Source organism: Rhinopithecus roxellana, chromosome 2 (genome assembly GCF_007565055.1).
Source record: "Rhinopithecus roxellana isolate Shanxi Qingling chromosome 2, ASM756505v1, whole genome shotgun sequence".
Classification (NCBI taxonomy): Eukaryota; Metazoa; Chordata; class Mammalia; order Primates; family Cercopithecidae; genus Rhinopithecus; species Rhinopithecus roxellana.
In genome coordinates, this window is record NC_044550.1 from 80,770,677 (window position 1) to 80,914,855 (window position 144,179).

Genomic DNA, 144,179 nt, shown 5'->3' on the forward strand with positions numbered 1-144,179 from the left:
GTGTCCACCCAGGCCTGGATTGAGGCAGAGGGAGGAGAAGAGGGTTAGGGAGCTGATGGGTGAAGTCACTGACTAACCAGGCAGGAGGGAAGGAGTTGACAGCAGGGTGGGCTGATATAGGAAAAACAGATATCTCCATGGTGGAGAACAGGTATGGCAGCAGAAAGGGGATGAGAGAAATAGGAGGAAAGGTGTTGCTAAGAAAGTGGTATTTGGGGATCTGAGAAGTTGGACCTGGTGCAGTTCCAGGTGGTTGATCTGGTATCTGGGGTGCAGGGAGTGGAATGCTTCCACACAGCCAGGAGACAGGATAAGGAGATAAAGAGATGAAGGTGAAGGCAAACTGTCAATTTCCCTGTCTCATAGTCCTTGGCTGTGCTCCCGTGTTAGCTGTGATTTCAAAATAGGTCACTTCCTTTCCTTACTTTACTCTGTCTCCTCTCTATCGCCTGCTTGGCACCTTGTGTCTTTTCAAGGTCATGTTAAGAGTTCACTTTCCCAATCAGGAGAAGCACAGGAACATAAATCAATGTAATTAATGCATGTTTCTTTCTTTCTCAAAGACTTGCCTAAATGAAAGATAACAATTTATTTGAGTTACTCAAATTAAAAGTTGACTTTTAAAAACACAGTACTTGTACTTTTTAACCTTCAAAGAACTTTACAAATATTAAGGTCATTAATCTTTTTAACACTCCTAGAGTCTTTGAGTTGAACACACATGTTCAAAAGATTAAAACAGAGGGTGAGGAATTGTTTGGCTACCAGATGCAGTTTTTAGCTGTCATATCTGGCCTTTGAGATAGTATTGCTGTGGCCATGTCTGAAAGCCAGGAAATAATTATTTCTATTCCTCTTTCTGTCAATGGGGAGCTATTATTACCCCCTTCAATGTGAACTCATTTAGGACTACAAAAATAAAAATTGTTAATAATGGCTAATTATCAGATTAGAATTTCAAAAGGGAAAGATAATAGATAGTAGTTTCCTCTGAAACTCACAAGCCAACTAAAGCCATTCCAAGCTTCCTGAGGCCCCTTCTCTCCTCTGTTTCTTATTTCCTTTCATCCCTCTCTCTTCTTCTCTTTGGATTTCTCTCTTCTTATTTATTTCTCTGTATGCAGGGGATTTTTACTCCCCTCAAGGTCTCTTCATTGGAGCCACTCTTCTTATATACCTGGCTCTTTCTTCTTCGCCTTCTGATTTTCTACCTTTTCTCTTCCCTGCTTTCCCTTTTCTTACTTTACCATTTCCTTTTTTGTTTTTTGTTTTTCTTTTTTTTTTTTTTTTACATTTCTGAACCAGTTGGGAACAAGATTTTTTTCTAATTTCACCCACCCTTCCCTCCCTCCCTCCCTTCCTCTCTCTCTCTCTCTCTCTCTCTCTCTCTCTCTCTCTTTCTCTTTCTCCTTTTCAGGGTCTCACTCTGTTGCCCAGGTTGGAGAGCAGTGGAATGATCATGGCTCACTGCAGCCTCAACCATCCAGGCTCAAGCAATCCTTCAACGTCTAGCTCCTGAGTAGCTGGAACTACAGGTGTGCTCCACCACAGCTGGCTAGTTTTGCTTGTTTATTTACTTATTTATTGAGACAAGGTATCACTGTGTTGCCCAGACTGGTCTCCAACTCCTGGACTTAAGTGACTCTCCGCCTTCACCTCCCAGAGTGCTAGGGTTACAGGTGTGAGTTACCGTGTCCAGCCTATCATTTCCTTCTACAACATCTACACCTCCTTGTCCTGTCCTCTGATTGCACGGAGGCAATGAATTCCTTACCCAGCCCTGGGATCAACCCCTCTATGCTCACTTTTACTTTTTATTACTATAGCAACAACAAGGGCTATTATTATTAATTAAAATTTATTGAGCACATACCATGTGTCAGGCAAGTAGACTACTTTCTATTTAGAAAATGCCATCACAAAGGGGACAACACATGCAAAAGACAATGATCTGAATCTGCAAGTGGGAAAAAAACTAAAATGGATGTTCAGTTGTTGCTTGAAATAAAATTCCTTGCCATTAGCATTTGCTCAATATTGGTAAAGGGAAGCATCAGGTCCCTTTGTAAGAGAGAGAGGAAAAAAACAGAGACATCGATCGAATCCATGCTGTGAAACTATGCAGTACGTATTGACTCAAACAGTGGAAAAAGCCTGAGATGAATTTGCTTTGTGTTGTAGCCAATCACTCAGGTGGCTGAGTCACAAACAAGATTTAATCTCTGATTGTTGCACAAAAATGTCTACAAAGAAGCTCCTGTAGAAGACATTTTTCCTCAACTATTCAAGGTTGCAGAGGTAGTTCTCTCTGTGATTTGTGAGTGTTGTAGGAGTGTGAAGAGTATAAATTAGAGAATAATATAAGCAAGTTTGCTGTGTGTTTAGCAGGAACTGCATCCTAAGAAAGAATCAAGATCCTGCAACTGAGAAGAGAATTGGGATCCAAAAGGTTTCATTTAAACAGGTTAAGTGTTTGCAAATCCCAATTATAATAGGTGCTATTTGCTATTAAATGTTAATGATCAGCTGGCACGGTGGCTCACACCTGTAATCCCAGCATTTTGGGAGACCGAGGCAGGCGGATTGCCTGAGATTAGGAGTTTAAGACCAGTCTGGCCAATATGGTGAAACCCTGTATCTACTAAAAACACAAAAAAATTAGTCAGGTGTGGTGGCGTGCACTTATAATCTCAGCTACTCAGGAGGCTGAGGCAGGGGAATTATTTGAACCAGGGAGATGGAGGTTGCAGTGAGTCAAGATGGTGCCACTGTGCTCCAGCCTGGGTGACAGAGCGAGACTCCGTCTCAAAAACAAAACAAAACAAAACTTAATGATCAAATAGCTGAGAGATAAAGAATTGCCTCCATTCTTTGCTGAGGTAGGAAGAAACTGGAGGTAGCTGCTGGAATGAGTTTGCAGATGGGGAGCAAAGTGGCTCTTTTCAGGAACAATGGTGTATCCTTACATGTGCCAATTAAAATGAAAACATGAATCCTGGTCTTCCCTGGTTAAGGGGAACACTACAGGTGGGGAGGAAGAACCTCCTCTCTTTATTTTTCTGTAAATCATCCTGCCTTTCTTTGAACCCCCGTGCCTTCAAAAAGGGAGGACTTTGAGCCCCTGTGCCTTCAGAAAGGGAGGAAGCTTCAGTCTTTAAAAGAGCTCTGCTATCTCCCTGGAATTTATGTCATGACTATGACATAAAAATTTACCCAGTGCTAAAAATTCAGGACATGGCATCTGGTTATTGAGTCACTTACCCACACAGGTTAGCAGTAAGACACTCATTCTGTATTTTAGCACAGCCCTGGAGGTCTGGTGGCTTTGTGACACCATGGTGTGGTCTCAATTTCTGAGCTGCACACAGAGCCACTTCTCCTCCTGGGATCTTGCCACTTCCTTGTTTGCACTGCACAGAAAGCACACAGCAGCTACTTACCTTCTCATTTCCTGCAGGTTTGGAGAATCCTTGTGGTGGGGCTTTTAGCTCTCTCCTTGCTTTTTTTTTTTTTTTTTTTTTTTTTTTTTTTTTTTTTTTTTGAGACGGAGTCTCGCTCTGTCGCCCGGGCTCCTGCCTCAGCCTCCGAGTAGCTGGGACTACAGGCGCCCGCCACCTCGCCCGGCTAGTTTTTTTTTTTTTTTTGTATTTTTTAGTAGAGACGGGGTTTCACCGTGTTAGCCAGGATGGTCTCGATCTCCTGACCTCGCGATCCGCCGTCTCAGCCTCCCAAAGTGCTGGGATTACAGGCTTGAGCCACTGCGCCCGGCCAGCTCTCTCCTTGCTTCTAACAAATATTTTGTTGACACCACATTCTCTTCCTTCTCTGGAACAGGTGTATTCAGGATTCCCAGGCCCAGGAAACTTAGTTCTGCTTTGTTTGTTTGTTTGTTTTTGTTTTTGTTTCCTGTTAGGTTACTATTCAGAGGCAAGAGGCAAGATGCAAGAAATGCCTGATTGAGTACCCGCTTGATTTAGGAGGAGAGATGAAAAGAAACAGGTTGAAATGTTAAAATGTTACAGAGTTGACTGGGCATGGTGGTTCACACCTGTAATCTGAGCACTTTAGTGGGCTGAGGAGGGTGCGTCATTTGAAAGTCTGGAGTTTAAGACCAGCTGGCCAACATGGTGAAACCCCGTCTGTACTTAAAATATAAAAACTTAGCTGGGCGTGGTAGTGGGCGCCTGTAATCCCAGCTACTTGGGAGGCTGAGGCAGGAGAATCACTTGAACCCAGAAGGCGGAGGTTGCAGTGAGCCGAGATCTCACCATTGCATGCCAGCCTGGGCAACAAGAGTGAAACTTGGTCTCAAAAAAAATGTTATTGAGTCACAGTTGTGTCAGAGTTCTCAAAATTCAAAAGCCAGCTTTCTAATGTTGTAGCCTCTGTCCAGGACAGATATATACCATGCAGATGAGAGAGGACCCAGTGTAGTTCTTAAAAATTTCAGTGCATGAGACCAAACCAGGCAACCACCACTTCTCACCATTTCACTCACTAGCCAATTTCTTGGTTTTGTTGCTCTTGTGACTTCTTGTTAGTGATACAGGCATTTGCACATACACACCATTTTAATAATTCCTGGCACAAAGAGATGCTTAAGCAATATTACTTGATGTTTGATATGGTTTGGCTGTGTCCCCACCCAAATCTCATCTTGAATTATAGTTCTTGTAATCCCCATGTGTCATGGGAGGGACTCAGTGGGAGGTAATTGAATCATGGGGGCAGTTCTACCTGTGTTGTTCTTGTGATGGTGAATGAGTTATCACGAGAGTTGATGGTTTTATAAGCATCTGGCATTACCCCTGCTGACTCTCATTCTCTCTTCTGCTGCCCTGTGAAGAGGTGCCTTCTTCCATGACTGTAAATTTCCTGAGGCCTCCTAAATCACATGGAATTGTGAGTCAATTAAACCTCTTTTTAAATACATTACTCAGTCTTGGATATTTCTTCATAGCAGCATGAGAACAGACTAATACAGTAGATTGGTACCAGGAGTGGGGTGCTGGTATAAGGATACCCCAAAATGTGGAAGCAACCTTTGGAACTGGGTAACAGGCAGAGGTTGGAACAGTTTGGAGGACTCAGAAGAAGACAGGGAAATGTCACAAAGTTTGGAAATTTCTAGAGATTGGAGTGCTCAGAAGACAGGAAGATATGGGAAAGTTTGGAACTTCCTAGAGACTTGTTGAATGGCTTTGACTAAAATGCTGATACTTACATGAACAATGAAGTCCAGGCTGAGGTAGTCTCAGATGGAGATGAGGAACTCATTGGGAACTGGAGCGAAGGTGACTCTTGTTATGCTTTAGCAAAGAGACTTGCAGCATTGTGCCTCTGTTCGAGATCTGTGTATCTTTGAACTTGAGAGAGATGATTTAGAATATCTGGCAGAAAAAATTTCTAAGTGGCAAAGCATTCAAGAGGAAGCAGAACATAAAAATTTGAAAAATTTGCAGCCTGACAGTGGATAGAAAAGAAAAATCCATTTTCTGGAGAGAAATTCAAGCTGGCAGAAATTTGCATAAGTAATGAGGAGCCAAATGTTAATCACCAAGACAATGGGGAAAATGTCTCCAGGGCATGTCAGATACTTTCACAGCAGCCCCTCCTATCACAGGCCCAGAGACCCGGAAGAGAAAAATGGTTTCATGATCTGGACCCAGGGCTCCCCTTCTCCGTGCAGCCTCAGGACATGGTACCCTGCATCCCAGCCACTCCAGCTCCAGCTGTGGCTAAAAGGGGCCAAGGTACAGTTTGGGTTATTGCTTCAGAGAGTGCAAGCCATAAGTCTTGGCAACTTCCACGTGGTGTTGAGCCTGTGGGTGCACAGAAGTCAAGAATTGGGGTTTAGGAACCTCTGTCTAGATTTCAGAGGATATGTGGAAATGCCTGATTGTCCAGGCAGAAGTTTGTTGCAGGGGCAGAGGCCTCATTGAGAACCTGTGGCAGGGCAGTGTGAAAGGGAAATATGTGGAGGGTGCCCCCACACAGCGTTCCCACTGGGGCACTGCCTAGTGGAGCTGTAAGAAGTGGGCCACTGTCCTCCAGACCCCAGAATGGTAGATCCACACTGACAGCTTGCACTATGCACCTCGAAAAATCGCAGAAACTCAATGCCATCCTGTGAAAGAAGCCAGGTTGGTGGGTGTTCCCTGCAAAGCCACAGGTGTGGAGCTTCCCAAGGCCATGGGAGCCCACCTCTTGCAACAGCATGACCTGGATGTGAGACATGGAGTCAAAATAGATCATTTTGTAACTTCAATATTTAATGACTGCCTTGCTGGATTTCAGACTTGCATGGGCCTGTAGCCCCTTTGTTTTAACCAAATTTTCCTCATTTGGAACAGGTGTATTCACCCAATGCTTATAACTGTATCTAGGAAGTAACTAACTTGCTTTTGATTTTACAGGCTCATAGGTGGAAGAAACTTGTCTTGTCTCAGATGAGCCTTTGGACCTGGACTTTTGGGTTAATGCTAGAATGAGTTAAGTCTTTGGGGGACAATTGGAAGGGCATGATTGTGTTTTGAAATGTGAGGACATGAAATTTGGGAAGGACCAGGAGTGTAATGATGTGGTTTGGCTTTGTCCCCACCCAAATTTCATCTTGAATTGTAGTTCCCATAATCCCTACGTGTCGTGGGAGGGACTAGGTGGGAGGTAATTGAATCATTGGGGCGGTCTCCCCCATGGTGCTCTTGTGACGGTGAGTGAGTTCTCATGATATCTGATGGTTTTATGTGTCTGGCATTTCCCTTGCTGACTCTCATTCTCTCTTGCCACCCTGTGAAGAGATGCCTTCTGCCATGATTGTAAGTTTCCTGAGGCCTCCCCAGTCATGCAGAACTGTGAGTTAATTAAACCTCTTTTCTTTATAAATTACCTAGACTCAGGTATTTCTTCATAGCAGTGTGAGAATGAACTAATACAATGTTAATTGTTAATACTTTCTGTTTCTGACTTTGAATTTAAAATCTTTAAATGCTATTTTATTATTATTGTTTTGCCACTGGATTCCCATTCCACTTGAATAGAATAACCGATAGTAGAGAATCAAAGTTAAAAAGTATGTTGAATATTGAATAGAAAATTTAATTTTGGAAATATTCATGTCTACAGTGAAATAAGAAGTGGAAGACAATAAAACATGAAACAAATGCAGTCCCTGTCCTTGGCGGGACTGAAGGAGTTTCTGAAAGAAAACTTTTAGTAGTGCCATTAAGCACAGAACTACAGCTTATAAAAGTCCATGGACATCAAAAGTATGCAAAGCTTGGTGGAATTTTTGTGTGCACTGTTTCTCCTAGAGAGAGCAGAAACTATGGAATAGAGTCATAAGGCAGAAAATTAGAGCAAGAGTGATTATGTCAGGCAGCTTGTTGTGGCAGAGAATTAAAGCCAGATGCTCTTTCTACCACGGTTTGTTTGGCTCCCAAGTCTGTGGCTTCTACTTCTGCTTTCTCTCTCTTGCTTCTCCTGCATCTATTCAGGATACATAATGCAGTCAAGAGGAACAAGGCAGAAATGAAAATTTTTGAATCCTGTGTAGGTATAAACTCTATTCAAAACATATTATATTTTAAATACCATTCAGTTGTAAATAATCGTAAGAGCCCACCTACAATGAAACAATAGATGACTTGAAAGCATCGCAGAAGCCAGCTCTGAGCTGCAAGGAGAATAGTTGTATAAAATGATTCATTAGCAAAAATAAATCCCTGCAGGACACTAGATACAATCCAACACAGGGGAAAATGTGGTTTGGAGCCTGATATTTTATAAATTCTTCAGGTTATCAATATTGAAAACAAATGATACAATCAAAAGGTATTCTTTCAGATTGCTATGTGCAGTCTCTTCCAGAGGGCCTGCAAGAGATACTCAACTTCTGCTCTCAGAGGGAAAGCTGTCTTGTGTGGGTGACCAAGAAAGGTTATTTGGTGGTATTATATTTTAGGACTTCTACCAGAGTGATTCACTTATAACTGGATGGCATAATTATTATAGAGTTTCGGTGATCATTATGCTGTGTTAACTACAGAATATTGTAATTGCTGTTAGAATGACCATGAAATGAACCATACAATTTCAAAACATACTTAGCCATTTTCAGAAGAGGTGCAAATGAGAGTTATTATGCTTTGAAGATTCCAGGGAGACTGATTAATAGAACTAACAGTGTGGAGAACAGATTAATGGCTGCATTTCTCCATGCTATGTGACCACTAGTGAACTTTCCTTTCTGACATTACCTAATATCAGCATTCCATTGGAGTTCACACATGGCCAGGTGTTTTAGAAAAGATATTGAAGGTGATTTATTGATATCTCACCCCCAGATATAGTGGGAAGAGGCTTTCTTCTTTGGAGATCTGAATTTCTGAAGTGAGGTCCCTAGAAGGCTCACCATTCTATTACAGTGGCTCTTTTGCTGCATGCTTCCCAGATCCCTCCATCCTCCTGCACTTCTGCTTCTGAAACTTTCCTCTGATAGGATTGCCATATCAGAACAGAAGCTGGCATGGTATAGCATGTGTACCAGAGAGAGCACCAGAGTGGTTTATCTTCGGCATGTAGGCTGGTTATCATCTTGTAATCTTCCCATGGGCTGCAGAAACCTCAACTTGACAGAGACTTGGCCACAGACCTTCTTCCTTTAGATGCTTGGAGGATCCTCAAGAGAAGAATCAGATTCCCAGCCTCACACTTATGAATTTCAAGATGGTGCTTGGTAACACCTTTTCTATGTGGTGGCCAGAACTTTGAAAAGTTTGATAAATCTTTATATACATTCAGTCCCTCTGCATTTGGAAAGAGGAAGAGGCTTGGGTAGCAGCAGAAAAATGAATGGCCATCCACCATTGCCATGTTTATGTTGTATTTATTTTCACTTTCACACTTTTTCCTCTGGGGAGAAATACGAGTGACTTATTACCTAATTCATTCCTGGAAGAGAGTTCTAGTCCTGGAAACTTGTTTCATACTATAAAAATAACAAAACTGATCATTCAAAATAATGGAATTCATACCACATAAGTTACTTTGCAATATTCTTTTAGAATTTATTTTTTCCACATGTCGTTTTCCTCCTTTCTCCTAGCTCTGGGTGTCATAAAGTATGGCTGGTAGAGGTAAGAGAATCTTCACAGGCATTCTTTATTTCACCAGGGACTTTAGAATTGAGTTTAAAATTAGCACCTACTAAAAAATGTTATTGGGTAGTTATGGTGAAAGAGTATCTTTGAAGGACTTTGAGTGGTAAGTGCCTTGATACTGGCATTTTCTGAGTGTCAGGGTTGCCCACTGACTCATATGAGAAATTGATGTGGGCAGTAGTTGTATCACTGAGTTGTCTTTTTGGTTGTATTTTTGTAACCAGGGAGTTCTTATTTCCTCCAGTTAAGATAGTCAGAACTGATGGGTTGGGTAATTGGGAGGTGGGTGTGGTTGGACAAAAGGTGTGAAACAGAAATTATGTTATTATAAATGTCACCAGTTACCAGTATTTTGATGTATTAAATCTTATAAAAAGAAAATTAGTAAAACTGAGTATTTTTAATTTTAGAAAATTAATCATAATCATAGTGTATGAGGATTGGAAGGACTTTAGAGTTCATATAATTGAATTATTAGAGACTTGAATAGTTTCTATAGTACTCTGATCAAATTGTTCAGTTTATGGTTTTTGTTTGTTTGTGTGTTTTGAGATGGAGTCTCACTCTGTTGCCCAGGCTGGAATGCAGCTGTGCGATCTCAGCTCACTGCAACCTCCGCCTCCCAGGTTCAAGTGATTCTTCTGCCTCAGCCTCCTGAGTAGCTGGTGTTACAGGTGTGTGCCACCACGACTAGCTTTTTTTTTTTTTTTTTTTTTTACTTTTTAATAGGACAGGGTTTCACCATGTTGGCCAGGCTAGTCTTGAATTCCTGACCTCAAGTGATTCACTTGCTTCAGCCTCCCAGAATTTTGGGATTACGGGCATGAGCCACCGTGCTCAGCCATCCAGTCTATGTTTGAATATCTTTAGTTATGGGAAATTTATCTCTGCATAGTCATTTAATTCTGAGTATTAAATTTTTTTAATTGTAATAGTCAAAAGTTGGTTCTCTAGCATATATGTATTCTAGCTCCATATCTTCAGTCCTTGCAGAGCAAATATAACTACAGTCCTACTATTAATTCCAGATTGCTCTATGCATCTCAGACTTTTTACTTTCACACAGAATGTCTCCAGATTTATATGACAGGGTTATACGGTTCTTTGTGATTCTGGTGTATTTCTCATTTTGCCCAGATGTGGGTGTGATTTGTCCATGCAGAACAAAATGGCACCTCCAGTGCCTACATGCTAGATCTTAAATTTTCTGATTACAATCTAAGATCAGGAAGGACTTTGGATGAGGAACCATTGATGGGATTTTTTGCAGAGTAGTGCCATTGAGAGACTTTTATTTTAAATAATCTTTTTGGACTTATGGGGATGGAGTTAAAAGGGATATTTTGGAGGCCAAAAACAAGTCAAAAGCTGTTTCAGTAGGAGGACTTGGATCAGAGCAGGAGCAATGGGCATGGAGAAAAGAGATTGGATTTTAGAAATAGTAGAGGACTGAATGTGGCTGGTGGAGGAGAAAGAGGAATCAGAATGACACCAAAGTTTCTAGCTTAGATATTGGGCTGTGAAAGATGGTGCCACGAACTAAGAAAGAAAATCCTGAAGACAGAGTCAGTTTTAAGACACAGATAAAATCTTTCAAAATGTGATTTCATTTAGCCTGTATTCCTCCATCTGCTCTACAAGAATATAATAGGAAAGCTTATGTCAGGATCGATTATTCATAGATATACTATGTGGCCATGTTCCTCTGATCCACTAATCTAGTGATCCTTTTGGAAAAAGAAAATGAATTTTATTTGACATGACTAAGTATTGGCTGGGCTTTGCATCCCTCTTTTGTATTTCTTTGATCAATATTAATCAACTTAATAAGCACTTGCAGTTGGCAAGGCTTTACATGCTCATTGTCTAGTGAAATAGGGTGAATTATAGTATGAAGATTTTACAAATGTGTTTCTTTTGTTCTGGTTTGTATTTTATCTGGTATGAATTCATTTATTATTATTATTTTTAATTTTTTTAAGTTGACACATAATAATTGTAGATATTTATGGAGTACATAGTGATGTTGCCATACATATAATGCATAGTGATCAGGTCAGGGTAGTTAGCCTATCCATCATCTCAAACATTTATCATTTCTTTGTTTTGAGAACATTCAATATCCTTCCAGCTATTTGAAACTGTATGTTATTGTTAACTCTAGTCATCATACTGTGGTATATAATACTAGAACTTATTTCTCCTATTGAGTTGTAACATTGCATCCTTTAACAATTCTCTCCCAATGTCATTTTTCCCCCAACCCTTCACAACCTCAAGTATTTTCTGTTTTATGTTTTACTTCTATGAGATTAACTTTTTGTTAGCTTCCACATATGAGTGGGAGCATTGGATATTTAACTTTCTGCTCCTGGTTTATTTCCTGTAACAGGATGTCCTCCGGTTTCATCCACATTGGCATGAATGACAGGATTTCATTGTTTTTTCGTGGGTTTTTCTTTTTTTTTTGAGACAGAGTCTCACTCTGTGGCCCAGGCTGGAGTGCAGGGGCACAATCTTGGCTCACTGTAACCCCCACCTCCCAGGTTCAAGCAATTCTCCTGCCTCAGCCTCCAGAATAGCTGGGATTATAGGTGCACACCACAAAAACCAGACAATTTTTGTATTTTTAGTGGAGATGGGGTTTTGCCATGTTGGCCAGGCTGGTCTTGAACTCCTGACCTCAGGTGATCCACCCACCTCGGCGTCCCAAAGTGCTGGGATTCCAGGTGTCAGCCACTGCACCCAGCCTAGGATTTCATTGTATTTTTTTTTTTTTTTATGGCTGAATAGTATTCCATTGTGTATCTATACTACATTTCTTCATTCTTCTCTTGATGGACACTTAGACTGATGCCATATCTTGGCTATTATAAATAGTGCTCCAATAAACTTGAGGTTATAGATGTCTTTTCAATGTAGTAATCTCTTTTCCTTTGGGTAAATACCTGGTAGTGGGATTACTGGATCATATGTAGTTCTATTTGTAGTTTTTTAAGGAACTTCCTTACTGTTCTCTACAGCGGTTGTACTAGTTTACATTCCCACCAAGTGTATAAGGGTTCCCTTTTCTCTGCATCCTCACCAGCATTTGCTATTTTTTGTCTTTTTGATGATAGCCATTCTAACAGGGGCAAGATGATACTTCATTGTGGTTTTGATTTGCATTTCTTTGATGATTAGTAATGATGAGCATTTGTATTTGTTGTTCATTTGTATGCCTTCTTTTGAGAAAGGTCTGTTCAGATCATTTACTCATTTTATTTTATTTTATTTTATTTTATTTTATTTTATTTTATTTTTTTTTTTTTTTTGAGACGGAGTCTCGCTCTGTCACCCAGGCTGGAGTGCAGTGGCCGGATCTCAGCTCACTGCAAGCTCCGCCTCCCGGGTTTACGCCATTCTCCTGCCTCAGCCTCCCGAGTAGCTGGGACTACAGGCGCCCACCACCTCGCCCGGCTAGTTTTTTTGTATTTTTTTAGTAGAGACGGGGTTTCACCATATTAGCCAGGATGGTCTCGATCTCCTGACCTCGTGATCCGCCCGTCTCGGCCTCCCAAAGTGCTGGGATTACAGGCTTGAGCCACCGCGCCCGGCCCATTTACTCATTTTAAAAATCAAATTGTTTATATGTTGATAAGATGCTTGAATTCCTTGTATATTCTGCATATAAATCCCCTGTCAGAGGAATGGTTTGCAAATATTTTCTACCATTCTGCAGGTTGTCTTTTCACTGTGTTGTTTTCTTTGCTCTGCAGAAGTGTTTTAGTTTGATATAATGTTATTTATTTTTGCTTTTATTGACTGCTTTTGAAGTCTTATTCGTAAAATGTTTTCCAAGACCAATGTCCTGAAGTGTTTTCCTTATGTTTTCTTCTAGTTCCATATCTTAGTTTTAGGTTTTTAATCCATTATAATTAGATTTTTATACAGAGTGAGAAGTGAGAGTCTAGTTCCATTCTTCTGCATATAGACATTCAGTTTTTACAGCACCATTTATTGAAAAGATTTACAGCACCATTTATTGAAAGTCCTTTCCTCAGTAGATGTTCTTGGTGCCTTTGTCAAAAATCGGTTGGCTATAAATATGTGAATTAATTTATAGGTTCTCTATTCTGTTCCACTGGCCTGTGTGTCTGTTTTTATGCCGGTATCATGCTGTTTGGGTTACCACAGCATAGTGGTATATTTTGAAGTCTAGTAGTGTGAGGTCTTCAGCTTTGTTCTCTTTGTTTAGGATTACTTTGGCTATTCAAGGCCTTTTGTGGTTCCATACAAATTTTAGGATTTTTTTCCCCTATTTTTGTGAAGAATGTCCTTGGTATTTTGATGGGGATTGCACTGAACATTGCTTTTGGTAGTATGGTAATTTTAGCAATATTGATTCTTCTAATCCATGAGCACGAGGTATTTTCTCACTTGTTTGTATCCTCTTCAATTTCTTTCATAAGCGTTTTGTAGTTTTCATTGTAGAGGTCTTTTGCTTCCTTTGGGGGTGTGCCCACCAGGTACTGCCTGGAGGGCTGCTTCTCAGCCTGGGACATGGGCACAGGGATGGTTGGCTGACTTGAGGGCTTTCTCACCAGGGGTGGCCTGCAGACTGTGTCTCAGTCCTGGCATGTGGGTGCAGAGCTCTTCAGCCAAGGAGCATGTCTGTCAGGGGCCGCACACAGATCTGTTTCTCAGGCTCTGATTATGGATACAAAACTACTGGGCAGGCCTGGGGCTTGTCTGTAGTGGGTGGGGCTCTGTGAAGCTGTTTCTCAAGACCTGGGTGTGCTCATAGCTGCTCATTCGACCCAGAAGCATGTTGGCTGCTTGGAGATATGAGGGCTTCTCCTGCTTGGGGAAGGGCATGCAGCAGTTTGGCTGGCTCGAAGGTGAGTTCACCCTGGGCAGGACTGCTAGACTGTTCCGCTGGTACGAAGTGAGGACAGTGGGAGTTGCCTTCCCTGCTGTGCAACACCAAAGTCACGGCTAATCCTGGGCCCAGAATTTGCACTGCTGGGGTTGTGGCATTCAGTCACCAATGTGAGCTTAGTGGAATGAAGATGGAGTCCCAGTGCAGTGGCTACTGACCCCAGAGCAAGACATACTCCAAAGTCGTCTCTAGTCCTGAGATAGTGCCATGCTGCAGCAGCTTGACTCACAGGGCATGGATGGGGAATAGGGAGTGCACACTTCGTACTCCTAATCCAGCGCAATGCAGCTGTGAGAATTCTGGGCATCTCTCCAAACTGGGCTCTGGGCTTGCAAGGACTGTGAAATTCTCTTATAAGGACTGTAAGTGTTTGTGGTCATGATGGGGGCTGGTGGGGTTCTTCTCCTTACCTTTCCCCTGCAACAGGAAGTCCCTCCTGATTCTAAGTGGATGTGATCTGGGTGGGGAAGATGGGACTGCAGAGGCTGAGTGGCTGCATGCTGTCCTCCTGGACTTTCAATCACCACAGGTGCATCTCCACTCCCTCTCTTCACTCCAGTGTTCTTCCTTTGACACACCATCCAAATCTTATTTGTTTATTTGTTGCCTTGCTTCTTTCTTGTGGGGAGGATGAGCACCAGGTGTCTCTAACCAGCCATCTTTCTAATGTCCCCCAAAAGGGTGTTTCTGAGGGAAAAAAAGATTTACAGCAAACTAGTAGCTTTGAGTTTCTAAATCTTTGGTCAACAACAGCTGAGCTAAAGTCTTTATTAGCAAAATTTAAAAGTCTGAATTTTAAATTGAATTGTTAGGAGGTAAGAAATTGTTCATCTGAAATCCAATTTCTATTGTAATTCGGGGGCACTTTGTTTAGAGTAATGACTCTGTGTGTAGGAGCATTGTGATAAATTGTAAGGAAATGACACAGTAAACTCTATTCTACCAGTATGATAAAATATTCTCTACCCTGGTTTTTGTAGACAGCCTGTACATAGTATTTATATTCCTTTCCAAGTCACTTATTTACCTGTGATGCTGTTTTCTACTTTTGCTGACAGTTCAATTAGTCGGTTAGAAAACGTATGGGGTAAAGGAGCTTTCGCAAAAGGTGACTTAAATTAATAGTAAGCTTGATGCCATTTTCTCTGGTTTGACTGGTTGAGCATTACATGGGTTCCAAACTTAGTGTCTACCAGTGCGTGGCAGGTTACATCCACATGTAGAACAAAGCCTGGGCGAGACAACTGCATCAATACAGGGAGCATGCCCTTTCTGAAAAAACAAAAACGAGAAAAAACGCTGCTGTTTTGTTGTCCTGAGGAGTTGTGGGCCATTATTCGTGAATCTTCTGATATTTCAAGAGAAGTAAAAATATTTTATATGAAGTCTACTGTTTACAAAATATTGTCAATTAATAGACATTAAACAAATGCCGTGTAGGCCAAACAAAACTCGCCCTCGGACCAGAAATACTCTACGGGTTTAATAGCATCAACAGTGGAACATCTCTCAGTATGACCAGTTGTGGAGTATATACTTTTACCCTTTTAAGCACTTATTTTAAGGGCTTAGTGGGGGTCAGGTAGAATATGGTTATTGCTCAACTCAGTTTACTACTGCTACCTAAAACCATGGTTGATATTTAAGTGACTTGCACTGTTACATTGCATTACCAAGTATTCATTCTGATTGATTGGTGCTGTGTGGTCAAAGTGGTTAAAGTTTTTGAATATTATTTCTGCCCCAAATTAATAAACAACATTTCTTACTAGCATGATTTAGATGCAGGTTTACCTGTACATTGGGAGTGTTTTCAAAGTGTATTTATTCCAAGTATTGTAGAATTTCTCAGTTTCTTCTAAGGCTACCTTAGAGATGTAGATTATAATATTTTCAATAATAATTTGCCAGACTGTATTCTCACTCATTCAATTTTGGGATATTTTTTGATGACTCCTCCTCAGAAGCCTCTTTTAATGACTAGTCTTACTGACATTTGGCGAAAAAGCAGTTTTCCTTCATCTGTATTCTTCAGAGAATCATAGACTACTAGCTGTCCTTCCATTTAGGTCTTGCTTTTGGCAAATTGATTGATTAAGTGTCTTCAACTTAATATGAATATAATTAGTTCAATTGCCAATTACGTTGACTTTTAAAAAAGTGTTCTGAATATGTGATCATATTACATACTATTTGTAACATGCTTTTTTTTCACCCCCAATACTTTTATTTTGAATAATAACTTACAGGATCTCAATATTGAGGCCAGAAGAGATTACATTGAGATTATAGGCTCTGCCTGTAATCCCAGGGCTTTGGGAGCCAAGGTGGGAGGATTGCTTGCAGCCAGAAGTTTGAGACAAAGCTGGGCAACATAGCAAGACCCCATCTCTACAAGAAATTTAAAAATTAGCTGAGTGTGGTGGTGCATGTCTGTACTCCTAGCTACTTGGGAGCCTGAGGGGGAGGATCGCTTGAACCGAGGAGCTCAAGGTTACAGTGAGCTATGATCATACCACTGCACTCCAGCCTGGGTGACAGAATGAGACTTCATTTCTAAAGTAAAAAAGTATATATATAGAAGAAAATTACTTGAAAACTTTTAGAGTAGAAATTATCTTTATAGTATCTAATCTATCCAGTCAAATGAGCTGGCAGTGGAAGGAATATTGAACTTAGAGTCAGAAGACATGGCCTTTCTCTTTTGCCAGTCAATGTGACATTAGATTTTCATTATTATCATTATTATTAAGATTTAAAAAAACCTTCTGGGCTAGAAATGTAACTTTGTTCGTGGCAGAATTTTATACTTATTTTTATTTCATATGTGCATTTCCAACTAAGAAAGAAAAAAACTACAGCTCTCTGGAGCCTGTAGTGTTCGAAACTTATTAGCTCTGTTGCCTCTGGCTACAGAAATCAAAAAGGAGTTTTTCAAGTTGCATTCAGAAAAGCAGTCTGTTTTGCTGACCTGCAGTGTTGCTAGTAATTGTAAGCCAGGTGTTAACTCTTGGAAAATGAAAATACTCATTATTTAAAAATAGTATGGTGTGGAGGGCCAACTGTAAGACCTGGAACTGTTTACTGTTTACATACATGTTTACATACATACATTTACGTACATGTTTACATACATTGTTTATCAGTCAAAACTGATAAACAAATGAAACTTTCAGCCTCCATCCTTCAGCCTCTCAAATATATTTCTGAAAAGGGCATTGTTCCAGGGTTCTCTGTGAACAACTCCCACCCCGGAAGTTGGAAAGTCTTGACTATTTCAATCTCCTTCCCTTGAATCATATTGCCTGGGCAGCACGCCCTTACTGTTGCTGCTTTGTTAACTGTTAGATACTGAAAGGACGTAAGGAATCAGAAATGAAGCCTCCAACCAACAATGTGACAAGGCTAATCTATCAATATATCTTTGATTTGGTTTTAAGAGGTTGCAGTGGAAGTGATAGGAGGTATGAAATTTCTGATTCCAACCTGAGTCTGATTCTAGTCTGTGACTTGGGGATATTTATAAACCTGAGAGGGAGGAAAACTGAGGGGGAAAGGAAGAAGGAGAAAAGGATAGAGGAAGGGAAAGAAAGAGGAAGAGAGATGAGAAACAGGGAGAGAAGGAGAGTGCCTGATCCTGATCCATAGTATAATAGCCTCCCTAGCCTGATTACAGCCCTGCTTTTACACTTAACCACTGCTCTTTTGGGTACATTGGGCTATTGAGGAACAATACCCTAAATTTTCTTGAAAGTTCTTTCCAGCTGAGAGCATCTGCTAGGCACTGGCTTAATTCTTTCAAAGTCTCATGGCCACACCCTTGATTTTTATCTTTACCTTGAGGCCAAGTCTTAATGTGAAAAACTTTTTCTGGCATGAGACAGCAAAGATGAAAAACAACTGTAGTTTCTGTTCTAACAAATTCTAGTATCTCTTAATTCCCCAAATTCTCCTTGTAAACTCTGTGTGTGTGTGTGTGTTTGTCAACATTTGTTTCTTTCTTGTAGTACTTTATATGCAACTAGTAAGAGTCAGCTGATATTTTCAACATTCTGCCTGGAGATCAAGTCCAAAAATTCATAAGGTACATTTTGTATCTTCAAGTTATCTCAAGTGACCAGTTCTAACAGATGTTTCATGCCGATATAGCATGGGTGATCATTTTTTCTCTTTGTTCTAACAGTTGACTCATCATTTTTCCAGGCTTTTTTAGTAATATCATTGCCACTTTTCCAGCTTCTGTTTGCTACCTACCTCATCCAAAGCTAATTCCACATATAACTGGTTTATGCTACTGTAGCACATTCCTTATAGGTACTAATTACCTATTGCCATAATAATGCTGCATAATAAACAACACAAAATGCCTTGTGAAACAATAAAAATTTATTTAGTGCATGAGTCTGTGGGCCAGCAACTTGGTTCTTCTGGTCTCACATTCATGTAGATCGGTTGCATATCAGCTGATCTAGTATAACTCATCTGGGATGACTGAGATAACCTGGTTCTGTTCTGTTTTACCTTGTCTCATTCTTCAGTAGGTTAGCCCAGGTGTGTCTCACAGCAAAGTCAGAGGATTAAGAGACTGTTAGAGCGAAAGATTTTTTCAAGCCTCTGTATGCATCCACTCTAGTCCTGTTGGTCAAAGCATATAATATGGCCAAACTCAGAATCAAAGAGCAAATAAGTACACCCCTCTATAGTGAGAGGAAATGCAAAGTCACATGGCAAAGGGCATAGATACAGGAAGAAGTTGAGAGTTGGGCCATTACTGCCATCAGCCTGCCAAATTATCTCACCAGTATTCAATATGGGACAGTACCTCACCCATATTCTTTGGACCTCGTTATTTCAGCATGCTCCAAGGAGTCAGTGACTTCCAACTGGCAATAGCTGTATCCTCTTCCCAAGGGTTTCCTTCTACTGAATAAAGGACCAGTCTGCCCATGCAAACTCCAGGCTGGAGGTTCTAGGGAATTAGCCCTGTCCCCACTTGACATATTCAATTCAATCCTGAAACAATAAATGATAGGAGTTGGTTTATGAAAATGCCAGCTTTCTTACCCCTCTAGTTGGATAATTTGTAGGCGTATATTTTATACAATTTTCGAGAGCTCTAAGGTATTAGGCACTAGTAGTGCACAATGGTAGCTGGCTTGATAATACAATTTTATCCTTGGCCAGTTTCACTTATGTACTCTCTGACTGCTTAATCCTCTAAAAACAAATTGCTTACACTTGAAATCTTTTCTTTTTTTTTTGGTTTCTTTTTTGAGATGGAGTTTTGCTCTTGTGGCCCAGGCTGGAGTGCAATGGCGCCATCTCGGCTCATCTCAACCTCCGCCTCCCCGGTTCAAGTAATTCTTCTGCCTCAGCCTCCCAGGTAGCTGGGATTAAAGGTGTGTGCCACCATGCCCGGCTAATTTCGTATTTTTAGTACAGACGGTCATGTTGGTCAGGCTGGTCTTGAACTCCCGACCTCAGGTGATCTCACCCGCCTTGGCCTCCCAAAGTGCTGGGATTACAGGCGTAAGTCACCATACCTGGCCATTGAAACATTTTCTTATGGTTTGCTGGGAACCTAAATTAATAGACTATATAATTTAACTCTCATTTTTCTTCTGATTCTGAGTTCACATTGCATATTTACACTATACACAAAAACCAGTAGGTGTCCCCTTCCTAATTTTTAGGAGTTTTAATACTAAGGTCTTTTCGGTGCTTATACTCTTTAGGTTCAATAGTAAGAGTCCGTCTTTTTCTGTTTTCTGTAGCTTGTAACAGAATACCTGAAACTGGGTAATTTATAAAGGAGAGAAATTTATTTCTTATAGTTATGAAGGCTGAGAAACCCAAGGTCCAGGGGCCACATCTGGTGAGGGCCTTCTTGCTGGTGGGGACTCTGCAGAGTCCTGAGGTGGTGCAGGGCATCACATGGTGAGGTGGCTGAGTGTGGTAGCTTAAGTCTCTCTTTCTCTTCTTATAAAGCCACCAGTCTCAATCCCATGAAAACCCACTAATCCATTAATAGATTCAAACGTTCATGAGGGTGGAGCCTTTACGACCCAATCATTTCTTAAAGGCCCTGTTTCTCAATACTGCCACATTGGAGATTAAGTTTCAACATGAGTTTTGGAGGGGACAACCATTCAAAGCACAGCAGAGTCCTTTAATTGTTATAAGCTTTCCTAATTATTAGCTTTAATATGATCTAAGTATCAATTTTACTTTGGTTTTCCAGCTTAGAGAAGAGGACAGCATACAGAAAAATATATCTTCTGCAAAGAAAAGCACAGTCATGTAGAGAACCTTTCCATCCCCAATCTGGACCCAGGTAATGGGTCTTCGCTTAGAGGAATATTTCTTCCACTGATATCATCTTTCTTTTTGTGTTCCATTTTGTTGTTGTTGTTGTTTGAATAAAACTCATTTGGACTTTTCCTTTCTTCCACTGATAAAGAACATTATTGACTTTTAATTATAATTTTTAAAAACCCACTTTTTTGTGTGTTTTAGAAAAAGGGTCTTGCTCCATTGCCTAGTCTGGAGTGCAGTGGCACAGCCATGGCTCACTGCAGCCTAGAATTCCTGGGCTCAAGCGATCTTCCCACCTCAGCCCTCTGAGTAGCTGGGACTACAGGCACATCCCATCACACCCAGCTAATTATTTAGTTAAGAGATGGGGTCTTGCTTTGTTGCCTGGGCTTGTTTTGAACTCCCGGGCTCAAGCAATCCTCCCACCTCAGCCTCCTAAAGTGCTGGGATTACAGACATGAGCCACTGTGCCTGGCCACAAAACATATTTTAAAATCTGTCTACATCTGCATAGATTTCCAGTTGATATTGTAGTTCATTAACCCTTTCTTCTGCTATATCCAAACTGCTATTAAATCCATATATCAAATTCTTAGTTTTTGTTACTTTATTTTGCAGTTCTCAAATTTCTATATGATTATTAAGAGTCTGTTCCTTTGCTGAAACTCCCCATCTTACCCTCTATTTCCTAAACATTTTAACCACTGATTTTAATTATCTGTTGCTAATGATAATATCTGCATCATCTGTGAGTCTTTTCCCATTTTCGATTTTTTTGTGTTTTTCTTATTTGTTGTGTTATTGCTGTATTTTGTATACCTGGTAGATTTTTGTTGAATGCCAGATACTAAATATAAAAATACCAGGGATGATCTGGATTGTCTTACAGCTTTCCTGAGAGAGTTTGCCCTGTCCTCTGGTTGGAAGCTATCGTGGAGGCAAATCACCTTAATCAAGTAAACGAGAAGACCAAATGCTGGGTTTCAGTCTTCATAAGGTAGGTTTCCTGGAGTGCTATAGCACCTAAAGGTCTCGAATGAGAGTATGAAGTGTTCTCTGGTGCCCCTCTCCCTTAGTGAGTCATTGGCCTCCAGTTTTGTCTTCTCAGCACTAAAAGAGTTTAAAAACTCTGATTTGATTTTCAGTGGCTGTATGCTTGGCCTCCTAGCCTCTCACTCTAATCAGATTACTTCAGAAAATGCCTTTATAGGAAAACGACCTTAGTATTGCGCTTACTTTTTTGCACTTCTCTTCTCTCCAGGTTTGTACTCATAAATCCTGGCTGCCTTCACAGAATCAAACTATAATTTTTTGTCCACCTCGATTTGTGAATTATCAAGAGCTCTCTTAGATTATCTGCCTTTTAGCAGTGACTGAGGATTCTTAATATTCCAGCCCATATTTAGAATTGGCAAATGCCATGAAAGGTAAGTGACGTTCAGAATTTGTCTCACCTTTCTACATTTCTCTTCTCTCTGGGATATTGACACCTCAGATTCTTATTGCTTTGGAAGCTCTCCCATGCCTTCAAACAAATGATTTTTTTTCTTTTTTAAATGTACTTTGCTTTTCTTATTGTTAATTGGATAAATAGCCCCCTCTTGCATACCTCTTACACATACATGTAGTTTCTTCTACTTACTCTTAGGTCAATTTTATTAAATCTGGAGGGAGATAGTAGATTATGAGAACCTAGGCAAGGAGGGTATAATGGACAGATGCCTTGCTTGACCAGCCTCTATTTCTCCTTCTTCCTAATACCATTTATTATTATTATTTGGAAAGCCACTTTCAGTCCATGTGTTTTTCAGTGGGATAAACCCAGTTTCTGGGGTCTAAGAATGGGAGGTGGGTGGGTAGGTGTGGCAGGCATGCTACTCAGGCTGGCCCATGACTATGTTCCATCTCTCCTATCAGAGGGCTTAAGTCCAGGAAAGATATGGGACCCTAGTCAGCCCAAAGAGTATCAGTACTGGACTTCTACGAAAGTTAGGGGGAAAGAGATATTGTTTCCCCTGAGATTGCTCAGCTGGTAGATTTAAGGCCAGAGCCACTAATGGCCTTTTTTGCCTTTGTATGTGTAGGACCTGTGAGAGAAAGCAGGGGAAGCAGAACCCTTTGATGGAGACAACAGAGTCAGGACAATATTGTTTAAATCTCCTACATCCAAATGTGCCTGAAGCTATAGTTACTACTGAAATCAAAAAAAATTATAAATAAATCATTTTTTCCTCCCCAAGCCACTTATAGCTAAAACAGGCCTGACTATGTGGAGAGTACCAGTGGGTGTGAGGGAGGGAAGACAGATGAAGTGACATGTCAAGAGAACTCGTTGATTTGATTGGCTGGGTATGCAGCATGTGGGAGAAAGAGGAGACAAAGATAAATGTGAAGGAATTTAAATGGTTTGTGATGCTTTTAAACCAAGGAAAGATATGATTGATGGAGAAACAACTTTTCCTTTTACATATCCAATCCACATAAAAAATATTTAAATCATAAACCATAAGGATGGTAAACTAGAAATGTGTGGCTGCTTCTCAGCAGCAAAGTTTTTTCTTTAATTATTGATGGTTTAAAATTTTTGAAAAGTTGTATCTCTAAGGGTACACAAGTAACTTGTTGAATTTGCAAAGTGCGTTGTAGATTTCAAATTACTTTGAAGTCTGTCGTTTGACCCTCACAAGAATCATGTCATAGGTGGGAGAGTTAACATCATCCCCTATTTACCAATGAGTGTACTGAGGTACAGAGAGGTTAAGATAATTAACTAAGGAAACCGAGCAAATACCTTGGAGGGATGGTATGAGAACCCAAATTTGCTAGTCCAGTGCTTTGCCATATATCATTCAGTTCTCCAGTTCCGTGTAGTTATAGTTACTTATAATCAATGATAAAATTATAGCCAGTGACCAAGTTACCCGGTAACATTCCAAAACTGGCATCACATTTTCTTTTAAGCATTATAAAATATATTTAATCAAGTCAGAACTATTCTAAAGGAATAGTAATAACTAGAACGATCTTGGATGACTGGCTTAGCCAGAGTCCCCACGTAGATCTGAGTGGTCACTGTGGGTCATGGCCACTTTCTTGTATCTCAAATATCCTCTGGAATTCTGGAAGGGGGGAGGGTAAAAATAGGAGAGGATTCTGGCTCAAAGGGGGAGGGTTCTGTAAATTGGAAGTATCACTTTAGATGGTGAAACATTTTCTTGCTAGTTATGTAATTCTGATATGCTTTTAACTTCCAGTTCCTAGGAAACAAGTTGTTTCAGCTCTCATTGGAGGAAGTATAAGGTGATCTCAGGGAAGGGGAGAAGGGCTGGTTGCTTGCCAAATCTATGATCAAGTTGGCTCCACAGTCAGTTGAGTAAATAGGAGTTATTATATATATGAGAAGTTTTGGCCAGGAAAAAGGCGTAAATAGATTAAATAAATTGACAAGGAACAACATATTGGGCCATTAGGCAGAACTCATCATGTGGTCTGCATAACATAAACGTCAACATAAATGCAAGTCATCTTCCCAAATAGCTACACACTTAATTTTCAAGTGCTAACAAAATGGGACTCGATTTCAAGTAATACTAAATAATTTTTTGCCATTTCCAAATTTTAATTTCTTTGAGGGAATGCAGGAAATGTTGAGACTAATGCAAAGACTTTCTGAACACAGGATAAGGCTTTACTTTGTATAATTACCTGGTTTGCTATTCTGTTGCTATGTGAAATGTTGTTTACATCATGTGGTTTCAGAGCCAAAATTGTATATTGAATTTCATCCAAATCATTTAGTTAAGTCTAATTTTACAAAGGAGACTAATCATCTGGCTTTATTTCAATGTATTGATTCTGGATTCATGAGCTTGTATCAAAATGTGATTACATATTCTCTAATTTCTGTACAAGCTGCCTACCCTAAGCTTACCCCTGCTAAGAAATCCTTGGTGTATTGATTCTTCATTTCGTCTTAAACTAGTACTTAGGTAAAAATATGATTAGGGCCCTTTTTCTTCACTTGAGAAAAGAGGAGATAATAAATGCATGTGATCAATCAATATTATTCCATATAAAAACAAAAAGCCAATTCTAGAAAGGGCAAACCAATGTTGAATTTGGACAAGACTTTGTGGAACTTAGGATGATTGAGATCTATCTAGTGTCTCAGGTGTCCTCTGCAATTCTGGCAGAGGAAGAAGGTGGACATGGGAAGAGGACTCTGGCTCAAGGTGGAGGGGGCTTCTACAAATTGGCAAATGTCACTCTACGTAGTTTTGAAAACAGAAAACGGCCTTGCTGTATAACATTCTGTGGTTTGATGTTCTGTTGCTTTATGAAATGCTTTTTAGAATATGTATTAGATACCTATATACCATTATATATTATATGATAGTAAGAGGGGCAGAAAAAGAATTGCTTTCTTATCACCAACCCTCTTACAAAATATTTCCTTTCTTACTTCACCTGAAATTGGGTGCTTAAGGGAGGGGATGGGAAGATGAGGCAGCTGGGAAAGGTCAGGCTGGGGGATAAGAAGAGTAGGAAGAAGACAGATGGTGTTTTTCGGAATAGATGGCCTCTGATCAGAAGTAGAGGCATCATATTGACCTTGCCAAAAAGATGGGAGCTCAAGCTCTCTCCTGCTGTGGTTTTAAAAATAAAATGTTCTCATCGTATACAAATTAGAACATGTCCTAAAAATATGTTGGGTACCCTGGTGCTGTATTTATAATGCTCAGTAGTTAGCAACCTATGTGACACTTTATACCTTACTTGAAGGTCCCACTTAAATGCTAATAGAAGCTGACTGTGATTTTCCTGCAATTTTGTGTATTTCTTATTTTAATGCAATATTTCATATGTATGTTTTACTTCAAACAGCAGGTAGGATGGTTGTCTCCAGAGGGTAGGGTGTGGGGGAAGGAGGGAACGAGGAGCTGCTGATCAAAGGGTACAAAGTTTCAGATAAAGAGGAAGAATTGATTTTTGAGATCTATTGCGCAGCAGGGTGACTATAGCCAATAATAATGTATTTATGTCTCAAAATAATTAAGAACAAATTTGAAATATCTCACCATAAAAAAAAGGGTAATCAAGGGGATGAATATGTTAATTAGTTTGGTTTAATCATTTCACATTGTATTTATGTAGCAAAACCTCACATTGTATCCCATAAATGTATAATTACAATTTGTCAATCAAAAATAATATTAATAATTTAAAATTTTATTTCTTTGTCTTGAAATTCCTTTTAAGTAGGAATTGTACAGTATGTCATAGCTAATATTATTCTTTGTTAGTCTTAAAAATAAGTCTACAGTTTCTCTGTTAAGTATGATGTTTGTTATAAAGTTTTGGTAGCTAGCCTTTAACAATTTCTTTTTTCGTAATTAGGCTTTTCATTTTTGTCCACTTTTTCTTGGGCCAATTCTGGTAATTTATATTGACAATTTATTTTATATATATATATATAAAATCATGTAACATATGTTATATATGACAACTTAGAACTTCATATGAAACCAATTATGTAATTTGTTTCAAATTCATAGTGTTCTTTTATGGATGAGGATATTTTGATTCTCACACACCCAAATACTGCTGTATATCCTAGTTGCCTGTTTCTTTTAGGACACCTCTGTTAGTGGTGCACAGAACATTCACTCTTTTGTGTTAGAGAATTATGCACTTATTAATACTTTTTTGTTGTTGTTGGTTTTTTTTTCTTATTTCAATAGCTTTTGGGGTACAAGTGGTTTTTGGTTACATGGATGAAATACATAATGGTGAATTCTGAAATTTTAGTGCACTTCTCACCCAAGTTATGTACATTGTACCCAATATGTAGTTTTTAATCTTCACCCCTCTTCCATCCTCCCCCTTCTGAGTCTCTAAAGTCCATTATATCACTCTATTTGCTTTTGTGTATTTATAGCTTTGCTTCCACTTATGAGTGAGAACATACAGTGTTTGGTTTTTCATTCCTGAGTTACTTCACCTAGAGTAATGGCCTCCAGCTCCATCCAAGTTGCTGCAGAAGACATTATTTCATTCCTTTTATGGCTGAGTAGTATTCCATGGTGTGTATATACCACATTTTCTTTATCCACTCATTGGTTGATGGACACTTAGATTGGTTCTATATCTTTGCAATTGTGAATTGGGTTGCAATAAACATATGTATTCATGTGTCTTTTTCATATCACGATTTCTTTTCCTTTGGGTAGATACCCAGTAGTGGGATTTCTGAATCAAATGATAGATCTACTTTTAGTTCTTTAAGGAATCTCCGTACTGTTTTCCATAGATGTTGTACTAATTTACATTCCCACCAGCAGTGTATAAACATTCCACTTTCACCAGATCCAGGTCAACATATATTGTTTTCTGACTTTTTAATTACGGGCATTCTTGCAAGGAGTAAGGTGGTATCTTTTCCTTTGGGTAGATGCCCAGTAGTAGAACTGCTGGATTGAATGATAGATCTACTTTTAATTGTTTAAGAAATCTCCATACTGTTTTCCACAGAGGTTGTAATTCTTCTTTTCTGATTTGGATGCCCTTTATTTCTTTCTCTGGCCTGATGGCTCTGGCCCGGATTTCCAGTCCTATGTTGAATAGAAGGGCTGAAAGTGGGCATCCTGGGCTTGTTTCAGTTCTCAGGGGAAACACTTTCAACTTTTCCCCATTTAGTATGATGCTGCCTGTGGGTTTGCCATATATGGCTTTTATTAACTTGAGGTAAGTCCCTTCTATGCCTAGTTTGTTGAGAGTTTTTAATCATAAGGTGAAGCTAAATTTTATTGAATGCTTTGTCTGCATCTATTGAGATAATCATATGGTTTTGTTTTTAATTCTGATTATGTAGTATATCACATTTATTGATTTGCATATGTTAGACCATCCCTGCATCCCTGGGGTGAAGCCCACTTGATCGTGGTGTATTATCTTTTTGATGTGCTGCTGTATTTGGTTAGCAAATACTTTGTTGAGGATTTTTGCATCTATGTTCACTGGGGATATTGGTCTGTAATATTCTTTTTTTGTTATGTGCTTTCCTGGTTTGGGGATTAGGGTGATACTGGCTCATTCTCTTATTTCTGTGTGATTGGTATGTTTCACCATTTGTACAAATTTGCGATTTTAATGTGAAATATCATTTTTTTTAGCTATTTGATATTTTTTCTCTCTTAATAAATTGAATGAATATACACACACTTATTTTGATGCTGTGTGCATCTGAAGTACATCATGTACTTTGTAACTCTAGCTTTATATTGCAGACTCCCTTACTCTATTGTCTGGACTTACTTCTGCCCACCACCTTGCTTACTCTGTAGGCTTGAGGGGTGAATGCCAGGGATGAGGTAAAATTTTGGTCATATATACGACTGAATTTTTACAAAGGTGAAATTAAAATTATTTGTTTAGGGCCATGTAATATCCCCAAATCATATTGGTCAAAGAGTAGAAACTTTCACTTACAAGATGAGTAAGTTCTGGGACTCTAATATGCAGCATGATGACAATAGTTAATAATACTGTACAGATGTTCCTTGACTTACAATGGAGTTACATCCTAACGAACTCAACGTAAGCTGAAAAGATTGTAACTCAGAGGTGTCCCATCTTTTGGCTTCCCTGGGCCACGCTGGAAGGACTGTCTTGAGTCACACATAAAATACACTAGCACAAACAAAAGGTGATGAGCTAAAAAAAAAAAAAAAAAATCACAAAAAAATCTCATAGTGTTTTAAAAAACTTTACAAATTTGTGTTGAGCCTCATTCAAAGCCATACTGGGCTGCATGTTGCCCATGGGCCATGGGTTTGACAAGCTTGTTGTAACTTAAAAATGCATTTAATACACCTAGGCTGCAGAATATCATAGGTTAGCCTATCCTACTTTAAATACGCTCAGAACACTTATATTAGTGTACTTGGGCCAGATCACCTAACACGAAGCCTATTTAATAATAACGTGCTGAATATCTCATGTAATTTATTGAATACTATACTGAAAGTGAAAAATGGAATGGTTATATGAGTACTTAAAATGCAGTTTCTACTGACTGACTTTTATACCATCTTAAAATTGAAAAATTTTAAGTAGGGAACTGTCTGTATTATATCCTTGAAATCTGCTAAAAGGGCAGGCCTTGAATGTTCTCACCACACACCCACACAAAGATAACTATGTGAAGCCATGGAGGTGTTGACTAAATTGATATCACTTCACAATATTTACATATATTGAAGCATTGTAACTCAATTGCAGATTCAGTCACTCGATGCTTGCCGAATCCAGTTTACAAGGGTGAGGTCTGATATAAAGAAAGTGACTTTTTAATCCAAAATTTAGCTTATAGAAAGAAGCCCAGGCTCCTGCCTTTAAAGGCACTGCTTCACTTTTGGGACAGAAAGCCAGAGCTTTTAAAGGGGAACTTGGCATGAATGGCAGGCAGGCAAGGAGCAGTTGGGGGTCTAGGTGACTTGCTTTGTTGCCTTATCTACCCAGTGGTTGAGCTGGTGCTAGATTGTAAGGTGCCTGTGGTCTGGAGATACTCTCCAGATAGGAGGGAGTTTCCTGTGGGCATGCTTTATGTTGTAAATTGACTCTTGTCTCTAGAGGCAATCTTCTGGTGGGAGAGATTTCTGGCTCTGGGGCTTCTAGGTATGCACACAGTTAGATGAGCTTGTCCTGTAGGGAGTGTCTGGTGAAGGGAAGGTAGAGGTTCTAAGTGCATTTCTAAAGAGTTAAGTAGGAAGTGGGGAACAGGGGCAGAGGAGGAAAGAGAAAAAAGAAAAAATAATTTAAAAAATAACACTTTCTCTTTCTCTTAGAAAAATGGCAGTACTGGGTTACAGCATCCCATTGTACACCAAACTTGTCCAACCCACCACCCACCAGCTGCATGAAGCCCAGGAAGGCTTTGAATGTGGCTCAACACATTCAAAGAAAGTTTGCAAACTTTCTTAAAACACTACGAGATTATTTTGCCGGGTTTTTTAAAGCTCATCAGCTGTCATTAGTGTTAGTGTATTTTATGTGTGGTCCAAAACAATTCTTCCTATGTGGCCCAGGGAAACCAAAAGATTGGACACCCTTGTACACCTTAAATATAGAGTTTTGTGTTTCAGTTTTCCCTCAGTTAAGCTGGGAAAAAATGGCCATACCCAAAAATGACACATAAAATAGCTGCATCAAATTTCTATTTTAATCTTGAATATCTTTCTTTTACAATAAATAAACTTCTCTCACATGATTTTTTAATAGTTTCAGAATGTTTCATGTTATGGATATTTCAGAACTCAATAAGTTCCTATTTATTTATTTATTTGGACACTGTGGTAGCATCTAATTGTTGCTAAATCTTGGGGTACATTCTTAAATTTCAAAGCTGGAATTACTGAGTCTGGTGGGTCTTAAGACATATTGATATCTGCCTCTCAAGAAGGTTTTGACTCACTTAAAATGAAGTCAAGCATCTGCTCCATGTATTTAACATTCAAATATTTTGTATGTGTGATTGTTCTCTTATCTTATTTTTTGAATTTTCACTGAGTTAGAGCAATTCCTTGGTTTACTATAAAAAGAGAAAAAATTCATTATGAGCCAAATGGATTTTGAGAAATATATTCTGAGTTTTCTCTTTACAGTGGTTTTTGTTTTGTTTTTGCCTAGAGCATAGAGTTAACTGCACTAATTTACACTTTTCCATTAGCTTTATCGTATTCAGGATAACATGAGCCAGTTTTCTTAACCCTAATGGGGCATATTTCTGTTTTTCCTTAACTCATTCTTTTTCTAGTGTATTGCTAAGTTTTCCAATTTAGTTCTTGCCTTAAAAATGACATTGTCTAACATTATAATTGTAAAATACTGGAAAACGTTTTTGTCATTCTTGCTGCAGGCAGTTAACAACTCAAGGAGACCCCTAGGTTAGCTGAAGATACATCTTGATTGGTACAGACTCCGGTTTCTAAGTGAATAAGCAGAGCACATACTGAGTGCCTGACAATGTGATATATGCTGAAACATGAAACTGTCAGTTTGCTAGGGTTCCAGACCCTGCACTAGACATTCCTCCCAGACAAGGGCTTTTTTTTTTTTTTTTTTTCTCCTGTGAGAAGTAAACCAGAAGAAAGGAGAAGACGGATTTTTGTAATTTAGTTTCATGATTTTTAAGGACCAAGTCTCAGCTTTATTTCTCTAGAATAGGAAACAGAGATATCATTGTCATCTTATGTTTTTTCTCACTTGATCTGATCTATGATCTGTTGAAACTTGATCATCTGTTCTTGCAAGCGAGGTTTTGTTGCTAGATTTCTGAACTTCAAAATTAGAAAAATCGTATCCTGAAGCTTCTAATACTTACAATTGAGCAGACTTTATATTCTGTTTACACATACCATTTTACATAAATCTTCATGCCTTTTATTTAGAAGAGAAGATAAAAATTAAAAGAGAAAAAACATTCCACATATATATAATACCTCTTGATGGACTATTCTTTTGTAGGATAAAGTAGGTGGGAGAATGGGAGAGTCGCAGACCCATTAGAATACAAAACATGTAAGTAACTATTATTTTTAATTGGGGCCACTTGGACACCAAGATATTATTGCCTTTTTAAGAGATATGTGCTCTATAGAACTGAGTTCCTTAAAGAACTCATTTCTATTTCCATGTTTCTACTCAAAAGTGTATGAATGTCCTGAAGGGCATAAAGTAAAGCAGTGATACAGTAAATATGAACAGTAATGTAGTAAATCACTGTTCTTCAAAATACATATAAACAGAGATATAGTAAATCACTGTTCTTTTATAAACTGGGTCCCTGTTCTGTTTTTTATCCCCATAATAATATATTTTATAATTTCTGTTTAGAATATTGGCAGATAATAGAACTTGATTGCCTGATTTTCAATTTAAACACTTATCAGTCAAATATGTAAGTACTTGTACAGGGTAGAGAAAAGTTAATACTTTATATTATCTACGTATCTCTGAAAGACAAGAAAATTTCTGTACATTTACAGTCTACAAATATGGAAGTTAAAGCAAATGCCTTCTAGCTGGCATAATCTTAGGGAAAAAGCAGACTAAAGTATTATAAATTGGTAGCAGAAGACGTGTAAAGTAAAGACATGATCACCTAGATAATATAAATCAATTTTCTATTCTTGTGCTGAAGCCTAGACCCCACACGGCAGCCTGATGTAATTCCATTACCATGCTTAATTACTTGGCACTTGTATAGCCTTTTTATTTTTGTGTTACTGTTATTCCTGGTAAATCATTCAGAAGAAATAAATTAGACAGCTTTCCACTCAAAATTAACTACTATGGTGCATTGCTGCTCCACTCCCCAAAAGATGAGTTGACAGCTACTGGGCATTAATCTGGCCATTTTTTTTGATAACAGAGTATCTCTTTGCACGTAGTTATAGTGAGAGTTATAAACATTCCAAATGTAATTATCCCAGTCCTTTTCAACTTGAAAGTCTAATTAAAGAAAGTTTAAGACACTATAAATATTAAGTAATTAGGTTTATAATGTGTAACCCTGTCAGAGTTTGAGTTTACATTGGAAAGTGAGTATATTGAAAAAGATTGCAGAAACATTTCTCTCAGCCAGAATTGAATTGCTCAGAAAACTCAATTTCAATGAAACAGATGAAAAGTGGTAGGCAGAGAGACTCAGACCTATGACTGCTGAAGAAAGAGGTAATTCCATCTCCCTTTTTTAGATGCCCTGGAATACACTTGTGTCAGTGACAAATGCTGCTTTGCTGTGCTCCACCGAGTACAAGGTAGTGAGAAGACATGACTAGGAAGCAGTTACCAGAGACAAGCAAGGCTAGAGCTTTCACTACATCTTCTCTTGGTGGCTTCTGTAGTTATGCATAAAATTTACTCTGACCTGTTTACTTTTATGACCTCTGTTTACTTTGTTTCTTTTAATATTATGCATGTTTAAGCTATGCTTTTTATTTAAATATGTGAGCAAATCTATTGGTGTAATGTACTCATTACCCTAAAACCTATATTATAATGGACCTGAAGACCACAAGGTAGAAGATGAGAAGAAAAAGAAAATGTTTTTATCTTTAAAACAATTGACTTTTAAGATTATTTTCTTGCAAGGTATACCTTTGACATAGCTGAATCTGTTTCCTTCAGGCAGATACAATAGGACTTCTTGGGTAAAAAAGGGGTAGTAATCTGTGAGACTCACTGGAAGAAGAAAGGAAATTATTCATTTATTTGGCTGAGGCCAGGGTAGTAAGCAGATTCATTTCAAATTCTGGCAGCAGAAGAATACTTGAGAAATGCTTATAAAGTTATATAATCTAGTTTTTCAAGCAATATTCTTCATGTCATTCCACCTTGGAAAAACTTTGTGGAAAAGAATAGGCATATGAATGAGCAATGAATAGACTTTGCATTAGATTGGTAATCTTGCTGCTAGTACATTAATTTACTTGCATTACTGATATTTTAAGGTAGGGTTTTTGTAGATGTTTATATATTTTTAAAAACTTATTTTTTTCTTTACCCTTTTTCTCAATTTATTTTTAACCTTGAAAACCTTTTCATCCCTGAGAGAAATACGTGGGCTATCTTCAGCACAGAATACAAACTCGGCCTTCTTTTCTCATGTCCAGTCATTCAAGTTTGACACACTACACCAGGGCGGATGTGCCTTGTCATTCATTACACATCTTCCTACAGCACTAGAAGATACATCCAAAGTCGTGTGAGCAAGGTAAGCCTTGCAGCAACCCTTTGATGTCTTTGAAAAATGCAAAAATGCTCACTGATCAGGAGAAAAGGGGCCACAGGAGAGGTATTTCCCCCTCACATGTAGTTTTTATTTTTTTAACCTATTTTATGTTTTTCTCTAAATCAAGCTCAGACTTACTCTGTTTACACTGAAATACACTGCACAGTGCCATAGGTGTAATCAGACTCAGATCTCAACAATGTGTATGATTCCATACCCAGTATAAATAAGGGTTTAATATAAACTCCATCTCTGAGTGAAAATAAATAGCTCTGAAAAGTCAATTCTTCTCATTTTCTTTTACATTTGGCCTTCTAATAGCCGTTTTATGTCACTCCTTTGAGAGCTCTGATACCAAGTTGGAATAGTCCATTATATCCTAGCTCTCAGTCTTTACCGAAAGTTATGTGAAAGAAGAGGCCTTTGCCAGCAATTCAGAATTCTAAATTACCAGCCTTTCTTAATTTCAGGTTGCCCCTCCTGGACATACTGTAGACTCATGCATGGGCTTCTGAGTTAGAAAAATTTGTGTTTGAAACTTTTCTCAGCTCTTGACTTTTGACCTGGCCAGGTTACTTTTAAACACATTTTTATTTTATTTTATTTGTCATCTTAAGAATGGGGATAACGGGAGTACCAGCCTCACAGAGTTCTGTTATTTGAATGGTATAGCCTAAGTGGTGAACCTAGCTTAGGGTCTGCTACCTGGGATGATACTCAGTGAAAAGCCAAGATACTTTGTGATGTTTTTGTTTATATGCTGATAGCATATAAAGGAGTGTTTCAAGTCCCATCACAGCCTTCAAAGCTCCCTCTTCCTTGAGTCTGAGTAATCAGTGAGAAAAATCTGACAGTCAATGAACTTTAGTACTGACATGTGCTTAGGAAGTGTGGTCGTTGTTAGGTTTGGTAATTATTGAAGAGAGTGATTCACTTCTTAGAACCCTGACTTGCAGCTTTAATGCCCTAAAAGACTAACCATTACCAATAGACACTGCCCTCTAGTGTGCTTGTCTAATTATATGTTAACTATAATTAACACTTTAAATCTGATAATTCCTACCTAAGACAGTTTATTACCTGGTACAGAGCCTGGCAGAGAGGAAGTGTGCATTCAATATATGCTCATGGTTTACTGAGTAAATCCAGATCTTTCCTTGGTACTGGGTTAGAACTGGGAGCATACCTTGATGGACTTAGCAAATCCGGAAACAGGTGGATATCCTTGGAGGTGATCTGGAACAGTTTGTCATTCTTCATTTCTACTAACAATTATTAGGTTTATGTGTAAGTTCTAGAGTTGGCACTCATAACTTCATTTAATCCTCACACTGGTCCTTTGAGGAACATATTATTTCTATTTTTCAGATAAGAAATTTGAGACTTAAGAAATAAAGTGACTCACTAATAGCAATATTACTAATAGCAGCTAAGTTGACTATACTGTGTAAATCTGTGTCACGCCTTAGCTGCTATCTGGATAGGAGAATGCCTTGCCTAGCATGGATTTGGGGTACTAAACTCTGTACATTCGGTTATTTAGATCTATTCTTATTTTTAGGCTTGGGCCTTGTTGTGGACTATGTGTCAGTGGTTCCCCCAAAATGTATATATTGAAGTCCTAATCCATAATGTGGCTGTATTTGGAGATGCAGCCTCTAAGGAAGTAATTGAAGTTAAATGAGGTGATAAGGGTAGAACCCTGACCCAACAGGATAATGTCATTATGAGAAGAGACACCAGAGAGCTCACTCCCCCTCTTTCTACCATGCAAGGACACAGAGAGAAGATGGCTGTCTGCAAGCCAGGAAGAGAGTCCTTACCAGAACCAAATGCTGCTGGACTTTGATCTTGGACTTTACAGCCTCTAAAACTGTGAAAACACAAATTTCTGTTGTTAAATTTCTGTGGTATACTACAAGGCTACAGTAACCAAAACAGCATAGTACTGGTACCAAAACAGAGATATAGACCAATGGAACAGAACAGAGTCCTCAGAAATAATACCACACATCTACAGCCATCTGATCTTTGATAAACCTGAGAAAAACAAGAAATGGGGAAAGGATTCCCTATTTAATGGTGCTGGGAAAATTGGCTAGCCACAAGTAGAAAGTTGAAACTGAATCCTTTCCTTACTCCTTATATGAAAATTCATTCAAGATGGATTAGAGACTTAAATGTTAGACCTAATACCATAAAAACCCTAGAAGAAAACCTAGGTAATACCATTCAGGACATAGGCATGGGCAAGGACTTCATGTCTAAAACACCAAAAGCAACGGCAACAAAAGCCAAAATTGACAAATGGGATCTAATTAAACTAAAGAGCTTCTGCACAGCAAAAGAAACTACCATCAGAATGAACAGGCAACCTACAGAATGGGAGAAAATTTTTGCAATCTACTCATCTGACAAAGGGCTAATATCCAGAACCTACAAAGAACTCAAACAAATTTACAAGAAATAAAAAACAAACAACCCCATCAAAAAGTGGGCAAAGGATATGAACAGACATTTCTCAAAAGAAGACATGTATACAGCCAACAGATACATGAAAAAATGCTCGTCATCACTGGCCATCAGAGAAATGCAAATCAAAACCACAATGAGATACCATCTCACACCAGTTAGAATGGCAGTCATTAAAAAGTCAGGAAACAACAGGTGTTGGAGAGGATGTGGAGAAATAGGAACACTTTTACACTGTTGGTGGGATTGTAAACTAGTTCAACCATTATGGAAAACAGTGAGGCGATAACTCAAGGGTCTAGAACTAGAAGTACCATATGACCTAGCCATCCCACTACTGGGTATATACCCAAAGGATTATAAATCATGCTGCTATAAAGACACATGCACACGTATGTTCATTGTGGCACTATTCACAGTAGCAAAGACTTGGAATCAACCCAAATGTCCATCAGTGACAGACTGGATTAAGAAAATGTGGCACATATACACCATGAAATACTATGCAGCCATAAAAAAGGATGAGTTTGTGTCCTTTGTAGGGACATGGATGCAGCTGGAAACCATCATTCTCAGCAAACTATGGCAAGAACAGTACACCAAACCCCGCATGTTCTCATTCATAGGTGGGAACTGAACAATGAGATCACTTGGACTTGGGAAGGGGAACATCACGCACTGGGGCCTATTATGGGGAAGAGGGAGGGGGGAGGGATTGCACTGGGAGTTATACCTGATGTAAATGACGAGTTGATGGGTGCTGATGAGTTGATGGGTTCAGCACACCAACATGGCACAAGTATACATGTGTAACAAACCTGCATGTTGTGCACATGTACCCTAGAATGTAACGTATACTTTTAAAAAATTATTAATGAAATATTTACACTTTTTAACATGAAGCCTTTGAAATACTCTGTGTATTTTGCACTTACAACACACTTAATTCTAGTCACATTTCAAGTGCTCAGAAGCCTTATGTGATTAACAGCTACTGTATTGGATAGTGCAGCGCTCAACAGTTTTCTCACATTTTTGTAGAGAACTAAAGTCTAGAAAAATAATATGTGGTTATGAGTAATACATTATTCCTCCAGAATTTAAATTATCTTCTTTATGACATTCTTCTCATAGTAGCCATGAATAAAAACATATCAGAATACTTTCTGAGAGTTTAACTGTGATGTATATTCAAATTGTTAGAAGTCCAATGCAAGGCATGCTTTTCCCATTAATCCTCCTCATATTCTTACATGCTCCTTGAGCTCCTGGCCTGAGCAGCCACAGAATTTATTATTGTTTTTTATTTTTTCAGTTATTTTTATTTTATTTTTTATTTTTTTTATTATTATACTTTAAGTTCTAGGGTACATGTGCATAACGTGCAGGTTTGTTACATATGTATACTTGTGCCATGTTGGTGTGCTGCATCCATCAACTCGTCAGCACCCATCAATTCATCATTAATATCAGGTATAACTCCCAATGCAATCCCTCCCCCCTCCCCCATCCCCGTGATAGGCCCGGGTGTGTGATGTTCCCCTTCCCGAGTCCAAGTGATCTCATTGTTCAGTTCCCACCTATGAGTGAGAACATGCGGTGTTTGGTTTTCTGTTCTTGTGATAGTTTGCTAAGAATGATGGTTTCCAGCTGCGTCCATGTCCCTACAAAGGACACAAACTCATCCTTTTTTATGGCTGCATAGTATTTCATGGTGTATATGTGCCACATTTTCTTAATCCAGTCTGTCACTGATGGACATTTGGGTTGATTCCAAGTCTTTGCTACTGTGAATAGTGCCACAATGAACATACGTGTGCATGTGTCTTTATAGCAGCATGATTTATAATCCTTTGGGTATATACCCAGTAGTGGGATGGCTGGGTCATATGGTACATCTAGTTCTAGATCCTTGAGGAATTGCCATACTCTTTTCCATAATGGTTGAACTAGTTTACAATCCCACCAACAGTGTAAAAGTGTTCCTATTTCTCCACATCCTCTCCAACACCTGTTGTTTCCTGACTTTTTAATGACTGCCATTCTAACTGGTGTGAGATGGTATCTCATTGTGGTTTTGATTTGCATTTCTCTGATGGCCAGTGATGATGAGCATTTTTTCATGTGTCTGTTGGCTGTACGAATGTCTTCTTTTGAGAAGTGTCTGTTCATATCCTTTGCCCACTTTTTGATGGGGTTGTGTTTTTTTCTTGTGTATTTGTTTGAGTTCTTTGTAGATTCTGGATATTAGCCCTTTGTTGGATGAGTAGATTGCAAAAATTTTCTCCCATTCTGTAGGTTGCCTGTTCACTCTGATGGTAGTTTCTTTTGCTGTGCAGAAGCTCTTTAGTTTAATTAGATCCCATTTGTCAATTTTGGCTTTTGCTGCCATTGCTTTTGGTGTTTTAGACATGAAGTCCTTGCCCATGCCTATGTCCTGAATGGTATTACCTAGGTTTTCTTCTAGGGTTTTTATGGTATTAGGTCTAACATTTAAGTCTCTAATCCATCTTGAATTAATCTTCGTATAAGGAGTAAGGAAAGGATCCAGTTTCAGCTTTCTACTTATGGCTAGCCAATTTTCCCAGCACCATTTATTAAATAGGGAATCCTTTCCCCATTTCTTGTTTCTCTCAGGTTTGTCAAAGATCAGATGGCTGTAGATGTGTGGTATTATTTCTGAGAGCTCTGTTCTGTTCCATTGGTCTATATCTCTGTTTTGGTACCAGTACCATGCTGTTTTGGTTACTGTAGCCTTGTAGTATAGTTTGAAGTCAGGTAGCGTGATGCCTCCAGCTTTGTCCTTTTGACTTAGGATTGTCTTGGCAATGCGGGCTCTTTTTTGGCTCCATATGAACTTTAAAGCCGTTTTTTCCAATTCTGTGAAGAAACTCATTGGTAGCTTGATGGGGATGGCATTGAATCTATAAATAACCTTGGGCAGTATGGGCATTTTCACGATATTGATTCTTCCTATCCATGAGCATGGTATGTTCTTCCATTTGTTTGTGTCCTGTTTGATTTCACTGATCAGTGGTTTGTAGTTCTCCTTGAAGAAGTCCTTGACATCCCTTGTAAGTTGGATTCCTAGGTATTTTATTCTCTTTGAAGCAATTGTGAATGGAAGTTCATTCATGATTTGGCTCTCTGTTTGTCTGTTACTGGTGTATAAGAATGCTTGTGATTTTTGCACATTAATTTTGTATCCTGAGACTTTGCTGAAGTTGCTTATCAGCTTAAGGAGATTTTGGGCTGAGACAATGGGGTTTTCTAAATATACAATCATGTCATCTGCAAACAGGGACAATTTGACTTCTTCTTTTCCTAACTGAATACCCTTGATTTCTTTCTCTTGCCTGATTGCCCTAGCCAGAACTTCCAACACTATGTTGAATAGGAGTGGTGAGAGAGGGCATCCCTGTCTCGTGCCAGTTTTCAAAGGGAATTTTTCCAGTTTTTGCACATTCAGTATGATATTGGCTGTGGGTTTGTCATAAACAGCTCTTATTATTTTGAGGTACATTCCATCAATACCGAGTTTGTTGAGCGTTTTTAGCATGAAGGGCTGTTGAATTTTGTCAAAAGCCTTTTCTGCATCTATTGAGATAATCATGTGGTTCTTGTCTTTGGTTCTGTTTATATGCTGGATTACGTTTATTGATTTGCGAATGTTGAACCAGCCTTGCATCCCAGGGATGAAGCCCACTGAATCATGGTGGATAAGCTTTTTGATGTGCTGCTGAATCCGGTTTGCCAGTATTTTATTGAGGATTTTTGCATCGATGTTCATCTGGGATATTGGTCTAAAATTCTCTTTTTTTGTTGTGTCTCTGCCAGGCTTTGGTATCAGGATGATGTTGGCCTCATAAAATGAGTTAGGGAGGATTCCCTCTTTTTCTATTGATTGGAATAGTTTCAGAAGGAATGGTACCAGCTCCTCCTTGTACCTCTGGTAGAATTCAGCTGTGAATCCATCTGGTCCTGGACTTTTTTTGGTTGGTAGGCTATTTATAATTGCCTCAATTTCAGAGCCTGTTATTGGTCTATTCAGGGATTCAACTTCTTCCTGGTTTAGTCTTGGAAGAGTGTAAGTGTCCAGGAAATTATCCATTTCTTCTAGATTTTCTAGTTGATTTGCGTAGAGGTGTTTATAGTATTCTCTGATGGTAGTTTGTATTTCTGTGGGGTTGGTGGTGATATCCCCTTTATCATTTTTTATTGCGTCTATTTGATTCCTCTCTCTTTTCTTCTTTATTAGTCTTGCTAGTGGTCTGTCAATTTTGTTGATCTTTTCAAAAAACCAACTCCTGGATTCATTGATTTTTTGGAGGGTTTTTTGTGTCTCTAGCTCCTTCAGTTCTACTCTGATGTTAGTTATTTCTTGCCTTCTGCTAGCTTTTGAATGTGTTTGCTCTTGCCATTCTAGTTCTTTTAATTGTGATGTTAGAGTGTCAATTTTAGATCTTTCCTGCTTTCTCTTGTGGGCATTTAGTGCTATAAATTTCCCTCTACACACTGCTTTAAATGTGTCCCAGAGATTCTGGTATGTTGTATCTTTGTTCTCATTGGTTTCAAAGAACATCTTTATTTCTGCCTTCATTTCATTATGTACCCTGTAGTCATTCAGGAGCAGGTTGTTCAGTTTCCATGTAGTTGAGCGGTTTTGATTGAGTTTCTTAGTCCTGAGTTCTAGTTTGATTGCACTGTGGTCTGAGAGACAGTTTGTTATAATTTCTGTTCTTTTACATTTGCTGAGGAGGGCTTTACTTCCAATTATGTGGTCAATTTTGGAATAAGTGCGATGTGGTGCTGAGAAGAATGTATATTCTGTTGATTTGGGGTGGAGAGTTCTATAGATGTCTATTAGGTCCGCTTGATGCAGAGATGAGTTTAATTCCTGGATATCCTTGTTAACTTTCTGTCTCGTTGATCTGTCTAATGTTGACAGTGGAGTGTTGAAGTCTCCCATTATTATTGTATGGGAGTCTAAGTCTCTTTGTAAGTCTCTAAGGACTTGCTTTATGAATCTGGGTGCTCCTGTATTGGGTGCATATATATTTAGGATAGTTAGCTCTTCCTGTTGAATTGATCCCTTTACCATTATGTAATGTCCTTCTTTGTCTCTTTTGATCTTTGATGGTTTAAAGTCTGTTTTATCAGAGACTAGGATTGCAACCCCTGCTTTTTTTTGTTCTCCATTTGCTTGGTAGATCTTCCTCCATCCCTTTATTTTGAGCCTATGTATGTCTCTGCATGCGATTTGGGTCTCCTGAATACAGCAGACTGATTGGTCTTGACTCTTTATCCAGTTTGCCAGTCTGTGTCTTTTAATTGGAGCATTTAGTCCATTTACATTTAAGGTTAATATTGTCATGTGTGACCTTGATCTGGCCATTATGATATTAACTGGTTATTTTGCTTGTTAGATTATGCAGTTTCTTCCTAGCCTCGATGGTCTTTACATTTTGGCATGTTTTTGCAATGGCTGGTACCGGTTGTTCCTTTCCATGTTTAGGGCTTCCTTCAGGGTCTCTTGTAAGGCAGGCCTGGTGGTGACAAAATCTCTAAGCATTTGCTTATCTGTAAAGGATTTTCTTTCTCCTTCACTTATGAAACTGATTTTGCCTGGATATGAAATTCTGGGTTTAAAATTCTTTTCTTTAAGAACGTTGAATATTGGCCCCCACTCTCTTCTGGCTTGTAGAGTTTCTGCCGAGAGATCTGCTGTTAGTCTGATGGGCTTCCCTTTGTGGGTAACCCGACCTTTCTCTCTGGCTGCCCTTAAGATTCTTTCCTTCATTTCAACTTTGGTGAATCTGGCAATTATGTGTCTTGGAGTTGCTCTTCTGGAGGAGTATCTTTGTGGCATTCTCTGTATTTCCTGAATTTGAATGTTGGCCTGCCCTACTAGGTTGGGGAAGTTCTCCTGGATGATATCCTGAAGAGTGTTTTCCAACTTGGTTCCATTTTCCCCCTCACTTTCAGGCACCCCAATCAGACATAGATTTGGTCTTTTTACATAATCCCATACTTCTTGTAGGCTTTGTTCATTTCTTTTTCTTCTTTTTTCTTTTGGTTTCTCTTCTCGCTTCATTTCCTTCATTTGATCCTCAATCGCTGATACTCTTTCTTCCAGTTGATTGAGTCGGTTACTGAAGCTTGTGCATTTGTCACGTATTTCTCATGTCATGGTTTTCATCTCTGTCATTTCGTTTATGACCTTTTCTGCATTAATTAGTCTAGCTGTCAATTCTTCCACTCTTTTTTCAAGGTTTTGAGTTTCTTTGTGCTGGGTACGTAATTCCTCCTTTAGCTCTGAGAAGTTTGATGGACTGAAGCCTTCTTCTCTCATCTCGTCAAAGTCATTCTCTGACCAGCTTCGATCCATTGCTGGCGATGGGCTGCGCTCCTTTGCAGAGGGAGATGCGCTCTTATTTTTTGAATTTCCAGGTTTTCTGCCCTGCTTTTTCCCCATCTTTGTGGTTTTATCTGTCTCTGGTCTTTGATGATGGTGACGTACTGATGGGGTTTTGGTATAAGTGTCCTTCCTGTTTGACAGTTTTCCTTCTGACAGTCAGGACCCTCAGCTATAGGTCTGTTGGAGATTGCTTGAGGTTCACTCCAGACCCTGTTTGCCTGGGTATCAGCAGCAGAGGTTGCAGAAGATAGAATATTGCTGAACAGCGAGTGTACCTTTCTGATTCTTACTTTGGAAGCTTCCTTTCAGGGGTGTACTCCACCCTGTGAGGTGTGGAGTGTCAGACAGCCCCTAGTGGGGGATGTCTCCCAGTGAGGCTACTCAGGGGTCAGGGACCCACTTGAGCAGGCAGTCTGTCCGTTCTCAGATCTCAACCTCCGTGTTGGGAGATCCACTGCTCTCTTCAAAGGTGTCAGACAGAGTCGTTTGTGTCTGCAAAGGTTTATGCTGCTTTTGTTGTTGCTGTTGTTAACTGTGCCCTGTCCCCAGAGGTGGAGTCTACAGAGACAGGCAGGTTTCCTTGAGCTGCTGTGAGCTCCACCCAGTTCGAGCTTCCCAACGGCTTTGTTTACCTACTTAAGCTTCAGCAATGGTGGGCACCCCTTCCCCAGCCTGGCTGCTGCCTTGCAGTTACATCGCAGACTGTTGTGTTAGTAATGAGGGAGGCTTCGTGGGCGTGGGACCCTCCCGGCCACGTGTGGGATATATTCTCCTGGTTTGCCCATTTGCTTAAAGCGCAGTATTGGGGTGGGAGTTACCCGATTTTCCAGGTGTTGTGTGTCTCAGTTCCCCTGGCTAGGAAAAGGGATTCCCTTCCCCCTTGCGCTTCCCAGGTGAGGCGATGCCTCGCCCTGCTTCAGCTCTCGCTGGTTGGGCTGTAGCAACTGACCAGCACCGATTGTCCGGCACTCCCTAGTGAGGTGACCCCAGTACCTCAATTGAAAATGCAGAAATCACCGGTCTTCTATGTCGCTCGCGCTGGGAGTTGGAGACTGGAGCTGTTCCTATTCAGCCATCTTGCTCCGCCCCCTATCTTATTTTTGTTAAGATACAATTTAATACTTATCTATATGCATCCTAAAGTGTTCTTTATGCCATATATGAAGACTTGTCCTTACAATTAGCAAACAAACTCCTTAAGTTCAGGAACTATAACATATGCTTTTCGGTATGCCTGTATGTATGAGGTATGTATTTGGTTTTGATAACATTTTGAATACCACCTTCTAATAGTAAAATAAATATATGATGATTGTAAAAAAAAAAAATATCTGTGGTATTTGTTAATTATGGCAGCCCAGTCAGACTAAGACAGGCCATCACAAAACATAAACGTTTTGGACCTTCTCTTGTGCCTTAATAAACAGAAATCAGGTGTGCAAAAGGAGTATTTTTATTTTTAATGTGTAAGCCTTAGGTTTTTATTTATTTATTTGCTGAGGACAATCACATTGTATATATACAATGTAATTATATTGTTGATGAAAACTTACCAAAAAATTTTTGAAAATTTTAATTGATTTCTAGATGTTCAAATGACAAGATAGCATTTATATACCATCAGAACATAAAATAATTAAAAACCAATAAATTTATAAAACAATATGTATTATATTGAGAGAAAGACAGAGAGTGTTGGAAGAATATATACAAATACAATGTGATAATGTGATGTCTATAAGAATGCTATATTTTATTTTCTTTGTTTTTCTTTATATGAATTTTTAATATTTTTACCTTTGAAATATATAAAAGAGAATAAAAGTCATTGACAAAATCAAAAGTAACTCTATTATCATAGGTGAGTCAGTATACATCTTTAACAGAATAGCAAAGAGTTGATGAATGTTCAGAGATATTATATAAGTAACAGATAAGAAGTGTCCTTTATTCAGAAGATCTATGGTATTCATTCTCAATTGCAAATATATATGCAAAAATCCCACAAATGAAACCAAAACAACACAGAATTCTCATGAATGTTGCATAAGTAAATATATTATTTGGAATAAATTTAAATAAGCTACATACAGGATGTCTTTTTGTTGGGTCGCTGAGGTGCCCCCATTTTGCTTTTCTGATCAGTATTGTAGAAGAGCTTTAGTTTTGTGGAGTCACTCTCCAGGGAATTATTAGGGTGATGTGCTGAGGGACAGAACAGTAGTTCTGGAGTCAGTAGACTTGGATGGAACTCATTTACCAGCTGTGTCATTGAAAAAGTCATTTAAGCTCTCAGAGCTTTAGTCTCCTCGTTAGTACAACTAGCATAACAATTCTATGTCCTTTACATGGTTTCATCAGCATCAAACTAAATGAAATAATATGTGCAAAGCTTTGTGACCCAGAGCACTCTATGCTAATGCTAGCCATCATTATTCTGAAGATGACTATTATAATCGAAGTTATATAGATTAAAGAAATGTGACAGAAGTTGTTCCCCTGAAAATGTTAACTCTTGCTGCTGTAGTCCTAATTATGCTAGGGCAAATCCCTTTGAATATTCTTAATTTCTCATCTGATCTTAATTAATGGATACCAGTGTAGGTACTTTGGATTTTTGGCAGACAGTAAAACCTGGGGTTCAGGAACAGCAGTGTAAACAGGCTATAAGTTTGCAAGTCCCAACTTTCATTTACTTGATATTTATCATGAAAATCTATACAGTGCTTTCAGTGTTCCAAGTCCTGTAGTTACAGCAGCAAGTAAAACAAAATTCCTGCCCCACTGGAGCTTACAATCTAATGGGAGGAGGGAGAGGGTCAATAATACAGTAGCAAATGAATATATAATAGGTCAATAATGAATATCTGATATGTGAATATGTGATAGAGCAATAAATGTAGTAACTGCTATGGAGAAACAATAGAGCAGAATAAAGTAAAAGTTCTCTAGGTCAGATGCGCAGGCAGCAGAATCTGAGATATGACTGAAGTGCAGGAATTTCATTCAAAGTCTTCTGAGGAAGGAAGCAGGGTTGGGTAGAGAGAGAAGATGGGCTCTGAAGCAGGCACAGTTGGACCTCTGCCAACTCCATGGGGAACTGGAAAGCAGGGATGGGCCTTCCAATTGCCTTGACTTGGGTATGGAGGCCAGGCCTTTATATTCCTACAATGACCAGAAATTGGATGCAAATTGTCCCCTTGGAAGGGTTCTGTGACCTTGGTGACATGACTTTCCTCTGTTGAGGGCAATTCCCAGAGAGGGCTGACAGTAGTGAACTTCCAGCCAGTAGCACTATGTTCATTACTGGGATGTGTGTGTGTGTGTGTGTGTGTGTGTGTGTGCGCGCGCGCGCATCTGGGAGGCAGGAGGTAAGATTGCTTTTTTTAAAAGATAATCAAGGGACCTTCTCTGAAAACATTTTGGGAGTAAATGTGAAGGACATGAGGGAAACCTCATGAAATCTGGGGGATAGCAAGTAGATAGATATCTGGGGGAAAATATTTCTGAGGAAGATAATTTTGAATTTCTTTGGATTTTTCATATGGATTATCTATATGAGTAATGTCTATGCTCATCTATTGCTTTTCCAGTTGTGCTTATCATGGCAGTAGTAATAATAGTAATAACAACGATAATGTCATTTTTACCATGTAATTGCAAGCTTTGCTTTAGGAACTAACGTAAATCTTTCACAAGATCTTACTAGAGCATTAATCAGTTAATTAGTTAATTTACTTATTCATTCAGTCACACAGTGAGTGTTTATAAATGCCCACTGTATGTCAGTTACTATGCGAGGTGCAATGAACACCATGGTGAGCAGGATGAGTTAGTCCCTGAGTTTGAAACTGTTAAGGTGGGGAGACTGACAAATGAAACAGGCAATTAAAAATACAGTGTAAACAGTGGCCCAGTGTAGTTAAATGAGGTAAGGAAGGTGCAGCAGGGAAGCACTAAGACAAACAAAGAAGAAACCAGGTATATGAATAAATAGGGAATAGCAGGTTAGTAAAGCAAAGTGAAAATGAAGCTTTCTTTGAATTGGGGTGGGATGGGGTGTGTGGAACAGAGGTGGGCAAAACAGGTGAGATAAGTGGCTCTGGAAAAGAAACCAAGGTTTGTTTAGTGACCTCTTACATTGTCATATTGGGTTAAATTCATAAGGGTCTATAAACAACATTGGCCTGCTATGTAGAAAACACATGTGTCAATGGCAACTCACTTGTGGGAGAGGTTTTCATTGCTAACGATGGGCTCCTAGCATGAAAAGATTTAGGTAAAGCCTGCCTTGAGGAGTGGGCTGGTATCTCTGATCAGAGCTGGCTGCAAGCTTGAGTAGTGACAATGGGGAGCTCTCTAAAAGTGCTAACTCCTACCACCCAACACCCAGAAGAGAGTAATTCTTACTGCCTCCTCACAGATCCTGAGCTGAGTTAAGCAGCCTTCAGTTCTTGCAATCCATCTCTCTCCCCTTCTACGGCCCCATTCATGCTGCAAAGACGTCACAGGACTGATTACTTAAAGATGACCTCTCTAAAGCAGATTTGACTCTATGTATTCTTTAAAGGCAGTTCTGTTTTTTTTTTTTTTTTCAACACTGACCCAAGAACAGTTGGATATAAATAGTAATATCAGCATGGTCAGGAAGGTGGAAATTCCACTGGCTTTCTTGTTTCATTTAACATTCTTTGACTTGGGGGTGATATTAAAAATATAAAAATATTATAGGACATTATCAAAGTTAACTTGCTTTATAAGTGCCTTCAAAATTTTGTTTGTCCTCTATGTTCACAGCAATTTTAAAGTGTTAGTCTGTAAAATATTGTATCTACATGTACAGCTTTTTTTTTTTTTTTTTTTTTTTTTTTTTTTGATAGTCACTTCTAGAACAGGCTGAAAATCAGTCAGGGCAATTAAGTAAGACCGATTTGTGGTTTATCCATATTCTTATGTATACTTGAGATTCTCACCTTTGTCACTAATGACAGTAATAAAAGAATTAGATAAATGAGTTAATATTTTATCATCTAAAATTTCTCCCTTTTTCCTGAACCTTCTTACATTTCTAGAAAATAGTTAGAAGGAAGTCTGACTGAGACCTCAGGGCTTATTGCTCCAAGTAAAAAGCAGGCTGAAAGAAAAGTTAAGTCATTGAAAATGGTATCTACATTTACTTTGCCTTTTCTTTGTACTGTTTGCTCTTGACTTTAAATTCTTTTGATTCCAGGAGAAAGAAAACTTTGCTAAGGCTCTGCCAAGCCTCACTTTTCTGTCATGATTGGAAGGTTTGATGTTATCCAGAATTACTCATGTAAGATGGAAGAGCTGCAGCATTACAATGAAAGCCATCTTGAAACAGCCTGAGTTCCTTTTTCTTTTACCTGAGTCAAGAACAAAAACTATTCATGTATATTCCCCAAAAGGACAAAAAAAGGATCCAATGAAAGGGTTAGGTTGTAGAAAGGTCAGAGCACTTTAGTGCTAAATGACGCCTAACATCACTCTCTCCTGCACCCCTTATAGTATAAAAGAGAAAATTAAGACCCAGAATAAGATCAAGAGTTTTTCATTGGTCGTTATGATATTAAAGAAGTTTTGAAATATATGGCTTGTTTTCTCACATCTATGTGCTGATTAGACCTCAGCCAAAGACTTCAGGGGAGCCCTCTGCAAATTTCTAGAGTTCTTTGTGCAACATTTTCCTCTTGGGTTCTCTGACTTGCAAACTCAAACCGTCAGGCTTTCCTTAGCCTCAGCTCTGCCTCCTCATCTCAGAGAGACCCTACAGTGGGGCCTGGGAATCCTCCAGGCTGTGAGCTGGTCAATGGAGCTCACCTCCGTTTTGGTTGTTTCCTCTCTCTTGGCGGTCACTCTTCTGTGCTACTGATGTCCAGTGTCTGAAATTCATTTTTTGTCATACCTTTTGTTTGTTTGCTTGTTGTCATTTCCTGCAGGAGGGTAAATCTGGCTCCTGTTGTTCCATCTGCCCTCCAGCAGCTTCCCATACAGGCAGCTCACTTCACTTCATTTTCAATTTTAATGATTTCTGCTTTTTATTATGCCTCTTCTCTACTTTTTTGGGGGGGTTATTCTTCTTGTTCTTTTTCTAACATCTTGAGTTCATGTTAAGTTAATTAGCTTTTAGTCTTTCTAAGTCAATTACTGAATGTTTTGAAGTTTTCTCTTTGTGTTACTTTATTTTTTAGGCTATTTATTAAACTAATCCATGTTCTGAACTGTTATTGCTACTGGAAGGGGCCCAATCCAGACCCCAAAAGAGGATTCTTGGATCTTGCACAAGAAAGAAAGGGTGAGTCCATAAAGTAAAGTGAAAGCAAGCTTATTAAGAAGGTAAAGGATAAAGAATGGCTACTCCATAGGCAGGGAAGCCCTGAGGGTTACTGGTTGCCTGTTTTTATGATTATTTCTTGATTATGATATTATTTCTTGATATGAACAGGAGGCAAGCAAATATTGGGTAGAAGAGGGTAGTTCCCTGGCAAAGACACCACTCTCAAGCTTGGAAATCCATGGCCTTAAATGTGAACAGGCATTCCTGTTTTCACACCTTAATGTAGCCTTTTGGCCCACCACACCCCCCATCCTATACCCATGTAAACCGTAAATGTCAGGCTCCATGAGCAGAAGATCAGAGGAGCAGAAGAGTGGTGCAGCAGAGAAGGAGAGAAGAGAAGGAACGTCTAAATGTCAAGAGGAGCTCAGCTGGGGACAGTCAGAGAGGAGACAGGCCGTGGGACAGCCAAACTCCAGGAGAAGATCATCTTCCCACTCCATCCCCTTTCCAGCTCTCCATCCATCCCAATGAGAGCCACCTCCACCACTCAATAAAACCACCGCATTCATCATCCTTCAAGTCTGTGTGTCACCTGATTCTTCCTGGACACTGGAGAAGGACCTGGATACCAAGAGGTCGCTGAGTTGATTAATACTAAAGCCATCTGTGGACAGCAGAGTGAAGAGGCACTGTAACATGTGCACTGGGGCTTTGGGAGTTGCAGGCACCCACCCTTAGATGCTACCATGGGGCTGGAGCCCAAAAGCACTTTCCCCAGGTCCTGTACCTGCCTATCTGCATGCTCTCCCTCCCGTAAGGGGTTTGAGCTCATGGTGGCTCAAGCCACACCCCTGTTGCACGTCCTGTGAGTCGGGGGTCAGGGAATTCTCCTGTTTCAACATGTTAAACAAGGGGTGGATTATTCATGCCTCCCCTTTTTAGACAATATAGAGTAACTTCTGGACATTGCCATGGCATTTGTAAACTGTCATGGTGCTCTTGGGAGTGTAGCAGTTAGGACAACCAGAGGTCAGATCACCATCTTGGTTTGCTGGGCTTTGGCCAGCTTCTTTACTGCAACTTCTTTTATCAGCAAGGTCTTTATAACCTGTATCTTGTGCCAACCTCCTATCTCATCTTGTGACTTAGAATGCCTTACTGCCTGGGAATGCAGTCCAGCAGGTCTCAGCCTTATTTTTCCAAGCCTCTATCCAAGATGGAGGCACTCTGGTTCAAATGCCTCTGACATTACTTCCAAGATGGTTCCTTTTTGTCATTACGTAGTGGCCTCTTTGTCTTTGAAAATGCTTATCTATCATCTAGTTTATTTGATATTAATATAGCTACAAGAAATTTTTGTATTTTTACAGCCTCTTTACCTATTTATTGACATATGATACCCATACAATAAAGAGCATGTAAGGCACTGATCTTAAGAACAGAGTTTGACAATTTTTTTCTAATGTATACAGCCATGTACCCACCACCCAGATCAAGATAAAGAATACCGCCAGCATCAAAGGAAGTCACTAGCTTTATTTCAGTTGGTATTTTCCTCAGACATCCTTTTTTCCATCCCTTACTTTCAACTTTTTTATTTATGTTTTAAAGAATTTACTTTTAAACAGTAAGTGACTTTTAGTAAAGTTACGGTACATTGATTGATTGATTGTTACATTAAAACCCAAGCCACTAAGTATCAACAACATCCTCCATTCCTATTTTCCCCTCAAGTAAAATTAGACTTACTATATTTATTTGGAATTTCTGTGTCTGCCAAGGGAGTTTTTAATTACTAATACTAAAATACTCTATTCATATTTTCTTTTAGTGCTTTCTTGTTTTTGTTTTAGTAGCTTAACCTTAATTATGTGAAATGTTTTGTGTTGTAAAGAATGAGTAGTAGAGATCCATTTTTTTCTTCCTGTCTGACAAGTTTTCTGAATACAGTGAACAATCTGTCTTTTTATATTGATTTGAAAGCTGCTTTCTTCATGACACTAAATTATTACATGTATTTGAATTTACAAATGAATTCTGTTATATTTCACTTATCTGAATATATGTTTCTTTACCCAGAATGTTCTTTTAATTAATGCTTAATATAACTCTATATTATAATTCCTGGCTGAAGAAGTTCCCACTCATTGTTCTTCATTTCCATAATTTTTCTGACTATTAACACACATTTATTCTTCTAGATGGGGGCTGTTCAATCTTGGCATTATTGATGTTTTGGACTGGAAAAATAAAAGTCAGTAGTGGGATCCTTCTAATTTCCTCTACTTTCTTTTTGTAGCTCTGTTTCGTGCCCTCAGGTAGGAATTCTCTGTCAACTCTCCAGTACCTTCTTTCTTTTTGGCCCAAAGCAGATATTCTGCAGAGTTTCTTGTATGAGGTTGGGTTGTTTCTTAAATCTCAGAGTAGATTATTGTTTATTCTATACTTTTCTTCATTGTCTTTCTTCATTTAAGCAGATTTCAAATAGATGGAATTTGTAAATATTTTCTCAAGTCTCTGGTACAGAAGATTTCTCAAATCTTCTGTAGACATTTTAAATTTCTTTAAGAAATATTTAAATTACCATTTTCACTTATCTGTTTTTAATTGCTCTGCTATTGTTTGGTATTTACAAGTGATTTATTATGTTATCCTTTTTATTAGGTAAGAGGTGTTAATGGTGAGTTTGAGATTGATAGGAGCTATTTTGTTAGAAATAAATGAGGAACTGTTGCAGGAATGGACTGTGATTTTTACATTTTATTCAATTGCTTTGGCTTCTTACAGGCTCATGACACTTTCCTTAGTGTTTAACACAAACAACTGAAGTAAAATAACTGCCACTTCTCTCCTTACAGTTAAACTGCAAACAGCTCTTTTTATAAGAACTGTGATTGCCTCCAGCAAGCAGTCTCAAGTACTTGGTATATAAACACACTATTGCCCCTTTTTCTTCACACTTGAAGTTTGTAGAAAAAATCACTAAAAATTTCATAGTATCTGAGGAGAATAGATCTCTCCAGATGATGTTTTCTTGCCTGGGGCCAATATGTGCACCATAGAGTCCCCTCTATCTGCCATAAAACTTTGTTTATGAAGCATTGCTTTAATCAATCTTCACATGGTAGGACAATACAGGCAAAAGCTGAGGTCTTGCTATACATCTCTTTCAAAGTTTTCCTTCAAGGCCATTTTGCTTTTAGTCACTTTTTCTTTATATTTTCAGCAGCAGTTATTAATTTCATTTCATTCTATTTGACCCATCGAAATGTTTAACATGGTTTTATAAAAGTAACTTTATTTTCAGCTTGTCTGTAGATTCAATTTTCTTGTAGTTGCTGGTATAAGTAATAGGGAAAAATGTATCAGTCTTATATAATAAAGAAGTTCAGATGAGTGTGTGTGGGAGTATGTGATATAGGAAGAAACAACCAGTATATAACAACATATGTCTGCCTGCTCTGCTTTTAATACTTGTTAGAGTTTTAGTTTCTATGAATATCTTGGAGGTGCTGGAATATATATGCAAATTTCCTTCTAAAAGATTGCGCCAAGTTACATTACCATAACAACAATAAGAATTTACTGCAGCCTTAGCATATTGGATATTATCTTAAAAAATACCCCTTTGTAGGTTTCATAGATAATGAATAAATAAATTTTCTGTTGTTTTAATTTCCATTTTAAAAGTAGTGAGGTTGAAAATGATGCAATTGGAAATGCATGTGCATAAGAAGTTGAATAGAAGTTTATCAGTCAGAAGGTGGAATGACTTTTGAACAAGTTAAATGTTTGGAAAAACAGCATGAATGTACTGAATATTTTTGAGGTGTGATCTTCTAATCGCTCTAGCAAATTGTATTGGTCATAAGAAAATATTTGAACTTTTCCAATTAGTCAGTCATTATATTAGTTTATTCTCATGCTGCTATAAAGAACTGCCTGAGACTGGGTAATTTATAAAGGAAAGAAGTTTAATTGACTCACAATTCTGTGTGGCTGAGAAAGTTTCAGGAAACTTACAATCGTGGCAGAAGGGGAAGCAAACATCCTTTTTCACATGATGGCAGAAGTAAATGGAGAAGCCCCTTATAAAACCACCAGATCTCATGAGAGTTTGCTTACTATCATGAAAATAGCACAGGGGAAACAGCCACAATGATTCAATTACCTCCCACTACATTCCTCCCACAACACATGGGGATAGTGGGAACTACAATTCAAGATGAGATTTGGGTGGGGGCACAGCCAAACCACATCACTATGCCCCTGACCCCTCCCAAATCTCATGTCTTCACGTTTCAAAACACAATCATGCCTTCCAAACAGTCCCCCAAAGTCTTAACTCATTCTAGCATTAACTCAAAAGTCCGAGTCCAAAGTCTTATCTGAGACAAGGCAAGTCCCTTCCACCTATGAACCTGTAAAATCAAAAGCAAGTTAGTTACTTCCTAGATACAATGAGGGTGTAGGCATTGGGTAAATGCACCCATTCTAAATAGGAGAAATTGGCCACAAACAAGGGCTACAGGCCCATGCAAGTCTGAAATCCAGCGAGGCAGTAATTAAATCTTAAAGCACCTAAATAATCTCTTTTGACTCCATGTCTCACATCCAGGTAATGCTGATGCAAGAGGTGGGCTCCCAGTCTTGGGAAGCTCAGCTCCTGTGGCTTTGCATGGTACAGTCCCCACCTTGGCTGCTTTCACAGGCTGTCTGTTATCCAGTTCCAAAGTCACTTCTGCATTTTTAGGTATCCTTATAGCAGCACCCCACCTCTAGTACCAACTTACTGTGTTAGTCTGTTCTCATGCTGCTATAAAAAATTGCCCAAAACTGTGTAATTTATAAAGGAAAGAGGTTTAATTGATCTATAGTTTTACATGGCTGGGAAGGTCTTGGGATACTTACAATCATGATCCAAAGGGGAAACAAACACATCTTTCTTACATAGTGGCAGGAAGGAGAAGAATAAGAGCTAAGTGAAGGGGGAAGCTCCTTTATAAAACTATCAGATTATGTGAGAATTTACTTACTATCATGAGAATAGCATAGGGGAAACCACTGCAATGATTCAAGTACCTCCCACTGGGTTCCTCCCATGATATGTGGGGATTATTGGAACTACAATTCAAGATGAGATTTGGGTGGGGACACAGCCAAACCACATCCGTCATTCCACATATTGAGTGATTTCTCTCTTCTATTCACTATTCTCCCACAGAGAGGGACCCATAGTCATTACCTTCAAGGAACCTAAATCCTGGCGTCTTTATGGTTATGGGTGGCATATAATATACAGGTAAGCCAATGTTACAGGATGTTGTGAGACTATTCTACTCTTCCATAATTAGCCACTAGGACCATGGTTGAAACCAAGAGGCACTGAGTACCACCTCACTCTAAGGAGAATTACTGAGTTTGTGCTCACTGCTAGGGCCAGATCTCTTTGCAGGGCTATTTTAGGCTTTACACAATGTGACCTTTTAGTCTGTACAAGGAGAGGAATGCAGAGGGAAAGAGATTCACTGGAGTCTCTTGTCAGTGACCTGGTGGTGAATATATGGTAATGGGTAAATCCCACTTCACCTAATGAAAAAAAGGAGAAGGATGCACTTCATTCTTAGAATTTACGCAGGAATAGGAAAGGGAAAATCTAGGAGAAAAGCTTACAAAGACTGTAAATGCCTTCAAGAAGGTGAGAGAAACTAGTATTTTGTTTACTGTTAGCAGGCTGTTCGGGCAGCATTTTGCCAACATAGCCCTATGTGAGTAGGGGAAAGGGAATTGTGGTTGGACAACAGAGCTCTGGGAAAGGCAGTGATTGAGCAGTTGAACTCCATCAATTTGGTGGGTAAGGACCCCAGAGTATTCAAAGGATCAAATGGAATGTGACTGAAGAGTTATCTTGCTGATCTTACCCAGGAGGACAGTCCCCTAGGCAAGGGGACACCAAACACAAAGAGGCATGGGATAAGGGTTTGGTGATGAGAACTGGGCAGAACTGGAGTTTAATCCCTATGTCATGGTAAGGCCCTCTGAAATTCTCTCTATGCCCTTGAGAGACTCAGCATTTAGATTCTGATCCCTAGAGTCCCTTAGTGGCCAGTCTATGTAAGCCAGGTTAGTAGCTATAGCTGTCAGGCACATGATTACACCATGAATGGTGAAGTAAAAAGATGTCCTTTCTCTGCTTTCTTCCTCTAATCCCAATCCCAGAGGCGCAAAAACCTAGAAAAAAGAAGGTAGCTGTAGAGCTTTCATTTAGATATATGATTGGTGTTTTGAAATTTTAATAACAAAAAAGACCAGAAAGTTTCCTATCTTCCCAGGATATTTCTAGGGAATAGGAACAGGAAATAGGAAAAGGATATTCCATACAGTATAAGCAAATTTTTAAAATTATTTTTTTTACCCTGATGAATTGAGACTTGCCAATAATCAGTTATACAAATAAGGAGGGTAGTCCTGGGCGCTGTGTGCTATGAAAAAAATATAGGAAGAAAATGAAAGAGAAATTAATGGGAAGGAGACTACAAGCTGCTTTGCCTCGGGTAGGCAGGGAAGACCTATTTCATTCAATGAAATTTTACTGAGTTTTCCTATGTTCTAGCCATTATTCTGGGCTCTGAGGATACATAGTAAACAAAGAAGATGAAAAATACAGTTATTAGAAATCTTTGAAGGTGTGAGATAGGAATAATATGGAGGCAGTCAAGCAAAGATATGAAGCAACAAAAGGAGAAAAAATTAGAACAAAGTTCCTAAGAAAGGAGTAAGCTTAGTATGTTGAAGTTTTGGGGAAAAATTCAGTGGCTGCAACCTAATGACAGGAGAGAGTAGGAGAGGGTTGAGAGGTCAGGCCAGGTGAGCTGAGCATGTGGACAGGTCAGAACTTCAGAGAGCATACTAACAAGTGGTGATTTTATTCTGGTGCAGTGAAAAACCTACTGGAGATTGTAAGTAGGAGAAATACATGATCTAATTTATAGTTTAAAAAGTTGCGGCTGGGCGCGGTGGCTCAAGCCTGTAATCCCAGCACTTTGGGAGGCCGAGACGGGTGGATCACGAGGTCAGGAGATCGAGACCATCCTGGCTAACACGGTGAAACCCCGGCTCTACTAAAAAAAAATACAAGAAACTAGCCGGGCGAGGTGGTGGGCGCCTGTAGTCCCAGCTACTCAGGAGGCTGAGGCAGGAGAATGGTGTAAACCCGGAAGGCGGAGCTTGCAGTGAGCTGAGATCCAGCCACTGCATTCCAGCGTGGGCGACTGAGCGAGACTCCGTTTCAAAAAAAAAAAAAAAAAATTGCTCTGTGAAGGAGGGAATATAAAAAACAGGAAGAGAGACACAGAGACAAGCTGTGGGTCTGTTACTATATTCCATGCCATCTCATCCATTCTTTTTAGTATGAATAAATGCTGCTGATCACCTTTTAGTGATTTCGTTTTAAAATTTCAGAATATTCAGAGATGTGGATACTTTAATCTGAGGACATTAAAATATTCAGCATTTTTATGCTTTGGTAGGCCTAGAAAAAGTTTAATAGACTTAGGTGAGACTTACATTAAACTGATTACTTTTGATTTAAAGGTAATAGCATTCAGCTGAGAAAGGAAATAATTTTCACCTGGTTGGCAATAGTTGAAATCATTTCTCAACTTCAGTTTTATCCAGCTGAATACTAAAGGTCTACAATTTCCTTTATTTGCTTTTGTCAGAGCAAATTATGTTACCAATAACACCACCTACAAGAGAGAAGAGCCGTGAGAAGGGTCAAGAACAATCTATGAGTAACTTTAGTGGAGGCTGATATAACATATTCTTTAATATATGATGCTCTATAGCATTTGACAAGACCATTTGGAAGAGACCCAGATGGAGACAACAATTCTAGTTAATATGCTCCATTGAGTGATATTCATCAGCTGATTATGTGAACTCAGGCTGAACTCTAGTCGTAAAATTGGGAAAGAAGGCAGTTTGAGAAATTGTATATTCTTCACTGTGAAATGATTGAACTGAGCATGAAGTCAATTCTAAGAATAACTCTAAGGGGCAGATAAGTTCAGGACCAAGCTTATAAAAATGAGAACCACTCAAAATATCTCCAGTTTTATTCCTAAACCTATCTGTGCTGAAGAACTTTTTGGATGCTTCCCACAGGACTGAAATTCTTGACTCTAATTTGGACAATGATAGTCTCTGTAATCCACAATTGAATGGTCACTGGAACATGTTAGACATAGAACGTAGTCAAAGGACTCATAGATTAGGATAACTATTTATGTCAATTATAAGTAAAACCCCATGCAGACTAATGTAACTCTGTTAGGGGGATGTGTACTAGCAACTGTCTTGTCACTATGTGTGTGTGTGTGTGTATGACTATATGTATATATGTAAATATATAACTATATGTATATATGTGTATATATAATTTTGAAAAAGTTAATGGCTTTTGTTATTATCTCTTTAAAAATGTAATATAGTTTTGTTACAGAAAATTAAGAAGCTAGAAAAAAAGTATGAAGAAAAAGACAAAAATTAGCTGTAATCCCACCAAGTGAAATTAAGCTCTATAAATATCCTGGCATCTCCCCCATCCCACAGCCCTCTCACCCGCAGAAAGAACTTTTAATGTAGAACTGTCTGTAATCTTTAAAATATGCAACAAACACCATTCCTTGTCATCAGACCTACCAGATTTTATCATGGTGTGACTGTAAAGTAATGTCTGAGGTTTCTGAAATACTTTAGAATTTATACATTCAAAGCAGTCACCTTGAGAGGTAATAACATTCATTTATTCAAATGCAGATGCTGAACATAGCAGATTTGTGACAATCTTCTTAATGCTCACTTAGGGGAGGTATACAGCATATGGCCAAGGCCTGCTGTACTCCCTGTTTTTAGGATGGGAGAAAACAGACCTCAGACACTCCTCCTTCTGACTCCAAGGGTAAGGCAGTCAGAATGTGTCTGGTGTGTACCAGAAGAGGAAATGTGCTGCACATTGGGGCCCCAGGTCCTTTGGTTTTACCTGTCCTTTCTGAGGCGTGGGCATCCTGCAGTCCCTCAGAGATTTCTGACCCAGCCATCTCAGTAGGATCTGCTGTGTCCTGGAGGTTATGAGTGCTCTCCAGAGTTCATGTGAAAGTCAGGCCCTTCTCTATGTGCTCCTACCCCTGTGCCTGTCATTCTCTTTACTGTTGAGGAGGGAACTTAACTCCTGGCAGGTGAACTATAGTTAAGATCAATGGATACTAAAGTAAACCTATCAAAAATCTGGTTTTTGACAAAGATTTGGATAGAACTTGGTCCTTGCCCTCAAGGATCTCACAGTATGATAAACTTGTCTTTGCTTTGTAAATTACAGTGCAGTTTCAGCAGTCAGGCACCTTGGGTACTTGACTGAATCTTGTTCTTTTCCAATATATTTCACACGAGACTTCGTTATCCTGGACAACCACCTAATGAGAGTCCAGGCTGAGGTCTTCATTCCCCTTCTGCATGTTCTCTGCTGTTGGCTTTGTTCAGACCCTTCTTTCCTCTCATCTATCCTACTGTAATGGCTTTACGTTTTAAACATAGCTTGAAATAACAAATCATGATTATAATACATGCAAATGGTTTGTATTTTATTTTATTTTTATTTAGAAGTAGAGAATGCAGTAATAGCGAGGCAGGAGAATAGGGAATTATGATAGCCAAGGGTTGGGGGCATAAGCAAAGGAATAGCAGGTGCAGTCAGTTTGCACAAGCAAGAGAACAGCAGGTGCAGCGACTTCTAGGCAAGACTGGGCAGCACGCAGGCCACATCCTCATTCCTGTGATAAAAAGACAGAAGTTTCCACTTCAGCCTCTGCTTGACCATGAGCTAAGCCTCCACTTCAGCCTTTGATTGGTTGCAGGCCAATACTTCATAGGGTGTAGCCAACTGGAGGCTTCTAAAGGGTACCGAGGGGCGTTGCCAGGTTCATTTGGCTTCATTAAAACCCTAATTGGGACCGGGCGCTGTGGCTCACACCTGTAATCCTAGCACTCTGGGAGGCTGAGGCAGGTGGATCACTTGAGGTTGGGAGTTTGAGACCAGCCTGGTCAACGTGGTGAAACCCTGTCTCTGTTAAAAATACAACAAACAAACAAACAAAAACTAGCCAGGCGTGGTGGTGGACGCCTGTAATCCTAGCTACTTGAGAGACTGAGACAGGAGAATTGCTTGAACCCCAGAGGCAGAGGTTGCAGTGAGCAGAGATCATGCCATTGCACTCCAGCCTGGGTGAGAGAGTGAGACTTTTTCTCAAAAAAAAAAAAAAAAAAAAAAAAAAATTCCCCCAAACCAGAAAACCCCAATTGGAGAGGCTTTGAACCCCTTGCTTAAGCCCGCTCCCAGTCTGTGAATGGTCTTCAATAAATCCGTGCTTTCCTTACTCCATTCTTCCGTTGCTTTGTCTTTCATTGCTTTATTCTTTTGTTACTTTGTGCATTTTGTTCAATTCTTTGTTCAACACACCAAGAACCTGGACAACCCTATCGGGTAACAATGGTTACAGAGGCTGCTGGGGTAGGGTAGATGGGGAAAGGAAATTTGTAAATATTTGTGAAATCAAAGTTATAAGCAATTATAATAAAAATTATTAATGAACATTAATTAATCACTAACAGTGCACCAAGTACCATTCTAAATGATTGGTATTAACTCAGTCCTCACTATTGCTCTTTCAGAAGGTACGAGTGTTATCGTCAGTACATTTTACACATAAGAAAAGTCCCAGAGAGATTAATAACTTGTCCAAGACCTCACAACTAGTAAGCGGCAGAACTTGGATCACATCCATGTACTCTGGCATAAAAACTATGCTTTTAACCACTATGATATTCTGCAACAATTTTCTCTTCCAACCTCTCCCCACTGTTCATCTTATGCCCTAGAAGCTAACACTCACACAGGCGGTCTTGGTGTTTTCCAGGTAGCTCATTCAATCTTGGGGGGAAACCTTATTGTACAAATCATCTTTTTGCCCCTTTCTACTTCATCAGTCAGAATTCTTTCATTTGCTTTCAGTTTTCCAAATATTTCTTAAAATTACTCATCTGTTCTTATTTTCCCTTCTGTTAATTTCATTTTGTTTTTATAATTTAGATGGAGTCTTAGAAAAGAGAGAATACAAACTCACATGATCATTTTGCCATTTTGATCTAAAAGGGAGATACTCCAGACGTAGAGGAGTATGATTTGCCCTAGAGTCCATCAGGTGTGACTTGTGACCTGACCTGAGCCTGCTTTCCCAACCTTGGCTCCTATTTTTGAGCCCCATATGTTTTAATGTATGTTTCTAGTGTACGCTTCACATTTCCCTGGGTCTGAGTGCCTCCCTCTAATCTCTAACCCTTTAAGTCCTCCGGAAACCCATAGCTGAATATGATCTCTCTTCCCCAGCTCAACTGCTAGAGGACTGGGTGGTACCTAACCAGTGATGTGTATCATGTTTTCTCTTTTATTATAATAATTTCTATTTATTTTTTTTTTTTTGAGACATGGTCTCACTGGGTGGTCCAGGCTGGAGTTCAGTGGTGTAATCTCACCTCACTGCAACCTCCACTTCCCTGGCTCAGATGGTCTTTCCTACCTCAGCCTCCCACATAGCTGGGACTACTGGCATATGCCACCACGCCTTGCTAATTTTTGTATTTGTAGTAGAGATGGGGTTCTGCCATGTTGCCCAGACTGGTCTTGAACTCCTCGGCTCAATTGATCCTCCTGCCTTGACTCCCCAAGATGCTTCTTATGAGTATTAGCAGATCCTTTTGCAGTGGAAAAAGAACATGCAGTTTGAAATCAGGTGCCGTAACAAAATCCTGATGTATATGGCGTTAAGTTAGTATTTGGGTGTCAGGAGATAAAGAATTAGATAATAAATGCTAGAAAGCAGCATATTTATGCTATGCTGAGGTAAGCTATTTAGTAACTTTTGTTACAATAACTAAAAAAATACTATGTATCTTCTGCATCTGTAGTTTAGGAGAGCTTAGAAAGAGCCCACGTTTTATTGTTTGTTGACTGTTACTGCTTTTAGCAATATTGTAAGAAAAAATAAGTTCAGGAAGGTGTTGGCTGATTTTCCAGAAGAAATTAAAGATTTCAAAGTGTTAGAAAAATTAAAGATTTCAAAGTGTTAGAAAAGCCAGGAGATAAGACTGAAAAAGGCTTAGAGGCAAAATACATATCAATGCTTCTCATTAACCAAAGGAACTCAGCCCTGTGGCTAAGATCACAACAAGAATATAGCTTTCATCTTCGCCCATTATTTCACATGCATCAAAGAAGCTGCCATTAAGTTAAAGGCAAGTGCTCAGAAAAATAAAGAGATTTAAAACTATGTCTCTGAAATAATTTTGGGTGTAGTCAGGCAAATGGAGCTCAGTGAAATTGATTAGAAATCAGCAAATTGATTAGAAATCACAGATTTCTAAGGGAAGAGTATTGCCAAAGTAACCATGAGACTGGCTTGAAAAGCCTTTGCCTATTTCCTCTCTAAAACAAACCTAGCATCATAAGACAACGTGCTGTGAAATCTGAACAGCTTGCAGTGAGTACACACTTCCTAACACTCTCTTAAATGTGGCCATAGGATTAAATGACTAAGGAAGAAACTTTCAAAGTGCAAAGCCAAGAGCCATGGTGAACAATGACATTTCTTCTACTTCCCGGGAAGGAGTCTTCACAATGTTTGCCCAGTAGATTCTCTCATTGCTATGGACGTATGACTGATGTGGGTTTCACATTAATCTCTCTTTTGAATGGTAATTTTTATTGCCCTTATCTTAACCCGGCTCTACCAATGTGTTTTGGGTATGGTAGTGGGCAGATTACTTTACTTTCTTAGTTTATTGGTTGTCTGGCCCTGGGAAACTGCATTTCAACCTAGTGAGAAAACAGTACATCACCCAAAATTCTTGGCTTTGGGCTACATGCTATCAGTTTAGATCCATAAATGATGATATAAAGGATAATCACTTTTCCCACAGGCCTAGTGTACTATTCCTGTACCATTACCTGAGAAAGAAATAAACTTCTTGTGTGTAAGCAAAATTATACTTTGGGTCTTACATTGCCCTAGTTAATACTATATACAATCAATTAGGTGGGATAAAGTAATAATAATCTCAGGTTGTGAAAATACTCAAACTCAAATGGGTAGCAGCAAATAGGTTGGGTAGGTGTGGAATCAGGAGCAAATCAAGGCTTGAGGATACAGCAAAGTATCTGCTTACAAGAACAGGGCTAGCCAAGTGACCAGAAACCAGACAGAAGAGTTAGGTTTCAAGTCCAGTTTTCAACCCTGGTAGAGGAATTGTGGGAAAAGTCATTCCTAGAAATACAAAAATCAACATTGATCACTTTGCTTCAAGAAACTTCAAAGTATCAAGAACACTATCTTTACTTCCCTGTCTGCAGAATCCTTGAGAGAAAACTCTAGGTCTGTCCTAGTTTTGGTTTCAAAAGGAGTAAACTGGTCTATGTAATAATCACTTTGGTGGACTCTATTCTAGACACAGTGAAGGATTGAGATGTGAAGGTGCTCTGTCACTGCCTCAGTCAAGGCTTTCACAGTACACTGGAAGAAAGAGAAGCATGAACAAATTGCATGATACTTGAAGTCCTGCTGTGTACCTGTATTTAACAAGAATAAGGGAAGAAAGCTGGGAACCTGGATCTTCCACATATTGGAAGTTTTGTAAAAACTTTGAGGTGAGTAAATAAAAACAAATTCTTAAAGGTTTTTCAAAACAACAATTGATTACATGGTTATCATGTTTTAGAGGATTCTGTTTGGCTTTAGAAGTGAAGAGCTATATGTGTCAGAGAATGTGGGCAACTTATAGGTCCTATATCTTTTGCTCAGATGGTCCCAGTGAGAGATGAGGGCTTCATTTGCTTTTCTTTCAGGTTTTCTTTGTAAGTTGTATTAATCCATTCTCACGCTGCTATAAAGAACTGCCTGAGACTGGGGAGTTTATAAAGGAAATAGGTTTAATTCACTTACCATTCCCCATGGCTGGGGAGGCTTCAGAAAACTTACAATCATGGCAGAAGTCACCTCTTCACAGGGTGGCAGGAGACAGAATGAGTGCCAAGCGAAGGGAGAAGCCACTTATAAAACCAGCAGATCTTGTGAGAACTCACTCACTATTATGAGAACAGCATGAGCAGCATGAGTGTAACCACCTTCATGACTAAATTACTTCCCACAGGGTCCCTTCCACGACATATGGGGATTATGGGAACTACAATTCAAGATGAGATTTGAGTGAAGACATAGCCAAACCACGTCGTAAGCCCTGGTGGGAACCGTGGTCATTGCTATATAGGATGACTACTACAGTTCTAGAAGTAAACTCTTTCCTAGAGCAGACTTATTTTGAGGGAGAAACAACAGAGGCACAATTTTCTGCCTTCTGTTGCTAGGACTATACTCTCTTGTTGCTTCCTTAGGTGCTAAAATGGAGAAGTAGCCCGATTTTTCAAACTAGGATTTGAATGATGAATTAAAATGTATTAACCTGAAGAAAGATTATATACACGCTTGCTCCTAATATTACATCAAACTGATATATTTGACATACATATATGTCTGTTTTATTTTATTTAATTAATTTATTTACTTTAAGTTCTAGGATACATGTGCAGAATGTGCTGGTTTGTTACATGGGTATACATGTGCCATGGCCATTTACTGCCCCTATCAACCCGTCATCTAGGTTTTAAGCCCCGTTTATATTTTTATTGAGGTAAAATATACGTGTATAATTTGCCATCTTTACCATTTTGCATATACACCTCAGTGGTAATAAACACAATTGTGTTCTTTATTTTGCCTTCATCATCCCCTCCCCACTCTCCTTCCCACCCTCTGGTGACTGCCTATCTACCCAATCCACTTTCTTTCTTCATGAAGTCCACGTGTTTAGCTCCCACATATGAGTGAGAACATGTGATATTTGTCTTTCTAATATGTTTTAATATAAAAAAAGTTTTAGAAACACCTCACATTTAAAAAATGGAATCATATTCCTTCCAAGGTATACAAACTAAGTTATCTTATTGTTGAGTTAGGAAACAGAGGTATTTCTGGCTTTCCTTCTCTTTGAAACATTTCTCCTTCAGCTTTCAAGGCTTATTTTTGCAGAGTCACAGCACAGTTTAAGTACACCCCAAAAAACATGTTTCATGAGATATGAACATGGGGCAGTACCAAGATATCTCTGGTCTTCAGTTTTGAAGTAGAGCTCTAACTTAGAAAAATATTCAACAGGAGCCGGAAATGTTAGTACTGCATTGTAAATCAGTACCACTAGTTCTTGAACAAAAACAAGAAAGAAACTACTGAGTGTTGAAGTTTTTCTTTTTGAGCTTTAAAATGTATGCACAACATATTTTTTTAGTTCAGAATAATCATACTATGTTTTCTATTTTTTCATTAAAAATTCTACACACATTTTCACTTGTAGACAAAGTGTACATGTACTTTTTAATTGGCTACATAATAGTCTGTTTTGTTAATATGCTAATATGTAAATTATGATGGACACATAGACATTACTAAGTTAGTGAACATTTGGGTTATTTTCTTTTTGCTATTTGTTGATGCAATTAATATGTAAAGTCAATTACAAAATAATAATTTACACTTTTTTGTAATTTTACTGGAACACATTCTTCAAAAAGGAAATACTGGGTCAAAAATATATAGGCAAATTTGTGAATTTTGGAATACATTGCTCTATTGTTTCTGAGTCAATTTACAGTTTCTAATAATGTATAAGTCTTTTTTCCCATTATGCCTTATCTAAGTCATCAACAAATGCTTTTGCTACATTAATACTTCTATCTGTATAATGGTTGTGTTAAGTAAACAAGACTCATAGAATTCAATGGGAAATAATTTGAGTCATGTCTCCTGTGTCCTTTTAAATGTCTTCTGTAGAATTGGTCCTTTGCACTGTTCCTCTGCCCAAACATTCTATTACTCTTCTGGTCACCATTAGGTAATACAAATGGCTCTCCAGTTTGTAATCAAAATATCTATACCAATGCAGTAATCAACATTTCCCTTCTGATTTAAAATTAATGTTTATATTCCTTTTCTTCCCTGGATTCAGGAAAGGAATGACTTGGTCAACTTCTCACCAACCCCAAACTGGAGCATTTATTGCTTTTCTTCCATCTTGCTACTCAGTTTCCAAACCCTCTAGCATTGGAAAACAGGAAGGAAAAAACTAGGTAAAGGAGTAGGAAAGTTCTGACTAGACTAGTATTTCACAGTGGTCCCACATTTTCTCTTGGCAGAGATTTACATTTGAACCTTTCTCTTGTATGTGCTCTTGTGGGTTCTTCAGAATTTTCCCATCACTTGGGACTTTTCATCTGCTATTCTCTTGGCTTGTATAAATCCATGTCTGTTTTAGTTGTTTGCCTGCATCCTTCTTCCGTCCCTCATGGGCAAACAAAGTATCAGATGTCTGGCAACACTTCCACTTTCTTTCTCTTAAAAGTGATTGGCCCCTCTAGGAAGTCATTTCCAACATGACCAAAGATAACCCACAGGAACATTTTTTTTTCCAGTTGGTGTGTATACAGCCCACAAGAAACTCATTTTTCACTGCCTCTTAAAACTGTAAGAATGCTTGTCATCCCTAGTTTTCCAATCTCTCCTTAATATACTTTCAAGGCAGCACTGGGGCCATTTGTTTGCCCTTTAGATTTCTCAAGTGAGAGTCATAATTCTATAACATTCCAAGGACACATTCAAGTTCTCCCAAGACCCTCTAGAGCTCTTGACAAAGTGAAGAGAGGAGAACCTCCTCACCTCTCCTCCTTAGGAGAGACATTGAAGACACACAAACAGCTCTCTTCTCTACACTCCCTTTCAGTCACCAACTCCTTACACTTTATACCTTTGCTGTTGGTGAGAGTTTTAGAATTGTGCAATCTTTAGACATTTCCTTTGTAAATTCTGTATTGTCTTATACGTCAACCTGGAATGCAGTCTTTATTCAATATAAGGTGTCAGCCCAATCATCTAATTTAAGTTTCTGTTACTTTAGCCAAGACTTTCTATTATAAATGACAAAAAGCCTAATTTTTAAAAATCAGCTTAAGCAAAGAGGGGACTTATTGGCTCCTATAACTGAGAAAAGGTTGTGTCTGCTTAGGCACAGCTGGATGCACAGCTCTCCAGGACCTAGCTCACTTTCTCATTCTTCTTCCATTCCTCTCCCTCTCTCCTCCAGCTGTCCTTCATGTGCTGACTGTATGTTCAGATAGGGTATGTTGATGCATCCAGCCTAGTCTGCTTTCTGTCTTCCAAATGATCCCAGGTGGTCTATATCACTTCCCAGTGTTCAAATTTGAACCATAAGCATAATAAATTCCATAATCAGTCAGATGATGAGCACTGTCACCTTCCGTTTCCCATGATTCCCTGGCCTGGCTGTGATACCTGTGCCCAAGAATTTTACACCATTCTCACCCCAGGCTGCTCAGCCAGTTGTCAATTTTAAGATCCCTCATTCTATGGTCACACTTTTGACATTTTAAGTGTACGTTTAAGAAGAAATATTATCAGACCTCTTAAGAATTAATTTCTTTTCATGGGTAAATAAGGTATTAGGAAATAATAAATATATTTTTAAAAATGAATAATCACAACTCAGGGTACCAAACTATGACTGTATTTTTTCCATAATTGGATTTATTTTCTTTCTCTCTCTCTCTCTCTTTTTTTTTTGAGTCGGAGTCCTGCTCTGGCGCACAGGCTGGAGTTCGTGGCACGATCTTGGCTCACAGCAACCTCCGTCTCCCAGGTTCAAATGATTCTTCTGCCTCAGCCTCCTGAGCAGCTAGGATTACAGGTGTGTGCCACCATGCCCAGCTAATTTTTGTATTTTTAGTAGAGATGGGGTTTCACCATGTTGGCCAGACTGGTCTGGAACTCAGATGATCTACCCACCTCAGCTTCCCAGATTACAGGTATGAGCCACTGCACCCGGCTGGACTTATTTTCTGTTTTGAGAACCTACCTGTTGTGTCTTTTGCAGACAAGTAATATAGTTCCTTGGAGGTAAACTCATAAAATGTACCTGTGCTTATCCTTTTATTTTTCTTTCTCTTGTATTAATTATGGCTTAATACTAAGCTCTATAGCTATATACAAATTCAATATAAGCACTTTCACATTCTTTAAAGATAAACTAGGACTAATTCTGAAAAGCTGCTTATTTTCCCATACAAAAGCAGATTGTGTTTATAATCATGTTTGAGTCATCTTTTGCTGTAATATTCCTCTTTCCATCAAAAAACATTTGTGCGCTTCCTCCTTATGAGTTAATCTTGATTTAGTTTCTATGCAAAATTAAAAAAAAAAAAAAATCCAGGGGCTTTAGTCTGAGGGAAACAGTTGTGGAGAATATCACTCTACACATTACATCAACATGTGAATAAACCAGACACTTTTCAGGTTTAAGAAGATATGGGAGAGAATTGCAAAAGTTGCACATGACTAACATGAGGATTATCTCTCACTACATGAGAGATGTAGTACATTGTTTTCCTTTTGGATTGACATTAATAGTTTCTCCTTGTTTTTCATTTTTCTGTATAAATATATATAAATATATACATCTTGTGACATTTCCACAAGGCAGTTATTCTAATATTCATATTTCAGATAAATAAATCAAAGTTATATGAATAAATAGTGAGAGTTCAAATCCTGGCTCCAAACCTGATTCTCTGTCCATGCCATGCCAGACTCAACCTTTAAGATGTCACTGTGTATCATGCCATTTTAAATATTAATAAAAGCTCCATGAAATAAAAAGCAAATTTTGTTAAGCCTCTCAGGAGTTACAAAAATGAATTAAAGTTCTTGCTCTTAATGAATCATAGTTAAGTAGGGTATGGAATTCAGATCATAGTAATGCTACAAAATATGTATAAGTGCTGTGAGGATTCAGAGGACATGTTTACATCTAGATGCTGAAAGTGGGTTAGCAAGTGGCAATGCACATGCCCCCTAAATACATCTGAGGGCATAAATGCATTAGAACTGGTTGACACAATAACAGGTCTATGCATCACGGTAGGTCAAATTATTTATTTATTTTTATTTAAATAACATTTGGCTTTTGGGAATTTCTTCTAAGAAACTTGCTACATTTGATAGGATAAATGTTTAGAATAAACCAGAAGGCTTTTCTTCAATCACTGTATATCAATATCACCAAAATACCCCTTTGCCCATGCTGTTCTTAGGCTCTCCATTCAGAGTTGTTTTCAGAATTAAATTTCTATTGCAAGAAAAGGTCATTCTTTCTTCACAATGACTCTCAGCCTTCTCCATTCATTTTGTCCCTCATTTAGACCTTTTGCTCACAACTACACAAGCGAACACCCAGGGTTGGAGAGTTAAATTCCATAATCAGCATCACCAAACCTTCCCATCCCAGCCCCAATTTCAAGAAATCCAACATGAGCCATCCATGGGGTCATGGTATCTTCACAGGAAAGATTTCTTTGCTACAATATTTTGCTGATTTAATTATAAAAATACAAGGAAAATGGTCATTTCTTCCCTCACGAATACCAAATATAACTATGAAAAATTCATTGCTATGATTCGAATGTCACCTCTGGAAACTTTGTTGAGATTTAATTGCCATTGTAACAGTGTTGGGAGGGGCCTTTAAGGTCATGATTAAGTCATGAAGGCTCCATTCTCATAAATGGAATAATGCCTTATAGAGGGAATGGGCTTCTGATGAAAGGATGTGTTTGGTTTTGTTTCCTCTCTCTTCATCTTACGCTTTTGCTTGCCTTTCTGCTTTGTTATCATGCAGTAAGAAGGTCCTCATCAGATACAAGGCAGATGTCAATGCCATGCCCTTGGCCTTCCCAGCCTCCAGAACTAGGAAGAAAATAAATTTATTTTCTTCTAAATTACCCAGTCTGTGGTATTCTGTTATAGTAGCAGAAAATTAACTAAGACATTCATATATAGAAGTACAGAGAAATTGCTTGGAAAAGTTCAAGGAGGTTAAAGCAATTTGTACTTTAATTATTCACTAAATTCTTCTGGTTAAGATGGCACATTCACTCTGATCTCTTCTTGTCTTTGACTTGTAAATTACTTGAGCGAAAAGGTTAATCTCACCCTCTCTTGTTTCAACATGTTGCTTTTATTAAAAATGTAAATTTAAAATTACCTTGGCATTTGGGTCATTAATTGGATTAAATTAACCTAATAATGCTCTTAAAATTACTTTAAAAACACGTGTATCAACAGAAATGTTCCCTTCTTAGTCTCGTTCTTTATTTTAAGTAGTCACTTTAGTACTAAAACACTCTCTGAGCATTCAAGTAGGTTAAAATTTAGATTTTTAAATTTATTAAAAGGTAAATTTCAGTTGCCAGGCCTGAAAGTATCCAAAATACAAAAAACTTACTTTGTTATCACACAACAATAAAAAATCATATAGATTTTTATTAGTTTGGAAATAATGTATCACAGGAAGGTCTTTTTTGTTTTTTGTTTTTGCTTTTTAAGTTTCACTAAACTTAAAAAGTTTCACTAAACTTAAGAGTGACAGCTGTATAGTCACAGTCCTTAGTCTCTATATCTAGAAATTTCCTGTAAATGGTTTAAAGAAATTTCCAAAGTTTTATTAATAAGAGAAACTGGGACTGGACAGATTAAAGAATTTAATTGAGAACATATAGTAACCTATTAAAATATTCACCTGCATGTCCAGTTTGCACATTTTGTTGAATTTAGAGTTGAGTTTCTGTTGTAAAGAAAGGTCGTAAGTTCTTTTCCTTCTCAGGATACTCTACTTACACAAATAACTCTTTCAGTGGAATGCAAGCTTCAGTGAGTGCTCTGACAAAGTTCTACTGTTAGACAAATTATTTTAAATATGGCATTTATACGTATGTAACATTTCATATTAATGAGAAAACCTTTTGCATTGATTTATGCATTAAATGATAATGTGTGTGTTTGTGTGCATGTGTGTATGTGTGTGTGTATGGCATTTCTGAGCACAAGCTTTATTAGTGTGAACAAAATATAGTAATCATTCATGTAATATTATATCCTACCTGTTCAGCAATGAAGCAAATGAATGATAGGACTTTAGTGTCCCCTTAATTTATTTAAAACAATGAAACCAGACTCAAAAGTTTACAATAGGAAGAAAACCTAAACTTCGTCTAGGTATTTCAAGCCTTTCATTTGACAGAACCATCATTATAATACAATAGAATAGATTAAGTTAGTATTAAACAAATGTAGATGAATTCAACTAAAGTTTTAGATCAGAATTCTCAATCAATTCTAAAAATTATGCTAACACACAAAAGCAAGCATTCAAGGAAACATTTGTTCTTTACCTTGAAATATTAATGAGCAGAGATTTTTTCCCCATCATTGAGTCATTGGAACTCATAATGAAAATTGCATTCTGAAATTGTACAACTTAGGTAGGTATATAATTTATTGGAGTGTCCAATCCACATGTTAATTTTTCACTTGACTGAAGTCTTACGTCTTCTTTGTGTTCTTTCCACATTCGGTTTGGTGAACAGATTCTCATTGATCAGTTTCTTCTAGAAGGATTATAGTAAAAAAAAAATACAAGACTGAAATATGACACATAGTTATGTTTAAGCACAATAGGAAATTAATGCACAGTATAAATTTTAGGATTCTACATTCTTGCAGAGTTGTCCTTGAGTGTAATTAGTAGGAAATGAAAGGACTTTCCTTACATATTAGCTCTATTGAAGTTTCGTGTAAAGAAAAATACAGAATTTCTTAGAATATCTATTCTAAAAGACTTCGGTAAAGAATAAATATAATTGCTCTGCTCCTAGTTTCTACAGAAATAAGAAACTAATAGCCAAACTTGTATAGAGGCAAAATGTAATGTGAAGCCAGTAAATGATAAGTTGAATCACATATGCATGTTAAAATTTAATTTATGTTTCTAAGTCTGTCATGTCTTTTTTAATAATGACTTCTCCCCCCGCCCCCAGGGAGAAGTCTGCACAAAATTTTATAGTCAAGTTCCTCTTTGGTTCTAGGGTGTGAAAGAAGGGCACTGGGCTCGTTTTCTCCAGTAAACCCGATGCTCCACTTTTCCTGGTTGGAAGGTTGAATTTATGTTGCTCCTAGAAAGTGCATGAAAGGGGGAGGGGAGCCCTTGCTCTCACAGAAGCAGAGTGTTTCCAGTCTTCTTCTATTTGGGCACCACGGGAACTGTGCATCTCAAACATCCTCCTGTGAGAAATAGGCTGGTGGATCACATACGGATGCCACAGTGGGCAGCTGACTCAGATTCGCTTATTCTCGTTTTTCACCAATCGCAGATCATGTGCACTTTTAGAAGGTTAAAACAATTTATACTTTAATTACTCCTTAACATCATTAGTTCTTGTTGAGATAGTACTGTCATTTTAACCTCTTATGCCTTTGGCTTATAAACTAATTTCGAGCCATATTCTATAAAAGTAGGACTAAAGCATTTTAAATAATCTTTAATAATGTGTTTTCCTATGTTTTCTGTGAGGTGCAGGCAGATTTCATAACCTGTTTCACTAACATACTAAGACATTTAATAACTTCACTTGCACAAATGTGGGGAAATAAAGTGAGCCTAAAGTTTGGTTCTTCAGACTTTCCACCGTCATTACACATATTTGAAATATGAACAGAGAATCAAAGCAGCAATCCTGCTAATGTGGAAATGCATACAATTCTTTAAGTAAACATATTCTGTCTTCCATGCCTGTACTCGCTCAGGCTGTCCTTCTGCTAAAACCCTGCCCTAGGTAATATTCATCTGTTTTTTTTTTTTTTTTTTTTTTTTTTTTTTTGAGACGGAGTTCCTCTCTGTCTCCCAGGCTGGAGTGCAGTGGCGTGACCTTGGCTCACTGCAAGTTCCGCCTCCGGGGTTCACGCCATTCTCCTGCCTCTGCCTCCAGAGTAGCTGGGACTACAGGCACCCACCATCACGCCAGGCTAATTTTTTGTATTTTTATTAGAGACGGGGTTTCACTGTGTTAGCCAGGATGGTCTCAATCTCCTGACCTTGTGATCTGCCTGCCTTGGCCTCCTAAAGTGCTGGGATTACAGGCATGAGCCACTGCGCCTGGCCTCATCTGTCTTTTAAGGCTAATCCCAGGTGATTTCATCTCCAGAAGTCTTTGATACCTGTCTCAATCTCTGGGACAAGTGGAGCTATTGCCTCCACTACTGAGGAACTTGTTCACTGCAATGACATTCTGTTTTTCCATTAGTCTCTCAGCTTCTAAAGGATGGAGACTCATATTGGTATATCTAATGTGAGTGTGGTGCCTACCCCACTGTATGCATTTAGCAAATGTTTGTTGCACTTAACTGAATTAATCTACAAGGATATCTTTTAGGTTTATTTTATTTTATTTTTATTTTTTATTTTTTTATTATTATACTTTAAGTTCTAGGGTACATGTGCACAACGTGCAGGTTTGTTACATATGTATACTTGTGCCATGTTGGTGTGTTGCACCCATGAACTCGTCAGCACCCGTCAACTCGTTATTTACATCAGGTATAACTCCCAATGCCATCCCTCCCGCCTCCCCCCTCCCCATAATAGACCCCAGTGTGTGATGTTCCCCTTCCCGAGTCCAAGTGATCTCACTGTTCAGTTCCCATCTATGAGTGAGAACATGCGGTGTTTGGTTTTCTGTTCTAACTACAAGGATATCTTAATGCACTGTGGTGTATTAAATTGTCCCTAACATTTGAGATGCTCAAGATTGTGTGGAAAAAAAAAATGGCAGGGGAAACACTAAACACTAAATTTGTCACTAGAATAAATAAGTAGCGAAAAGTATATATAAATTTAAGTTTAAAAAAATAGGCTTTAGGTTGTAATTACTGCATTTAAAAAACTGCATCAAGACTTTTTTTGTGGAACAGACAGAATGCAGATAAAATGAATATTTTATAGATACTTGTTCCAGCTGCCAGTCCAATAACAAGGTAACCTTAGTAAATGAAGTGAATCTGGTATATGACTCAAAAACTTTTGTTGTTTCAAGTACCTGCAGATTGGATTTTATTAATCCTTTTAGCTGAGAATCATATCTATGCCATTCATTTCCACATAGCAGGAACTTCTTAGGATTATAAACTTATGTAACAATTATTGTTAAGCTTTAAGAATTCATATGATAATGTGATGTGGCAAATCCTGCATATAACCTGTGTAGCTGTGATGGATCTTTAAAACTCTGTGTTCTGTGACTCTTTAAAGTCTAGAAAACCTAGAGTGGTCCAGGGTTAAAATTGAAATCCAGAAGCGTACAGAACCTCTGATCTGTTATGAGTTTTGAAAATTATGGGAGAAAACCAACTGATTTTGTAGAAGGCAGAATGAAACCTCTTTTGCTTAAGGAATAAAGCTCATTACAGAGACTTGTTCTTGGTGACTATCTCCCAAAATAGTTGTCATTTGGATTTATGCTTCTGGCAAAGTTTAATAGGAACTGTATACTTTCTGTATATGGTTAATACCAGGGGCCATAGTGAATAAAACAAATGCAATTGGCTAGGTATTTAGCCAACAGTAGAGGTAGCAGCCACTACTCAGCTCTTAGGAATTGCTCTCATGATGGTATGAAGGCTCTCAGCGTTTTGGGAGTTTACATTTTTCCCCAAAGGAATAGTAATACCTGATTTTTAAAATGTAACAATTTCAGGAGGGAGGTTCCAAGATGGCTGAGTAGGAACAGCTCCAGTCTGCAGCTCCCAGCCTGAGTGATGCAGAAGATGGGTGATTTCTGCATGTCCAGCTGAGGTACCAGGTTCATCTCACTGGGGCTTGTAGGGCAGTGGGTGCAGCCCACGGAGCAGGGCGGGCATCCCCTCACCCAGGAAGCACAAGGGGTAAGGGAATTCCCTTTCCTAGCCAAGGGAAGCCATGACAGATGGTACCTGGAAGATCTGGACATTCCCACCCTAATACTGTGCTTTTCCAATGGTCTTAGCAAATGGCACACCGGGAGATTATATCCCGCGCCTGGCTCCGAGGGTCCCACACCCATGGAGCATTGCTCACTACTAGCACAGCAGTCTGAGATCGAACTGCAAGGCAGCAACGAGGCAGAGGCAGGGGCGTCCACCATTGCTGAGGCTTGAGTAGGTAAAGCAGCTGGGAAACTTGAACTGGGTGGAGCCCACCCCAGCTCAAGGAGGCCTGCCTGCTTCTGTAGACTCCACCTCCGGGGGCAGGGCATAGCTGAACAAAAGGCAGCAGAAACTTCTGCAGACTTAAACGTCCCTGTCTGACAGCTTTGAAGAGAGTAGTGATTCTCCTAGCATGGAGTTTGAGATCTGAGAACAGACAAACTCCCTCCTTAAGTGGGTCCCTGATCCCCGAGTAGCCTAACTGGGAGACACCTCCCAGTAGGGGGCGACCGACACCTCATACAACTGGGTGCACCTCTGAGACAAAGCTTGCAGAGGAAGGATCAGGCAGCAACATTTGCTATTCTGCAATATTTGCTGTTCTGCAGCCTCTGCTGGTGATACCCATGCAAACAGGGTCTGGAGTGGACCTCCAGGAAACTCCAACAGACCTGCAGCTGAGGGTCCTGACTGTTAGAAGGAAAACTAACAAACAGAAAGGACATCCACACCAAAACACCATCATCAAAGACCAAAGGTAGATAAAACCACAAAGATGGGGAGAAACCAGAGCAGAAAAGCTGAAAATTCTAAAAATCAGAGTCCCTCTTCTCCTCCAAAGGAATGCAGCTCCTCACCAGCAATGGAAGAAAGCTGGATGGAGAATGACTTTGATGAGTTGAGAGAAGAGGGCTTCAGATGATTAGTAATAACAAACTTCTCTGAGCTAAAGGAAGATGTTCGAACCCATCACAAAGAAGCTAAAAACCTTGAAAAAAGATTAGACAAATGGCTAACTAGAATAAACAGTGTAGAGAAGACCTTACATGATCTGATGGAGCTGAAAACCATGGCACGAGAACTACATGATGCATGCACAAGCTTCAGTAGCCGATTTGATCAAGTGGAAGAAAGGGTATCAGTGATTGAAGATCAAATGAATAAAAGCAAGTGAGAAGAGAAGTTTAGTGGAAAAAGAGTAGAAAGAAATGAACAAATCCTCCAAGAAATAGGGTACTATGTGAAAAGACCAAATCTACGTCTGATTGGTGTACCTGAAAGTGATGGGGAGAATGGAACTAAGTTGGAAAGCACTCTTCAGGATATTATCCAGGAGAATTTCCCTAACCTAGCAAGGCAGACCAACATTCAAGTTCAGGAAATACAGAGGACACCACAAAGATACTCCTCGAGAAGAGCAACTCCGAGACACATAATTGTCAGATTCATCCAAGTTGAAAAGAAGAAAAAAATGTTAAGAGGAGCCAGAGAGAAAGGTTGGGTTACCCACAAAGGGAAGCCCATCAGACTAACAGCAGATCTCTAGGCAGAAACTCTACAAACCAGAAGAGAGTGGGGGCCAATATTCAACATACTTAGAGAAAATAATTTTCAACTCAGAATTTTATATCCAGCCAAACAAAGCTTCATAAGTGAAGGAGAAATAAAATCCTGTACAGACAAGCAAATGCTGAGAGATTTTGTCACCACCAGGCCTGCCTTACAAGAGCTCCTGAAGGAAGTACTAAACATGGAAAGGAACAACCGGTACCAGCCACTGCAAAAACATGTCAAATTGTAAAGACCATCAATGCTAGGAAGAAACTGCATCAAGTAACAAGCAAAATAATGAGCTAACTTCATAATGACAGGATCAAATTCAAACATAACAATATTAATCTTAACTGTAAATTGGCTAAATACTCCAATTAAAAGACTCAGACTGTCAAATTGGATAATGAGTCAAGACCCATCAGTGTGCTGTATTCAGGAGACCCATCACATGTGCAGAGACACACATAGGCTCAAAATAAAGGGATGGAGGAAGATCTACCAAGCAAATGGAAAACAAAAAGCAGGGGTTGCAATCCTAGTCTCTGATAAAACAGACTTTACACCAACAAAGATCAAAAGAGACAAAGAAGGCCATTACATAATGGTAAAGGGATCAATTCAACAAGAAGAGCTAACTATTCTAAATATATATGCACCCAATACAGGAGTACCCAGATTCATAAAGCAAGTCCTTAGAGACCTCCAAAGAGATTTAGACTCCCACAGAATAATAATGGGAGACTATAACACCCCACTGTCAACATTAGACAGATCAACGAGACAGAAAGTTAACAAAGATATCCAGGAATTGAACTCAACTCTGTACCAAGTGGACCTAATAGATGTCTACAGAACTCTCCACTACAAATCAACAGAATATACATTCTTCTCAGCACCACATTGCACTTATTCCAAAATTGACCACATAGTTGGAAGTAAAGCACTCTTCAGCAAATGTAAAAGAACAGAGATTATAACAAACTGTCTCTCAGAAAACAGTGCAATCAAACTAGAACTCAGGATTAAGAAATTCACTCGAAACTGCTCAACTACATAGAAACTGAACAACCTGCTCCTGTATGACTACTGGGTACATAATGAAATGAAGGCAGAAATAAAGATGTTCTTTGAAATCAATGAGGAAAAAGGACACAACATACCAGAATCTCTGGGACACATTTAAAGCAGTGTAGAGGGAAATTTATAGCACTAAATGCCCACAAGAGAAAGCAGGAAAGATCTAAAATTGACACCCTAACATCACAATTAAAAGAACTAGAGAAGCAAGAGCAAACACATTCAAAAGCTAGTAGAAGGCAAGAAATAACTAAGATCAGAGCAGAATTGAAGGAGATAGAGACACAAAAAACACTTCAAAAAAATCAGTGAATCCAGGAACTGGTTTTTTGAAAAGATTAGCAAAATTGATAGACTGCTAGCAAGACGAATAAAGAAGAAAAGAGAGAAGAATCAAACAGATGCAATAAAAAATGATAAAGGGGATATCACCACCTTTATCATTATATCCCACAGAAATACGAACTATCATCAGAGAATACTATAAACATCTCTATGCAAATAAACTAGAAAATCTAGAAGAAATGGATGAATTCCTGTACACATACACCCTTCCAAGACTAAACCAAGAAGAAGTTGAATCCCTGAATAGACCAATAACAGGCTCTGAAATTGAGGCAATAATTAATAACTAATAGCCTAATTAATAATTAATCCAGCCAGGACCAGACAGATTCACAGTGGAATTCTACCAGATGTACAAAGAGGAGCTGGTATTCCTTCTGAAACTATTCCAATCAATAGAAAAAGAGGGAATCCTCCCTAACTCATTTGATGAGGCCAGCATCATCCTGATATCAAAGCCTGGTAACAAAGACACACACACACACAAAACAGAATTTTAGACCAATATCCCTGATGAACATTGATGCAAAAATCCTCAATATACTGGCAAACCAAATCCAGCAGCACATCAAAAAGCTTATCCACTATGATCAAGTTGGCATCATGGCTGGGATGCAAGACTGGTCCAACATTGGCAAATCAATAAACGTAATCCATCATATAAACAGAACCAAAGACAAAAACCACATGATTATCTCAATAGATGCAGAAAAGGCCCTCAACAAAATTAAACAGCCCTTCATGCTAAAAACTCTTAATAAACTACTTATTGATGGGATGTATCTCAAAATAATAAAAGCTATTTATGACAAACCCACAGCCAATATCATACTGAATGGGCAAAAACTGGAAGCATTCCCTTTGAAAACTGGCACAAGACAGGGATGCCCTCTCTCACCACTCCTATTCAACATGGTATTGGAAGTTCTGGCTAGGGCAATGAGGCAGGAGAAAGAAATAAAGGTATTCAGTTAGGAAAAGAGGAAGTCAAATTGTCCCTGTTTGCAGATGACATGATTGTATATTTAGAAAACCCCATCGTCTCAGCCCAAAATCTCCTTAAGCTGATGAGCAACTTCAGCAAAGTCTCAGGATACAAAATCAATGTGCAAAAATCACAAGCATTCTCTACACCAATAACAGGCAAACAGAGAGCCAAATTATGAGTGAACTCCCATTCACAATTGCTTCAAAGAGAATAAAATACCTAGGAATCCAACTCACAAGGGATGTGAAGGGCCTCTTCAAGGAGAACTACAAACCGCTGATCAACAAAATAAAAGAGGACACAAACAAATGGAAGAAGATTCCATGCTCATGGATAGGAAGAATCAATATCATGACAATGGCCGTACTGCCCAAGGTAATTTATAGATCCACTGCCATCCCCATCAAGCTACCAATGACTTTCTTCACAGAATTGGAAAAAACTACTTTAAAGTTCATATGAAACCAAAAAAGATCCCACATTGCCAAGACAATCCTAAGCCAAAAGAACAAAGCTGGAGACATCACGCTACATAACTTCAAACTATACTGCAAGGCTATGGTAACCAAAACAGCATGGTACTGGTACCAAAACAGAGATATAGATCAATGGAGCAGAACAGAGGCCTCAGAAATACCACCACACATCTACAACCATCTGACCTTTGACAAACCTGACAAAAATAAGCAATGGGAAAAGGATTCCCTATATAACAAATGGTGATGGGAAAACTGGCTAGCCATAGGTAGAAAGCTGAAACTGGATCCCTTCCTTATACCATATAAAAAATTAATTCAAGATCGATTAAAGACTTAAATGTTAGACCTAAAATCATAAAAACCCTAGAAGAAAACTTAGGCAATACCATTCAGACATAGGCATGACCAAGGACTTCATGACTAAAACACCAAAAGCAATGGCAACAAAAGCCAAAATTGACAAATGGGATCTAATTAAACTAAAGAGCTTCTGCACAGCAAAACAAACTACCATCAAAGTGAACAGGCAGCCTACAGAATGGGAGAAAATTTTTACAATGTATCCATCTGACAAAGGACTAATATCCAGAATCTACAAAGAACTTAAATTTACAAGAAAAAATCAAACAACCCCATCAAAAAGTGGGCAAAGGATATGAACAGACACTTCAGAAAAGAAGACATTTACGCAGCCAACAGACACATGAGAAAATGCTCATCATCACTGGCCATCAGAGAAATGTAAATCAAAACCACAATGACATACCATCTCACACCAGTTAGAATGGCGATCATTAAAAAGGAAACAACAGGTGCTGGAGAGGATGTGGAGAAATAGGTACACTTTTACACTATTGGTGCAACTGTAAACTAGTTCAACTACTGTGGAAGACAGTGTGGCGATTCCTCAAGGATCTAGAACTAGAAATACCATTTGATGCTGCCATTCCATTGCTGGGTATATACCCAAAGGATTATAAATCATGCTGCTATAAAGACACATGCACACGTATGTTTATCGTGGCACTATTCACAATAGCAAAGACTTGGAACCAACTCAAATGTCCATCAGTGACAGACTGGATTAAGAAAATGTGGTACATATACACCATGGAATACTATGCAGCCATAAAAAAGGATGAGCTCATGTCCTTTGTAGGGACATGGATGAAGCTGGAAACCATCATTCTGAGCCAACTATCGCAAGGACAGAAAACCAAACACTGCATGTACTCACTCATAGGTGGGAACTCAACAATGAGAACACTTGGACACAGGGTGGGGAACATCACACACCGGCGCCTGTCGTGGGGTGGGAGGAGGGATAGCATTAGGAGATATACCTAACATAAATGACGAGTTAATGGGTGCAGCACACCAACACGGCACATGTATACATATGTAACAAACCTGCATGTTGTACACATGTACCCTAGAACTTAAAGTATAATAAATAAAATAAAATGTAACAATTTCCCACTTTTAAAGGTTGACAATAAATGTTCTTTTCAAAAAGCTCTATGTGGTTCAGTACTATTCTGGATAAACAAAATATATCTACAGCCTTTCACATGTTTTGTATCTACTTAGCACCTGGGAGTGGAGATGAAAGCATGTGCCAGATGGCTTGCCAGTGTGCACAGAAGCTCATTTGGGAATGACACCTGCTATATTGATAACAGCTAACAGGTGTGAGGACTTATCATGGCCACGAATGGTTTTAAATGCTTTACCGGTTGTAGCTCATTTAATTCTCATTAAACTCTGTGAGATTGACACTATCATTATCTCCATATTAACAGAGGTTTAGTAGCTTGCTCAGGGTTACACAGCTAATAGGTGTTGGAGCATGGATTCAAATCCAAGTCTGATTTCAGATCTGGGGCTATTACACTACACTACACCATACTGACCACAGAGTCTACTACACACATAACTTTGCAGTTTGGGAAATAAGAAGTACACTTGGTTTTCTCTTTTGCTTTTACTATTTGATTGAGTCTTTTTTTAAACAAAACAAAACAAAACAAAACATGTTGTGTCTAAAAGAGAATCTCACTATGCTGCAGACAAACTCTTACATTTCTAAAAAATCAGAGTAGAATTAATGAAATAGAATAGAAATGAATCATAGCTAGTTTTCCCCTCCCTCAAATCAGAAAGAAGTAACTCACTAGTTTGTTTGTTTTTCCTAAAAGGCAAAAGGAACTGCAAATATTAACACCAACCTGGATTTTCTATTTCAACAGAACTTAAAGGCACCTCTGCGTCAGGTGGGGGGAGAGGTTGTACATCAGATGGGCTTTTCTATGAAGAAATACCAGATAAATATTAATAACACAATTTTCTTACCGTAAGACAGTAAAAAGTAAAATGCTTCAGCTTAGAAATATTTTTTTCTAAATTTTTTTTCTTTTGGTTGAAATCCCCTTTGCAGATATTTTGTTGTTACTAGTTACTAGTATTTTTAAGCATTGATTTAAACTTGTATTTGTGTTCCTCTATAGTATTTGGTTTTTCAGTAGGAGAAATATCACCTCAAACACTGATACTTACATATTTCCCTGTTGTAATAAATAGTGAAAGTGAAACTAAAAATAAAGTGTGTGATCTTTGCATCATGTTGACCAGGACAAAATTCATCCATATACATTTAGAAAATTCTCTGAATTTTGTCAACTAAATATTTCCTTGACTTTTTCAGGTTTTAAAACATTGACCAAGAGAGAAGACAACCCACTTTGCCATATATGCCCATGTAAGAAGATGATTTTTCTCTTTTATACTCCAGGCAAGAGAAGTTATCTTATATTAAAGTCCTTATGAAAAATCTCACACAAGAGTAGGCATTCTCAGTTATTTTTCTTTGATTAACAAAAAGTATTATTTAAGGAACATATATTTACATATAATAATGAAAATCAATTATAGAATTGGATGATTATAGAAGTTAACTGTTAGAAGCAGTTAAAAAAAGAAAAGAGGGAAAGGAACTTAATGTAGATATTACTATCATTCTTCTGATGGCCCCACAATCGCAGTGTTGTTACACCTCTCAGCCTTTTAAAATAATTATATAGTGGTTATGGTCTCAAAAGTCACAAAGAGAGATTAAGAATAGAGGATGAATGAAAACACAACTGTACCAATCTCATGTGACTAAGTACTTCTGATCTAGGATTACAGAGATAGTGACAGCATCATAAATACACACACACATTGTGTCTTAAATATCGTGAATAGAAAGTGATAGCAAAAGTTATACACTTCGATAAGCTATGTTGTATGTATTTAAAAATAGCATTAGTGGGCTGGGCATGGTGGCTCATGCCTGTAATCCCAGCACTTTGGAGACTAAGGCAGGTGGATCACTTGAGGTCAGGAGTTTGAAACCAGCCTGGCCAACACAGCGAAACCCCATCTCTACTATTAAAAAAACACAAAAATTAACCAGGCATGGTGGCCTGCACCTGTAGTCCCAACTACTGCAGAGGCTGAAGCACGAGAATCACTTGAACCCGGGAGGTGGAGGCTGCAGTGAGCAGAGATTGCGCCACTTTGCCCTCGAGCCTGGGTGACAGAGGGAAACTCTGTCTCAAAAAAATATGTGTTTAAAAAAAAGCATTAGTGATTCAAAATAAATCACTGATGTTAAGAATTCATGGGTGGAAATTTGAAAAATTTGTTTCAGAATATGTGAGAATTAAGAAAAGCAAAAGTTTTATTTTGTTTATTTTTTTTTTTTTTTTTTTTTTTGAGACGGAGTCTCGCTCTGTCGCCCAGGCTGGAGTGCAGTGGCCGGATCTCAGCTCACTGCAAGCTCCGCCTCCCGGGTTCACGCCATTCTCCTGCCTCAGCCTCCCTAGTAGCTGGGACTACAGGCGCCCGCCAGGTCGCCCGGCTAGTTTTTTGTATTTTTAGTAGAGACGGGGTTTCACCATGTTAGCCAGGATGGTCTTGATCTCCTGACCTCGTGATCCGCCCGTCTCGGCCTCCCAAAGTGCTGGGATTACAGGCTTGAGCCACCGCGCCCGGCCTATTTTGTTTATTTTTATTTATTTATTTATGTATTTATTGAGACAGGGTCTCACTATGTTGCCCAGGCTGGAGTGCAGTAGCATGATCACAGCTCACTGTAGCCTTGATTTCCCAGGCTCAGCGAATCCTCCCACTTCAGTCCCCTGAGTAGCTGATACTACACATGTGCACCACCACGCCTTTCTAATTTTCATATTTTTTGTATAGACTAGGTTTCACCTTGTTGCTCAGGCTGGTTTCAAACTCCTGAGCTTAAGCAATCCTCCTGCCTTAGCCTCCCCCAAAGTTTTAAACGTATGTAAATAAATTCTTTTAAATATTTTATACACAAATAGGGTAAATACTATAAGTAGAATCTTAATATTTCCTCAATATCCATCAAAATATGTGAAAGCAAGTTAGACAAAAACTTAGGGAGAAATTTCATTGGGAAAGTTGGGGATAGATTTATATTTAGAGGTTCCCTTTAATTGGGCAAATGCATAAAAAAAATAAATTCTGCTAGAGTAACACAGTGACTTCTATGTGTCCAGTTGAAAAAGATGGAATTTTATGCAGTTCTGTTTCTCTTTTGAGTTTAACTGAACTCAGAAGAATAAACCCTCCTAGAGCTGTTCACATTGGTATTTAGAGCAAAATTAAAAACTGAATTCTCACCTTTCTCAGTCGGCGAATACAGTAAGAAATAAAGAGGATTGTTCCAATGACACCAGCCATCACCCCAAAAATAATGAGTGCTATCACTACAGGAGATAAAGAGAGCAGCAAAATTATGAAAGCCTGAAATAAATGACCACATAGCAATTGAAAAATAAAACAGACAAAATCAGGGTAACATCACCTTGCCTTTTAATAGAAAGTACAATTAATATACTATTATGTATATTTTGTCTTTTTAAAAATTGTGTGCTTTACAGTAACCATGTGGGAAACTGGGACTGTGAGTGATCAAGTCTTTTGTCCAAGGTCGCACAACTAGTTGATGACAGAACTAAGACCTGAGGCTTCTGATTCCAGACCCAGCATTCTTCACTAGTGTAACTGTAGATAAGAACTCAGTGGACCTTCTACTCAGATATGGGGGAAAAAAACACAAATTCTCTCAAAATTTGGACGTTATGAGAGAAAATAATGTCTTGATGTATAAAAGAACATTGAGCAGATCATAGAATCATACTTTTGGAAAGAAACTGGTATAAACAGTTTACAAATGAAGAAAAGAAGCTGAATAAGGTTAACTTAGCCTTGGTCAGACAACTAGTTAAAACTAGAATTACAACTGTAATGCAGGTCATCTATATTCTAAGCTTTATTCCTTTCACAGTATTCTTATGCATAGTCTCCAATATAGTCGCTAAAATGCTTTTTCAGTCTTTTATATTTGGGAATGAAACAATTGAAATAAATTAATTTAGAGATAGTTCCATATTTATAGCATATTTGTAGTGCTTCCCGATGAAGTAAATAGAATGGAAGGCTAGACATAAAGGTAAAATGGCTCATTTATTTGCCTAATTAATATTTAAAAGCCCCATTATTGATAAAAAGTAAAAGTAGCATTTCCTCTTGCTGGTGTTGCCCAGCTTTCTTGACCACTTAGCTTGAATGTATGTGATAGTGATGAAGTTCTATGATGTGCTTTTTACCCTGTGAGCTGTGGACACAGCCAAGTGTCAAGGGAGGGTTAGAATGCAGAATAGCAAATGAGCACACACAGTGATACTCAAGTGAGGGGAAGGGATGTCCCTTCAGCAGAGGTTGTCAAGATGGCCCCTAAGTGGTTGCATTGGGCCAAAAATGAATCAAGGCTGAGATTTAACTTTGAAATACAGTACCAGTTAATTAGACGATTTTAAATGCCTGGCTCTTTACGGTAAGGAAGAGGGAATTTCATTTGTTTTATAAGCTCTTATGAGGCTTTTTTCAAGTACTCAGGGTTGGTTAGAAAGGTAAAACATCTAACTTAAGAGATAAACTATTACCAAATTATGTATTTCTATTTCCAAAATGTTTTTATTTATTTTTATTTACTTATGTATTTGTTTCTGAGACAGGGTCTTACTTGGTCACCAAGACTAGAGTACAGTGGTACAGTCATAGCTCACTGCAACCTCAAACTCCCAGGCTCAGGCAATCGATCCTCCCACCTCAGCCAGCCTCCCAAATAGCTGGGACTACAGGTGCATGCCCCATTCCAGCTAATTTTGTATTTTTTGTAGAGACGGATTGCGCCATATTGCCCAGGCTGTTCTCAAATTCCTGGGCTCAAGTGATTAGCCAGGCTCGGCCTCCCAAAGCTCTGGGATTATAAGCATGAGCCACTGCTCCTGGCCCCCCAAATGTTTTTAAAAATAAGAAATGCCTAATTTAATTTTAAAAAGAGAATATTTTCTTTGCCTTTACAATTTTGTATGAATAAAGTAAACAACACACGCTTTTCTGTTTTAAGATTGATACATTTTCTTAGGCATTTGAAACAAGCAATGGATAGTTTAAAATGGAATGACTTTTATTATTTGTCAAATATTAACATACCTAGTTCAGAGAATTCATGGACAAGTTGTTCCCGTTCTCCTATAAAGCAAAATTTCAATGTTAAGTCCAAACAAGTAAGGTATGTGCAAAAAAAAAAAAAAAAAAAAAAAAAATCATTTTGGAATTAAACTGTTTTGTGGCTTCCTTTTCTTAATCAGATTTTGAGAGTTGTGCTAGTAAATTTTATGATGTAATGTCAGTCTTACCATTAATAATTTCAGTATCTACTTTTACTGACCCAACAAGTATTCATGGATGAGAAATAAGCAAATTATCTCATAACTGAGGGGAAAGGAATGAGAAAGTATTGGAAGAATCACTTATTGACTTACACAAGAAGCAACATTTTTTTAAAAAATGTAAGAATAATGAGAAGAAAGGAGGCATATGGAGCCATTACTCCACATAGATGCCAGTCCCATGCAAAGAGGGGTCATGTGGCTATCAATTTTCCAGATTTATGCCGCGGCCACTGTCTGAATCTAAACTGTTACTGTGTCTCATCTGAGCTTTTGCCAATAGTCTCTCTGGATTCTATGTCAGTAGCAATTGATAGTACGGTTGCCTTACTGTTCCACCTGTGCTAACCTTCCCTGTCAGCCCACATCTTACTTTTGTCTCTGTCTCCACTTGCCATTTTATGTCTTGAAGCTCTCTTACTCTCAAAGCCACACAATTTTCTAGCTTTTAATTATTACAAATTACATAGTATATACTATGTTGTATCACATGATTGAGGATTCAGGTATTTTTTTTTTATTCTTTAGGCTTTATGTACAAAGGTTAATTGGGGCTTGCCTTCTCTTTCTTGGTCACAGTTAATAGTTGTGGGTGCTATATGGGCTTTGGGGTAAAACAGATGGGTTTCTGTCACAAAAGTTTGAGAACTTTCATGAGTTACAGTTCGTGTAAATATAGTTCAATCACAACAATGACTCCAGAGCAACTATTTAAAACTAAGAACATACTGTTTTCCTCTTCTGTTGGGTAATGGTTTCTACCAGAAAATTCCGAAACTTCATGAGCACTAGGAGAGGTTGGATGTATGTCCCATTTGTGCTTATCTGCATATGAGATAAGTTGAGAAAGCGATCAAGAATGCGTCGTGGACACAAAGCGTATCATGAAAGACAAATTCTCCCACATCCCTGAAAGACAAATTCTCCCACATCCCTGCCAGCAGCTCCAGAATTTCTTCTCCCCTGAAAACTAACAAGAGAGACTACCACCAGATTACTCTTATCCCAGCACCCAGCTTTGCTTATTGTTTATCAGCTACTGAGAATGTGTGAGGCTCTGATCTAAGCACTTTTATATACATCTTCTTATTTAGCCTTTAGAGAAACGCTGTGAGGTAAGTACTGTGTTATTGGCCCCATTTTTAAATTTATGGGATAGAAACCCTGCAGGGCAACTCACCCTGGGTCAGCAGCTGGAATAGAGCTGAGCCCAGGTCTGAGCTGAACTCAGTTTGCCCACAGACCCTCCGTGACACTGCACTATTAGGTCCCCTTTACCTGGTCCACTATGTCATGGTCACACGCATCATTTCTGTGCTTTGCCACCTTGTTTTAATTTCTTTAACTCACAGTATTATTTCTGTAAGATATTTCAGAGGCAAGAATTCCTCTGTAGTAGGAATTGTGTCTACTTAGTAGGCTGTGTCTACTTAGCTCACATTTCTCAGTGTTTGTCAGTTTCCCTGCAGTGACAGGTCCCCTAAAATAGGGTTACATCACAAAAATGATTGTGGAGCCACCATTTAAAAATAAAAAATAAAAACAAACCATTTGGCCGTGATGAGACATAACTCCCTGGGACCAAAGAAGAGGTGGAAGTGTGCATTTCCGGAACAGTGGTACTTGATGCTGATATGCTCACAATTTCTGTATAAAATAGAAGTTGAGAAAGGGATTAAGAATGAGGTGACTGAGCGGACCATAAAGCATACCGCGAAGGACAGATTTCTCTCACATCCCTCCAGTGCCTGAGCTAAGCGCTTTTGTATACATCTTACATAATCTTTAGAGAATTGCTATGTGGTAAGTATTGTATTATTGGTCTTATTTTAAAATTAAGGGTCCGGAAGCTCCTCCTGAATTTCTGCATAGCAGAGGTTTACAGATAAATAAAGTGTACCTTGGTTTTCTCCTCTGTACAATAATTCCTGCCTTGAAATGTCATTGTGAGAACGAAATTAGTTTAAATATGTGTGTGTATGTGGTATGTGTGTGTATGTGGTATGTGTGCATATGTGGTGTGTGTGTATGTGATGTGCATGTGTGCATATGTGGTATGTGTGCGTACATGGTGGGCGTATGTGGTATGTGTGCATATGTGGTATGTGTGTGTATGTGATGTGTATGTGTGTATATATGGTATGTGTGCATATGTGGTATGTGTGCATATGTGGTATGTGTGCATATGTGGTATGTGTGCGTATATGGTATGTGTGTGTATGTGATGTGTATGTGTGCATACGTGATGTGCATGTATGCGTACGTGGTATGTGTGCATATATGGTGTGTGTGTATGTGATGTGTATGTGTGCGTATGTGGTATGTGTGCATATGTGGTATGTGCGTGTATGTGATGTGTATGTGTGCGTATGTGGTATGTGTGCATATGTGGTGGGTGTGTATGTGGTATTTGTGTGTATGTGGCGTGTGTGTGTGTGATGTGTATGTGTGCGTATCTGGTATGTGTGCATATGTGGTATGTGTATGTGTGCCTGTGTGGTGTGTGCATATGTGATGTGTATGTGTGCGTATGTGATGTGTATGTGTGCGTATGTGATGTGTATGTGTGCATATGTGGTATGTGTGCATCTGTGATGTGTATGTGTGCGTATGTGATGTGTATGTGTATGTGGTATTTGTGCATATGTGGTGTGTATGTGTGTGTATGTGGCATGTGTGCATATGTGGTATGTGTGTGTATGTGATGTGTATGTGTGTGTGTGGTGTGTGCGTATGTGATGTGTATGTGTGCGTATGTGGTGTGTATGTGTGTGTATGTGATGTGTATGTGTGCATATGTGGTATGTGTGCGTATGTGATGTGTACGTGTGTGTATGTGGTATTTGTGCATATGTGGTGTGTGTGTGTGATGTGTATGTGAGTGTATGTGGCATGTGTGCATATGTGGTATGTGTATGTATGTGATGTGTATGTGTGCATATGTGGTGTATGTGATGCGTATGTGTGCATATGTGGTATGTATGTGTATGTGATGTGTATGTGTGTGTACGTGGTGTGTGTGTGTATGTAATGAGTATGTGTGTGTATGCAGTCATGTGTGTGTGTGTGGTGTGTGTGTATCTGATGTGTATGTGTGCGTATGTGGTATGTGTGCCTGTGTGGTGTATGTGTATGTGATGTGTATGTGTGTGTATGTGGTATGTGTGTATGTGATGTGTATGTGTGCATATGTGGTATGTGTGCATGTGTGATGTGTATGTGTGCATATGTGATGTGTACATGTGTGTATTTGGTATGTGTATGTATGTGATGTGTATGTGTGCTTATGTGGTGTGTGTGTGTATGGTGTGTATATGATGTGTTTGTGTGCATATGTGGTATGTGTGTATGTGAAGTGTATGTGTGCGTATGTGGTATGTGTGCGTATTTGGTGTGTGTGTATATGCGTGCATATGTGGTATGTGTGCATATGTGGTATACGTGTGTATGTGATGTGTATGTGTGCGTATGTGGTATGTGTGTGGTGTGTATGTATGTGATGTGTACGTGTGTGTAAGTGGTATGTGTGCGTATGTGGTATGTATGCATGTGTGATGTGTATGTGTGCGTATGTGATGTGTACATGTGCATATGTGGTATGTGTGTATGTGATGTGTATGTGTGCGTATGTGGTATGTGTGCATATGTGATGTGTATGTGTGCGTATGTGGTGTGTGTGTGGTGTGTGCGTATGTGATGTGTATGTGTGTGTATTTGGTATTTGTGTGTATGTGGTGTGTATGTGATGTGTATGTGATGTTTATGTGTGTGTATGTGGTGTGTGTGTGGTGTGTGTGTATGTGATGTGTATGTGTGCATTTGTGGTATGTGTGCATATGTGGTACGTGTGCGTGTGTGATGTTATGTGTGCGTATGTGATGTGTACATGTGCGTGTGTGGTATGTGTGCGTATGTGGTATGTGTGCATATATGGTGTGTGTGTATGTGATGTGTATGTATGCATATGTGGTATGTGTGTGTATTTGGTGTGTGTGTATGTGATATGTGTGCGTATGTGGTATATGTGCATATGTGGTATGTGTATGTGATGTGTATGTGTGCGTATATGGTATGTGTGTGTGGTGTGTGTATGCATATGTGGTATTTGTGCATATGTGGTATGTGTGTGTATGTGATGTGTACGTGTGTGCATGTGGTATTTGTGTGTATATGTTGTGTGTGTATGTGATGTGTATGTGTGCATATGTGGTGTGTGTGTATGTGATGTGTGTGTATGTAGTATGTGTGCATATGTGGTATGTGTGTGTATGTGTGTATGTGTGTGTATGTTGTATGTGTGCATATGTGGTGTGTGTGTGGTATGTGTGTGTATGTGATGTGTATGTGTGTGTATGTGGCAAGTGTGCATATGTGGTGTCTTTGTATGTGATGTGTATGTGTTTGTGTTAGTATAGTAGTTGCACATAAAGAGAATTACATATACGTTGGGTATTATTGTTATGATGCTTATAAAGGGGTAACTTGAAGCTGCATTTGGAAAACTGTCTATGCTAAGAAAGGTGGAAGCACGTAATAATTATATAGAACAAAAGTTCTATCCCATGTCTCAGTGTCTCCATCTGCTAGGGACAATCTTACTTCTTCAGTAAAAATTGATAATAAAACACATTGCATTTAATGTTCTGATAGTTCAATAGAGGTTGAGTCAATTCTAAGTTTCCCCTCCCACGCTTTTTTTTTCCCTTCTTTCGAAAGTGGATGCTCAGAGTTGTGATGGAATTATAGGCAATGCTGGCTCCAGCCTAAGATACTGACCAAAGAGTCAGATAACCAGGCAATGGAATGAATTCTAGGTCACTGCTGCTCTCTAATATAAAAACATGCACACAAACATGAAATCAGAATGTAGACTCACATACATCCTTTTAAAATCTCATTAGATAAATTGTGAATTATTTTTGTAATTAAACACGTTTTATTCTTAAATGCAATACATTTCAAATTTATAAGTTATTTTATAACATTTTATAAATTAGATTCTTTAAATTGCAAAAGTAATATAGAATCAATAAAGAAAATTTGGAACTACAAGAAAACACAAAGAATAATATAAAATTCATCTACAGTCAGCCTATGCAAGGTTGAACATTTGACACATTTTGATATATAGCCATCTGAACTTTTAGTTGTTATATCTAAATCTGGGATCATCGTGTTTAAATATACATGAATATGTATATAATGTTTACAAGTATGACTTTCTACTTAATATGCCACAGATACCCCTATTCTGTCAAATATTCTTCTATGAGAAGATTTTTAATGACTGCATAGTATTCTATTGTATGAGTGTTCTGTGGTTTATATTTCAATCTGCTATTCTGTGCATTCATGTATTTTTCACTCTTCTCAGAGTTACAAATCATCATGATAAATGTCAGGACCCTGAACTTTGTAGATGTACCTTTGCTCATCTCTTTGAGACATTCAAATGAGGGGAATGGCACCCAAGTGCAATGGAGTAGAGGTGGAAGGGCTTCTTCTCAGGGGCAGCCAACTTGGCCTCTCAGCTGAATGCTCAAAGTTTCCTGGAGAACCCACAAACAACAGAAAACATTTTCTTTGACACCTCTCATTAGTCTACCAGAGGGAAGACTTCTAAAACCTGCCTCTGTTTATCAGTTAAACTGATAGGTAATCAATTTACCCCCAAATCATGGAGAAGACATGATCTATTGTTCCCAAACTGTCTATGTTTTCTCCTCTCTTTTAAGTCCTTTCCTGGCCTTGCTCTTTAACTTGGCCTGCCCCCTGATTCCATCATGTGTGTATAAACTGATTGCCATATGAATTCACTAAATAGCATGCAAAACAATTACTGAATGTTTCTAAGTTGTTCAGCACTCAGGCATAATGGCTTTTAAGATAACATAAAAAACAATGCTTTTAAACAATAACTTGGTGATAGGGATTTTGAAGTTCAACAAATATTAAGATTAAAATTATAGAAAGAAACATCTTTATGAGTCAATGAAAGTATGTAAAAATTATTTACAAAGATAATTAATGAACAAAAATAATCCATCTCTCTTAATAAATGTTAGATATGAGCTTCAGCTTATTCCTAGATAATGGAATATGGACCATCTATTGTATTTTTGAAAAGGCATACAATCTGAGTAAAATAGGTTTAGCTATGTAATAAAATAACAAGCCAAATAAATCAAAAGTGTTAATGGCCAGAAGCCTTAAATGGGCATGTAACAATAAACTTGAGATCAGCCTTTGGCTCAGCTGCACGGGAATACAACTGGAAAAGGCAACTAGGGCTCTCATCCTTCACTCAGGTGTGCTCGTCACTTCCATTTCTAACTTTCGTCCTCTCCACACTTCTCCCTTTAATCCTCCACTCCTTCTTTACCCTTTTCAGTTCGGTGTAATCCACTTACATTTAGGGTGCACATTTCTTATCCCTGTGGATACCGAATGGGCTCTTCTGAAACATAAAACTTGTTCTTAATACTTCAATATCCCATTATTTTGAATCTTCTCAGCACGAGAATTGTGCTTTGTTCATAAAAGATGTTAAATGAAATGTTAATTGTTATAAATGCTTGGTGAAATTCTTACAGAGAAAGAATTAGGTGAGTGGTATGGTTTGGATCTGTGTCATCATCCAAATCTCATGTGGAAATGTAATCCCCAATGTTGGAGGTAGGTAATTGGATCATGGGGCTGGTTTCTCGTTGCTTAACACCATCCCCTTTGATGCTGTCGTGGAGATAGTGATTTCTCATGAGATCTGGTTGTTTAAAAGTGTGTGGCACCTCCCCACTCTCTCTTGTTCTTGCTCTTGCTCCAACTCTCTCTCTCCCTACTCTTTCTCTTGCTCTTGTTCCAACCATGTAAGACATGACTACTTTCCCTTTTGCCATGATTGTTTCCTGAGGCCTCCCCAGAAGCAGAAGCACTATGCTGCTTGTATAGCCTGCAGAACCACGAGGCAATTAAACCTCTTTTCTTTATAAATTACCCAGTCTCAGTTATTTCTTTATAGCAGTGTGAAAACAAACTAACACAATGGGTTTTCAGATTGCATCTGAATGTGAACATAATAAATTAAACAAACCAAATGACAAAACAGCACATGCAGAATGAATGCAAGCATCTGGAAAAATAAGCATCATTTTAAGATCAACAAAATATTTTCAACATTTCAATAGCAAGCATACTTTTGCTAAAAGAAGAAAAAAAAAGTAAAAAAAAAAAATTACACAAAACTTAGTCTGTAAATGCCATCTAGTAGTTTTGACTATGAGTACAAGTTTCTCAACTGTTCAGCAGGATGTTAGGAACTGCCTGAGTCAGAATTCCAGGGGTTCAGGTAGAGAGGTATGTTCAGTCTATGGAAGGGTGCTGCAATTTTCTTTGTGAACACCTCTAAGACTCTGCATGGTCCAGTCCTGCTTGCCTCCCATCTTTATAGCTTCACCCTTCCCTTCCCTCTTGGGGCTCCAGCCATTCTGCATATCTCTTCACTCTATGAATGCACCATAACCTTTTCCATGTCCTAAACCTTGTGCCAGGTCCTCCCTTCATCTGAAATATTTCCTTCCCTATCTTGCCTAAGTACTGACTTGTCAAGTCTCAGTTCAATGCCACTTCCTTTGGGAGGTCTTTGTTGGCCTCTCTAATAAGATTTAGACTAAAAGCTCTCTGAAGTCCCTGGTGCTTAACATGGTGTTGTAAAACCTTATGATTGTTTAGAATCCAGATATGCATTCCTTAGGCCTTGATGTTTACTGGGGGCCTTGTGTGTTTATTAATTTATTCAATTATTTACAAAAGGTTTTTTTTTGGGGTGAGGGGTATGTGCTGTGGACTATGTACTAAGAATATAATGATAAGTACTTCATGGCTTTTCCTTTCAGGGAAATTCCAGTACAGTAAAAGTGACAATTATTAATCTAAGTATAATAAGTATTTTAGGATGGTGGTGGAAGTGGGGGCACAAAGGAGACAGTGGTCAATTCTACTTGGAGAGGTAGAAAGACCTCATGGAGGTGTTTTTGAATTTATCTTGAAAGAAGTCTAGGATTTTACCAGGCATGCTGTGTGGTACCAGCAATGCCTTGGAATTTGAGACATCATTGCAAGTTAGAAAGACTGCAGGTTATCTATGTGGCTGCAGCACAAGGTATGAGAAGGAGATGAATAGAGAAATGAGTGAACAGCAAATGAGAGGCTGAAGAGGTGGTGAGGCACCAAATGTTGTGAGTCACTCTCTAGAATTTGGACTTTATCTTTAAGGCAGTGGAAAGACAATGAAGGGTTTGAAGCAGTTTTTTACTTAGGGAAAATCACTGTCAGTAGTATGGAGGATGACTTGGGGGAAAAAAACATGCCGGAGCTTTGCAGTAGAGGGTCCCATCTTGTGTTCAAGAGTGGCCAAGATAAGCAATCCCTTTGCAAACAAGCCACTCCTGCTCACAGAAGGCCCTTATCACTTCTTAACATTCCTTTGGTGGAGAAGGTCTGTAGCCTGAGGCTTTAAAGGGGGCAGAAAATTATAGCAGGTTATAAAAAGAATATGGCAAAGAACCAACAATGGGAGCTAACATTTCTTAAAATTGGCACTTTAATTATTTTAATTGTAAATGAAGTCAGAGAAGGTGAAAAGTATTTTAAATTGATAAGCAAAGTATATGTAACTTTTTTATAAAAATGAAAACATGCTTAGGGAGAGAGAGCTTATTTACATAAGTTTTGAGCTTAATGAAAACAATTTTAACACTCTAGCAAATAGGTAGACTTCTTTCTTCTTCAACAGCCACTCCTCACGGTAAAAGAAAAGAGCACTTGGTGGAAATTTTGTTCTGAAGTCAAGGCTGAAACCCCAGAGATCAAATACTGTACTCAAGTTTACAAAGCTGGACTCAGATCCTAACACTGGCTTTAAAATTTGTCCTAAGTTAGACCATAATGCCTCTCTTTCCAGCTGGATCTATATGCCTCCACTCTGGCTTTTAACAAGGCTCTGAACTACTGTCAGAACTTGGGAATTTCTAACATTGAAGGTAACACATTGACACACTTTCCTCAATGTAAAATTGTATACACTTTATCCACGTCCCATCTGAGCATGGTATGTCCTATTTGTACCCTTACAAAAACTGATTGGTGGCCAAATTGATTTGAGACTGAAAGTTGCCACTTATGTTCTTAGAATACTCGCTTTAATTCTCCAGAATCAGTTGCTCTGATATAACTTCTCATAGTCACTTAAATCAACACAGTAAGAAAATAAACATATAAATGCCCTAAAGATAATTTGATAAAAATTGTTTTTTTAATATCATTTTCTCAACAATCTAATAATGGTAGCTGACCTATAAAATGACCTTTTTAATAGTTCATTTTTCTTCCATTTCTGGAAAAAAGATAACATAAGCCTTTCAATAGAAATTAATACCCATGCTTGCTTAGTGGTAAGGGGAAGGCACAGAGGCATGTTATTGGAAGTCTATCGTTTACAAAACAGTGTCATCTTGAAAGAACAATAATTCCTATAAAAATGAGTTTTCATATTTTCTAGTATTAACTTTTAAATAATTTGTTAGTTATTCCAGAGTAGAATCACATGGGGGCATTTTAAAGAATTTCATCAATAGCTTCAAATTAAATAAACCAGCATCTGGTTGAAAAAAAAAATCACTTACCTGGAAGGAGAAACAAAAGAAACATCCTCAAATGCTAAAGCTTCATTCAAAATTCAAGGTAAGGAAACCAAATTTCCACAATATGATCCCTTAACGTCACCAAGAATGTTTAAAACTACACTTGATAGCAACAGCTTGCACAACTACTTGGCTCTCCTAGATTCCTAAGACCCTAACCAGCTAATAGGCATCTGTGGACATATTCAATTCTGAAAACCTGCAAAATATCTGCAAGAAGATGGTGTTTGAATAGGACTTTTTACTATAGCATATTTAGTTCAGTAAATTGGGTAGAAAGCGTTTAAGCAAACTCGTAACCATTGAACAGCAAACTTTAGTTTGCCAAAACAGCTTAGGGACTGGATTCAGAGATGGCTCTCCAGTTATTTTTATCTCTTTGCCTTTGGAGCTCTCAGCTTTCTATAGCTAAATTAGCTTTCAAAAATCTACTTGTGTCATTCCTAGATTAAAGGCCAGTTTAAGTATTGTCCTGTTGAGTTCAGGTACATTTAAGCTAGAAAACCACTTGTAGAACATCTAATCCAACTTGCCGACTTTACAGATAAGACATTTGGTCTCACAAAAATTAAATGACTAGCTCAGATTAGCATATCTGGTAAGAGACAGAACTGAGACTTAATTCTGCTGACCCCCAATATTATTCTCACTTTCCAGATCTCACTGCCTGGTTGAGATCTGGTGAGATTTCTCTAATGTTTTATTACATTCGTCAGCAAGCATTGGGGCACATTGTACATACAACAAAGGACAACTAAATTCCTGAGCTCCCTGGATACCCTAAAAGCTAGAATTTTAATAAAAAACCATGTAGTCTTCATTTTGATGATTTTTTCCACACTAATTTATTATATTACTTAGATTATATCTGTTAGCCCTCACTGTCCTTATACTGTAGCCACTGAGAGAAACTGTGTTTTGCTCTAGCAATACTGGGATGAGAGTCAATTTCTTAATCCCTTCACATCTTCTGGCAGGAACATATCCAGTCTATACCTGAAAAATTTCAGCTCTCTCTCCAAGTGAAGCATATTTACCTTGTGGTGTTAGGAAAGATGTGTCCAGCATCTGGCTACCCAGGAATGGACAGACCTTGTGCCAGTACTGCACATTTTCTTAGCTGCATGGGCCTCTGAAAAACATGCTGTCAAGACCTAACTCCATGCCTACTTGCAAATGAATCACTGGATGAACCCTGAAGGATGGGCAGAGTTTTAGGTGAAGATGCAGAGGAGGAGGGATAAAGAAATAGCATGGGCTAACATATGGAGAAAAGGGAGTATAATGTGCATTGATGTGGAGGCTTAGGGCACCTAGCAGGCAAGTGTTCGCAAATCTCTCAGATTGATAAGTTTAATGTTTAAGTGGCAAATTAGTGCAAAATAAAATATAATAGTATGTTTTGTCATATTAGCAAGGCCTCAAACTCCTACTTCAAATGTTTTTCAGTTTTCAGGCACTGAAATGCCATTTGCTATGGTACTTAGTACAAAGTAAGTCTGTGTGACCTGAATTGAATTGTATAATTTAGGTTTGAGAAAGGTGGAATGAATTGATATACTTTCTAGAAAATGAAATACGCAAAATTTGTGTTTGGATCATCTCACAGCTTATACTTGTATAACATTGGATATGTTACAGAGCATGGACTTCTGTCACTGCTCCCATTGTACCAAGGAGGTGGGGTGACGTGGGGGCCCAAGACATGTTAGGAATACAACTGGAAATAGCCAGCTTCCTAGCTCTCTGCTTTATGCTTTATCCATCAAAACACTCAGCTTTTCCAAATAAATGACATTTCTAACATGGAATGCTATTAGACACAATAAAAATAAAATGTGACATTGTACAAGTACCCTTGAGTTTTTCTGTATGCCAAAACTTCCAGTGGCTGAGCTCTTGTCAAGATGTGATAAAGTCAGTTCATGCAGCTGCTGCTTTGAGTTTTGGTTCCCTCCTGACTTGCAGCTGAAAGAATCCTTATCTTGCATAAGCAAACTCTTACAAGGACACACCCTTCATATGCAATGCCTTAAATAGTTTACAAGTCTGAAAACTAAATTTTCTAAATGCTACAGTTTTTTGCCATTGCAATGACCATGAAAACTGCTTGATAAATGCATCTGTAGAAGTTATGCTCAGCTAATTTGTGGTAAAACTGGGACAAAAACTCATATCCATTGACTTCCAACTCAATGCCTTTTCTGCCAGATCTCACTGTCTTGGACAGAATGAATGTATGAATGGGAATCTTGCCTGTGCTAAAAGATGTTTGAAGAAGACGGTTCCCACGAAGCGATATTTTAAGGGAACAATTTTGTTTTGCTCTTGAACCAAAGGATTGACAAGTTCAATCTTGGTCAAGCTGTGATAATATAGTTAGACACCCATACTGTCTGTGGCCATTCATTTTCCTTTTTTGGAAGGTTTTTATTAAGCCAAAGCAGCCAACTACAATTTAGAAAAATTGAACTTAAGGATAAAGTGCTTTGTGTGATAGCATCTGACCCTACCGTTTTGGATAGTCTATTCTCAATACTTTTTGTTTGAACTCTTCAGCCAATGGCTCTGGAGAAAAGCATGGCCTATTAACTGGTACAGTTAGTGTGCTCGGTGCCAAATGGAATGACCCAGTGTCTGCTCATCTTCAGACTGGCGTGCTTTGGCAGTCCCCATGCAGCTAATTGGTCACACTTCTTCCTTTCCTAACTTGGTAGAGAAGGGTGCTTTATCTATTCTGTCTCAAAGGTGTTGTGGCCTAGGAGGCTGCAGCTTCCCTTCAGGAAGCCTGGACTTTTTAGCCTGGCTCTGTACTATCCAGCTTCTGGTCATCCACACTGTACCAAACCATTGCTGAGACAGCAGAGGTGGAGAAAAAAATCAGTCACTCTGTCATCCCGGCCAGTGCACATTCTTCAGCCTGGACAGATGGAAAGCAAGATGAATTTCTGTCCACTGTCCCACTGGGAAATGAGAGCAGAGTTCTATTCCTGGCTTTGCCACCAAATGGTTGGGGGATCTGTACAAGTCTTTGAAATTATCTGAGCCTCAGTTTTCTGGCCTCTAAGATAAGAGTATTGGAACAGATGTTTCTCTTTTTAAACTTTAAAAAAAGTTTTGCATTTTTCTTGAGATAGGGTCTCACCATATTGCCCATACTAGCCTCAAACTCCTAGGCTCAAGCAATTCTCCTGCCTCATTCTCTTGAGCAACTGGGACTATAGGTGCTCACTGCCATGCCCGGCCTGGAATAGATGTCTTCTAAAATGCTTCACCATTCATGAATCATGGAAATCTGTATGTCTAAGATAAAAATATTTGTAGTTAACACTTACTGTACACTTACTTCATTCCACACATCTCTCTAACCATTTTTAAAACAACTAGCTGAGACCTTATTGTTATATATTAATTATTCTTTGTGGAGGAGGAACAAAAAAACATCAGAAACATTGCCTAACTTGCCCAAGTTCACACAGCCGCTAAGTGGCAGACCTGGATTTTGAATTCAGACCTGTGTAACTACAGAACTGTCTGCCAAGGTCTACTGTGATCTAGGTAGCAGAAAGAGAATGAGAGAATCAAATAAGTGTCATTGAGAGATTAAATTCTCACCAAATTATGATGCAACTAACTCTCAAGCAAGCCTTCACTTCAACAAATCAGGGCTAAATGAAGATCTATAAAAATAATAATTCACCTTGTTCATAGCCTGAGGGTAGGAGTGTTGTACCTCTAACATAGCATTGTAGGGTGACCTGCAGTGGCAAATCCACATTACGGAAGAGCAGATGGTTCTGGTTATTAACAGTTTGTTAACTTGAATCTTAATTTTTCCAGCCAAGCATATTCCAATCTGGTCACTCCTGCCTACTAAAGAATCCTCAGAACAAAAGGGGGTTTCACATACTTTACCTGTGTCTACTTTAGTCTAAGATATTGGTATTTCTGTAGCTGACCTTCACATACATTAACTTTGGGCTTAAGGAAGTTGGGCGGGATGAAAATAATTTTAATTAAAAACAAAAACCTTATCCAAAAGTTCTCACACCACTGGTACTTCCTTTCACTGGTTGAATAATAAAAAACTGCAGAAATGAAACTAGTTCGTTCTCATCCTTGACTGCATGGTAGAATCATCTGTGGTATCCACGCATTGGATTCTGATGTGCGGCCAGCAGTGAGAACAACTGCTCCAGTTGGTAATATGATTAATACATGTAAACTTCATTTTCCTGAGTTTTGAGGTCCATTCTTACATTTTCTATGTTTCTAGTGTCACCTTTATCTATAATGTGAACAGCTACAGTATGGGATATTAGCCTGAATGACTTTAGAAATAACATCATTTGCCATCTTAAATGTTGGTGTTTCTTAGGGTTATGTTTTAGAGCCACAGTCCCCCTCACTTCCTTCCTCACATTGTATTTAATTTTACTTTAATCACTTTCCAAGGATAAGCTCATCAGTGTGTGAAACAGACAGAGTTGAACTGCTTGGTGGAAGCCAGTCTGAGTGTTTGGCCTGGAGCCTCACATCCTGTGCCCATCTCCACCTGGCAGCTTCAGAAAGCTCCACAGGAATTTAGATTGGAAATCTTTAGTCTAAAACTTAAGTTTTTCAAAATGTCTGTGGGGATCCCTTAGCACAAGTGTTAGTAAACTTCCTGTGTAATGTGAGAGAGTAACTACTTTAGGATTTGTGGGCCATAACTGCTTTAGGCTTTGTGGACCATCTATTATAAATATTCAGCTCTGTCACTGTGCAAAAGCAGCCACAGACAATATGTAAACCAAAGCATGAATACATGAGTATGACTGTGTTCCAATAATGATTTGTGGACAGTAGAATTTGAATTTCATAAAATATTCCCATATTATTATTATTATTATTATTTTGAATTTTTTCTTTTGTATTTTTTTGAGACAGAGTCTTGCACTGTTGCCCAGGCTGGAGTGCAGTGGCGCGACCTCTGCTCACTGCAAGCTCTGCCTCCCGGGTTCACGCCATTCTCCTGCCTCAGTCTCCCAAGTAGCTGGGACTACAGGTGCCTGCCACCATGCCCAGCTAATTTTTTGTATTTTTAGTAGAGATGGGGTTTCACTGTGTTAGCCAGGATGGTCTCCTGAACACAGAAGAAACTCTCCTGACCTCGTGATCCACCTGCCTCGGCCTCCCGAAGTGATGGGATTCCAGGCTTGAGCCACCACGACCAGCCTATTTTGATTTTTTTAAGCACTAAAAAAAGTAAAAATCATTCTTAACTTGTAAGGTGTACAAAACTAGGGGCTCGGCCATTCACAGGCTATAGTTTGCTTGGCCCATGTATTAGCATAATTAGAATCTCTGGATGTGAAACCCAGTCATCAGTGCTACATAGATTCTCTGAGACAATTCCAACATGCAGTCAAGATGGTGCATTCCTCTACTAATGGGCTATGAAATCAGTCCAGTGGGTTGTCACTGGCACTAAAAATTTATGTTGTAGTTTGGGTGTGGTGGCTCATGCCTGTAATCCCAGTGCTTTGGGAGGCCAAGGCAGGAGGATCACTTGAGGCCAGGAGCTCGAGACCAGCCTGGGCAACATAGCAAGACTCCGTATTTACAAATTAAATAACAAAAAAGTTAGTCAGGTGCGGTTGTGCGCACCTGAAGTCTCAGCTACTAGAGAGGCAGAAGCTGGGGAATCACTTGAATCCAGCAGTTCAAGTCTGAAGTAAGCTATGACTGTGCCGCTGCAGTCCAGCTTAGGTCAGAGAAAAATCTTGTCTCTAAAAAAACATTAAGTTGTATAAAATAGAAGAGAATATATCAAAGTATATCACACATAATAAGGGAAGGTATTATTTTGTGGAATTTTATTTCAGACAAATGTGTGTGCTGTGAGTGGTAGTGCACATTGACTATGTCTCAATAATACTTGAGTATGTTTTGAGCCTGATGAACCAGGTTATACCCTATGTGAATACCTGGCTGCCAGAGGGACTGAGGCAATCAATAGCCTATGACATACCTGAAATGCACTCACGGCCTGCACAAGCCATTGACCAGTGGCTCATGTGCACCTTTATCCAGCTTATCTAGCTCCAGAAAGCACTTAGACTTTCTATGTGTGCTGCGCCACTAAAATGGGAATTCTGAAAGAGAATGCTTTCAAAAACACAAAGTTAGCTAATGGGACAATTACAAGTAGACTATATACCTTTAGAAACACATAAGAAGATAAGGGCAAATAAAACATAGTATATATATCAAAAGAGCAGAAACAAGGAATCATATAATAAAATATGAAATAAGATAACAGAAATAAGATACTAAATGTCGGTTGTGAATGCATATGGATTATGGTTTTGTATTAAAAGACAAAGACTTTTAGATTGAGTCAAAAGAGATAGGTTAGGACTGGTGCAATGGCTCACGCCTGTAATCCCAACACTTTGGGAGGCCGAGGCAGGTGGATTGCCTGAGCTCAGGAGTTGGGAACCAGCCTGGACAACACGGTGAAACCCTGTCTCTACTAAAATACAAAAAAGTAACCAGGCATGGCGTTGTGCACCTGTAATCCCAGCTACTCGGGAGGCTGAGGCAGGAGAATTGCTTGAGCCCGGGAGGCGGAGGTTGCAATGAGCCGAGATCGTGCCACTGTACTCCAGCCTGGGCAACAGAATGAGACTCCATCTTCAAAATAAATAAATAAATACATATAAAACTCAATAGGAATAACAGCATTAATCTTAGGCAAAGTAGAATTAAGAGCTAAAACATTACAAACAATGAAAAAGATTTACTTGTGTCATTAAGCAATGTATTTCACAATGGTTCTTAAGTAATTATGGACCATTATGGCCCAATAACATAGCAACGAGAAATATAAAGCAAAATAACAAATTGGCAAGAATACAATACCACTGAGAAATTTTAAGTTTTCTCCAATTGTGGTACATCAAGAAAGCAAAAAACAAACACAGAAAGGATCTGAAATTTATCTTCCTGCAATCACAAGCTATTGATTTATATGATGTTTTGCTAACGAACCAATGAGGACAGATTTTATTAGGCATTCCCACATTCCCACATTCCCATACACTCATTTTGAAAGAACATTTCTGTATTTCCTGATAAAATGTTTTTGAGGTTTGAATCTAACAGAATAGTTCAGGAAAGGTAGCAAGGGGAGAACTTTTGTGGTCTTTTTCCTAGCAAAATGCAATTTCAGTGTCATGATCTACTTTCTCAGTTGCCTCAAATAGCTGTACTATTCATGTTTTATGTTTTTTATTATTTCCTTCTATTTTGGTTTCTAAAAATATAATTATGACTGGGAAATAAATGATAACATCAAAAGGAGGCCTCCAGAATTTAAAAACATTTTCCATAGCCTGTATAAAAAGGAGCAAAAGGCTAACATGATAGCCAAACAGTTAGAGTTCCTTAGCTGCACCACATGAGGAAGACAGACCATCAACCTTCATTAAGGTCTTCAGCTTGGTAAAAGCACAAGCAGAACACTGAGTGACGATATTGTAAGAGTAACGGAGTCAATCCTGGAACATCACTAGGTATAGTACAGGCAACATAACGTATTCTCTAAGTGCACATATTCTGCAGTGGAACTGCCTAGACTCTAATTCCTCTAGCAACTGCCTGAGACCTTGCAAAATTGACTTAATCTCTATATTTTTGTTCCACCATTATACAATGGGCTAGTCTCTACCTTATAGAGTTGTTGAACAGATTAATTAAGTTAAAATGCACATAATTTGTTTTTTGCAAGAATGGAAAACCTAATCCTAAAAATTCTATGAAATTGTTAGGGATCTTAATAGGCAAAACAATCTTGAAGAAGAACAAAGTTCGGTGAATCACACTTCATGAATTCAAAACTTATAACCAAGCAACAGCAATAAAAACTGTGTGATTTTGCTCCAAGAACAGACACATTCTTAGGATAGAATTGAGACTCCAGGATAGGGGCGGAGCAAGATGGCCGAATAGGAACAGCTCCAGTCTCCAATTCCCAGCGCGAGCGACACAGAAGACCGGTGATTTCTGCATTTTCAACTGAGGTACTGGGGTCATCTCACTGGGGAGTGCCGGACAATCGGTGCTGGTCAGCTGCTGCAGCCTGACCAGCGAGAGCTGAAGCAGGGCGAGGCATCGCCTCACCTGGAAGCGCAAGGGGGAAGGGGATCCGTTTTCCTAGCCAGGGGAACTGAGACACACAACACCTGGAAAATCGGGTAACTCCCACCCCAATACTGCGCTGTAAGCATACAGGCACACCAGGAGAACATATCCCACACCTGGCCGGGAGGGTCCCACGCCCACGAAGCCTCCCTCACTGCTAACACAGCAGTCTGCCGCGATCTATCCGCAAGGCACCAGCGAGGCTGGGGGAGGGGCGCCCGCCATTGCTGAGGCTTAAGTAGGTAAACAAAGCCGCTGGGAAGCTCGAACTGGGTGGAGCTCACAGCAGCTCAAGGAAGCCTGCCTGTCTCTGTAGTCTCCACCTTTGGGGACAGCGCACAGCTGAAGACCAACAGGGGAAGTAGCGGGAGCCGGTGCAGACGCGAACGACTCTGTCTGACAGCTTTGGGGAGAGCCGTGGATCTCCCAACGCGGAGGTTGAGATCTGAGAACGGACAGACTGCCTGCTCAGGTGTGTCCCTGACCCCTGAGTAGCCTAGCTGGGAGAAATCCCCCACTAGGGGCAGTCTGACACCCCACACCTCACAGGGTGGAGTACACCCCTGAGAGGAAACTTCCAAAGGAAGAATCAGACAGGTACACTCGCTGTTCAGGAATATTCTATCTTCGGCAACCTCTGCTGCTGATACCCAGGCAAACAGGGTCTGGAGTGGACCTCAAGCAATCTCCAACAGACCAACAGACAGTCCCTCTGACTGTCAGAAGGAAAACTATCAAACAGGAAGGACACCTATACCAAAACCCCATCAGTACGTCACCACCATCAAAGACCAGAGACAGATAAAACCACAAAGATGGGGAAGAAGCAGGGCAGAAAAGCTGGAAATTCAAAAAATAAGAGCACATCTCCCCCTGCAAAGGAGCGCAGCCCATCGCCAGCAACGGATCAAAGCTGGTCAGAGAATGACTTGGACGAGAGGAGAGAAGAAGGCTTCAGTCCATCAAACTTCTCAGAGCTAAAGGAGGAATTACGTACCCAGCGCAAAGAAACTAAAAATCTTGAAAAAAGAGTGGAAGAATTGACAGCTAGACTAATTAATGCAGAGAAGATCATAAACGAAATGACAGAGATGAAAACCATGACATGAGAAATACGTGACAAATGCACAAGCTTCAGTAACCGACTCGATCAACTGGAAGAAAGAGTATCAGCGATTGAAGATCAAATGAATGAAATGAAGCGAGAAGAGAAACCAAAAGAAAAAAGAAGAAAAAGAAATGAGCAAAGCCTGCAAGAAGTATGGGATTACGTAAAAAGACCAAATCTACGTCTGATTGGGGTGCCTGAAAGTGAGGGGGAAAATGGAACCAAGTTGGAAAACACTCTTCAGGATATCATCCAGGAGAACTTCCCCAACCTAGTAGGGCAGGCCAACATTCAAATTCAGGAAATACAGAGAACGCCACAAAGATACTCCTCCAGAAGAGCAACTCCAAGACACATAATTGCCAGATTCACCAAAGTTGAAATGAAGGAAAAAATCTTAAGGGCAGCCAGAGAGAAAGGTCGGGTTACCCACAAAGGGAAGCCCATCAGACTAACAGCAGATCTCTCGGCAGAAACTCTACAAGCCAGAAGAGAGTGGGGGCCAATATTCAACGTTCTTAAAGAAAAGAATTTTAAACCCAGAATTTCATATCCAGCCAAACTAAGTTTCATCAGTGAAGGATAAATAAAATCCTTTACAGATAAGCAAATGCTTAGAGATTTTGTCACCACCAGGCCTGCCTTACAAGAGACCCTGAAGGAAGCCCTAAACATGGAAAGGAACAACCGGTACCAGCCATCGCAAAAACATGCCAAAATGTAAAGACCATCGAGGCTAGGAAGAAACTGCATCAACTAACGAGCAAAATAACCAGTTAATATCATAATGGCAGGATCATGTTCACACATAACAATATTAACCTTAAATGTTAATGGACTAAATGCTCCAATTAAAAGACACAGACTGGCAAACTGGATAAAGAGTCAAGACCCATCAGTCTGCTGTATTCAGGAGACCCATCTCACATGCAGAGACATACATAGGCTCAAAATAAAGGGATGGAGGAAGATCTACCAAGCAAATGGAGAACAAAAAAAAGCAGGGGTTGCAATCCTTGTCTCTGATAAAACAGACTTTAAACCATCAAAGATCAAAAGAGACAAAGAAGGCCATTACATAATGGTAAAGGGATCAATTCAACAGGAAGAGCTAACTCTCCTAAATATATATGCACCCAATACAGGAGCACCCAGATTCATAAAGCAAGTCCTTAGAGACTTACAAAGAGACTTAGACTCCCATACAATAATAATGGGAGACTTCAACACTCCGCTGTCAACATTAGACAGATCAACGAGACAGAAAGTTAACAAGGATATCCAGGAATTGAACTCATCTCTGCACCAAGCAGACCTAATAGACATCTATAGAACTCTCCACCCCAAATCAACAGAATATACATTCTTCTCAGCACCACATCGCACTTATTCCAAAATTGACCACATAATTGGAAGTAAAGCACTCCTCAGCAAATGTAAAAGAACAGATATTATAACAAACTGTCTCTCAGACCACAGTGCAATCAAACTAGAACTCAGGACTAAGAAACTCAATCAAAACCGCTCAACTACATGGAAACTGAACAACCTGCTCCTGAATGACTACTGGGTACATAACGAAATGAAAGCGGAAATAAAGATGTTCTTTGAAACCAATGAGAACAAAGATACAACATACCAGAATCTCTGGGACACATTTAAAGCAGTGTGTAGAGGGAAATTTATAGCACTAAATGCCCACAAGAGAAAGCAGGAAAGATCTAAAATTGACACTCTAACATCACAATTAAAAGAATTAGAGAGGCAAGAGCAAACACATTCAAAAGCTAGCAGAAGGCAAGAAATAACTAAGATCAGAGCCGAACTGAAGGAGATAGAGACACAAAAAACCCTCCAAAAAATCAATGAATCCAGGAGTTGGTTTTTTGAAAAGATCAACAAAATTGACAGACCGCTAGCAAGGCTAATAAAGAAGAAAAGAGAGAGGAATCAAATAGACGCAATAAAAAATGATAAAGGGGATATCACCACCAACCCCACAGAAATACAAACTACCATCAGAGAATACTATAAACGCCTCTACGCAAATCAACTAGAAAATCTAGAAGAAATGGATAATTTCCTGGACACCTACACTCTCCCAAGGCTAAACCAGGAAGAAGTTGAATCCCTGAATAGACCAATAGCAGGCTCTGAAATTGAGGCAACAATTAATAGCCTACCCACCAAAAAAAGTCCAGGACCAGATGGATTCACAGCTGAATTCTACCAGAGGTACAAGGAGGAGCTGGTACCATTCCTTCTGAAACTATTCCAATCAATAGAAAAAGAGGGAATCCTCCCTAACTCATTTTATGAGGCCAACATCATCCTGATACCAAAGCCTGGCAGAGACACAACAAAAAAAGAGAATTTTAGACCAATATCCCTGATGAACATTGATGCAAAAATTCTCAATAAAATACTGGCAAACCGGATTCAGCAGCACATCAAAAAGCTTATCCACCATGATCAAGTGGGCTTCATCCCTGGGATGCAAGGCTGGTTCAACATTCGCAAATCAATAAACGTAATCCAGCATATAAACAGAACCAAAGACAAGAACCACATGATTGTCTCAATAGATGCAGAAAAGGCTTTTGACAAAATTCAACAGCCCTTCATGCTAAAAACTCTCAATAAATTCGGTATTGATGGAACGTACCTCAAAATAATAAGAGCTATTTATGACAAACCCACAGCTAATATCATACTGAATGGGCAAAAACTGGAAAAATTCCCTTTGAAAACTGGCACAAGACAGGGATGCCCTCTCTCACCACTCCTATTCAACATAGTGTTGGAAGTTCTGGCTAGGGCAATCAGGCAAGAGAAAGAAATCAAGGGTATTCAGTTAGGAAAAGAAGAAGTCAAATTGTCCCTGTTTGCAGATGACATGATTGTATATTTAGAAAACCCCATCGTCTCAGCCCAAAATCTCCTTAAGCTGATAAGCAACTTCAGCAAAGTCTCAGGATACAAAATTAATGTGCAAAAATCACAAGCATTCTTATACACCAGTAACAGACAAGCAGAGAGCCAAATCAGGAATGAACTTCCATTCACAATTGCTTCAAAGAGAATAAAATACCTAGGAATCCAGCTTACAAGGGATGTAAAGGACCTCTTCAAGGAGAACTACAAACCACTGCTCAGTGAAATCAAAGAGGACACAAACAAATGGAAGAACATACCATGCTCATGGATAGGAAGAATCAATATCGTGAAAATGGCCATACTCCCCAAGGTTATTTATAGATTCAATGCCATCCCCATCAAGCTACCAATGAGTTTCTTCACAGAATTGGAAAAAACTGCTTTAAAGTTCATATGGAACCAAAAAAGAGCCCGCATTGCCAAGACAATCCTAAGTCAAAAGGACAAAGCTGGAGGCATCACGCTACCTGACTTCAAACTATACTACAAGGCTACAGTAACCAAAACAGCATGGTACTGGTACCAAAACAGAGATATAGACCAATGGAACAGAACAGAGTCCTCAGAAATAATACCGCACATCTACAGCCATCTGATCTTTGACAAACCTGAGAGAAACAAGAAATGGGGAAAGGATTCCCTATTTAATAAATGGTGCTGGGAAAATTGGCTAGCCATAAGTAGAAAGCTGAAACTGGATCCTTTCCTTACCCCTTATACGAAGATTAATTCAAGATGGATTAGAGACTTAAATGTTAGACCTAATACCATAAAAACCCTAGAAGAAAATCTAGGTAGTACCATTCAGGACATAGGGATGGGCAAGGACTTCATGTCTAAAACACCAAAAGCAACGGCAGCAAAAGCAAAAATTGACAAATGGGATCTAATTAAACTAAAGAGCTTTTGTACAGCAAAAGAAACTACCATCAGAGTGAACAGGCATCCTACAGAATGGGAGAAAATTTTTGCAACCTACTCATCTGACAAAAGGCTAATATCCAGAATCTACAAAGAACTCAAACAAATATACAAGAAAAAAACAAACAACCCCATCAAAAAGTGGGCAAAGGATATGAACAGACATTTCTCAAAAGAAGATATTCATACAGCCAACAGACACATGAAAAAATGCTCATCATCACTAGCCATCAGAGAAATGCAAATCAAAACCACAATGAGATACCATCTCACACCAGTTAGAATGGCAATCATTAAGAAGTCAGGAAACAACAGGTGTTGGAGAGGATGTGGAGAAATAGGAACACTTTTACACTGTTGGTGGGATTGTAAACTAGTTCAACCATTATGGAAAACAGTATGGCAATTCCTCAAGGATCTAGAACTAGATGTACCATATGACCCAGCCATCCCACTACTGGGTATATACCCAAAGGATTATAAATTATTCTACTACAAAGACACATGTACACGTATGTTTATTGCGGCACTATTCACAATAGCAAAGACTTGGAATCAACCCAAATGTCCATCTGTGACAGACTGGATTAAGAAAATGTGGCACATATACACCATGGAATACTATGCAGCCATAAAAAAGGATGAGTTTGCGTCCTTTGTAGGGACATGGATGCAGCTGGAAACCATCATTCTTAGCAAACTATCACAAGAAGAGAAAACCAAACACCGCATGTTCTCACTCATAGGTGGGAACTGAACAATGAGATCACTTGGACTCGGGAAGGGGAACATCACGCACTGGGGCCTATCATGGGGAGGAGGGAGGGGGGAGGGGGGAGGGATTGCATTGGGGAGTTATACATGATATAAATGATGAATTGATGGGTGCTGACGAGTTGATGGATGCAGCACACCAACATGGCACAAATATACATATGTAAGAAACCTGCACGTTATACACATGTACCCTAGAACTTAAAGTATAATAAAAAAAAAAAAAAAAAAAAAGAATTGAGACTCCAGAAATAAACTCATATATCCATGGCCAATTCACTTTCAAGAAGGGTGTCAAGACCCTTCAATGGGAAAAGGATAGTCTCTTCAACAAATAGTGCTGGGGCAACTGCAAAATAACAAAGGTGGACTCTTATCATACATCATATAGAAAAATTAACTGATAATAAACCAAAGATCTAAACATAAGAGAAGAACTACAAAACTCTTAGAAGAACACATAGGGAGAAATTTTTATGACTTTAAATTTGGCAATTATTTTTAGATATGATATCAAAAGCGTAAGCAACAAAAGAAAAAAATAAATTGGACTTGAAAATGAAAAACATTTGTGCACCAAAGGACACTACCAAAAGTAAAAACAAAAATCCACAGAATGAAGGAAAATGTTTACAAATAGTATATCTGATAAAACTCTATATCCAGAACACAGAAGAAACTCTTACAACTTAGCAACAAGAAGACAAAAATAAATTTAAAAATGGGTGAAGGACTAGAACCAACATTTCTCCAAAGATATGCAAAATGAAAATTACCAACAGCTACATGAGAAGATTCTCAGCATCATTAGTTATTAGGAAAATGCAACAAACCACAGTGAAAAACCTTTTTATACCCTCTGAAATGGCTATAATTAAAAAGATGAAAAAGTACAATTTCTGCAAGATTGTGGAGAAACTGGCACCTCATACGCCCTGGTGAAAAGGTGAAAAGGTGCAGCTCCTGTGGAAAAGAGTTTAGCAGTTTCTTAATAAGTTAAACATAAAATTACTGTGACCCAGCAATTCTACCCCTATACATCTTTGAGTATTAAAAATGCTTTCAAACAAAACTGGTACAGGAATATTTACAGCAGCACTATTCACAATAGCCAAAAGGTGGAAATAACACAAATTTTAATCAAATGATGGATGGATAAGCAAAATGTGTTATACCAACCCAAATTTTAATCAAATGATGGATGGATAAACAAAATGGGATATACCAACACAATGGAATAATATTCATTATAAAAGGAATGAAATATTGATACACACTACAATATGGATGAACTTTTAACACATTATTTTAAGTGAAAGAAGCCATACACAAAAGGTTACCTATTATATGATTCCATTTATATGAAATTTCTAAAATTGGTAAATCTGTAGAGGTAGAAAACAAATTAGTGGTTTCTAAGGGCTGGAGGAATTGGAAGTGGCTGCTAATGGGTAAGAGGTTTCCTTTTGGAGTGATGAAAATGTTCTGGAACTAGATAATGGTGATGGGTGTGCATCATTTTGAATGCATTAAATGCTACCAACTGTACACTTCAAAATGGTTCAAATGGTAAATTTATATTATGTGTATTTTACTACAGTTTTAAAAATTAAGTGTGTGTACATTACTTAGAACAGTGCATGGCACAAAGTAAGTGCTATATCAGTGTTGGTTATTATTATTCAGAACCTGCCTATGTACAGAACCCAACCTGCTGTATATAAATCCAGGGATGGAAATACCAAAGTTGATTAAATAGCCTTTTATAGAACTTTGTACACTACAAACAAAGATGACATCATTTTTCCAGTGCTTACATATGATAATTTGGGTTAGACAGAAATTTTTAATAAATATCCAAAATAAATTGTATAGGTCATAGTCTATGACCAACGTACAAAAATTAAAGACTTCTTAGAAAGCAGAGATTGTGTTTGTTTAGTTTACTTTTTAAAACATATTAAGACTTGTCCTGATTATATTGTATGGTTCTCTTTGCAGAAAATTTAGAAAGTATTGAAAATGAGAAAAAAAAATACCTTACAATCCCAACACCCAGAGATATACCCGGAATTTTTTTTTCAACATTTTTGCTTAGTTTTAGTCTAGCTCATTTATCACAGAAAACTACATAGATAGGTACTTACTAAAGATGTGGATATGATAATAATGGCTGGAAATCTATGATGTAAAAAGGTAGGTCCAGCCTGATTTTGTCAGCACCATATAAGTAGGGTTGGGGTTTTTTTGGGCAAAAGAGATTACATTTGCAGTTGGCGTCAAAATATAACCCATAAAGATAACGTGGGGGAAATTCCTCAAAAATATACTTCTCAAATAGGCTCACAGCTGTTTTGAATAATCTTCTAGAAATCAAGGTGAAAAGAAATTTATCACAAGAATGTTAAGCTAAATTTCCTAATTTAAAATAACTACAAAGTAAGTTTGAGATACCATCCGTACTTTCTCCTCTATTCAGACCTTGTCTGCAAAGGAGTTCACAGTGGGTGTCCCTTTCTTTCTAAAAACCCTATTTCACACCATGCAAAAGATATTTATAGGTTTGGCAACTAGTCCAGCTCATCTCAGGCTGAATTTTGGGGATTCGTTGAGGTTTACAGATGAAAAGTGATTGCAGATACCATATACTCGGTGCTTTATAAAATAGGCATAAGAAAACTGAGGCCCACAAGTGTTAAATGATTTTTCATGGTCAAGCTAGTCTGCCACAAAATTCTGGTCATTTGTCATTTGTCATTTTGAGTAGTTGATATTGACTGCCTACTATGTGGCTGACAATGTGTGGGACACATAAGCGAAGACACAGGTTTTTCTTTTAAAGAATTTATAGTCATGTATTCCCTGGCACACAGTTCCTGTAACTCTTTCCTGTGTCAATTAAATAGACAGCTAGCAAGGCTCTCTTCTTGGATCCCTGAAAAAAAAAAAAAAAAAAAAAAAAAAAGAGACGCCTTGTTTCTTCACTTAACATGTGCTTTTCAGACTGATGTACCTTCAGGGGTATGAATCAGATGCACAGGGTAACAATGAGCTGTCTATGCGGAGCACTCACTGTGTCTAACCAGATGAAAACAAGTATTTCCTCTTTGCTTTCCTCCTCCCCTTCCTTCTCTCTCTTCCCTCCCCTTCTCTCTTCTCCCTGCTTGCCTCCCTCTCTCTCTCCCTCCTCTCTTCTTTCCTTCCTTCTTTTTTTCCTTCTTTTCTTTCTTCCTTCCTCTCCCTCTCTGCTTATCTCTCCTTCTCCCTCCCTTCACTTCCTTCCTTGCTCACTCAACCAATATGCTGCTATAAGTACTAATCGGGAACTGTGCTAGATTCTGGGGATACACGGATGAATAAAGTAGGCATGATGATATCATACCAGTCCCTTTGTTTCCTCTCATTAAATTAGTATATTATGACCTAGAATGCAAATTTTGTATGAATTTTTAAGTAAAACCAAAACTTTTGGAGACTCCTGGTTTATGCCATAATTTCCTAGTTGAAATGATATAGTACTGTATTTTCAAATTGGTTCTTAGCTTCAGAATCTGATTTTCAGATAAAAGCTCCAGCTTTTCCTTGAAAACACTAACTTACCTCCTGTCTCAGAATTTTTGCTCTTGCTCTTCCCTCTGCCATCTGTCCTCTTTTCCCAGAATTTTCAGGATTAACTCCATCTCCTTGTTCTACATTTAGCATAAATATCATCTACTCAGAAAATAATTCCCTGCTACCCTTTTCTTAAGCAGTTTTTGCCATTCATGTTTATCATTTTACCTGGTTTTATATGCTTTGTATTATTTTTGACTGTTTTTATCTTATTTTAATAAGATAGTTGTTGTTCTGTTTATTGTCTGTGTTCCCTCTCACCATCCACTGTGCCCACCCTCCAAGTATCCTCCAGCGGAGCCCATTTATCTTCCTGCTGTGGGCTCAGTGCCTGGTTCACAATCTGACACATAATGACTGAATCATCAAATGAGTGCAGGAATTCAGGGACTGGGAATCAAGTCATATTAGAAAAAATGGATTCTCCATTTGGAAGAAGATCTCTGGTAAGTTGAGAATTAGAAATATCAGCTTTATTCTTAAGATTCCTAGAGAAAGCAAGGCAATCATCTTTTTTTCATAGCAAAAAAAAAAAAAAAAAAAAAAAAAAAAGAAAAGAAAAAGAAAAAAGAAAAAGACTTCACCATGTTTTCTCTTCAGCTAATGAGTATGGGGGAAAAGCTTGCTCTTACACCTTTCTGTTACACTATAAGGTAGCCACATCAAGAGAGTTTCCTTGGAGGGTTTCTGATGCTATGAAGATGATAACAGCTTGGGTACTGGAGACCGTTGTAGCCTTCAGGGTCATCTTGCCCCAATGACCTCTTTATCAAGTGTCATTTAAGGCTTTAATTCACTATCTGCTTGTGTAGTTGTAGAAATTTAAAAAAAAAATCATTTCTTTGCCAGGAACGCTTTCCAAATTTGGGGCACTTGTAAGTCACACAGAGTTTTCCCAAATGCTAGGCACACCCCCAGTAGAGTATGCAGTGTTCAATTTTGTTTGAGTTACACCCAGTATGGTTTGCCCTATGGAGCAACACAAAGAATACATCTCTTTTATAGTGCTAGTGTAATAGCACTATAAATACATGAATATATATAAAAATATTATACTACATCCCTTTCACTTGTTTTCTTTTCTTCAAACTAAATATTTTCATACTTTTCTGATTAAAAAATTAGAGTAATGATGTTTGTTTTCTGTTTTTGTTTTTTTTTTCTGTAATTTTCTTTTCTCCCTGACTTTTCAAAAATCACCAATCACATACTTAGGTTTGTTCCCTAGTCTACAATTATCGGTAGCTACTACTTATTTTAATAAATTTATATTATTAATACTTATTTATCATGATAGTTAATTCTAATCATAGAAAATGCACAGTAAGCTTAACATTTTACTTTGTTTCAGGCATCAGTAAGTGTATTCCATTAAATACTTTGTTTAGTCTTTATTATTATGAGGCAAGTACCAGCATTGCCTGCATTTTACAGATGAGGACACATAAAAATGAGGGCATATAATTTGCCTTAATGTTCCCCACCCTTGAGAAGTAAAACTAGATTTGAACCCAGTTCTGTCTGATCCTCATGCCTGTGCTCTTAACTATTATACTATTTTATCCTCCCCTAGGGTATCTGAGAAAATGCCGATCTCTCTACCCTGTATGCTACAGAGTGCTCAGTAGATCCTTGATGCTTGCTCTAACTTGGGTTACAACAATGTCTAATAGACTCAGAATGTTTCAAGCAACTGCCTGACCTCTGTGTGCTGGGTGGGCACTAGTATTGCTAACACATAAACACTGCACTTGAGAGGAGGTTTAACTATAATATTCTCAGAAAGAGGCCAAAATCATGTTAATTTAATACACTAAATTAATAATTAAATTTAAATTAAGTTAAATTCAAATTATTGAATTAATACAATTTAATAATAACCCTATAATATTTCTTTATTTTAATGGATTTAGATTTCTCCCAAAACTCACGCAACACCTAAGCCAGTAAGGATTGTTTTTGTTTTTTTTTTCTTTCTATGTGACACTTTAGTAATGGACCCACAGAGAAGCGAACAACTCCCCATGGTTTCAGTGTTCATGCTTTTGGCTTCTTGCCATTGGGCAAAAGTAGGAAATTATACCTTTTGAAAACTAAAAGCCATATAGCTACCAACACCTTCATTAATAACTCTTTAGTTTGGAAATGAATCTCCTTATAACTCAAACAAAGCAATACATTTATTCATACAGAGGTATTTCTCCTAGCATTTGATAAAATTATTTTAATTCTAGCTAGACTTAGAATTGAAGTAAACTTCTCATACTAGAAAACTGGATTCAGCCATAAATACTGGGCTCCCTTGTGTCATTTTCCCCACATTGGTAGCTGAGTTCCAGTAAAATCCATCCACCAGACTGGAATAGGAAGTAGTACTCATTTATTCATTTAAATAAGATAGAACTAAAATAGGGTAGTTTATATTTTATTCTATGATCTTACACCCAATATAACAGAACCAAGATGAAATAAAGTCACTTACCTGACAATAGTAATACAAACATTATTTTTCCACACATCCTGAGATCATGAGCTGCCTCCTAAAGTTAGTGCAAAAAAATTACCAAAGACAACTGTAAGTGTCAGTGTCTGGCCTTAGCCTGCTAGCTGTTATCTTCCAGGCCCACCTTCCTGCGGCCATCATCAGCTGATAGCCAGGGGAGGCATTTTAAATGATGCAAGTTGTTAAGCGCCTGTTAATAAAGATACATGGATATCTTGGGGCTATGAAAGTGGCAAGTAAAATTTTCACTGCCAGGAACAGGCTTCTACTTGTGATATTAACTTTGCATAAGTGAAGTGGGCATGGCAAGGTGGTAGACAGGAGCCACCCAACGGGACAAATAACTGGACTGTGAATCTTTGAGGCCAGGGCACGTGCCAGACTGAGGCAGCTGTTGTGGAGCCATGGACCTTCTCATTTCTAATGTTGAGACCCTGTGGTCCAAATGAAAGTGACTTCCTATATGTGAAATGAACATGGTTGAGAAATTTAAATCATTTGAGTGTTCTGAGGTTCTGAAAGACTCCCAAACTCATGGTGAGTCACACAGCAATGTAAGAGATGTGAGATGCAACAAATCTTTCATTGAAAATAGAATTTGAACTGAAGAGCTAGTGCCTGCACAGCTATGAAACCAGTGAGCTGTTTCTCTCTGAAATATACCTTGCTAAGTAAGCATAAGTGAATACCAAGACGATAAATGCAAACAGTCAGAAACAAAACCCAACAAACCAAAAACCCTATCATTAAAGTAGGTTAAAGTGAAGGCTATGGAAATGTGAGGAAGCTCAGTTTTAAAGGGAGGCAGAACAAAAAATATAAATTAGGTCTGAAATGGTTCAACAGAAGGTGATTGGATACTCCATCTAAATCATCTTACTTCCTGTAAGATTTTTGTGAAAATCTTTCCTGCCTGACCCAGAAAATCAATTTGCTATGTGAGCAATTTGCCACGTATATCATACATATTTACCCAAAGTGTGGTTTAAAAAAATCATTTAGGAAGTTAATGTTTGCAGCTTCAGGAAACTGGGCCACAGAGAAAAAACAAATTATTTACTGGAGAAAAGATGGAGATAAGTATTTGCAGAGCATCCCAGAGAGGGAGGAGCCTGAGGTTGAGGGACTAGTGGATGGAGGGAGCGGAGATGCAGACTTGGGGGAGACGGAAGAATGAATGACACAGAGGGGGTAATCTGAGAAGCAGGACAAGGATCGAGAGTGCCTCTCAAAACCCTGCCAATTCATGTAAAACAACTGCAGCAAATTTTATAAAAAAGTTATAATTAAACAATATGCAATAAATTAATACCTTCCATAAATTCAGTGTTTGTTATGGCTGGATATCAGGTTGTGTTGCAGGAATTGTGCTCAAGAGTCAGCCAAGTAAAGGAAATGTTGTTGATATTCATATAAGCAGTAAGAATTATTTCATATGATTTTATATTGACAAAGGGAGAGCAATTAGCATGAGTCTTAAAAACGCTATTTCTAAAAATGGGTAAATAAATGTCACCATTCTTACAATGGACTATTGGAGCAACTATTAAAACCATATTTTCAAAAATAGTTAAAGATATGGAAACTCAGGATAAAATGGGTAAGTGGAAAACAGCAAGATCTCAAAATTGTATATACACAAATTAAATCTTATTTGATTCTTTTTTCCTCTGGGTTGTGCTACCTTCACCTGGAATACACTTACTCCTTTTTAGGTGGCCTCCAATTCTGCTTAGGGTCTCAATTGAATAGTACTTCCTCCAAGAAGCCTTCCCTGACTTCCTGTCTTTGTCAGGTGCCCCTGCTCTATACGCGTATGGTTCCGTCTTCGTCCCTTATCATAGGACTTGTTACACTACACTGCAATCATTGTGTCTCCACTGGACTACAGTGTTTAAGTGGGCACACTCTGACTATGGCTGTCTTATTTACCAATGAGTGCTTGGGGCACATTTGGCAATAAATATTTCTCAAATCAATAAATGATAAATGAATATTGCCGTGCAGAGGAAAGCAACTTCTCACGGGCAGTCCTGGGGTGTACAGGCTGATCATTTTTTATATATACTGTGGGTAACCTACGTCTTATCCTAATTTCAGGTTCCCTCCAGTATGGAGGTCCCTTGCTAAGGCAGGAAGGGGAAAAGGAAAAGGAAACTCAGCCTAAAATTCAGCTTTCATACCTTCTTCAGCCTGAACTGGTCAGAGTCTGAGAGTGCTTTCTCTTCCATGACCTCCCACTTTCCCTTTCTGCAGAATCACATCGTTAGCTATTCTCTAAACTCCTATAGTGCTGACCAATGCCCGTTTATTAACACCTGTCTCAGGTTGTTCTGAACAATCCGTTCCTTTGTATTTGTGGGTCCTGTCTCTGTTGTTCTGTTTCCAGCACCTGGCACAATGCCCTACAGAGTACCTGGCCCTATTAAAGTAAGGCAAAACCTGGAGGGTTCTCAACAGGGAAATTAGAGGTCAGATTCAGCATCTCACACAGGGTGTGAGGAAGCAGAGCCTTACAGTGCCCTCTAGTGGCATATCTGCACAATGAAAGGAAAAATGTGAGCCCTGAAAATGCAACAGAAAAAAATATACATCAGATTACATTTTTCTCTTTCAGGCATTCCCCCAATCTTCTTTAAATTTTTCAAAAATATTTTTACTTAAATACACATTCAGAATTATCATAAAATTCTACCTTTGAGTTATATCATGCAAATTATTAGACAACTCCACATCTTTTAAGAATTTTGACTCTTCGCATAAAATAAAACAAGTACTTCTGAGACCTTTGATCAAACATAAAAAACTTATCAAATTTTCTCGATATTGTATGTCTTTAGGCTATTTTTAATTGTCTGAGTCATTTCTATCCAGACTGAAGACGTAGTTAAGAAGGATGAAGTTCAGTGTTATAACCTAGGAAAGTCAACTTGGATTGATCAACACAAACTTGTACCTTACTTGTTTCATGACAGAGAAGCATTCATTTTTGTGAATTACTTGTCTCTGAACTATTTTAGGCTTAGATTATTCCTGAAGATGGTTGCATGCTAGTCTTATCTGCCAGTGGAGAAGTCTGCTTTTCATGTTTTGCATGGAAGAGTGGAGAACAGGAGAGGGGCAGGAAAGTTGAGGCACAGTCGTTTGTACTACTAGTCTCCTTGGTACCTTGTCACCTTAGAATTGTCCAGCCTGCTTTGCCAGAGTAGTCTAAGAGCTTTCCCTGACTTTTGTGATGTTTATCATTTCAAAATTAAAAAAAAAAAGTTTTAAAAAACTACAAAGTAAGATAAATCCAACACTCAAAATAACCCTGTTAGAGAGGCAGAACAGATATTAGCATTCTTATTTTATATATAAGCAAACTATAGAATGGAAAAGAGATTATGACTGTATTACTTGATTTGATTTGCCCTAAGTGTTTTTTAAACGTATGGATTTAGCTGCCAACATTTAAAAAGAAGGTATATTTTAATTAAAAATCAGGAAGGGATTTAATTAAAAATTCGGCTCCTCTTACAGGAAGATCTGGCAAGAGTTAGCATGTAGTTCTACATTGTGACAATCCATGACAATCCATGAGAGCTAGAGACTGACTGTCTCTTGGGACAAATAGGCTTTCTTGAGTCTGGTAAGTGCTCCACCTGATGCTTGCTTCCATTTCTTGGTTCTACTGTGCGAAGGCCTCAAAATCTCAGTGTCTTGCAGCAACACTGGTTCATTTCCTGCTCACATTACATTTGGTCTATGATGGTGACAAGTTCCAGGATCCAGACTGAAGGAGCCACCCCCATTTGGAACATGCTGTTCTTGTTGCAAAGGGCGGGGAGAAAAGGCCAAATAAGGAATGGCTTTTAATGCTTCCTCTCAGACATGGTACATGTTTTTTTTTTTTTTTCTCTCACATTCTATTGACCAAAGTAAATCACTGGCCAAGCTGACTTCAATGGGACAAGTAAATATAATTCTTCCACATGGAAGTCCTGCAAGTCATATGTCAATGGTGAGGATATATAAAACACTTACGAGAAGGGCACTAATAATTGGGAGCAAAAACACAATCCATCACATTCATTTGTGCTCTTTCTAAGCTTTTGGCATTTGGGTTTGGAAATCAAATTTATTTAGGAGTCTTCTTCAACATCTTCTAGTGATGAGATTTCTTTAACACAGTTTTCAGTTTCCTTTCCTTAAAATTATAATGAGATGTGATGTGTGTTGAATAAACCCCAGAAGTGAGAAACTCTCATCACTACAACAGTGACACAGGCAGTGAAAAACTGTTCCCAGTTGCCTCTAAGTCCACTGTACTGTACTGCTGGAATCAGGTATCATACATAATCTTTCTGCTGAGAATTGATAGGTCCAGCTTGTTCTACATCCAAATAATAATTCAACAAATGATTTGTGAGCACCTACCAGGCACCGTGACAAGTGTTGAAGACACAACCTTCAGTAACTCACGTTTCCCTTCAGGAACTGACAGCTTAATTGGGAGACAAATAAATTAAGAAGGGAATTGCATTTTGGTGTGTCAAATGGATGACAGTAGTAAGCCAAGGGTGTTATAAGAGTACATAAGAGGGGGTACCTAACTCAGACTTGGGGTTCTGGAAAGGTTTTCCAGAGCAAGCAATGAGACCTAAAGGATGAGTAGCCAAGTCACAGGAGAAGTAAGAACATTTTAAGCAGAGGAAACAGCAAAAGCAATGGTCTGATATCAAGAAAGAGAGAGAGAGTGCAAGAGTACACAATGTAATTGTTTTCAAAACTGTTTGAAATTTTAATCTCGCACTTGTTCTTTTCAATGTCTAGGATATCAATTCATTCTGCTGTTTACCTTTGTAAACATGAATTTAACCTTGGTTCTTTATATGAATACTAGAGGAAGTATATTGATAAAAGATAAGGAACAAATATGTAGTAATTTCTAAGATTTATTTTTATTAAAATGTAACACAAACTGTAAGTGTATAACTCATATATATACACATACATATATACACACACACACACGAGTATATGTGTTAAACTGTCACTTTTGATCTGTCCCCAGTGTCTGTCTGCAAGACACTAGATTTTGAGGCCTTACTACAGTAGAATCTAATCTAAGAAATGGAAACAAGCACCAGAAAATCAAGACACAGAACATTCCAGACGTATTCCAGGGATCATGGTGGATGGGAGGCAGGACTAGATTGCAGCTCCCACTTGGACAAAGAAGCATGTGGAGTGTTGCATCACGAACTTTGACTGCAGGAATAAATCAGGAAAGCTAAGAGAACCCACAGATCCTCTGAAGGAAGCAGATTGCTCCTGCAGGTCTCAGGAGACACCCCAAATGATGTGAGAGCCCAAACTGCAAACTGTGGAAGTAGGAAAGGGGAATAGTCAGCTCCTGAACACACCTTAACTGGGGAACCTAAAGGTCTAGATCACAGGAGAAGATTCTGACCTTACTCGGAACTGAGTCAATTTAGAGAGCCAAGAGAAATACAGGGATAGAGGAAGCAGTGGGAAAAGCCCTCTGGGCTCACTGGGTTCCCTAGCCAGCCATTTCTGCCTGGTCTCATAGGGGTCCTTGAGGAGGGCTACCAGAGGCACTGGGAAAAGGTCACAAAGAGAAGGAAACTTCCAGCTGAACTTTGTAACAATTTGAACAGATTGAGAAGTCTCCTGGCCAGAACTTGGGGAACTTGGGGGAGGGCGTGAATCCAGTGTGCAAATGCCACAGGCAGGGAAGCACGTAAGTCCTACTTGCTTTTGCAGTTGGGAGGCAGGTAGCCTGGGGCAAATTCTCAGCCCTGTTCACCCACTGCCTGGAAACAGACTCGGTGCTGTTGTAGGGGCTGTGGTGGGAGTGAGACCAGCTCTTTGGGTTACACGGGAGCTGGGTGAGGCCTGTGACTTCAACTTCCCTGACAACCTGCATGACACAGTAGAGTCAGCCATAATTCTCCCAGGAACATAAGTCCATTGACTTGGGAACCACATCCCTATCCCCCACAGCAGCTACAGCAAGACCTGTCCAAGGAGAATCCGAACTTAGACATGCCTAGCCCTGCCCCCACCTAATGGTTCTTCCCTACCCACCCTGGTAGCTGAAAACAAAGGGTATATACTGTGGGGAATTCTAGGGCCCTGCCTACCACCTGTTCCTCCCTGTACTAACACAGCTGATGCTCTCGTGAAAGTGCCACCTCCTGGCAGGAGGTCAACCAGCACAAAAACAGTGCATTAAACAACCAAATCTAAGGACCCTCACAGAGTTCATTTCACCCGTCTGCCACTTCCACTGGAGCATGTGCTGATCTCCATGGCTGGGAGACTCACAGATGGTTCACATCACAGGACTCTGTGCAGACAACCCCCAGTACCAGCCAGCACCTGGTAGACTTGCTGGGTGGCTAGATCCAGAACAGGGATAGCAATCACTACAGCTCTGCTCTCAGGAAGCCACATCCCTAGGAAAAGGGGAAGAGGACTACATCAAGGGAATACCCTGTGGGACAAAAGAATCTGAACAACAGCCTTGAGCCCTAGACTTTGTCTCTGACAGAGCCTACCCAAAAGAGAAGGAACCAGAAAGCCAACTCTGGTAATATGCTAAAACAAGGTTTTTTAACACCCCCTAAAAATCACACCAGCTCACAGCAATGGATCCAAATGAAGAAGAAATCCCTGATTTACCTGAAAAAGAATTCTGAAGGTTAGTTATTAAGCTAATCAGGGTGGCACCAGAAAAGGCAAAGCCCAATTTAAGGAAGGGGAAAAAAATGATACAAGAAATGAGGGGAGAATATTTCAATTAAATGGATAGCATAAATAACAGACAACTAAAACTTCAAGTAAAAACAAATACACTTACAGAAATGGAAAATGCTCTGGAAAATCTCAGCAATAGATTTGAACAAGCAAAAGAAAGAACTTCAGAGCTCGAAGATGAGGTTTTCAAATTAACCCAAACCAACAAAGACAAAGAAAAAAGAATAAGAAAATACAAGCAAAACTTCCAAGGAATCTAGGATTATGTTAAACAATCAATCTAAGAATAATCAGCGTTCTTGAGGAAGAAGAGAAATCTAAGTTTGGAAAACATATTTGGGGGAATAATCAAGGAAAACTTCCTGACCTTGCTAGAGACCTAGACATCCAAATACAAGCTCAAAGAACACCTGGGAAATACATTGCAAAAAGATCATTGGCTAGGCACATTGACATCAGGTTATCTAAAGTTAAGATGAGGGAAATAATCTTAAGAGCCGTGAGGTAAAAGGACCAGGTAACCTATAAAGGAAAACCTATCAGATTAACAGCAGATTTTTCAGCAGAAACTCTATAGGCTAGAAGGGATTTCGGCCCTATCTTCAGCCTCCTTAAATAAAATAATTATCAGCCAAGAATTTTGTATCCACTGAAACTAAGCTTCATAAATGGAGGAAAGATACAGTCTTTTTCAGACAAACAAATACTGAGAGAACTTGCCACTACCAAGCCAGCACTACAGGAACTGCTAAAAGGAGCTATAAACGTTGAAACAAATTCTGGAACAACATTAAAACAGAGCCTCTTTAAAGCATAAATATTACAGGACCTATACAACAACAACAACAACAACAACAACAACAACACAAGGTATACAGGCAAGAAATAGCACAGTGAATGGAATGGTACCTCACATCTCAATACTAACATTGAATATAAATGGCCTAAATGCTCCACTTAAAAGATACAGAATTGAAGAATGGATAAGAATTCACAAACCAACTATCTGCTGCCTTCATAAGACTCACCTAACATATAAGGACTCACATAAACCTAGGGTAAAGGGGTAGAAAAACACATTTCATGCAAATGGAACCAGAAGCAAGCAGGAGTAGCTATTCTTATATTAGACAAAACAAACTTTAAAGCAATAGCAGTTAAAAAAGACAAAAGAAACATTATATAATGACAAAAGGCCTTGTCCAAGGAAAATGTCACAATCCTAAACATATATGCACCTAACACTGGAGCTCCCAAATTTATAAAACAATTATTAATGAAGCTGATACATGAGATAGACAGCAACACAATAACAGTGGGGGACTTCAATACTCCACTGAGAGCAATAGACCGGTCATCAAGACAGAAAGTCAACAAAGAAACAATGGATCTAAGCTATACCCTGGAACAAATGGACTTAACAGATATTTACAAAACATTCTACCCAACAACCACAGAATATACATTCTGTTCATCAGCACATGGAACTTCCTTCAAGGTAGGACATATGATAGGTCACCAAAATGAGCCTCAATAAACTTAAGAAAATTGAAATTATATCAAGCACTCTCTCAGACCACAATGGAATAAAACTGAAAATCAACTCCAAAAGGAACCTTCGAAACCATACAAATACATGGAAATTAAATAACCTGATCTTCAATGATCATTGGGTCAAAAATGAAATCAAAATGAAAATTTAAAAAATTCTTTAAACTGAAAGACAATATTGACACAACCTATCAAAACCTCTGTTATACAGCAAAGGTGATGCTAGGGGGAAAGTTCGTAGACCTAAATGCCTACATCAAAAAGTCTGAAAGAGCACAGACAACCTAAGGTCAGACATTAAGGAACAAGAGAAACAAGAACAAACCAAACCCAAATCCAGCCAAAGAAAGGAAATAACCAAGATCAGAGAAGAACTAAATAAAATTGAAACAAAAAAAAAAAATACAAAAGATAAATGAAACCAAAAGCTGGTTCTTTGAAACGGTAAATAAAACTGATAGACCATTAGCAAGATTAACCAAGAAGAGAGAAAATCTGAGTAAATTCAATAAGAAACAAAATAGGAGATATCACAACTGACACCACAGAAATACAAAAGATCATTCAAGGCTACTATGAACACCTGTCCATACATAAACTAGAAAACCTAGAGGAGATTGATAAATTCCTGGAAAGATACAACCCTCCTAGCTTAAATCAGATAGAATTAGAGACCATGAACAGACCAATAACAATCAGCGAGATTGAAATAATAATTAAAAAATTACCAACAAAAAATGTCTAGGACCAGACAGATTCATGGCAGAATTCTACCAGACATTCAAAGAAGAATTGGTACATATCCTATTGACACTATTCCACAAGACAGAGAAAGAGGGAATCCTCCCTAAATCATTCTATGAAGCCAGTGTCGCCCTAATACCAAAACCTGAAAGGATATAGAAAAAAGAAAACTACAGACCAATATCCCTGATGAACATAGATGCAAAAATCCTTAAAAAAATACTAGCTAACTGAATCCAGCAACATGTCAAAAAGATAATCCACCATGATCAAGTGGGTTTTATACCATGGATGCAGGGATGGTTTAACATAGGCAAGTCAATAAATGTGGTACACCACATAAATATAATTAAAAACAAAAATTACATAATCATCTCAATAGATGCAGAAAAAGCATTTAACAAAATCCAGCATCGCTTTATGATTAAAACTCTCAGCAAAATCAGTATACAAGGGACATACCTCAATGTAATAAAAGCCATCTATAACAAATACACAGCCAACATAATATGAATGGGGAAAAGGTGAAAGCATTCCCTCTGAGAACTGGAACAAGACAAGGATGCCCACCCTCATCACTCCTCTTCAACACAGTACTGGAAGTCCTAGCCAGAGCAATCAGACAAGAGAAAGAAATAAAGGGCATCCAAATTGATAAAGAGGAAGTCAAACTGTCGCTGTTTGCTGATTATTATTTTCCCAAAAAACCCTAAAGACTCCTCCAGAAAAATCATAGAACTAATAAAAGAAGTCAGCAAAGTTTCTAGATTCAAAATTAATGTACACAAATCATTAGCTCTTCTATACACAAACAGCGACCAATCTGAGAATCAAATCAAGAACTCAACCCCGTTGACAATAGTTGCAAAAAAATAAAATAAAAATAAAATACTTAGGAATATACCTAACCAAGGAGGTGAAATATCTCTATAAGGAAAACTACAAAACACTGCTGAAATAAATCATAGATGACGCAAGCAAGTGGAAACACATCCCATGCTCATGGATGGGTAGAATCAATACTGTGAAAATGACCATGCTGCCAAAAACAATCTACAAACAATGCAATTCCCATCAAAATACCAACATCATTCTTCACGGAACTAGAAAAAACAGTCCTAAAATTCATGTGGAATGAGAAAAAGAGCCGGCATAGCCAAAGCAAGTCTAAGTAAAAAGAACAAATAGGCACATAGACCGATGGAACAGACTAGAGAACCCAGAAACAAACCCCAATATGTACGGTCAACTGATCTTCAACAAAACAAACAAAATCATAGTGTGGGAAAAGTACATCCTATTCAACAAATGATGCTGGGCTAATTGGCAAGCCACATGTAGGAGAATGAAACTGGATTCTCATCTCTTACCTCATACAAAAATCAATTCAAGATGGATCAAGGACTTAAATCTAAGACCTGAAGCTTAAAAATTCTAGAGGACAACATTGGAAAAACACTCCTAGACATTGGCTTAGGCAAGGATTTCATGACCAAGAACCCAAAAGCAAATGCAATGAAAACCAACAAACAAATAGCTGGGACTTAATTAAATTAAAGAGCTTTTGCACAGAAAAAGGAACAGTCAGCAAAGTAAACAGACAACCCACAGAGTGGGAGAACATCTTCAAAATCTATACATCTGACAAAGGGCTAATACCCAGACTCTACAACAAACTCAGACAAATTAGCAAGAAAAAAACAAGCAATCCCATCAAAAAGTGGACTAAGGACATGAATAGACAATTCTCAAAAGAAGATATACAGATGGTCAACAAACATATAAAAAATGCTCAACATCACTAATGATTGGGGAAATGCAAAACAAAACCACAATGATACCACCTTACTCCTGCAAGAATGGCTACAATAAAAAAATAAAAAATAATGGATGTTGGCATGGATGCAGTATACAGGGAACACTTCTACACCACTGGTGACAATGTAAACTAGTATAACCACTATGGAAAACAGCGTGGAGATTCCTTAAAGAACTAAAAGTAAAACTACCATTTGATCCAGCAATCCCACCACTGGGTGTCTACTCAGTGGAAAATAAGTCGTTATAAGAAAAAGATACTAGTACACACATGTATATAGCAGCACAATTTACAATTGCAAAATCAATGAACCAATCCAAATGCCCATCAATCAATGAGTGGATAAAGAAACTGTGGTATACGTATATGATGAAATACTACTCAGCCCATAAAGAGGAATGACTTAATGGCATTCACAGCAACCTGGATGAGATTGGAAACAATTATTCTTTCTTTTTTCTTTTTTATTATACTTTAAGTTCTAGGTACATGTGCACAACATGCAGGTTTGTTACATATGTATACCTGTGCCATGTTGGTGTGCTGCACCCATCAACTCGTCAGCACCCATCAACTCATCATTTACATCAGGTATAACTCCCAATGCCATCTCTCCCTCCTCCCCTCTCCCCATAATAGACCCTGGTGTGTGATGTTCCCCTTCCAGAGTCCAAGTAATCTCATTGTTCAATTCCCACCTATGAGTGAGAACATGTGGTGTTTGGTTTTCTGTTCTTGCGATAGTTTGCCCAGAATGATGGTTTCCAGCTGCATCCATGTCCCTACAAAGGACACAAACTGATCCTTTTTTATGGCTGCATAGAATTCCATGGTGTATATGTGCCACATTTTCTTAATCCAGTCTGTCACTGATGGACATGTGGGTTGATTCCAAGTCTTTGCTATTGTGAATAGTGCTGCAATAAACATACGTGTGCATGTGTCTTTATAGCAGCATGATTTATAATCCTTTGGGTATATACCCAGTAATGGGATGGCTGGGTCATGTGGTACTTCTAGTTCTAGATCCTTGAGGAATCGCCATACTGTTTTCCACAATAGTTGAAACAGTTTACAATCCCACCAACAGAGTAAAAGTGTTCCTATTTCTCCACATCCTCTCCAGCACCTGTTGTTTCCTGACTTTTTAATGATTGCCATTCCAACTGGTGTGAGATGGTACCTCATTGTGGTTTTGATTTGCATTTCTCTGATGGCCAGTGATGACAAGCATTTTTTCATGTATCTGTTGGGGAGACAATTATTCTAAGTGAAGTAACTCCAGAATGGAAAACCAAACATCGTATGTTCTCTCTCATAAGTGGGAGCTAAGCTATGAGGATGCAAAGGCATAAGAATGACACAATGGACTTCGGGGACTCAGGGAGAAAGGGTGGGAAGGGGTTGAGGGATAAAAGACTACAAATTGTGTGCAGTATATACTGCTTGGGTGATGGGTGCACCAAAATCTCACATATCACCACTGAAGAGCTTACTCATGTAACCAAACAACCCCTGTTCCCCAATAACCTATGGAAATAAAAAATTTAAAACTAAAAATAAAATAAAGGAAATAGAACATTTTCAATACTCTCAGTAATTTCTCTCTTGCTCCTTTTCAGTTAATAACTATCTTTGCATTGATGTAATGACTACTCTGACTTCTAATACTATTGATTAGTTTTGTCTGCTCCTGAACTTCCTATGAACCAAATGATACATTATGAACTCTTTTGTGACTGGTTTTCTCTCCACACTCAACATGAAGTCTGAATCCTTCATTCAGGTTGCTTTTGCATAGAAAGCAGAATTTTCTTTTATATTACTGTGGTTATCAGGCTGATTCAGCACCCTTTATTGAAAAGACCACCTTTTGCCCACTGAATTGCTACAGAAGCTTTGTCACAAATCAAGTGACTATGTAGTATGTGGGTCTTGCTGAACTCTATTCTGTCCCCTTTTCTACTCCTCTTTTGTGCCAGTACCATATTGTTCTGATTTTGTATCTTTGTTGTAGAGTAAAACTTCTTTCACCTTTGTTTTTTCAAGGTAGCATTTGATATTTTACGTCTTTGAGGCAGGAGGTAGAGATGCCCTCTCACCTATTAGTTTTATAATAAGGTTGTTAATTTCCACCAAAAGAATGTCCTGGAATTTCATTAAATCCTTAAATCTTTTGGGGAGGAATTGAAACCTTAACAACATTGCATTTTCCAATCCACTAACACAGTATCTTACTCTATTTAGTTTGGTCCTTTTTGGTTTCTCTCATCAATATTTGGTAATTATTTATGCAGAAGTCTTCCTCATTATTTGTTAGATTTATGCTATTGAATGTGGCTTGTTTACTTTAAATTTTCAATTGTTTATTTTTATATAGAAATACAATGTTTTCATTTTGATTTTATATCTAGTTATCTTTCTAAAATTCACATTAATTCTAATAGTTTTATGGATTATTTTACATGTCCAATGTACATAATCCTGTTAATCTGTAAATAATGCTAGATTTATGTTACATGTATGCGCGTGCATGCACACACACACACACTTGCTTGTTTTGCACTGTCTAGAACCTGCAGTAATATGTTTAATAAAGTGATAGCAGTAGACACATTTTATCAAATAAGACAGTTGTATTTCTAGTTATGAGAAACTTTATCATGAAAGGTTGTTAAATTTTATCAAGTGCTTTTCCTGCTGCTATTGCAAGTATCATATCATTTTCCTCTTTTTATCAATAAATGTTATTATTTACATACTTCTATTTTTGAGTTCTGTTTTTTATTTTTTTCTGGAAAAGATTAAGATGAGGTATTTTTGAATTTTAAAATGACATTTTATTCTAGAGTAAAGCCAATTTAGATATAAGGTATCAGTTTTTATATATAGTCAGATTCAGTACACATATATTTTAAGATTTATGAATTTACATGTATAAGAGCTAATGCTCTGTTATTTCTCTTTTTTTTTTTTTTTTTGAGATGGAGTCTCACTCTGTCGCCCAGGCTGGAGTACAGTGGCCGGATCTCAGCTCACTGCAAGCTCCGCCTCCCGGGTTCACGCCATTCTCTCGCCTCAGCCTCCCGAGTAGCTGAGACTACAGGCGCCCGCCACCATGCCCGGCTAATTTTGTTTTTGTATTTTTGGTAGAGACAGGGTTTCATCATGTTAGCCAGGATGGTCTCCATCTCCTGACCTCGTGATCCGCCCTCCTCAGCCTCCCAAAGTGCTAGGTTTACAGGCGTGAGCCACCGCACCTGGACTATTTCTCTTTTTTACACTCTCTTTTCAGGTTTTGTTAGCAAGGTTTTATTGTATTCATAAATAGAAAGCTTTTTCAATAATCTGAGTTTGTGTAAGATTGAAATTAATTATTTCTTAAATGTTGAAAAACTTTACAATAAAATCATCCAGACCTGACGTTTTCTTTGTAAGAAATGTTTTAATTTCTTTAAATTATGGATTCAACTGGATTTCACAGATATAACTTCTTTATCAAAGTACAATTCAGTTTTCTTTTTTTTTTTTTTAATTATACTTTAAGTTCTGGGGTACATGTGCAGAAGGTGCAGGTTTGCTGCACCCATCAACCCGTCATCTACATTAGGTGTTTCTCCTAATGCTATCCTTTCCCTACCCCCTGACAGGCCCCAGTGTGTGATGTTCCCCTCCCTGTGTCCATGTGTTCTCATTGTTCAACTCCCACTTATGAGTGAGAACATGCGGTGTTTGGTTTTCCGTTCTTGTGTTAGTTTACTGAGAATGATGGTTTCCAGCATCATCCATGTTGCTGCAAAGGACATGAACTCATCCTTTTTATATGGCTGCATAGTATTCCATGGTGTATATGTGCCACATTTTACCTATCATTGATGGGCATTTGGGCTTGTTCCAAGTCTTTGCTATTGTGAAGAGTGCCGCAATAAACACACATGTGCATAGGTCTTTATAATAGAGTGATTTATAATCCTTTGGGTATATACCCAGTAATGGTATTGCTGGGTCAAATAGCATTTCTAGTTCTAGATCCTTGAGGAATCGCCACACTGTCTTCCACAATGGTTGAACTAATTTACACTCCCACCAATAGTGTAAAAGCACTCCTATTTCTCTACATTCTCTCCAGCATCTGCTTTTTTCTGACTTTTTAATGATCGCTATTCTAACTAGCATGAGATGGTATCTCATTGTGGTTTGATTTGCATTTCTCTAATGATCAGTGATGATCAGCTTTTTTTCATATGTTTGTTGGCTGCATAAATGTTTTCTTTTGAGAAGTGTCTGTTCATATCCTTCACCCACTTTTTGATGGGGTTGTTTTATTCTTGTAAATCTGTTTAAGTTCTTTGTAGATGCTGGATATTAGTCCTTTGTCAGATTGATAGATTTTCTAAATTTTTCTCCCATTCTGTAGGTTGCTTGTCCACTCTGATGATAGTTTCTTTTGCTGTGCATCATATTGGAAGTTCTGGTCAGGACAATCAGGAAAGAGAAAGAAATAAAGGGTATTCAGGTAGGAAAAGAGGAAGTCAAATTGTCTCTGTTTGCAGATGACATGATTTTATATTTAGAAAACCCCACTGTCTGATCCTAAAATCTCCTTAAGCTGATCAGCAACTTTAGCAAAGTCTCAGGATACAAAATCAATGTGCAAAAATCACAAGCATTACTATACACCAATAACAGACAAACAGAGAGTCAAATCGTGAGTGAATTCACATTCACAATTGCTACAAAGAGAATAAAATACCTAGAAATACAACTTACAAGGGATGTGAAGGACTTCTTCAAGGAGAACTACAAACCACTGCTCAAGGAAATAAGACAGGGCACAAACAAATGGAAAAACATTCCATGCTCATGGATAGGAAGAATCAATATCATAAAAATGGCCATACTGCCCAAAGTAATTTAGAGATTTAATGCTATGCTAATCAAGCTACCATTGACTTTCTTCACAGAATTGGAAAAAAAACTACTTTAAATTTCATATGGAACCAAAAAAGAGTCTGCGTAGCCAAGACAATCCTAAGCAGAAAGAACAAAGGCGGAGGCATCAGGCTACCTGACTTTTAACTACACTACAAGGCTACGGTAAACAAAACAGCATGGTACTGGTACCAAAACAGAGATATAGACCAATGGAACAGAACAGAGACCTCAGAAATAATACCACACATCTACAACCATCTGATCTTTGACAAACCTGATGAAAACAAGCAATGGGGAAAGGATTGTCTATTTAATAAATGGTGTTGGGAAAACTGGCTAGCCATATACAGAAAGCTGAAACTGGATCCCTTCCTTACACTTTATACAAAAATTAACACAAGATGGATTAAAGACTTAAACATAAGACCTAAAACCATAAAAACCCTAGAAGAAAACCTAGGCAATACCATTCAGGACATTGGCATGGGCAGACTTCATGACTAAAACACCAAAAGCAATGACAACAAAAGCCAAAATAGACAAATGGGATCTGATTAAATAATCTATTTCTTTAAAAAAAAAAAAACTTTTATTTTAGGTTCAGGGTTACATGTGCAGGTTTATGCCACACATAACAAACCCCTGTCATGTCATAGGGGTTTGTTGTACAGATTATTTTGCCACACAGGTACTAAGCCCAGTACCCAATAGTTATCTTTTCTGCTCCTCTCCTCCTCCCACCCTCCACCCACAAGAAGACCCCAATGTGTGTTGTTCCCTTCTTTGTGTTCGTGAGTTCTCATCATTTAACTCCCACTTTTAAGTCAGAACATGTGCTATTTGGTTTTCTGTTCCTGCATTAGTTTGCTAAGGATAATGGTCTCCAGCTACATCCATGTCCCTGCAAAGGACATGATCTTGTTCTTTTTTATGGTTGAATAGTATTCCATGGTATATATAGAATTTTCTTTATCCAGTACAACATCAATGGGTATTTAGGTTGATTCCATGTCTTTGCTATTGTGAGTAGTGCTGCAATGAACATACATGTGCATGCATTCCTTTTTTATTTTTATTTTTTGAGATGGAGTCTCTGTCGCCCAGGCTGGAGTACAATGGCACAATTTTGGCTCATTGCAACCTCTGCCTCCTGGGTTCAAGCAATTCTCCAGCTTCAGCCTCCCGAGTAGCTGAGATTACAGGCACACACCACCACACCCAGCTATTTTTTTTTTTTTTTTTTTGTATTTTTAGTAGAGACAGGGTTTCACCATGTTGTCAGGCTGGTCTTGAACTCCTGACCTTGTGATCCACCTGCCTCGGCCTCCCAAAGTGCTGAGATTACAGGCATGAGCCACCATGCCTGGCCATATGCATGCATCTTCATGGTAAAATGATTTATATTCCTCTGGGTATATACCTAGTAATAGGATTGCTGGGTTGAATGGTAGTTCTTTTTATCATTTTTTGAAGAATCACCACACTGCCTTCCACAATGGTTGAACTAATTTACATTCCCACCAACAGTGTGTAAGTGTTCCCTTTTCTCCACAACTTTGCCATCATCTGTTATTTTTTGACTTTTTTTTCTTTTTCTTTCCTTTTTTTTTTTTTTTTTTTTTTTTTTTTTGAGACGAAGTCTTGCTTTGTCCCCCAGGCTGGAGTGCAGTGGTGCAATCTCGGCTCACTGCAAGCTCCGCCTCTTGGGTTCACACCATTCTCGTGCCTCAGCCTCCCGAGTAGCTGGGACTACAGGTGCCTGACACTGCGCCGGGCTAATTTTTTGTATTTTTAGTAGACGGGGTTTCACCGTGTTAGCCAGGATAGTCTCGATCTTCTGACCTCGTGATCCACCTGCCTCAGCCTCCCAAAGGGCTGGGATTATAGGCATGAGCCACTGTGCCTGGCTGGCTTTTTAATTATAGCCATTCTGACTGATATGAGATGGTATCTCATTGTGTTTTTTATTTGCATTTCTCTAATAATCAATGATGTTCAGCTTTCTTTTCATGTGCCTGTTGGCCACATGTATGTCTTCTTTTGAAAAGTGTCTGGTCATGTTCTTTGCCCACTTTTTAATGGGGTTACTTGTATTTTTCTTGTAAATTTGTTTATGTTTCTTGCAGGTACTAGATATTAGACCTTTGTCAGATGCATAGCTTGTAAAATTTTCTTCTGTTCTGTAGGTTGTCTGTTCCCTGTGTTGATAATGCCTTTTGCTGTGAAGAAGCTCTTTAGTGTAATTAGATCCCATTTGTCAATTTTTGCATTTGTTGCAATTGCTTTTGGAATGAAATCTTTGCCCATTTCTATGTTTTAGAATGGTATTGCCTGGGTTTTCTTCCAGGGTTTTTATAGTTTTGGGTTTAACATTTAAGACTTTAATGCATCTTGAGTTGATTTTTATATATGTGTAAGGAAGGGGTCTAGTTTTAATCTTCAGCATACAGCTAGCCAGTTATCCCAGCTCTATTTATTGAATAAGGTGTCCTTTTCCTATTGCTTGTTTTTGTCAGCTTAGTCAAAGATCAGATGGTTGTGGGTGTGCAGCCTTATTTCTGTGTTCCATTGGTCTATGTATTTGTTTTTGTACCAGTACCATGCTGTTCTTTTGTGTTCCATTGATCTATACATTTGTTTTGTACCAGTACCATCTTCTCTTTACTGTTCCATTGGTCTATACATTTGTTTTTGTACCAGTACCATGCTGTTTTGATTACTGTTGCCCTGTAGTATAGTTTGAAGTTAGGTAGCATGATGCCTCCAGCTTTTTTCATTTTGCTTAGGATTGCCTTGACTATTTGGGCTCTTTTGTAGTTTCATATGAATTTCAAAATACATCCTTTTTTTAGTTCTGTGAAGAATGTCACCTATTGTTTGATAGGAATACCACTGAATCTGTACATTGCTTTAGACAGAATGGCCATTTCAATATTATTAATTCTTTCTATCCATGAGCATGTAATGTTTTTTCCATTTGTTTGTGTCATCTCTGATTCCTTTGAGCAGTGTTTTGTAATTCTCATTGTAGAGATCTTTCATGTCCATGGTTACCTGTATTTCTAGGTATTTTATTCTTCTTGTGGCAACTGTGAATGGAATTGCATTTCTGATTTGGCTCTTAGCTGGGCTTTTACTGGTATAAAAGAATGCTAGTGATTTTTGTATGTTGATTTTGTATTCTGAAACTTTGCTAAAGTTGTTTATCAGAGCTAGGAGATTTTCAGCCAAGACTATGGAATATTCTAAATACAGAATCACATCATCTGCAAACAGGGAGACGTTTGACTTCCTATCTTCCTATTTGGATGACCTTTATTTCTTTCTCTTGCCTAGTTGCTCTGGCCAGGATGTCCAATACTATATCGAATAGGAGTGATAAGAGCAAGCATACTTATGTTGTGCCAGTTTTCAAGGGGAATGCTTCCAGCTTTTAATCATTCATTATGATGTTGGCTGTGGTTTTGTCATAGATGGCTCTTATTATTTTCAGGTATATTTCTTCAATATCTAGTATATTGAGAGTTTTTAACATGAAGGGGTGTTGAATTTTATTTAATATCAAAAGACTGTTTTTGCATCTATTGAGATAATCATGATTTTTGTCTTTAGTTCTGTTGGTGTTATGAATAACACCTATTGATTTGCATGTTGAATGAACTTTGCATCCCAGAGGTAAAGCCTAGTTAATTGTGATGGATTAGCTTTTTCATGTGCTCCTGTATTCAATTTGTAAGTATTTTTGTTGAGGATGTTTACATCAATGTTCATCAATGATACTGGCCTGAAGTTTTCATATTTTGACGTGTCTCTGCCAGGTTTTAGTATTAGGATGATGCTGGCCTTATAGAATTAGTTGGGGAAGTATTCTTCCTCCTCAACATTTTGGAGTAGTTTCAGTAATGGAACCAGACCTTCTTTGCACATCTGGTAAAATTAGGCTGCAAATCCATCTGGTTCTGGGCTTTTTGTTTGTTTGTTTGGAAGGCTATTACCGATTCAATTTTAAAGCTTGTTATTGGTCTGTTCAGGGAATCAGTTACTTCCTGGTTGAGTCTTGGGAGGGTGTATGTGTCCAGGAGTTCACCCATCTCTTTTAGGTTTTCTAGTTTGTGTGCCTAGAAGTCTTCATAATAGTCTCTGATGATTGTTTGTATTTCTATGGGGTCAGTGATTATATCCCCCTTATCATTTCTGATTGTGTTTACTTGAATCTTTCTCTTCTTCTTTATTAGTCTAACTAGCAATCTATTTTATTCATTTTTTTCATAGAACAAGCTCCTGGATTCATTGAGTTTTTGAATTTTTTGTGTGTCTCTATCTCCTTCCATTCAGCTCTGATTTTGGTTATTTCTTGTCTTCTGCTAGCTTTGAGTTTGGTTTGGTTTTGGTTCTCTAGTTCTTTTAGTTGTGATGTTAGGTTGTTAATTTGAAATCTTTTTAACTTTTTGGTTTGGGTGTTTAGTGCTATAAATTTCTCTCTTAATGTTGCCTTACCTATCTTTCAGAGATTCTAGTATGTTGTATCTTTATTCTGACTTCTTTCAAAGAACTTCTTGATCTCTGCCTTAGTTTCATTGTTCACCCAAAAGTCATTCAGGAGCAGGTTAATTTCCATGTAATGGCATAATTTTGAGTGATTTTTAAGCTTTGACATCTATTATTATTGCATTGTGGTGTGAGAGTGTGTTTGGTATGATTTTGGTTCTTTTATAATTGCTGAGAATCATTTTATTTCTGTGAGTGTGTGGTCAATTTTAGAGTTTGTCCCATGTGGTGATTAGAAGAAAGTCTATGCTGTTGTTTTGGGGTGGAGAGTTGTGTAGAGGTGTATCAGATCCACTTGATCCAATGTTGAGTTAGGTCCTGAGTATCTTTGTTAATTTTCTGCCTCAATGATCTGTCTGTGGAGTGCTGAAGTCTCCCACTACTATTGTGTGGGAGTCTAAGTCTCTTTATAGGTCTCTAAGAACTTGCTTTATGAATCTGGGTGCTCCTCTATTGGGTGCATGCATACGATGAATTGACCCCTTTACCATTATGTAATGCCCTTCTTTGTCTATTTTGATCTTTGTTGGTTTAAAGTCTGTTTTCTCAGAAAGTAGGATTGCAACCCCAACCTTTTTTTTGTTTGTTTGTTTTCCATTTGCATGGCAAGTTTTCTTCCATCCCTTCATTTTGAGCCTATGGGTATCATTGTGTGTGAGATAGGTCTCTTGAAGACAGCATACCATTGGGTCTTGCATTTTCATCCAGCTTGCCACTTTGTGCCTTTTAAATGGCACATTTAGCCTGTTTACATTCAAATATTAACATGTGGATTTGATCTTGTCATCATAGTTTTAGCTGGTTATCATGCCGGCTTGTTTGTGTGTTTGCTTTATAGTGTCACTGCTCAGTGTACTTCAGTATTGTATTGACTGATAATGATTTTTCCTTCCATATTTAGTGCTCCTTTCAAGATCTCCTGTTAGGTGAGTCATGATAACAAACTCCCTCGGCATTTGCTTATCTGAAAAGGATCTTATCTCTCCTTCACGGAGAAAGTTTAGTTTTACTGAATATAAAATTCTTGGTTGAAGACTTTTAAAATAATGTTGAATATAAGCTTCAATATAGTCTAGCTTTTAGGGTTCCTGCTGAAAAGTTCACCATTAACTGGATGGAGTTTCCTTTGTACGTGACCTGTCCTTTCTCTCTAGCTGCCTTTAACATTTTTCATTTCATTTTGACCTTGGAAAATCTGATGGTTATGTATCTTGGGGATAATCTTGTATAGAATTATGCAGGAGTTCTCTGTATTTCCTGAATTTGACTGTTGGCCTCTCTAGCCAGGTTGGGGAACTTCTCATGGATGATATCGTGAAATATGTCTTCCAAGTTGTTTGCTTTCTCCCTCTCCCTTTCAGAGATTCCAATGATTCATATATTTGGCGTCTTTACATAATCCCGTATTTCTCAGAGGTTGTATCCATCCCTTTTCATTCTTTTTCTTTTTCTTTGTCCAACTGTCTTATTTCAGAAAGCCAGTCTTCAACTTCCAAGATCCTTTCCTCAGCTTGGACTGTTCTGCTGTTAATACTTGTAACTGCATTGGGATATTCTTTGTAGTGTGTTTTTCAGCTCTATCAGATGTGTTAGGCTCTTTTTTATACTGGTTATTTTGTCTGTCAGCTCCTGCGTCACTTTATTGTTATTCTTAGTTTCCTTGGATTGGCTTTTGCCATTCTTCTGAATCTCAACAGTCTTCATTTCTATCCATAGTCTGAATGCTACTTCTGTCATTTCAGCTAACTCAGCCTGGTTAAGAACGCTTGTTAGAGAATTAGTGTATTTGGAGGACATAAGATACTCTGGCCATTTGAGGTGCCAGAGTTCTTGTGTTGGTTATTTCTCATCTCTGCATGTGGATGTTCCTCTAACTGCTGAGTTGTCTTTGATTAAAGTGGTTGGGGGGTGTGGCAGGGTTGTTGTACTAGTGTCCCAGGTCAGGTGGCCCTGATTTGTGAGAAGTGAGGTCTGAGACCTATGTGAAGAATAGTCTGGCCACTTTTTTGTGTTGGGTGCTCTGTGCTGGGTGGAGACAGAGCTCCTGGTCCCCCTAGACTTCCAGAGCCACCTGGCCACTTTTCTGTAGGGCTATTACAGTATGCTGGGGGTCTGTTCTTGTCCCTAGTCACCTCAACTTTCCAGCATCTGTTGCCAACCTGAAAACACCAGTGCAATGGTTATAGCCTTTCTTTGGGGTATTCTGCCCAGTGAAGAGAAATGGGTTCCAGGACCTATGTGAAAAAGTAGTCTAGCTACTCCACAGAGCTGCTACATTGTACCGGAGGACAGCTCCAGTTCTTAGTTGCCTCCGACGCCCACTTCCTTGCATGGGGGATGCTCCCCTGGCTTTGTGTTGCTCCCTGGCAGGTGGTCATGCTGCTTTGCTTTTCTCTGTTCTCCATGGGTTGAGTTATTCCTCTTGAATCCAAATGACTGTAGCTGGATGTTCCAGTTGAAAGTGCTACGTTTACTTGCCTCTTCTATTTCTCTCTGTGAGAGTGGCACACACTAGCTTCTTCTAGTTGGCCATTCTGGCCAGCCTCTCCTTGTTACATTTTTAATGTTATCAAATCTCTAGTGATATCTCATTTTTCATTCCTGACATTGGTGATTGGTATTTTCTCTCATGTTTCCTTAGTAATTTTTAATATTTTTGAAGAACCAACTTTGGATTAATGTTTTTCTCTATTGAGCATCTGCTTTCTATTTTATTTATCTCTGCTTTATCTATACTATTTCTTTATTTTTTTCCCTCTGGGTTTAATTTGATGTGATTTTTCCTAGTTTGCTAAGATAGAAGATTACATCATATTTTTTTTGCTTTCTTCTTTGCTAATATGAATTTAAAGCTACATATTTTTCATTAACTAATATTTTAAATGTATCTGACATGTTTTATTACATTTTCATTATAATCCAGTTCAAAATATCTTACAGTTTTCTGGTTTTTTATTTGACCTATGGGTTATTCAGAAGGATATTATTTACTTGGCAATCATTTAGGGATTCTCTATTTATCTCTCTGTTATTGATTTCCAATTAAATTTCATAGTTGTCAGTGAATGTGCTTTGTATTGTTTTAATTATTCTTTGTATTTGTTGAGACACCACTTATACTCTAGTGTATAGTTGACTTTTCAAATACTTCATGTGCAGTTAAAATGAATGTGTGTTTTGTAATTTTTTGGCCATAATGTTCTGTATAGGTCATTAGGTCAACTTAGTTTATCATGCTTTTAATGATATTTCTTCTGCTTTTTCTATCAGTTTACTGAAAGAAGTGTGCTAAATATTCAGTTGTGACTGAAGATTTGTTTATTTCTTTTAATTCTGCTGGTTTTTCCTTTATATATTTTAAAGCTATGTTATTATTTGCATACGCATTTAGGATTGTTATATCTTACTATTGAATTGCCCTTTTTATTTTTCTGAAATTTTGCTCTTTGTCTCAACTCATGCTTCATGCATTAAATTCTCTTTAGTATAATATTAAGATAGCTTTCTTGGCCGGGTGTGGTGGCTCACGCCTGTAATCCCAGCACTTTGGGAGGCCGAGATGGGCAGATCACGAGGTCAGGAGATCGAGACCATCCCAGCTAACATGGTGAAACCCCGTCTCTACTAAAAATACAAAAAAATTAGCAGGGCGTGGTGGCAGGCACCTGTAGTCTCAACTACTCAGGAGGCTGAGGCAGGAGAATGGCGTGAACCTGGGAGGTGGAGCTTGCAGTGAGCTGAGATCACGCCACTGCACTCCAGCCTGGGTGACAGAGTGAGACTCCATCTCAAAAAAAAAAAAAAAAAAGAAAAAAGAAAAAAAGAAAAAAAGAAAGAAAAAGATAGCTTTCTTTTGATTAATATTTTCATACAACATCATTTTTCATTCTCTTACTCTCAACCAGTTTCTTTAAAATTAAAGTTTGTCTCTTACAAACAGTATAAAGGTGGATATTTTAATTTAGTCTGGCACACTTTGTCTTAATTGGAGTGTTTGATCTATTTACATTTAATGAATTAACTTTATAGTTGTATTTAAGTCTACCATCTTTCCTGATTGCTTTGCATTTCTTCCCTTGTTCTTTGGTTATTTATAATTTCCTGCCTTCTTTCATATAAATCAAGAATTTTGTGCTTTAGTTAAGCAGTCATGTATTTTTAAGACTGATTTATTATAGTCTACCTTAAGTTGGTAGTTTTACCAATTCCTGAATAATGCAAGAGACATACCACATATTGCCTCTTTTTTCCCTTCTGTTATTTGCACAATTATTATTTTTATTATTATTTCATATGTGATTCATTTTATTTTGTGTAGGTCTTGAGGGAACATAACTATTAAATATTTATAAAGCAACTCTTATTTTCCAAAGTGCTTAAAATATCATGAATATCATGCATGGGCTCTGAAGTAAACCTGGGTTCAGACTTTTACTCTGCTTATGGCCAAAGGTACTTTTGTCAGATTACTAAATTTCTCTGAGCTTTCAACTTCCTCAACTGATTAAACACAGGGGATAAGATCTAAGTATGGAATGATTATATAATTAAAATAAATAACAATGTTTTTACTTCTATATATTATAAATATCATAAAATATTATTAGTAGCAGTTTAAAATTCTTGTCTATTTATACACATATTTACACTTCCTAGCTTTCTGTACCCTCTCCAATCCCATGCTTCCATCTGGGATCCTTTTCTTTCAGCATAAAGTGTGTGTGTGTGTGTGTGTGTTTGTTTGCATTTCTGGTAGTACTGATAGTTCCGGCAGTACTGATGAAAAATTTGCTCAACTTATGTTTATATTAAAATGACTTTTTTTTTTCTGAAGCTTATTCTAATTGTGTATAGATGCCCAGGTTTTCAGGGGTTTGTTTGCTTGACACTTTGAAGATACTGTTTTTTTTTATCTTCCGGTTTTCATCATTTTTGTTGAAATCAGTCATTGGTCTTATTGATCCTTCAGTGAAGACAATATGTTTTTATCCTTTGACTGCTTTTAAGATTTTCTCTTTGTTTTATATTTTTGGGAGTTTGATTGTGATGTATCTGCTCGCCATTTTCTTTGGTATTTTCTTAGCTTCTTAAATTTTGGGTTCATATTATTTGCAGTTTTGGAAAAATCTTGATTATATTTTCAAATATTGTCTCTCTTTTCCTTCTGGGACTTCAATTATGCATACATCAGACCTTTTACATTCTTTTTTTTTTCCTTACTGTGCTTCAGCTTGGCTACTATTTAATGACTTTTAACAATCTTATCTGCTGTGTCTAGGCTGCTGTCAAACCTATATCATTAGTTCTTTGATGCTGATATTAAATTTTTTAATTCAGAATACACATTTGATTTTTTATAAGTTTCAATTATATTTGAAATTCTACTTTTATTTAAATGTAAGACCTTAAAGTATAAGAATCCTAGAAGAAAATTTAGGAAACACCATTCTGGACATTGGCCTTGGAAAATAGTTTATGACTAAGTCCTGAAAAACAATTGCAAGAAAAAAAAATTGACCAGTGGGACCTAATTAAACCAAAGAGCTTCTGTATGGCAAAATAAACTATCAATGGAGTAAATAGACAACCTGCAGAATGAAAGAATATATTTCCAACTATGTATCTGACAAAGGAATACTATCCAGATCTGTAAGAAACTTAAACAACTGGACAAGCCAAAAACAAATAACTCTCTTATAAATGGGTGAAAGACAGAAGCTTCTCAAAAGATGTACAAGCAACCAACAAACATGTACAAAAATGTTCCATGACACGAATCATCAGAGAAATGCAAATCAAAACCACAATGAGATATCATCTCACTATCAGTCAGAATAGCTATTATTATAAAGTCAAAAGACAACAGATGCTGGCGAGACTGCAGAGAAAAAGGAAAGCTTATACATTGTTGGTGGGCATGTAAATTATTATACTTTTGCATCAACTTAACAGTTCATGTCCTGTGGAAAGCAGTTTGGATATTTCTCAAAGAACTTAGAACTACCATTCAATCCAGCAATCCCATTACTAAGTATATACCCAAAGGAAAATAAATCATTTTACTAAAAAGATACATGCACTTTTATGTTCATTACATCACTACTAGCAATAACTAAGACATGGAATCCACCTAAGTGCCCATCAATGATAGATTAAATAAATAAAATGTGGTACATGTACACCATGGCATACTACACAGCCATTTAAAAATAACAAAATCGTGTATTTTGCAGCAACATGGATTCAACCAGAGGCTGTTATCTTAAGTGAACTAATGCAGGGACAGAAAACCATATACCACATGTTCTCACTTATAAGTAGGAGCTAAATGTTGTATATTCACAGACATAAAGATGACAAGAACAGAAACTGGAGTCTACTAGAAGGGGGAGGAAGGGAAGAGGGCAAGGGCTTAAAAACAAACTATTGGGTATTATGTTCAATACCTGGATAATGAGATGAATCATACACCAAACCTCAGCATCATTCAATATGCGCATGTAACAAACCTGCACCTCTACCCCCTAAATCTAAAATAAAAGTTGAAATTATTTAAAAAAAAAGAAATTCTACTAATTTCATTTATTCTACGCAACTCAGTCCGCTTTCTTGAATATACTAATCATAATTATTTTAAAGTCTGTTGGTTCCAATGTATAGATATCTGTAGTTTTTTTGTTTTTATTATCATAAAATATATATAACGAAATTTTATTGTTTAACATTTTAAGCATATAGTTCAATAACATTAAGTGCATTCACACTCTAGGTGTACAATCATAGCCTTCATTTTTAAAAATCTTGATTATTCGCCACATTTTCCGCCTCTTTGCATGCCTAATCAAATTCTTCCCCATATGCAGAATCTTGACCTTAGCTTTTTAGTTTCCTAACTGTGCAGCTTCAGTGGAAATGTCTTGAAAAAGATATTAATCATGCTTTACTGCAGTTCCCTTCCCTCTGGTAGGATTTTACTGTTTTTCCCAATTTAGCTTTTCAGCCTACTGTGCCATTCTAAAACTCAGCAAGTGTCCTTTGGGGAAAACAGGCTTTGCGGTTGGGGCTCTAGTCTTAACCTGTTATACCAGCCCTGATTAACCACTAAAAGCTCTAACAGTTTTAATACCTCCTCCCCACTTCCATGGTATTTTCCTGCTTATAATCTACTTAGTTGCCACAGAAGAAATCAGCAAACAGCCAAATTCCCCCAGGGAAATTAAAGCTGCCCCATGTGACTGTATAACTCCCTATTACCTCTCATGCCTGAATGTGATTATGATGCCAATAACATAATTTTCTGATAATATTCTCACCCTTCTTCCAAATATGCCCAAGTTAGAGGAACAGTTGTATTGCTTGTTTCAAATAATCAATGAGCAAATAGCCAAGGGTCATTTTTAGTGATAGATTTCCAATTTCCTTAAAATGAGTTCCAAGAGACTGGTAATATTTCATAAAATTTTAAGACCATAGATCCCAATATCCTTGCTCTTTCCCCTGTTTTGACTGCAGTCTTGGGTCAGAGGACAGAAACTGGGTGGCTTGCTAGAGCAACGAATATATGTGAGTCTCTACATGCTCTGAGAGCCAGCTGACCTCATCCCATGGTATTATAATCTAAAAATTATAAAAAATTTTTTATAATCTAAAAAAAACATTTATTTTTAGATTATAATACCATGGGATGCCTATCACATTGTTACTCTCTTGCTTATGTTATTCTTGCTTCTGACAAACCCATGATATTAATTACAGCTTATTGAATAGTAACTACATATCAGGCATTGTACTAGTTACTTCTTGTGGGCAGTATATTATTCCTCATCATGATTTTATGAGATATGTATTATTTTCTAAACATGTGGTAGAGCCAGGATTTGAACCAAGGCAGTCTGTCGTTATGGCCCAGGTTTATTCTCTGTAAACTATACATCCTCCTGCTATATTAAACCATGCAACAAAAGTCAATTAGCATTGTTTGGAGGAGCCGGGATAGGTCAAATGCAAGAATTTGGACATTATTCATAAGCTGCGTGCAGGAGCAGATGAAGAGGCTTTTAAATAGGGACCTCTCTTTCAAAAGAGACAGTTACATATTGTTCTGAGGAGTGAAATTCAGTATGACTGGGGAATATAGCATGAGAGCTGAGTAATAGTAACGGATATGACTGTAGGGTATGGGCAGTGAGATCATGATGTTAGGATTTGGGGCTTCATCCCATAGACAAGAGGTAAGCCGCTGGAGGATGTGCAGCAGGGTGGAGCCATACTGTCTACAGGATACACAGATATTAGGGAAGTAACAAGGTTGACAAGTAGAACCGCAAGAAGTTCTTAGCAGAAACTGAGGTAAGAGTAAAGTCAGATATTTCAACTAAGGTAGCTATTGTGGTGTTAGTTAAACTGATTCAATAACAGTCTTTTTTTCTTTTTTCTTTTTTTGAGGCAGGGTCTCGCTTTGTTCCCCAAGCTGGCATGCAGTTGCGTGATCACAGCTCACTGCAGCCTCTACCTGCAGGACTCAAGCAATCCTCCCACCTCAGCCTCCTGAGCCTCCTGAGTAGCTGGGACTATAGGTGTGCACCACCTTGGCCAGCTAATTTTTTGGTAGAAACAAGTTCTTACTCTGTTGCCCAGGCTGATCTCAAACTCCTAGGCTCAAGCAAACCTCCCACCTTGGCGTCTTTAAGTTTTAACGATTTAGAACTTAATATTGAGTGGTTTTGTGTTTATTTGGGTAAGGAGGATAAGAGGGAGGCTGAAGGTAGCTTCCAAAGTTTTCAGCTTGAATGACTAGGTAAAGAGTGGTTCTGTTTATAGAGATAGGAAATGAGAGAAAATCATAAGTTTCATTTTAGATTTGTTAAATTTAAGGTTTCTCTGGAGTATACTAGTGGAGCGGTCAAGGAAGAAAACGGACTCTTGAATTTGGGACTCAGAAGAGGAATCGAGACTGAAGACAGAGATGTGGCAGTCATCTGTCTGCTTGCACATGGAGTGAATAGAAGTATCCGCTCTATCCTAATGGATAGGACTCAGGAGAAAGACAGATCTGTAGTATCTTTCGATTGTATAAATAGGCGCTAGAAGGTCTCTAAGTCTAGTTGTGAGAATTGGAGAATGGAGATGACCTAGTCCATATCAAATCAATTAAATTCCAGGTTTTGGTAACATCCAATGTGACTTTCTAAGAGATTGTTTTGCCCAGAACCTATCCCTTTTATTGGAGTAATTTCCTCTGTTTCAGGGGTGGCACTCAGAAGACATAGACTGTGTTACGTGACCATTAATTTTGACTACGGCTGATTAGCTCATGCATGGACACTGGATACAACTTCAGCCCTTGTAATTCTTCTCTGGAGAAACACAGAAGACTGGGTGTTAGAAGCTAAGCCCTATTAATAGAATTCTTGAGTGAATAT

At 38.4% G+C, this 144,179-nt stretch overlaps 1 protein-coding gene and 1 long non-coding RNA gene across 7 annotated transcripts; one reads left to right on the forward strand and one right to left on the reverse strand.

Annotated features, from left to right (window-relative positions):
* Window positions 1–13,965: 13,965 nt before the first annotated feature.
* LOC115895263 lies at window positions 13,966–48,394 on the forward strand. Its single transcript, XR_004055473.1, has 5 exons — window positions 13,966–14,041; window positions 20,324–20,416; window positions 21,287–21,394; window positions 21,659–21,824; window positions 48,290–48,394. It is a non-coding gene; the product is annotated as an uncharacterized LOC115895263 (long non-coding RNA).
* Window positions 48,395–67,530: 19,136 nt separating this feature from the next.
* GYPA (glycophorin A (MNS blood group)) lies at window positions 67,531–114,617 on the reverse strand. 6 transcript variants are annotated; one of them, XR_004055470.1, is made up of 9 exons: window positions 114,375–114,617; window positions 100,367–100,503; window positions 86,204–86,302; window positions 85,385–85,480; window positions 84,417–84,455; window positions 82,539–82,624; window positions 80,072–80,150; window positions 69,836–70,051; window positions 67,531–68,351 (listed from the first exon to the last, which is right to left on the reverse strand). XR_004055470.1 is itself a non-coding variant. In XM_030925367.1 (8 exons), the coding sequence occupies exons 2-8, from the start codon at window positions 90,088–90,090 to the stop codon at window positions 70,035–70,037; spliced, it is 426 nt and encodes a 141-aa protein (XP_030781227.1). In that variant the 5' UTR covers window positions 90,091–90,204; window positions 114,375–114,617; the 3' UTR covers window positions 67,928–70,034. The 6 variants fall into 6 exon arrangements, 5 of the variants coding, with proteins under 5 accessions (XP_030781227.1, XP_030781211.1, XP_010368846.1 ...); XM_030925367.1 differs by lacking the exon at window positions 100,367–100,503 and adding an exon at window positions 90,081–90,204 and having other exon boundaries at window positions 67,928–70,051; XM_030925351.1 differs by having other exon boundaries at window positions 67,928–70,051.
* Between the last annotated feature and the right edge of the window lie 29,562 nt (window positions 114,618–144,179).

Bases quoted from the DNA above. Each gene is read 5' to 3' on its own strand.
- GYPA (XM_030925351.1), bottom strand. From the start codon at position 100,412: ATGAGCCACTGGTCAATGGCTTGTGCAGGCCGTGAGTGCATTTCAG. The intron at 86,303-100,366 runs GTATGTCATAGG...TATTTTATACAG, and splicing joins AGGCCGTGAGTGCATTTCAG to AAATTGTGAGCATATCAGCA. The intron at 80,151-82,538 runs GTGAGAATTCAG...ATTTCTTCATAG, and splicing joins GTATTCGCCGACTGAGAAAG to AAAAGCCCATCTGATGTACA.